The sequence below is a fragment of the Myotis daubentonii genome, chromosome 9 (genome assembly GCF_963259705.1).
Source record: "Myotis daubentonii chromosome 9, mMyoDau2.1, whole genome shotgun sequence".
Taxonomy (NCBI): Eukaryota; Metazoa; Chordata; class Mammalia; order Chiroptera; family Vespertilionidae; genus Myotis; species Myotis daubentonii.
Window position 1 is genome coordinate 79,883,080 of NC_081848.1, and position 129,470 is coordinate 80,012,549.

Here is a 129,470-nt window from a genome sequence, read left to right on the forward strand (position 1 = left end):
TGTATGCGCGTGTAGGGGAACAGGTATCCTCGTACTGAAATTTTCACATCCGTTAAAAAGTTCGATGAAATAAAATGTGATTTAGAAGGTGCTTCTGCCCAGAGAAGTGAAGCAGGCAACCCTTGGCCTCTAACATGAAAGCCTTCTGACTCATTCTCTCACGCACACGCGTGCATGCGCGCATACACACACACACACACACACACACACACCCACACCCAAGGCAGGAAAGGTTTTGTTTTTTTTTGTTGTTTTTAAAGCCTTTTATTATTAAAAAAAAAAAAAAAAAAAAAAAAAAAAAAACCAAATCAAAATTTTCCCATTGGAAGCTATTTCTTTTTTTGTTTTTTAAAATTTTTATTACACAAATATCTCCCATTCCCGCGTATCAGAAGAAAGATGTCCTTGCTTTCTCTAAAACCAATAGTAGAGAACGTTTAGAAAACAAAAGTCCAACTAGCTTCCCTCTTTCCCTGGCCCAAAATAACCCAATGTGTCAACTGAGATATAGCATGACTTGTCCCCTTAATGCTTACATTTAATTTAAATTTTCAGCACAACATTGGAGACAGACTAAATCAGCAACAAAAAATATATATTTACAATATTTCTCTGAAAAAACAAAAAACACAACCAAACCCTTTAAACATAGTGACTTTAGGAGTTTTATTTATGGAGCAGTTATTTTTTTAATCACCAAGTGATTTTATATTATATATATATTTATATATATATAAATTTTCTTCCTTTCCTTTGTGGTTTTCGCCCCGGTGCTTGGAAAGACGGAGGCAGGGTGTGGCCCTGTGGTCTGAGGGCAGGCTCTCCTGGCGAGGCAGGTGTCTAAGAGCAGATCGCAGGGATGCGATGGAACTCCCGGGTCCCTCTGTCCCCAACAGAAACACTTCTTTCCTCCACGCGGACCATCCCTCACCTCTGAAAACCATTTCCCCCCTCACAGTCCCAGAGAAAAGGAAACCCCAGCAAGGGCATAGGTCCATCTGCTGCCACTCCTGGGTTCCTTTTTCTGCTTTCCAATTACGTGCACGGTAAAAATGCTTATTTTTCCAAACCCAAAACAAACAAAAATACAAACCAAAACCCAAAACAAACCATCAGCTTGGAAATTTCTGTGGATGAAATGTCCCGAAGTCAGAGGCACTCTCCCGGCACAATCCCTGCTCTGAAGGGGTCTCTCCACCTCCCCTTTTATAAAAAGAACAAAACAGTCTTTTCAGTATTTTCCACAGGAGCAACCAAAAAAGGCAGGAAGCTTCCAATTATAGATCATTAACAATATTAATAAGGTTTTTGCTCAATACCCAGGGTTCTTTACAGAGAAGTTCCCCTAACTGAGGCACTCTGGAATAAGTCACTGGCGTTTCCTCAAAGTTTTAGCCCCAGGTCACTGGGCCTGGAGACCAATGGAAGGGGTAGAGGGTCATGGGAGCAGACTGCTGTTTTTAAGGTGCAGCCAAGAGAATCAGCAGATTGGAAGAAACACACCATGCTATCCCCTCCTACCAGGACCCAGTTTTCTCTTAGGCCAGTCAATGCCAGGGTCAAAGCTGGGCTAGGCGGCAAAGAGGGGGCCCCTCTGCCTCTATTGCTTTGGAAGTGGCAAGGGTGCAGTTGGCGTCTCTCCTCAAGGTGCCTGGGCTCCTTGCCCTCCCCCATAGAGTTTCAGAAGAGCCTGAGACTGGGATGCAGAAAGGGGCCAGGAAGGGGTGGGGCTGGAGGACGAGGAGGCGGGCAAGGTTGTGCTATCACTGTCCTTCTGGAGGGAGAGCAGAGTGCAAATCCGCATCTATTACTTATACGCTCTTGCCACAGGCTGCTGCTATTGAGCATCTCCTCACACATTTCAATATTGACCCAAAAGAAATTCCGACCTTTCTTTCTTTTTTTTTTTTTTAAAGTGCAAAAAGCTCTCTGCTGCCCTAGAGAGAGGATCTTTGGACAGGCCGTTCAATGCAAAGAAAAAGGGGGCAGCTGATGGGGCTTGACACAGGGAGGTAAAGTGGGAGACACCATGCTCCCCTCCTTCCCTCCCCACACACACGCGTAATACACTCAGCCACACACACAGAGGCACATGCACACCCCCTTCCAGGGCCGCAGGCAGAGGGCAGGTGACTGGCTTCTAAGCAGGCGCTCCCCCTCCTCCCAATGGTGCCAGATCAGTGAGCCACTGGGACTAAACACGGGTCTGGGCTCTGGGGAATACACTACACTAGAGGCCTAGTGCCTGCTGGAAGGCAGGTGGGAACCTGGCCCAGATCTCTGTTCCCCCTAGCAGGGGCAAACAGGCTGCTCCCTTTGAGGACCTGCATCCTAGGAAAGCCCTATTCAGGCAGGAATAAAGATATGGAAAAGGGCAGTGGGAGGCTAAAGGAGTGAGAACAAGGAGATGGTGCCTATCTCAGAATCTGCTTAGAAAGCAAAAAAATGGGGGTGTCCCTGGGATACAGTTCCAGCTCCTCTGAAGAGCCTCAACCCCAATAAGTGCAACAAGGACCTCAGGACCTCATAGAGACTGGCAGGAAAGTCTAGGGTGGGGTAGCCTCATTATGTGAACTGACATGGTGCATCGGACAGGATCAAGCTAACTGGAGGAGAGGGGAGACAGACACAGATGAGGTCTTAGACACCTCAACAGCACCAGTGTGATCTGTATGGGTCTGGCATTCCTGGGGCTGCTGGCCCCTCCTGTATAAGCCGGGAGAGTGTGACAGAGGAGAGACACTGGGCACCAAAAGGAGAACCTGGCCATGGAGACAGGGCTGCTTTCCTCCCTGGGAGTTTGCTCAGAACCAGGCACTGCTCAGAACCATGGATGGGGAGGAGGGCCCCAGGGCCTAGTGCAGATGATAGTTGCACAGACGACCCAACTGAGAGCTTGGCCTCCTGGCAGGCAGGTGGCAAGCGTGCAGGTGAGCTGGCACCTCAACAGCACACAGCCTATGCTTTTCCCTTAGATCAATTTGCTACTCCCTTTTCCTTAGGAGGGAGAAGAGCAGGCAGGTAAGCCTGGTGTCCACCGCACTCTCTGCCCCGCCTATAGGGGAAGGGCTCAAAGGACAGGAGAGCAGAGAGGGAGTGTGACGCTGGCCTCAGAGCCTGTGCAGGGTCAGGGAGAGAAGCTCTCCTGGCTGGGGAGTCAGGGAAGATTGGTTTCCTGTTCAGTCTGGGCCAAGTGTGTCTTAGCTGATCTTCTGTATCAGCTTCTCGTCAGACAGGCAGTAGAGACTGTTGATGGACAAGTCTGAGATGAAGTGCTCGCAGGCTTTTCGAGTGATCTGCTTGCATCCTCGAAGGTCGATCAAGGTGACATTGGCGATGCGCCGTAGGTAGATCAGGGTCTGGTCTGTCAACTTATTGCAACCTGTGGGGAAAGGGACTATAAGGACAAATCTATGTACACATGGCCACAGGAGCTTGCCTCTGTAGCTCAATTCCCCAGCTCTTCCCTTCAAAATGCTAAACCAAAGCCCTCTTTGTCCCGTAACTATCTGGCTCAGGGATTAGAAGTGCCATCATCACTGTGGCCTCTGAAAGCCCCCTGCTATCTCACTCCCTGCATTTTAAGGTTGACCAAACTGCAGCTGGGTGGTGGCTATGCTCTTAGGCACCTGACAATTACTCTAGGTGTTGGCCACCCATCAGTTAAAGGGATAGGAATCCATTTCCGTCCAGTTGTGAGGAAACAAGTTAACACAAGTTTAGTCAACAGACCCAAGTTCTTTCAGTCAAGCTCCAGGAAGGGCTGGGACTTCCAGGAGGTATGGGGCAGTTTGCCATGAAACACTGCAGCAGCATACCTGCCATATTGAGCTCTGTGAGGGAGTAACGAGTGGAAGACCCGACAGCAGTGAGTAGATTCGAGGACTGATCTGTCAGGTGGCTGCAGTGACTGAGGTCGAGTCGAGACAGGAGGGGCATGTGGCGAATGATGAGGCGAAGCGTGGCATCTGTGATGTCAAGGCCTGCCAGCCGGAAGTCAGTCATGTTCCGGAGCTTGCTGCGATTGTCCTGACCTACGCAAGCAAGAAAAGAGCCTAGATCAGTGGTCGGCAATCTCATTAGTCAACAGAGCCAAATATCAACAGTACAATGATTGAAATTTCTTTTGAGAGCCAAATTTTTTAAACTTAAACTATATAGGTAGGTACATTGTTATTAACTTAATTAGGGTACTCCTAAGGCTTAGGAAGAGCCACACTCAAGGGGCCAAAGAGCCGCATGTGGCTCGCGAGCCGCAGTTTGCCGACCACAGGCCTAGACTAAAATTCTTAACTCTATTCTAGCTCCAAACCTGCAGGCAACTTCACAGGCCAGGTCCCCTTGCAGGGAATAAGCAGAACTGCCCACACCCAGCCCTGCCTTCAGAAAGCAGTGTGTGGGGGCCATTTTCTAGGAAACCAGACACGTTTTCTTTCTTCCCAGCTGCTGGAATATGCCTTACACATCAAGAGAGTATGTGCAGAATACCCCTACCTTTCCCACACTCCTATACTTTCCTAGATCATCTCATACAAATAGTTCTTAATGATCCACCTCAACCCGGAAGCCTTCCCAGACTTCCTTAGGCTTTATACTTTCTGGATCCCAAATGCCACTGACCAACAAAATGGCTTACTCCTTTGTTTGCAGGTAGTTGTCTGGTTCTAAATCATTAACCTGTACTTGTATACACTCTATCATGCTGTTCTCAATCTGCACAGTGTCATTTCTGAGACTGCCTTTGCTTTTGAAGATGAAGTATACTGAAAGATAAAGCTACATACAAAGTATGTTGAAAGACGAGCCCAGAGAAGTCAGGCACAGAGCATACCTGGTTTATCAGCAGGTGGAGTCAGCAAGTCCCGAATTTGAGGGTCCTTGATTCCTACTGCCCACCGAAGATCAAGGGTCCTGAGAAGGGGGCAGCTGGAGGTGCTGAGGGCAGAGACTGCAGACCAGGAACAGCCGGCTAGGAGAAGGTCTTTCAGTCCTGCAACGGAAGAAAATACATACGCAATAATATATACTCTATCAGCACATCCGAAGCCTTTACTAGCAGCTGATCTGACTAAGGTAAATGGATTCCCAGTCTAATGGGAGAGAGAAAGACTATGTCCTTATTTTATCCTAGTAATCCAGCTCAAAGATTCCTATGAGCACTCTCCTTTATTAGCTTTGGTGGGAAAACCAATTCCTTAGTTCCTACCAGAGCAATGCAAACGTGACTTTCTGTCTTTCTAAAACCCCAAAATGCTGAAAGGAATAGGTCTTTACAAGGAGCTGATCAAAGCAACATCTTGAAATTCAAGTTCCCTCTTCAGTAGCCATGCTGAGGAGAGCCTTAGCACTGGCAGCAGTATCTGATCCCATTCTTCTCGCTGTCCAGTGCAGTGATTGGTCTGCCAGTTCAGAGTGGTGCCTGGGGACTAGCAGTTAAGGTGACCCTGAGTAAATCTCTTGCTAAGCAGAAAGGCAACTATGGTATGGGACTGCTGCCCTAAAACACTGCTGCCAACAAAGCAGCTTTCCCTGCCCACTACTGGGGCCCTGGAAGAACAGTGGCAGGGCTGCTCACCTGGCAGCCTATTGACGAGCCATGTCAGTTGTTTTTTAGAGATGTTGGTCCAACTGAGGTCAAGGCTAACTGGCTGCCTCTTGATGATACCACTGAGAGCTTGGGGTACAATAGCCTTACACCTACTCAAGTCAATTTTTGTCCAAAGTCTCTTGTCGCAGCACCTGTGACAGAAGGAAAGAGAAAAAGCTGTTAATAACTCAATATCCCTTGTTAGAGTAACTTCCATCACAGGCTGCTGGAGGCTTCTGGGAAAAGCAGGGCATCTGGAGGGTCTCTCTCCCTGGGTTCTACAAGCTTACAAGATCATGCCTGTTGTATTTTCCCTGTGAAAATAGGGCTTGTCCTCTATGGCAACCATACAGAGATTAAATGATGGATAACCTGACCAGTTCACCTTGATTTACTCTGGATGGGCTGAGAACACAGTACACAATAAGCCCTCATTTGCACTAAAATGGTACGGCTTCTACCAAAGTACATATAAGGCAGTGGTTCTCAACCTTCTGGCCCTTTAAATACAGTTTCTCATGTTGTGACCCAACCATAAAATTATTTTCGTTGCTAATTCATAACTGTCATGTTGCTACTGTTATGAATCGTATGGCCTTAGGCGACCCCTGTGAAAGGGTTGTTCGACCGCCAAAGGGGTCGCGACCCACAGGTTGAGAACCGCTGATGGAATATTAAAAAATTTCTTGACTTCTTACTGCCTGAAGCTAGGACTGACTATATTCTTTCCCTTGTCAGTCACTCCCAGCTGCCTGGAGATGCAGGTATATCCACAGTTCATCCTACCTTAAGCTCTAGAAAGAGTCCACTATTGTATCAAGCCAAAAGAGGCTCTTTATGACTAGGCCTGGAGAGTTCTTTCCCACCCTGGGTTTCTGCCTCAGTGCTCTCTCTACATATTCTAGCCAGTCCAGACCAGAACTGAGAGGACAGCCTTTCCATTGCAATCTGCTAGTCCACAGGCCACAAATACTGCTGCCACATGCAGGCTTCTATTTAATATTTTACAGTGCCTGTTCCCTCAGCCCAGCTCAGAGTCTAGCTGACAGCAGAAGGGGAGACAGCACATAATGGGAATCTTATGTGATTTGGCCTAAAAACAAGGGACAGAGCCAGGCAGGCCCACTAGCCCTACAAAGAGAAATATTGGAATTTGTGTAGCTCACATATTCAGATTTGGGAAATAAGCTTGTGTTTGTGAAGAATGGGGTCTTTATTTCAAGACTGAAAAAAACTTCACCAATGGCATATGGAACTTTTCTGGCAGAAACAAGCAGCTTACCTAAAGCGGTGGACCTCAGACTTGAATGTGTACCAGAACTCCTGGAGGACTTAAGAACAGACTGACCGGCCCTATCCCCGGAGGTTCTGTTAGGCGGTCTGAGATGGGCCCTGAGAACTTGCATTCTAACGAGGTCCCAGGTGATGCCACTGGTTTGGGCATCATCTTTGAGAACTACCCAGCTATGAAGAGTATGTCCTAGGGTTCAGAAGCTTGAGGAAAATCAGTGTTCTATGAAAATCTTTGATCATCATCGCTAGGGACCTGCCCCCCCCCCCCCAAGTTTCTTAATGTTTAACTTGAGAAGAAACTGTTAGCCTCATTAAGGACAACTAAGTCTCAGGAAACTTTAAAACTGGACCCTGCTTGCTGGAAAAAGCAATTCTGGTCCAGATTTTGGGAATAAGAATTAAAACTAGAAAACTGTGAGCACCTTCAAATTTTTTGAAAACCATGCCCACCTCTCCCATTAGAGAAGTAACTGAGCAGACAATTATTGGGTGTCATCTGTCTCCAGGAACAGGAGAGTGACTGGCACATCAGAGGCTCTCAACAAATAAGTGACTAGTTTCACTGACTTGCGGGGAAACTTACAACTGAAGTTTTTGCACAAACTACAGATCTATCCCCCAAACCAGTTTCCTACACCAAGTAAAGAGAGATGGAAAAGTATGGATAAGGGAGAGGAGGCAAAGGGCCAAATTTCCTTCATGGACACAAGTGCCCACATCTTGAACAAGACCCCAGTCTGGGGAACAGACAAGATTGATTTAATCTTTTAGGTCCCAACAAGCCTCCAGATGCCAAATCACATGCTTGTCTCATTTGAAAAATCTGCCACCTAATCCCATACCCCTAGTCCTGATCCCTGTATCCCTGCTCACCATTTATACCACGTCTTGCACACTCGCATACATTCACAAAGTTCTCTGCGGCTGAGGTAGCGGAAGACAGACATCCAGACCTCCCGCTGCATCCAGCTTTCGTCTCCATCCTGAGCCCAACTGCCCCGGCCATTCAGCCTGGCTGCACCCCCCTCCTCTGCACTGTCATCTTCCTCCTCCTCCTCCTCCTCCTCCTCTTCCTCTCCCCCCAGCCCCTCCTCATCCCCACGCTGGGGGGTTCGGGCTGGGCAGTGCTGCACTAGCACGCGGGGGGAATGGCGGAGGTTGGCAGAGGAGGCCGTGATGGCCTGCAGCTTGGGCACAATGGATGTCCCGTGGAGCTCTTTGGTGGGCCTCTGCAGCGTGACAGTGAGGTACGATCCCCGGATCTTGGCTTTCTCAACTTCAGACAGCTCCTTTTTGCCGCTGGGATTGTTCTCCTTTTCCCGTACCATGGTGCGCTCTGTGGCCTGTAGCCGCAGCAACTGCCGCCGTTTGAAGCGCTCATCGCGGCTGGCACTGTGGTGGTCGCTGGGGCCAGCCCCAGGGGATGACCGAGTCACCATACCCCGGGGGGAAACCGGGTCATGGATGAGCTGTAGCATGGAAGTGGGCGAGTGAGGCGGGGGTGTGAGGGGCTCGTCACAGCTCCGCAGGGGCCGCAGGACTTTGGCTTGCACAGCTTCTTCATCACTCTCTTCCATCTTCCGCTTCTATAAAACAGGCCCAAAAAAGCCACATCAGTGCCTCCCTGTTGTTGTCAGGGGACTAGAGAGAAGACAGATCACTGCTTTTCTATGGAGAAAAGTATCAAGAGATGCTTCTGGTGGAAGAAAGAGATGCTAGTGGTGAAAGAAAAGAGGCCTCCATTCACCATTTGGACTAGGATGCAAAACCTGAGAGCAGTCAACACAACAGACCTTTAGCTCCACCGGTGTCTGAGCTCGCCTCTACCAGTCTGCTGCTTCCACTCAGCACCCCACCCTATCCCTAGAGACCAAGGGCAGATACGAGACAAAGCAGAGAATGAGAACCTCTGTGAGAAACCACACTGTTCCCAGAGGAATCTGCTCTGGATGGAAATGAGGAATTCAGGTTGGGTGAAGACAACCTTCCATAAAGGAACACAACCTCATCCCATGCCACCTGTGCTCTCCAGCCTCTTGTCCCTTTCTGGAGGCCACCTTGGCTATGTTGCGATAAAGCCTAATTAACATGTTTCACTAGGTTGATTTTCGTGAAGGAGAAGCAATAATCCTCCTCCTTTTTATCCTCACGTTTTTAGTGCACTATGGTTGGAAGAGAATAACCACCTTTTGGGTGTTGGCTTTTACCATACATCAGAAGGTGAAACTAAAATACAGCACCTGGCAACCCATCTGCTACAGCAGGGAAGTAAACACCCACCACAACCAGTAAAGACAAATGTAAAATCTGCTAGGATAAAAACTTGTTTTTAGTCCTGTCCTGGTAGCTCAGTTGTTAAAGCATTGTACTGATGGGCCAAGGTTGCGGATTCGATCCCCAGTCAGGGCACATGCAAGAATCAATCAGTGAATGCATAAATAAGTTGATCAACAAATCAATGTTTTTCTCTCTCCCTCATCAATAAATTAAATTAAAAAACAAACAAGCCCGGCCGGAGTGACTCAGTGGTTGAGTGTTGACCTATGAACCAGGAGGTCATTATTCAATTCCCGGTCAGGGCACATGCCCGGAGTGGCCTTAATCCCCAGTGTGGGGCCTACAGGAGGCAGCCTAGTAGTGGTTCTCTCTCATCATTGATGTTTCTATCACTCACTCTCCCTTCCTCCCTGAAATCAATAAAAATATGTATTAAAAACAAAAACAAACAAAAAAACCCCCTAAAAAACAAAAACAAACCTATTCCTAGTATAAGAACTTGAAATACGGAGAATTCTAGCACTAGGCAACTCTAAAAATCTTTGTCCTCAAAGATATTTAGACTGAAAACTCAACTAACTCACTGCCTAGGGGGAAAGAAATAGAAAGACAAGGACACTTGTCTCCACTCCTACACAGTGCACCCAGAGACTGGGGCCCGGATCACGGACACTCGGCCAGCTACTCTTCTGCATGTGCCCTTAGCAGGTCTTGTCTTGCCGGCCCCAGTAACTAGAGTCCTTTTGGCCCTTTGACATTACTGGCGACCACTGGGCCAGCAACCACAGCTGCTCAGGGCCAAGGTCATGGGGCTGGTCTCCTCTGGGGAGGGGCTGCCTCTGTAGGACACATTTGGGCCGATGGGCAGGCTTTCTGTGACACAAAGGTGAAGATGACAAAAATGTGAACCTGCTTAACTGGAAACTCCAGCACACCACTGTATTTCCCAGCTGCCTCAGATCTCTGCTAAAGTTTCACTCCACAGCAACCCTGCTCAAACAGCCCAGCTGTGGTTCCTCTTTTTCTAGGACCCCAGATTGTATAAGAACCTCAGCCATTTGCAGACCCCAAGTGGAACAATATTCAATAACACAAAACCAAACATTAAAAACTCAAACAAAAGGCCCAGCCAGCGTGGCTCAGTGGTTGAGCATTGACCTATGAACCAGGAGGTCATGGTTTGACTGTTGCGGACTCAATCCCCAATGTGGGGCGTGCAGGAGGCAGCCAATCAGTGAGTCTCTCTCATTGATGTTTCTGTCTCGCTCTCCCTCTCCCTTCCTCTCTGAAATCAATAAAAATATATTTAAAAATAAAAATAAAAACTCAAACAAAAGAAAAAATAATTAACCAAAGGGAAAAATATCAAAAAAATAAAAATAAATATCCCTGGATCAGAAAAACCATGTGAATAAAGTTGCAAAGGCAAACACCTCCTAAGCTTAATGCTTCCTTTCTTCTCACAATGCAAATCTGGATAAAGTTCCCTTACCTGGGCTTTCTCTGAGCTGTCCTCCTGGTAGCACTTGGGACACTCCCAGCAATTTGGCAATTCCTCGTTAAGCAACCCCTCTCCATCCATCTATAGGTAGACAGGGATGTTAAAAATCTGTCTCATTATAAAAAAAAAAAAAAAAAAAAGAAGCAAAAAAATAAAAAAAAAGCAAAAAAAATAAAAAAAAGCAAAAAAATAAAAAATAAAAAAGCCTGTCTCTTAAGCCTCCTTTATTAAACACTAACCATCACATGGTTAGGAAGGACCTTTAAGAGTTACCCATTTCTAAATACATTGGCTCATAAGAGAAAGAACGAGAGCCATTTAGTCTCATATTAGCCACAGGGAAATGCTATCCTCACTCTTGGTTACTTGATCAGAGTTAGGCTCCATGAGGAAATTCCTAAGAGTCTGGGGTCTCTTCTCTTGACACATATACTCCAGAAGGTCTCATGCCACTTTGAAAAAGGAACTGAACACACAGGAATGGTGCCAGACCCAATCTTAACAGTGGGGCATAGTTAAGACTGCTTGGGTTCAGAGACCAGGGGCCTAGTCTCTGTGGCTCAATGTAAAGTCGGGATAAATAACAATACTCATCTTATAGGGTTGTGATGAAGATTAAATGAATTAAGTATTACATGAAGTGTTTAGATAAATGCCTGGCATGTAATAAATGCTCCATAATTACCATTATCATTATTGTGGAGATAATATCCTATTTTATTGATTCTAAGATGCTATTTTTCTTGAATCTTTCTGAAATTGGGCTGCTTCTCATAATTAACAGTGTTTTATAATCACTGTCATCCAGGTGCAGTCATGATATAATTAACACCTCTGGGAAGACCAAAAAGTACCAGCACCAATGCTTTTTAGATTTAAAGAAATATAAAGAAATGAGGCAGACCCAACTTCACACAGTTCTTAGAGATTAAACAAGGGAATGCATGGAAACCAGCAGCTCTCCATCTCAGCTGCACATCAGAATGATGTACGAGATATTGAATGCCTCAGTCCAGGTCCAGGCTAGAAGAGTTGACTCAATCTCTGGGATCTGAACTTCCTTATTACTTTTTAAAGCTCCTCAGGTGTGCACTAAGCCTGATACAGACTGAGCACTCATTAAATGTTATTAGCTAATGTTACAACTCTCACTGACTTTTAGGAACTAATATCCAGCGATAGAATCAAGTATGCAACGAAGATGCTTACAGCCATGAAACATTCCAAATCAGACCTGGCAGTTCCATGATGGCCTGGAGACTCCAAACACAGTCTCCAGAGGCCAGAATGTAAGCTCCATGAGGGCAGAAATCTGGACTTTTTTGTGTACTGGTCCTCAAGGCCTAGCACAGTGTCTGACACACAGTAGAGATATTTGGATCAGGGGTAGATGTTACATCACTACATGACCCACAGCTGATGGCCCATAATACGGATGCTGGCAGTTTCTTGTGACATATATTCCAGTTTCCTCTGTTCCACTGTTTCTTTAGATACTCTATCAGCTGAGACTTCAGTAGCCCCTTAGGCCTCTACTCACCTGGAGGCAGCCAGGATGAACAATCTCATTGCAGATACAGCATTCCATGAGTTTCTTCTCAAAGTCCTGTGTCTCCTCATTTTGATCCACTTCCCCACAGAGGGAGCATGTGACTGAGTGAGGCAGCCTGGGCTACAAGAGGACAAAGATAGAAACCAAGGAAAGAGCAGGCTTAGATCCTTATCATTTCAGCTTCCCTTTAACTGAGAAGGGCAATTTGGTTCCTGTGACTTTATAGTAAACACGTAGGGAACATGGAGACCAGGTAGAGAAGTGGCTGAGGAAGCAGATAGGGGAGGAATCAAGCAGCTAGAGACCAACAGAGATCAGTTTATTTTCAGTGAGCCTGTCCCTGGTCTTGGGGTCCTTTCTTTCCAATCCACTTAAAGAGGGAGGGGACAGATAGCAGTGATTTGCTCTTCAAATGCTGGTCTCTCATTTGAAAACTGGATATGGCTCAAAGATTATACTAGCTAAGTTTTAGTACTGGATGTTCCTTCACAACCCAAGGAGAAAAGGGACAGAGTGAAGAAAGCTAAAAGAGAGAGTAACTTTTTCTTTCCAACTCTCAATAACTCTATATTATGCATATTTCAGTCCCTTTGGCACCACCACCCCTCCCCCAAATTCTTTACCCAGTGGGTCACTCACTGCCAAGCACTGCCGGAGGACACAGGACTGCTTCATACGACCAGGTCCTCCAAACTTCTTCATGTCCCTGCAGTAGTGGCAAACACCACACTCTCCTTGCACACAGGCTTTGCACTTTCGACATCGTACTCGTCTCCGCCTGGCTCCAGACACTATGGGGGAGGCAGCAGCTGGCCTCACAGGTGTTAACCGTGGAGCTGGTTTCATAGTGTGAGGCTTTGTGATGGGGATGGTAGGAACCCGCACCTTTGGCCGGGTGGGGAATTTAAGCTGGGAAGAGAAAGCAGTGAGGTCAAATATATCAGGTAGCTTTAAGGACTAAAGAAGGTAGAAGATTACATGGCTTGGCAAACTATGGCCCAGGGAGAAATCTGCCTGCTGCCTGTTTCTTTTTTTTTGTAAATAAGTTTTACTAGAACACAACGACGCGCAGTTGCTTATGTATTGTCTATGGCTGCTTTTATGTGCACTGGCAGAACTGAGAAGTTGCGACAGAGACTGTATAGCCTGCAAAACCTAAAATATTAATCTTTATTATCTACATATTACCTTTACCAAAAAAGGATGTCAATTCCACCCTAGCTGGTTTGGCTCAGTGGACAGAGAGTCGGCTTGCGGACTGAAGGGTCTCAGGTTCAATTCTGGTCAAGGGCACATGCCTGGGTTGTGGGCTCAATCCCCACTGGGGGGCGTGCAGGAGGCAGCCAATCAATGATTCTCTCTCATCATTGAGGTTTCTATCTCTCTCTCCCTCTTTCCTCCTCTCTTAAAATCAATAAAAAAATACATATTTTTTAAAAAAGGTTGCCTATTCCTTCAGAGACATCTCTCTCACGCTGTTGAGCTTTCTAGGTACCAGTCACTTCAGGGACCCTCCAACATTTCCTTATCCTGAATATTACTACTCAGAATATACTCCTAAAGAAGACAGTAAACTACTTGAGGGTGAGGCAGGTCTTGTTCATTTCTGTATTACTCTGAATCCAAGTATCACACCTGTACATAGCAGACACTCCAATAAATCAGAAATGACTAAATTATTTTGGGGCAACCCGATGTGGCCAAGTAGAGGCCAAATGGGACTCCTGCACCCAGGTAGGAGAGACAGTTCTTTAAAGACATCTTTTAGCTACATATCTTTATATTCTACCTAAACACTCCTAAAACGTGATGGCCCTGCCATTTCAGCTTTGGGAACACCAAAGAAGGGTCAAACTCATGATCAGGATCAGAATGCGATCACTTCTTCTTCTTTTTTTAATCACTTTTTTTTATGTAATAACTTTGACAAAGGACGATGTGGGGAAAAATTATTCAGGGCCTAACTGAAGATTCATCAAAATTCACAACTGACAATTTATTAGCTAATGGGTAATTCCTATCTTCTCTTTTCAATTTGATAGTGAAAAGTCCAAATTAAGAGGAAACTTGAGAATGTGGTCTCAATTCAACATAGAAACACCCTGGCCTTTTAAATATATATGTAATTACTATTATTATTTTTTTAAAATATATTTTATTGATTTTTTTTACAGAGAGGAAGGGAGAGAGATAGAGAGTTAGAAACATTGATGAGAGAGAAACATCGATCAGCTGCCTCCTGCACACCCCCTACTGGAGATGTGCCCGCAACCAAGGTACATGCCCTTGACCGGAATCGAACCTGGGACCTTTCAGTCCGCAGGCCGACACTCTATCCACTGAGCCAAACCGGTTACGGCTAAATATATATGTAATTATTTTAACCAGTTTTAAATCATTCTGTGAAAATAATTGTGTCACTGGGCCAGAGGATAGGAACTGATCCATTCTGGTGAACAAATGTATACCTTGGCATCCGAACTTGGAGACAGGTCTCCTAGTTTGATAGTTTTGTTAAGAGCATCATCTCCAAAGACAGCCAATTACCCTGACCTAAGAGTCAGAACAAACTGAGGAATGATTTTCCCTTTATATTAACATGCCAAATGCTTCTAGTTGTCCTTTTTTCTTCCAGAATAATAATGGTCAGACAGCAAATACTTTAGAACCTGAAGGTCAAGAATAGTTTCTTACCTTATCCCTTTTTGGCCACTGTACTATAGGGACTCCAGTGAGGGCTAACTTGGGATCACTGTTGGCAAGCTCCTCCAGCAAAACCTAAGGGTAGGATAGAAGAAAAGAGGGCACAGTGAACAAAGAGTAGATCACTCCTTAGCCTCATTCCCCACCAGCACCAAGGGAAGGCCAGGGAATCAGCTGTTTCTATTTTCACTTCACATAGACTAGCTGCAGAACAAGTAAATCAAAATGAAAGAGAAAACTTAAACTAGTACAATACTGTCAAAACTTTTATCTTTGTTCCCAACCTGGTTCTTGTGTACTGCACTATACTGTTGACACTTTCACTGAAGCAGCTAGCTAGCTACCCTGGTGACAAGTGTTTCTTGTCACATAGTTCTACATGTGACAGTAAAACTTTACTTCACCCTTTTACTTTTCCATACCAGTTAATGAATACTGCCAGAGAGTAAATACTGACTTCAATTTGCAGATGTCAGCAAAATGGCAACAACAACAAAGGCTAATACTGAATTAATAATATGAAGAGCAGAGTCTTAATATCTAGCTCAACCCAGGGCTCTGTTTTTCTAAGGCTGATTACAGAAATCTCAATCTTAAATCTCTCTCTCTTACACACACACACACACACACACACACACACACACACACACACGGTCAATTATTTGCCTTTATTCCTATAAATAGGGCAGGAAGAATCTTAGGGACAATAGTTCTCTCATGGCTTTAACCAATCTAGTTCGAATGACTTAAGGAATAATACCACAGTAAGAAACTGCCACTTAAGTGAATCACACTGGTTGAGTGTTATTTTGAAACCTTTAAAGTTTTATAGACAGAAATTTTTGAATTCCAAACCTAGCAGGATGAAATTCCTCTGACACCAGCAAAAGAACACAAATCCAGAAGACAAGTGACATGATTTCCTTAGGTGAATATAGGATATTAACTGTTTAGAGAAAACTAAACTTTGATCCTGGACAGGTCAGTATGCTTGGGCCACCTTTAATAATCACTCTCATAACCTTGTGGGCTCTCTGCCTAGAGACCAAAACTTTCTGAAGCACGAGGCGTTTCCTTACCAAGCATTTTCTTTCTGAACCTAAGGATCATGTTCCAAATCCCAGAGTTGGGACTCAGGAAGACCCTTTAACTCATACCCATGAAGCTTCCCTATGAAGATCTCCCTTTGCCAAGCCTCCAGATGCCTTTCCCCCTCCCCCAAACTGATTTCATTTCCAGCCGTTTTATTTACTCTGAGTTGCTATGGCACCCTATTCTGGAGCCTCCTGTTAGTACCACACTGCGTGGGGGTAAAGAGGCAGGGTGCGGTGCCTCATGGGACAAGACTCTGGTATGGGCTGTAATCTCCCTGGGGTGAAAATTTCAGGTCCATTCAAAATGTGTGCTAGAGAATGCACAGCTCCCCTCCCCCACTTCGCACTGCTGAGGAGTAGGACTCTGCCCATTTCCTCTCCCCGAGAGCTCAGAGCTGTCCACAAATAGGGACTTTCCACTTTCAGCAAAACAGACGGCACAGAGAGATCCGCGACTGTTTGACTGTTTAAGAGTAGAAAAGAAGCCTAACTGTTCACCAAAAACAGTCTAGTGCTACCAGCAAGATTTTTGTGGGGGACAGGGTAGGTGGAGAAACTGTGTGGGGTGGGGAGGAAGTGGGAGGAGGGGGGCTGTTAACACATACAGACTCAGTTACTGGGGTCTGTGTGGGTGTGGAGGGAAATGCAGATTGCCTTCCAAGCCTTATTTTGCTGGGGCCATACAACCAAGCACACCCTGTTTTCATGGAAAAAGACAGACTCCAGCTGAGGCCCTTCATGAAACCATATAAAGAAGCCACCAACCTTCACCAGAGGGGGTTTGGGACAGGGAGCGGGGGCGGAATGCAGAAAGGCTAACGCCTATCTAGAATCCTGGTTTTAAGGAGAACATTCAAACACAAGCCTACACCCCACACAGCACAGGAAGGGGAAGAGAACAGCGACGTCTGGGCAGAGAAGGGGAATGGATTCCCAAAAGCCAAGCGACCCAATTCAGAAGCACATCCCACAAGGCGAGGGAACAAGTGCAATGACGGCTCCACCAACACGAAGTAACCTAAGCATTGTCTTGGACTCGCCCAGCAGACAGTCCTTCAGCCTTTTCGCCGAAGTCCCCACAGTTAAACACACCCTGAACCAGGAAGGGTTTGCCGCCCGCCCGCCCGCCCGCCCGCCTGACCTTGTGTTTCTCGTCCCTCTGGAGTGCTGAGGCTTTTGGTTGAAGTTTCCCCAGCGTCTTTGTTTTGTTTCCTGTATTGGAAGTTGTGCTGAAGGAGTTAGGTTTTCTGCCTCTTGGAAAATCCGATTTAATTGAAAATTCTGAAATCTCCCAGAGTTCATAAGGCAGGACAGTCCAGGCTCCCCAGAGGGAGCAGTGTGCAGCGCTCAGAGCTCCTTCCAGAGACCTTCAGCTCAGCCGCGGCTTCCTCTGCCTGCGAACAATGCTGCTGCGTCACCCACATGCAGCTCCCAGAAATGCTTTGCAACGGAAGATGGCAGGGGGGGTGGGGTGGGGGGAGCTGGGCTCGCCAGCAGAGGGCCCAGGCAGACTGCTGCAGAGTCAGGAGGGAGGTGCTCTTCAAGCCTCTCTTCCTGGCCATTGGAGGAGAGCCTGCCCGAGGAGCTGGGCCGAGCACCGCCCTCCTGCTCCCTCCCACCGCCACTGCAATAGGAGAACCAGGGGTGGCCCGAGGGCGCTGCTGGCCGACTTTGGCAGGCGCCAGCCAGAGGGAGGGAAAGCTTTAACCCATTCGGCATGTGGTCCCGCATTAGTCCTTGTATCAGTCCACACCCTTCCCTTCAGGGTCACCTCTTATTGTTAGTTAGCCAGCACTCTCCAGATAGCACACACAGGACTCTTCCTGCTCTCTCTCAAGCACAGTGAGTGGCCTGAAGTTCCGCCTCGGGAAGAGCCAGGCGGAAGCGGAGCCGCTCTGCAGGCACCTTCTCTCCCCTTGTATGACTTGCTTCAACTGCCCTCACTGCTGCTCTCCCAGCCCAGAATACAGGTTTCCAGAAAAACGTTCAGGAATGATACATTCCAATGAATATAGAGATATTCAAAACAATGTGTCTGTTTAACATCAACTGTCTACCACAGATGCCTGCCTCCGGTTGCAACTGGGAGCCACCATGTAAGAGCCATGCCTAGGCAGCTCTTCTGACCAAGTCAAGTTAGCTGAGGTGTGACCTGAGGTCACCGAGCCAGCAAATGTGTATTTGCCAGTCTCCTAGGACCTTAACTTATTGTGCTTATTCTGCCCCTCAGATTATTCCACCTTCAGGACACCAGGACTCAGCACATTGCCTAGTCTAGTGGTTTGTCCTGACTGCCTCTTCTTGATTCCCTAGATAAAGCAGCCCCACGATGCTACTTCTAACAGCCATTGAAGTGATGCGTGTCACCCACTTTCCTTGCACCAATCAGACAGGGGGAAGCTCTGAACAAGCAGTCTCTCGGGCTATAGAGGATCATATTCTGGGTTGAGATTTATGTAATTTTTAATTTTTAAATGTAATCTTTAGACTCTCAGAAATGTAACCTGAGTTTTCTGAAAATCACAGAAGCTGCTTTGAAATAAACATTCCAGGCTACTAAGACCCTAGCTCTCACCACTGGGAATTCTTATTTATTCTCAGCATGGTTGTTTCAGTGAGTTTCTAGTGCAGTCAGTAGTATAATATTTTCAAGGGCTGCATACTTTAATTTGTATAGTAGTCTGCCAAAGAAAGGAGGGACTTTTGTGCTCTTAGGTGAAGCTCTTCCTGGAAATATTTATATGGTCATTCTATCCTAAATCTCTTCTTTGCACTTATTCTTAAGACTCAAAGACTCAATCAGCCTATACTATTATATGTGAAAAACTTTCCTTATGTGACATCCCTCTAACCAACTGAGCAATCCGGCCAGAGCAGAAAGTGTTTATTTTGATCTTAGTGCTATCTAACTTCAGAGGGTTGATAAAATACAAATACTTAAGGGAAACATGTTACTCTGAAACAAAATACAAGTTCAAGTTGTAGCAAATATAAATTCTGGAAGCCACAGGAAAGAACAAAAACAGATAGGGCACTAGGAAACACTCCAAATAAGTCTCCAAATCACAAATTAATAGGCCGATCCCCTTCCCCCCATTAATTCAGAATAAAAGATAGGCAACAAAGATCAGAATTAGCTTTGCCGGTATTGTTCAGTGGCTACAGCGTCGGCCCATGCACTGGAGGGTCTTGGGTTCTATTTCCAGTCAAGGGCACATACCTAGGCATGTGTGATGTACACCCCAGGTTGGAGTACATACAGGAGGCAACCAATTGATGTTTCTCTTTCTCTCTCTCTCAAAAAAAAATTTAAATTGATCTGTTCATCCAAAAAAAGTTTTTTAAAGATCAGATTAAGAAAATGACATTACATAATACAGAAATATAATGGAAATATTTTAAAGAATAAATCTATTTTAACCTACTCTATATACTTTTTTAAAATAAGATTTTAAAATAGATTTTTAGAGAGCAACATTGATGTGAGAATGAAACACTGATTGGATGCCTCCTGCATGTTCCCTACCGGGGATTGAACCTGGAACCCGGGGAATATGCCCTGACCAGGAATCGAACTGGCAACCTTTTGGTGCAAAGGACAACACCTGACCAACTAAGCCACACTTGGCCAGGGCTAACCTATATGCCTTGTAACTGAGTTAAATTATTTAAAACTTTCTGCTCAGTAAGAATGTGAATTATTATAAATGTATTGAAAGTAAGAATTGCAAATGAAATTTTATTTATGCAGGCTGTTTTTCCCCACTCCTAATCTGGTTTACTGGATTAAGATCTAATTACACTGGGTCCTCTACCAGTTATTCTCTTTATTAATATCAGACAAAGAAAATTTCTAATCAGTGCTTCTGTATTTATTTGTAACCATAACTCTGGCTTCAATCCCATCATACCCCTGGGATGGAGTCTAGGGTAAATTTTTAGAACATAATTACAAAATAAAATGTTAGAATTTTAGATCAGAGCAGCAGTAGCCTATTGAACCACAAAGTACAGTTTTCAAATTTATAAATTCAGAGCTTTTACCATCTATATAATGTTGTAGTAATCAATTTGTATCATCTAACAGGCAAGTTTATTAACTGGTGAATTAAGAAGACTGACACCTCCTTCCTCCAGGACAGAATCTACCACTGGACCCTCTCTGAGTGCTCTCAGTGCCCTCTATCATGCACAGCACCTGTGAACCTAGAATGCACTTACTTTCTTAGCCCACTTTAATGCCATTCCACCACTGGACTGTAAGCCTCTTGAGGGCTGAGTCCTTGACATGTTTGCATATTTATTCCAACACTAAGCATGATTCCTGGCACTGAGTATGCATCGTTCAAAGTAGCAAAATAAATGAATTTCAAAGATTTGTAATATCTAATTTTTTTCTGAAATAATACTATTTGTTAAGTACTTTACTAACATCATTAATTTTCATAACAGCCCCACTGAGGTAGATGTTATTTATAGAGGAAAAACAGGCTTTGCCCGCAAAGTCAAATGGTTGCCAAGCTTATCTACTAGTAAATGCTTTAAGAGCAAACAGGAAAATAGAAAAATATTCAACAACACTGAATTTTTCATTAAGTGAGTTAGGCATATGTGCACGTTAGTTTTTTAAATCCTCACCCGAGAATATTTTTTCCATTGATTTTCAGAGAGAGTGGGAGAGAGAGGGAAAGACAGAGAGAAATATCGATGTGAGAGAAACACATCGATTGGTTGTCTCCTGTAGGCGCCCCGGCCAGGGCCAGGACAGGGAGGAGCCTGCAACCAAGGTAGGTGCCCTTGATCACAATCGAACCAGTGACCCTTCGGTCTGCAGGCCGATGCTCTATCCACTGAGCCAAACCAACTAGGGCTATATTAATATATTAAAAGCTTCTTTTTGCAGATATTAAGATCTCTTTTATTAGCAAAACAAACACAAACAAAACAAGTCTGATTAAAACTCAGTCTTCCAGCTGACTCCCACCACCTTGCCGTGACCCTCTGTCAGAAGTTGATGTGGCTCTCGGCCACTGGGCTACCGTTGCATCAGGGATTGTATGAATGGATTACTGATGTAGATTATCAAGAATCTTGAGAAACCAAGATGGCGGCATAGGTTAATGCCGGAGATTGTTGCCTCGAACAACCACTTCAAAAAACCAACTAAAGACGGAACGGACATCATCCAGAACCACAGGAAGGCTGGCTGAGTGGAAATTCTATAACTAGGAGGAAAGAGAATCTCATACCCAGACTCAGAAGAGGCGCAGTGCTGAAGTGAAATACTCAGGTGCGGAGTGCTCGTGGAGCGGGCTGGCAGCGGAGGGCGCAGTTGTTGTTTTCAATCGGGAGGGAGTTTCAGACTCTGAGCTCCAGATCCGGGCGAGTCTCTAGGGACCCAGACTCAAACGGGAGAAGCGGGATGGTCTGGCTTCGGTGGGAACTCGAAGGCAGCTTTCTCTCCGAGGTTTGCAGCGGTTGCTGGGACTCTGTGAGGCAGAGCCCCTAGGGACGGAACTGAGAGCAGCCATAACTGCTTGCTCCTGCGCGCCCTGTAGATCCCCGGGGACCCGCCCTGCCCAAGCCCTGCGCAGAGCCATTTGCCGGATAGCCTCAGGCAAACGCTAGATTAGCACTGCCCTAGAGATCCAGCACAGAAGCTCTCCACTGCAGACACAGCGGACTCTCATAGCCAGTTAGCCTGGAGGTCAAATCAGGTATTGCCCACATCAATCAAGGCTTAACTACAACAAGACTGCACACAAAGACCGCTAGGGGGTGTACCAAGAAAGCATAAAAAATGCGGAGACAAAGAAACAGGACAAAACTGTCAATGGAGGATATTGAGTTCAGAACCACACTTTTAAGGTCTCTTAAGAACTGTCTAGAAGCCGCCGATAAATGTAGTGAGATCCTCAAGAAAACTAATGAGACCCTCAATGTTATGATAAAGAACCAACTAGAAATTAAGCATACACGGACTGAAATAACGAATACTATACAGACTCCCAACAGCAGACCAGAGGAGCACAAGAATCAAGGCAAAGATTTGAAATGCGAAGAAGCAAAAAACACCCAACCGGAAAAGCAAAATGAAAAAAGAATCCGAAAATACGAAGATAGTGTAAGGAGCCTCTGGGACAGCTTCAAGCGTACCAACATCAGAATTATAGGGGTGCCAGAAGATGAGAGAGAGCAAGATATTGAAAACCTATTTGAAGAAATAATGACAGAAAACTTCCCCCACCTGGTGAAAGAAATAGACTTACAGGTCCAGGAAGCCCAGAGAACCCCAAACAAAAGGAATCCAAAGAGGACCACACCAAGACACATCATAATTAAAATGCCAAGAGCAAAAGATAAAGAGAGAATCTTAAAAGCAGCAAGAGAAAGAAACTCAGTTACCTACAAGGGAATACCCATACGACTGTCAGCTGATTTCTCAACAGAAACTTTGCAGGCCAGAAGGGAATGGCAAGAAATATTCAAAGTGATGAATACCAAGAACCTACAACCAAGATTACTTTACCCAGCAAAGCTATCATTCAGAACTGAAGGTCTGATAAAGAGCTTCACAGATAAGGAAAAGCTAAAGGAGTTCATCACCACCAAACCAGTATTATATGAAATGCTGAAAGGTATCCTTTAAGAAGAGGAAGAAGAAGAAAAAGGTAAAGATACAAATTATGAACAACAAACATGCATCTATCAACAAGTGTATCTAAGAATCAAGTGAATAAATAATCTGGTGATCATAATAGAATCAGGGACATAGAAAGGGAATGGACTGACTATTCTTGGGGGGGAAAGGGGTGTGGGAGATGCGGGAAGAGACTGGACAAAAATCGTGCACCTATGGATGAGGACAGTGGGTGGGGAGTGAGGGCGGAGGGTGGGGCGGGAACTGGGAGGAGGGGAGTTATGGGGGGGGAAAAAAGAGGAACAAATGTAATAATCTGAACAATAAAGATTTAATTAATAAAAAAAAAAAGTTGATGTGCCCTCCTCTGCCCCCTCAACAATGCACGTACAAAGAGACTCTTTTTCCTACATTAATGGGACTATTCTATACACACTGCTCCAGGTCCTGCCTCTTTATTCAGCGTCTATCCAGGACACAACTTCTCAAGTTTAGAAATATGAAATATCTCACAGGAGGAGAGAACTCCATTCTATTTTTAGTCTACTTTTAGGATTCAAGGTGATCCACACACCTCTTAATCAGAACTTTACACATACTAATTACTTTCCCTTGAACCTTACCATTAAGTCAACACTTTTTAATGCCCCATTTTCATCGAATCCCCTTCTAACCCTATATTCTATGATTTGCTCTTCATCACTGTAGAACTTAACATTTTGGCATCTTCAAAGCCCTTATACCACATCACTAAAACTGACTTCTTCCAGAAAATATGTTTATGAACATCTCATCTCACCACTTTTTTTCTCCTCTCTTCTGCCAGTTCTTTGTGGCTCTCAACAAAACCAATCCTTTCCTCTGCAGGAAGGGTAAACGAAGCTTGCTTCTGTCCTCCACGGCAGTGTAGCCTTCTGTGCTACAAACACTAAGTTCTCTAGCACTACAGTCTCTAGTTGTATAGTTATTCGGCACTTAACCAACCCAATGCTTTTTTTCTTTCAGATTTTCAAATTATTCAAGCTCCAAACTCACTATTATCTGAAGCTCAGATTAAATATAGTCAAACGTAGGAATAATTAATTCATTTGATCTTTTTAAAAAAACATTTCATTGATATCAGAGAGAGAGATAAATATCAATGATGAGAGAATCATTAATTGGCTGCCTCCTGCACGACCCACACAGGGGCTCGAGCCCGTAACTTGGGCATATGCCCAGACCGGAAATTGAACCTGTGACCTCCTGGTTCATAGGTTGATGCTCAACCACTGTTGTCACGCTGACCGGGCAATTAATTTGATCTTAAGTTAAAGTACCTGCAGAGCTGGGATCTGAAGCTGTTGTCTTCTGATTATGATTATGGTATTGGGTAAACAAAAAAAGTTGTGGAAAGGCCTCTGCAGGGGAAATTCAAACATTGTCAGCCTATGGAGTCATCTTACTGTTGATTCATTCCTCATGCTCTAGTCTCTGTGCCCTTCTATCTTAGCCAGCAATGGCAGCCATGTTTCTCATGATTCCTGATAAACTAAGGATGCTCTCTCTAGACCAGCGGTTCTCAACCTGTGGGTCGCTATCCCTTTGGCGGTCGAACGACCCTTTCACAGGGGTCGCCTAAGACCATCCTGCATATCAGATATTTACATTACAATTTATAACAGTAGCAACATTACAGTTATGAAGTAGCAACGAAAATAATTTTATGGTTGGGTCACAACATGAGGAACTGTATTTAAAGGGCCAGAAGGTTGAGAACCACTGCTCTAGACACTTTTATAATGTTTACATTTATTTATTTATTTATTTATCTTTTTAAAAATATATTTTATTGATTTTTTACAGAGAGGAAGGGAGAAAGATAGAAAGTTAGAAACATCAATGAGAGAGAAACATCGATCAGCTGCCTCCTGCACATCTCCTATTGGGGATTTGCCTGCAACCAAGATACATGCCCTTGACTGGAATCGAACCTGGGACCTTTCAGTCCGCAGGCCGACGCTCTATCCACTGAGCCAAACCAGTTTCAGCAAACAGTATTTTTTTAAAAATATATTTTATTGATTTTTTACAGAGAGGAAGGGAGAGGGATAGAGAGTTAGAAACATTGATCAGCTGCCTCCTGCACACTCCCCACTGGGTATGTGCCCGCAACTAAGGTACATGCCCTTGACTGGAATAGAACCTGGGACCTTTCAGTCCCCAGGCCAACGCTCTATCCACTGAGCCAAACCGGCCAGGGCTATAATGTTTACATTTAAAGAGTCCTCTTTAAATGTATCTTCTAAACTCATTGCCCTTCTAGAAGCCTCCTTTTACATTGCTTAATATTTGAACCAAATCTTTCTTAATTTTCCCTTACCACTCTACTTCCTCTACTTTGGTAAGAGAGTTTGCCTATTTCGATCATGATACTTGATCTTGTATAAATGATTAGCAGATTATAATATGGCTTCCTACAACTGGATTCTGGACATCACTATAGACATCCCTTAGGATTGAAAAGATATTTCTCTTTTTCATGAATCAGAAATACCCAGACCAAAAGAATGTTAGTGAGATAAAAATTTAGAAATCTTTCTTCTTAGGGTTCTTAAAGGCAATTATACAAATTACTAAGTTCCCAAAGTCGTAATTTTATGTTTCCCACATGTATCCATGATGGAATGGTTACATATAAAAAAAATAAATTCTGGCCCTAGCTGGTTTGGCTCAGTGGATAGAGCGTTGGCCTGAGGACTAAAGGGTCCCGGGTTCGATTCCGGTCAAGGGCACATACCCAGGTTGCGGGCTCAATCCCTAGTTGGGGGTGTGCAGGAGGCAGCCAATCAATGAGTCTCTTTCATCATTGATGTTTTTACTCTCTCTTCCTCTCTGAAATCAATAAAAAAATATATTAAAAAAAAACCCCACAAACTCCTGTAGAAAAAAAAGAAAGACATTACACTCAAATTCTCAGGAAAATATACTTATATGTGTCCGATCACAATGGAAAAGAAAGAAACTAAGTGTCCTTTGATTACTTAAGGATGGGAAGTGAGTCTGAGGTCTAGCTTGTGAGTCTGGAAATTTATGGCTATGTTTGCTTTGTGCTATGCATTAATCATTATAAAACAGGACTGCACCTACCTCGAACTTTGTCATTTCCTCCCCTAAATACAAGGTAAAGTGACGCCACTTGCCTCTTCTAGAGCAAACCATATAAAACCAAACTATAAAACCAATTGTCCAGGGAGAGAACCAACTTCACCAGGTTAGACTCCTTTTAGCCTCTCTGATTTTTACCTTTTTACTGAGGCATAAACAATAAGATATAATGAAAATGTCAATCATATAAAGAAAAAAAGTTCAGGTCCTATTCCAGTCTTTGGAATTCTTTCCTGAGGTAGCTGCAAAAGGTTGGAAGCACTTCAGTTGGTTAGTGGTGACCAAAGAAAAACTTGAATCAGTAATCAGAGATGGAAAAAAAAACCCTAGTATGAGATATTTAGCCCATCTACCTTAAGGTGACAGAATTATTCCCTATAATCCTTCTGAGGCTTAAAATAATCTATGACAGGCTTTAAAAATAACACTTACTACAAATTGTGAGTTAGCTTTCTAATACACATACCCATGCCCTGCAACCAAGACACAGTTCCAGACACTGACTTAAATTGTTATTCCCAGCTTTTCATTTTTTGTTGTTCATTTTAATGGCTACATATGAGATAATACCAAAAAGAGCTCCCTCCAGCTCAGAAGGCTCAAATCTGGATCCCTTAAAAATAAACTCATTTTGCCCGGCTAGCATGGTTCAGTGGTTGAGCATCGACCTATGAACCACAGTTCAATTCCTGGTCAGGGCGCATGCACAGGTTGTGGGCTCAGTCCCCAGTAGAAAGCATGCAGGAGGCAGCAGATCAATGATTCTCTCTTATCATTGATGTTTCTCTCTCTCTCCCCTCCCTTCCTCTCTGAAATCAATAAAAATATCTAAAAAATAAGAACATATTTAAAAAAACACAAACTCATTTCTTTGAGACCAACACATGAGGCATGGGAAAGGCTTTCAAGATTAGTAATACCGAAGAGATCTTTCTCTCTTTTTTTCAAAAAATATATTTTTACTGATTCAGAGAGGAAGGGAGAAGGAGAGATAGAAACATCAATGATGAGAGAAACTCATTGATTGGCTGCCTTCTGCACGTGCGCCCCCCCCCCCCCCCCCCCCGGGGATCTAGCCTGCAACCAGGTATATGCCCTTGACTGGAATCGAACCTGGGACCCTCCAGTCTGCTGGCTGACGCTTTATCCACTGAACCAAACCAGCTATGGCTGGGAGATCTCTTGGAAAAAAAGATAAAGATATACAACATGAAGAAACTTGATATGATAGGTTGCATTATATTTAAAATGATATTTTTTTAAAAGTTGCCCTATATATTTATGTCTTCCCACTAAATTTGAAACTAAATATGCTAAACCTACTTAATATAATCCAACATAAAATAATTTCTTTCTTCTGTTTGGGGTAAGACTGTTAGACATTATTACTGGTCACTTTTGTTTTGAAATAGGCCTGTTTATCTGAGGGTAACTTAAGTTTAAAGTAGTATTTCAACAGGCACCTCTTTTTTTCTTAATATAAACACTTTCCCAGGCTCTTCTTTATTTTTATGATCAGCCTGCAATTTTTGTTTTTAAGACTAAATTTAAGTCCTGATGATCAAATATTAGTATTTTCTCAACAGGCACCTCTTTTTAGGAACTAAAACACTATGCAGTACAAAGTCATACAAAATTTCTTTCTCAGAATCCAGAAATTGACAGCTCTAGTCAGATCAGTAGCAGTCATACAACACAACCAACTTTTACCTTTACGTCAGCAATAAGAGCATCTTCATCTTCTATCCCTGTAGGGACACATTTCTTGTGTAGTGGCAGAGACTCCAACTTGTCTACAAGGCAGCGAAGGCCTTCGAGCTCAAAATGGGTCAGATGCACCTGCCTGTCCTTTCGGGGACTACACTGGGGATCCCACACTTGGCCATTGTGGGAGCCCCGGCTAGAGTCAGATGATGAATCTCCAGACAAGCTTTTCTTCAGACTTGGAAGACTTCGGCAGGTTTTGCCCAGTCCATCATAATCCAGGTTGACCCCATTGGCTACAGGGCTAGTGAGGACCGAACGCCTACTACTGAAGCGCCGGGGTTCTCGATCCACTGCTTCTTCATCTCCATTTCCAGATTCCAACCCATTTAACTCCAAATCTGTTGGTATGAAAAAAAAAATGCAGTAAGAACAAGCCACTTGGCCATGTGATCAATGAGAGAAATAGGCAGCATAGGAGGGGCCTTCAAGTTATAAATAATGAAGTTGTAACATGTTTAAAATGGTCTCTCCTTATTCCAACACCCATATGTCCACTATTAAAAATCACAGCTATAGGATTTTCAGAAGATTGAGAAGAGCTCGATTTTGTGTGCTAAAAATTAGTTACCTATGAAAATTATTGTAAACTAGGGGCCCGGTGCACGAAATTCGTGCACTGGGTGTGTGTGTGTGTGTGGGGGGGAGTGTCCCTCAGCCCAGCCTGCCCCCTCTCACATACTGGGAGCCCTCAGGCGTTGACCCCCATCACCCCCCAATCGCAGGATCGGCCCCTTGCCCAGGCCTGACGCCTCTGGCTGAGGCGTCCGGCCCGGGCAGCGGGGACCCGCAGCTGCAGCGGCCCCATGATCGTGGGCTCCGCTTTAGGCCCAGGCAAGGGACCCCTAGCTCCTGGGACTGCCAGCTTCGACTGTGCCTAGCTCCCATCGCTGGCTCCACCCCTACTTCCTGCTATCACTGGCCAGGGCGGAAAAGGCACCTGATTTTCCCATCATGGCTGGGGGGCAGGGCAAAGGCCGCCCCAGGGCCGCCTTTGCCCTGCCCCCCAGCTCTTAGCTCCCCCCTGGGTTTCCAATCACTGTCAGTGGCAGGGGGCTTCTTCCTGCTTTCCCTTTCGCCTCCCTGCATTGTGCCTACATATGCAAATTAACCGCCATCTTGTTGGCAGTTAACTGCCAATCTTAGTTGGCAGTTAATTTGCATATAGCCCTGATTAGCCAATGAAAAGGGTAGCTCCTACGCCAATTACCATTTTTCTCTTTTATTAGTGTTGATTAATTTCAAGTTCAAACTCAAATTTGGGGTTATGATTTAATTATCTTTTTAAAAAGTAGACAGTTGCCGAAACCGGTTTGGCTCGGTGGATAGAGCGTCGGCCTGCGGACTGAAGGGTCCCAGGTTCGATTCCGGTCAAGGGCATGTACCTGGGTTGCGGGCATATCCCCAGTGGGAGATGTGCAGGAGGCAGCTGGTCGATGTTTCTCTCTCATCGATGTTTCTAACTCTCTATCTCTCTCCCTTCCTCTCTGTAAAAAATCAATAAAATATATTTAAAAAAAATAAAATAAAATAAAATAAAAAGTAGACAGTGTGAAGCACATGCTAGTATACTTAAAAAGTAGTTTTGTAAACTAAGAACTGAGTTACTATAAGACCCACGAATCCATCATCTGGGTATCTGCCCCCCAAATTTGTAAACATTTACTCATAAAGACATTTGTAATCCCTATGCTCATTGCTGCATTATTCACCATAGCCAAGACATGGAAACAATCTAAGTGTCCTTAGATGGATGACTGGATAAAGATGTGGTACATACAATGAAATACTACTTAGCCATATATATGTGGGATATAAAGCTGAAAGCAATAAACAAACAAGCTCAGACATAGACAACAGTATGGTGGTGACTAGAGGAGAGGGGAAGGGGGGTGAGAGGAAGATGAAGAGTGTAAAGGGGGACAAATATATGGTGATGGAAGATGATATGACTTTGGGTAGTGGGCACTAATGTAATATACAAGTCATGTATCATAGAAATGTACAATTGAAACCTCTGACCCTATTAACCAATATTATCCCAATATATTTAATAAATTTTTTTTAAAAAGTAAGACAGCCGAAACCGGTTTGGCTCAGTGGATAGAGCGTCGGCCTGCGGACTGAAAGGTCCCAGGTTCGATTCCGGTCAAGGGCATGTACCTGGGTTGCGAGCACATCCCCAGTAGGAGATGTGCAGGAGGCAGCTGATCGATGTTTCTCTTTCATCGATGTTTCTAACTCTCTATCTCTCTCCCTTCCTCTCTGTAAAAAATCAATAAAATATATTAAAAAAAAAAAAAAAAGTAAGACACATACCAGAAAATTGATTCCTTTCTTGAGGAATGAAGTAATAACAAACTCAGACAGAGATCCAGAATATTTCATTTAGCCTAGTAATTCACATCTGGGTAGGAGATCAGCTGTTAACCAGCCTGCTGAATATTCTTGGCCACACCCTCAATCCTGTAGGGTGTCTTGAAAGTTTGTATAGGCAGAAAACTTACCCATGCTGAGGGACTCTTTCTGAAATTCCTTGGTTAGGTGGGAGCGGTTGGTTATGCAGTACACATAGCGCTCCAACACATACCAACACATCTCATAGTAGAATGGATAGCGAAACTTATTTGGAACCTACAGAAGCAAAATAATGAGAAAAGAAAGTTAATATCAACTTTAAAAGTGAGTTAGATAACTATATCACTGCAATAATTAATCTAGAAAAAACTCTCTAGTCAACCTGAAAACCCAGGCTGGCATTTTCTATCTGACAACCTAGAAAATGTTGATCTTGGGAAACAATCACTAAAGATAAATGGTACTTGGAAAGACCATTCAGAACAACCAAAAAACTGTCATTATTTATAACTTCTGAGAAGGAAAGCATCAAAAAGAAGTTCTGAGACAGAGAGTTACCATGTAAGACGCAATATACTTAATTGAGAAAATTGTTTTAGGGTTCTTAGAATACAAAGGCATGTCAAGCATCTGGCCTTTACTATAGTTCTACCCTGAATAAGAAGGCCATGGAATAAAGAATCTAATGGAAAAACAGAACATGAAATTAAGTTATATGTTTTTATTATGTCCTTACATCTATGAAAGTATAATTAGAGACTCATTCTCTAGCTATATCCAGTCCATGATACAAGACTATTTTCCCTGCTATCAACTCTCAGCTTGCCTGTCTTGCACTTTGTAGTTTGCCAAGATGTTATGTCCACAAATCAAGATTACTGTTCCACATGGCCTAATCAGTCACTATCTTTGTTTTCTTTCCATTTTTCCCAAAAGTGGCATGAAATTATTCCAGCTAAATAATAATAAAAAGAATAGTCCTTTAGATCTACCCAAGCCAAGGAAAAGGCAAATCAGTATGTATTATTCAGTGAAGAAGACCAGTGATGGGGGCTATCCTAAATATAGTTTGTTGTTTTCATTTAGAGAGGCCACCTTTCAGAAGAATAAGCAAAACAACATGTTAAAGACTGTTCTAAATAAGCAACTCCTGAGAGTAAGTTCCCATCTCCTTTTCAAAGCTGCATGTCAGGTAGTCTTCCTAAGTTGAGGTGAGCTGGATGGGAGTCCCTTTTCAAAACCCTTCACCAAGAAAGGGTATAGCTCAGTGGTAGAACATGTGACTGCAAAATCCTTCACCAGGTCACAGGGCACTTTCCTCATCCAAGGCAGGAGAGGCATGTACTTCTCATTAGTTTTCCAACTCAGAGAAGCCAGGCTCTGGGTCTGGGTCTCTTATGTGGCTACAACAAGAAGAGGTTTCTCCTCTCTTATTTAAAAGTCAAATTTACTTCTTGGTAGATAGGGGGATGGACCACAAAAATTAATATATGATCTCCCCAAATTAAAGCCATTTTGGACTCTTCAGAACTGAGTAATATTGATAAGAAAAAAAGAAAAAGAAAATACATAATAGGACCTTAAACTTTTTATTTTTTACTTGAACTCATCAGATTATGTTAGTAATAGTCAAGATATCACATACCCATCCTGCCCCATTACATTTTACCTATACTGCCAGACACCAGAGAGCATATCAATTTCTGAGACTGGGTTCAAATTTTTTGCAAAAATTTTTAGCTCCTCATTACAAAATTATTGATCCTTTAAGCACTATCAGGAGAATAATTACTAACACTTAAGTTTATATAGTATATTTCTACACTGGCATGGCAAAAGTAACCAAAGCAATGCCTTAAATTTATATTTCTTTCATAAAACATCTTTTTATATTCTTCTTTAAACTTGGTAAGTTATAGAGATCAATAATATATTAAACATATACCAGGTTGTTATTTAGCACATAAAAGGTTGATGTAGAAAGCAATTAAAAACAAAACAAAACAATACTTCATTTTATAGAAAGATAGAAGGGTTCCTTATTTGGAATAAAATAATTAAGCCATACTTAATAACTACTAGAGGCCCAGCACATGAAATTCATGCAAGGGGCTCGGCCCTCGCAACCCCTGCTGCCTTGGCCCTCGGGCCCTCGCAGCCCAGCTTCGTCCGGATGGTGATTCTGCTGTTTGGTCTAATCAGCATATTAGCTCTTTATTATATAGGATTATTACAACTTCAAACTTATTAAACTCCTTGCTATCTTTTGTAGTTTCATTATGCTTAACAAACAAGCAGAAGTTCACCTTTAGAAAATTCATTTAAAAAGCACCGTATTCTCTCTTAATTCTGCTAATAGGGCAATCCCTGTAACTCCAACAGTACCAATCTTGTGTATAAGATAATAAGTAGTTCCTAACCAAAATAAATGTTTCAAAATAGACACCAAAATAGTTAACTGACCATGTTCACAGTAAACAGGCCAATACCTATTCCTTCTAAAAGGTGTAAATTCTTTACTAACTGCTACTTTTTAATTTAAAAACTTTCAAGTCCACCAAAAAGTTTCAAGTGCAGTACCATGAAGACTTCTCTAACTTCTCCAAGATTCACCAATTGTTAACATTTCTCCATATTTGTTAATCTCTATTCATATATGCTATTATTTGCTGAACTACTTCAGAGGAAGTTATGAACATCACATGCCCTAAATATTTTGTACTCTAATTGCTGTTTAATGTCAAAATATTCTGTACTCTAATTGCTGTTTAATGTCAATACCATCTATACTTCAATCATATACAGATATAATTCAGCCCTGACCAACTAGGGTCTGCCCTATTTAACCCTAAGGCATGGGTCAGCCAGCAAGTAGCAGCTGATGGATTTGGTCAACTATCCTATATAATAAAAGGGTAATATGCAAATTGCCCCTAACAGCAGAACTGGGAATGACTGGTCACTATGACACACACTGACCACCAGGGGGCAGACGCTCAATGCAGGAGCTGCTCCCTGGTGGTCAGTGCGCTCCCACAGGGAGAGCTCTGCTCAGCCACAAGCCAGGCTGACGACTACCAGTACAGCGGTGGTGATGGGAGCCTCTCCCGCCTCCTCAGCAGCACTAAGGATGTCCGACTGCAGCTTAGGATGGCAAGTGGACATCCCCTGAGGGCTCCCGGGCTGCCAGGGGGACATCTGACTGCCAGCTTAGGCCCAATCCCCCGGGGAGCAGGCCTAAGCCAGCAGATGGTCATCCCCCGAGGGGTCCCAGACTGCGAGAGGGCACCGCCCTGGCTGAGGAACCCCTTTACCCCCAACTGCACAAATTTTTGTGCACTGAGCCTCTAGTCTGTTTTATAAGGCCTGTGAGCTAAGAGTGTTTTTCATATTTTTAAATGGTTGAAAAAATACCCTAAAAGAGCATTTGTGACAGGAAAAATATATGAAATTCAAATTTGTGTCCATAAATAAAATTTTATTTTATTTAAGCCATGCTCAATCTTTTAAATATTTCATTCTACAAGGCAGAGTTAGAAAATAGACAGATATTGTACAGCCCACAAAGCCTAAAATTTCTACTATCTGGTCCTTTACAGAAAAGGTTTGCTAAATCCTGCCTTAAAGTACCTACTGCATGTAATGAACTAACTTTTTTCCTATACGTCTAGAATGAAATCAGCTCTGTACCATCCTAGGGAAAACAGAAACAAGACACACAAATCATTTTCTACAATACTTAATTCTCTCATAGATTTCTCTCAGTTGAGAAAGGCAGTATACACATTTCTATAGTAAACTACAATAGTTTGAGTGTTAGTAAAGAAAGATACATGAACTTAAAAGTTGTGGATCTTGAGTTGATAAGTCCCATTACAACAAATTATTCTAAGAGCATAAAAATGAAAAACATGGCTCAAGACACTATCAAATGTCTACCTCTAGCCCAGCCGTGGGCAAACTACGGCCCACAGGCCGGATCCAGCCCGTTTGAAATGAATAAAACTGATAACTTTGGAGAACCAAGATGGCGGCATAGGTTAACGCCGGAGTTTGCTGCTTTGAACAACTACTTCAAAAGTGAAACTAAAACACGGAACGGACATCACCCAGAACCACAGGAACGCTGGCTGAGTGGAAGTCCTACAACTAGGAGGAAAGAGAAACGCATACGGACACTCAGAGGAGGCACAGTGCTGAAGTCAAATTCTGAGGTGCGGAGTGCGCGGAGCGGGCTGGCGGCGGAGGGCGCGATTGTTGTTTTCAATCGGGAGGGAGTCGCAGACTCTGAGCTCCAGATACAGGCGAGTCTTTAGGGACCCAGGCTCAAACGGGAGAAGCGGGACTGTCGGGCTTCGGTCAGAGCGAGTGCAGCTTTCTCTCCGAGCTTTGCAGCGGGTGCTGGAACTCAGAGAGGCAGAGCCCCTGGGGACAGGACTGAGAGCCGCCATAACTGCTCTCTCCGGCCCACCCTGTTGATCCTGTGCAACCCGCCCTACCCAAGCCCTGCACAGAGGCATTTGCCGGATAGCCTCAGGCAAAGGCTAGATTAGCACCTCCCTAGAGGACAGAAGTTCTCTCACTGCTGACACAGCTGATTTTCATAGCCACTTGGCCTGGAGGTCAAACCCTCCCTGGAATTAGCTACAACAATCAAGATTTATCTATAAGACTGCGAACAAAGACCACTAGGGGGTGCACCAAGGAAGCATAACAAAATGCGGAGACAAAGAAACAGGGCAAAATTGTCAATGGAAGAAATAGAGTTCAGAACCACACTTTTAAGGTCTCTCAAGAACTGTTTAGAAGCTGCCGATAAACTTAATGAGATCTACACGAAAACTAATAAGACCCTCGATCTTATATTGGGAAACCAACTAGAAATTAAGCACACACGGACTGAAATAACGAATATTATACAGACGCCCGACAGCAGACCAGAGGAGCGCAAGAATCAAGTCAATGATTTGAAATGCGAGGAAGCAAAAAACATCCAACCGGAAAAGCAAAATGAAAAAAGAATCCAAAAATGTGAGGATAGTGTAAGGAGCCTCTGGGACAGCTTCAAGCGTACCAACATCAGAATTATAGGGGTGCCAGAAGATGAGAGAGAGCAAGATATTGAAAACCTATTTGAAGAAATAATGACAGAAAACTTCCCCCACCTGGTGAAAGAAATGGACTTACAGGTCCAAGAAGCGCGGTGAACCCCAAACAAAAGGAATCCAAAGAGGACCACACCAAGACACATCATAATTAAAATGCCAAGAGCAAAAGATAAAGAGAGAATCTTAAAAACAGCAAGAGAAAGAAACTTAGTTACCTACAAGGGAATACCCATACGACTGTCAGCTGATTTCTCAACAGAAACTTTGCAGGCCAGAAGGGAATGGCAAGAAATATTCAAAGTGATGAATACCAAGAACCTACAACCAAGATTACTTTATCCAGCAAAGCTATCATTCAGAATTGAAGGTCTGATAAAGAGCTTCACAGATAAGGAAAAGCTAAAGGAGTTCATCACCACCAAACCAGGATTATATGAAATGCTGAAAGGTATCCTTTAAGAAGAGGAAGAGGAAGAAAAAGGTAAAGATACAAATTATGAACAACAAATATGCGTCTATCAACAAGTGAATCTAAGAATCAAGTGAATAAATAATCTGATGAACAGAATGAACTGTTGATTATAATAGAATCAGGGACATAGAAAGGGAATGGACTGACTATTCTTGGGGGGGAAAGGGGTGTGGGAGATGTGGGAAGAGACTGGATAAAAATCGTGGACCTATGGATGAGGACAGTGGGTGGGGAGTGAGGGCGGAGGGTGGGGCGGGAACTGGGAGGAGGGGAGTTATGGGGGGGGGAAAAAAAGGAACAAATGTAATAATCTGAACAATAAAGATTTAATTAAAACAAAACAAAACAAAAAAAAAAAACAAAAAAAAAAAGAAATGAATAAAACTATTGAAAAAAAAGACCATACCCTTTTATGTAATGATGTTTACTTTGAATTTATATTAGTTGACACAAACACTCCATCCATGCTTTTGTTCCGGCCCTCCGGTCCAGTTTAAGAACCCATTGTGGCCCTTGAGTCAAAAAGTTTGCCCACCGCTGCTCTAGCCCCATAAAAATCTGAGATATCAAGAACCTCTATGAATTGGAGTCCCCCAAAACAAGCATGTAGATCGTTAAAACTTTTCTTTCAGTGTTCTCAAAATGTGAACACTGCATTTTAATCCAAAGAAAAATTAAAGTTTTGAGATAAAACTATCAATGAATCTCTTATAACATTTATCTAACTGGAGTAATCCTGTTCACATCAACTGTTACACAGAATTACTTACCCGTGTCCGATCTTCAATGTTGTATATTTTTAACTGCATGGGGATATTGAAACTGTGCAAGAAATTGCCTCCAAACACTAACGTGTCTGTAGGAGTATACACAGCATGAATCCAGCCTAGAAGAAAGGGAGTGAAGGGTAGTTGCTGTAAGTACACATTATGAAATGGCTCTTTCAGAGAACTAGTACAAGATTCCTACACCACACATTTTTTTTTTCTGCCTCTTAGTGGTTGGTCAGATTCTTTAATCTCTTGCAGTTTCACTATCCTCTATAAAACACAAATTATACTTTACATGCTTGTTGGTAAGTATTAAATGAGAAAATGAATGTAAAGTGTTTTTTTAAAGCCTTGTCGAAACAAGGCCACCAAAAATTTTGGTTGCCTCCCCGCAAAAAAAATTGGGAGAGAGAGAGATGTAACAAACTTTTAATAAATGCTGCTTCTATTTATTGGAGTACCTACTATGATTAGGCTCAGTATAAGAGTTTACATGTATTTTCATTTACTCCTCACAACAAAATAAAACAGAGATTTAAATACTTGACAAAAGTGGTTTAGCAGATAAATGCATAGTCAGAATTCTAATACATGTCTGTGACCCTAAAAGCTGTGCTCTGAGTACTTATTTTGAAACTAATGACCTGATAAAAAATATTACTAATTCAGCACTTTTTCTAGCTTTCAGTCATCCTCTAGAGGAGCAGGTAGTTCTTAACCAGAGGTTTGTATATCACCTGCAGAACTGGTTTTATCTAGAGATTCTGAATTTCTAGGGCTAATGTGGGGCCCAAACATATAGATCTGAAAAGCATCCATTGGCAATTCTGATATATACATTTAGCGGAAAATCACTGCCTTAAAAGAAAAAAACCTCAGCATCCACTGCATAATGACAGGAAAGGACACTGCTGTTTTCTGCCTACCCTAGCATCATAATCATTCTTGGGAGTAATCCATCAATTCCTTTTGACTTTAAGAAAAAAAGTGGCTAGAGTAGATAATCCATTTTTCCTATCCTGCTTACCTGAGGGAATGACGAAGGTATAGCCCTGCTTGAGCTCAATGCGCTGGCAATCTGACACCCGGTCACCCAGAAAGATGTCTCCCTGTTTCCCTGACAGCAGCCAATTCTCGTACAGCTCCAGGTTGTGGGCTGTAGGGGGGATGAGCCAGAAGACCTGTGAGTTAAAAAACTTCAGTCTGTTAACCGCCATTGACATGACCCAGTCACCCCCCTCAACTGATAAATAGATACAAAGTTAAAACCAACATGTAGAAGAAAGGCAAGCAATTCTCCCAGCTAACAGAACTTGATCACTGGGAAATTCTAAGGGTCCCAAAAAGTACATATTGTTTCATCCTCCACTTGATGAAGAGTTTCCCTGAGATTTGAATGTAGAACAAAGAACCTATCTAAGACTCAGAAAGAACTGGGGCATTGGGCTTATTACCTAGGCAGTCCCTTATTCGCCCCTGGCTGTCTGGCCTCTATAGTTCTACTGTTAGGTACAAAATCTTTAAGAGACTGTCTGGGTTGCTTTGTTCCAAGGTAGCTACCAAGACCAAAAGAATAAAACTTAAGGTACCACTTACATGGATCCAAAGTAAATAAAATGATTTTGGATTTAGAGGTACAGTTGTTCTAGATTAGGACCTCACATTTTAAAAGGTTTAAAACTTTATCTGTTTTTATTCCAGTTTTACTTTTCTCTCACAAATGCATTAAATTCTAAGGGGGAAAAGCGTAACAATAAGAGTATAATACTATAAACCCCTAATATTAGTTCTAGATTTCCATTCTCACACCATTTCAGAAACACTCCAACAAGCTGAAATATAGTTCTTTATAAATGCGAATAATCTTTCAAAATCTATTTATAACTTCAGAAACGTCTTAAAGGTATCCTTTGGCCCCATTTTACACCAATGCCTTCATATAGGGAAAGGTACTTTAGATCTCAATTTGCTGATTTCATTGTGAATCTATCCAAAATTTGTGTGTCCTTTTACTATCTTATTATGCTCCCACATAGAGAAATTATCTTGTCCTCCTAAAACCACTTCCTTGCCTTCATTTGGAGAATTCTGCTTTGGGGATCTACAAACAGGACTGTTGAGGTTTGCTAAATACTATGCAAATATTGGCATGATCATAGTGGTCTAGATGAATACTAATTCCTATTGAATTCTAGCCAAGAAGGTCAACTAAATCTATAATTATCTCTAGATATGAGCAGGACAATCTCCTAATAGATTCACCTCCACGTATATTAAGCAAGCATGAACTAAAGCAAAGTCATATAACCAGTGTCAGATTCCAACCCCCATCACAACTATAACCGTACCTTTCCCCCTTGATGGATGTGATACCAGACAGAGGTACCACCAAAGTCGACATGGAAGTCAGTATAGCAGCCTCGAACACTCATTAGACAGTACCTGACCCCAAAAAAAGCAGCAGTGTTAGTGCACTGATGAGAAAAAGAGGACCTGCCCCACCACAATGCCATACTCTCCCCAGTACACTCCCTCTATCTTCCATCTAATCCACTCCCAGTCAGTGAGAGGAATGCAATTGCAAGTCATCTCATTCCCAGTATAAATTTTTTTCTTTAACCATGTGATCATGGGCTGTAATACTCTTACATACACTCTTCCCTTTGGGACTGTAAAGGCTACTCTAAAGAATTCATGCTTTTGATCATTTAGGATACGGGGCATGGCGCCTAAGGAACCAATCCTTGCTACTACTTTGGTCTCCCCTAGCACACTGAGGAAAATGCAGGGTAAGCCACTTACTTCTGCACTTTAGGGTACTGCATCTCCAAGATGGCATTTGTTGATTCAGTCTGACTTTCCTTCAAATGCCTTGGCCACATGTTGTCTACCCAGTCAATGAAATCCACCTTTAAAAAGGAAAACATTTAGGCTTCAAAGGTAGGGTCAGGATTAAAGAGAATTTTAAAATCAAGAAAAATAGAATTTTGCCCAGCTGGTATAGCTCAGTGGTTGAGTGGTGACCTATGAACCAAGAGGTTGAGGTTTGATTCTCAGTCAGGGCAAATGCTTAGGTTGTGGCTAGATCCCGAGTAGGGAGCATACAAGAGGCAGTTGACTGATGATTCTTCCTCATTGTTGGTGTTTCTATCTCTTTTTCCCTCTCCCTCTCTCTGAAATCAACCAAATCATTTTTTTTAAAGAAAAATGAATTTCTCAAAACACACACTGAAAGACTGACTATAATTATAAGTGAACTAAAACAATCTGTTGCTGAATCTTAGTACTGATGGGCAAACACTCTAGTAATTATTATTTAACGAGAATAAAGACTAATGGTTCTATCAACATGATCATAAAGACAGCACTAATCAAAGTGAAGTTATTAAATAACAGTAGTGTCCAGCCAAGCCTTCTCTTCTGTGTTGGTTCTGGTATAATCAACTCTATTTTTTTTTTTTTGATACAATAAGAGGCACTACCTGGAAGGTACCTATAAACTAACAGAAAGCTATAACACTACTAGAGCAACGAAGATATCAAAAGTTAAAAAAGAAAGAAAGACAAAGAAAAAAAATCCAGTAGGGATTTGAGCTTTGCATGAATCTAGATGGTTAGAAATCAGAAGTTCCAGGTCATGTTTTCTCAAAATCTTATGTAACTAGTGTGGCTCAATGGTTGAGCGTTGACCTATGAACTAGGAAGTCACAGTTTGATTCTAGGTCAGGGCACATATCTGAGTTGTGGACTCAATTCCCAGTAGGGGGTGTGCAGGAGGCAGCCGATCAATGATTCTCATCACTGATGTTTCTATCTCTTTCTCCCTCTCCCTTCCTCTCTGAAGTCAATAAAAATATTCTTAAAAAATACACACACACACACACACACACACACACACACACACACACACACACACTAGAGGCCCAGTGCATGAATTCATGCATGGGTGGGGTCCCTCGGGGTGGCCTGTGGAGATCGGGCCCCACCTGGCACCCCACCTTGGTCTGGTGCTGCCCCCTCATCTGCTCCAACATTCCACCTGCAGGCTGCTGCCCTGCTCCCTCAGTATCTGGAAGCTGGGCGGTAGCCCTGCCCCCTGCCACTGGTTGCTATCTGCAGGGCAATCAGAGGGTGATTGGGTCCCCACTGGCATCCACCTTGGCCTGGCACCACCTGCTCCACCATCCCACAGCAGTCCCCCTCTCCTCCAGGCCCATTGGGGCCAGCAGCAGCACCGCCAACGCCCACCATATTCCATGCAGCCCCATGGTGGTCAGTGCATTTCATAGCAAGCAGTCAAACTCCCAGTCTCCAGTCAAATGACCACCCAAGGACACAATTTGCATGTTAGGCTTTTATTATATAGGACTTTTATTATATAGGATATGTTTATTGATTTCAGAGAGGAAGGGAGAGGAAGAGCTAAACAGAAACATCAATGATGAGAGAATCACTGATCGGCTGCCTCCTGCACAGCCCCCACTAGGGATCGAGCCTGCAACCCGGGCATATGCCTTTGACCGGAATCGAACCCAGGACCCTTCAGTCCACAGGCTGACGCTCTATCCAGTAAGCCAAACCAGCAAGGGCAGAAATCAATAAAAAACATTTTTAAAAATCATATGCAAGCCCCTGGAACTCATCTGTAAAATGAGAATAATTACCTGAAAGAGATATTATGAAGAGTAGATATATCTACATGTTAAAGTTTTTTGAAATAATATTATCAGAATTTAGGAATCTGTTTGAAATAATATGTGCTGAAAGAAATGAGAAGTGAAAATATATGAACTTATTGAACACTTTACACTGAATTGTAACACATTCTGGACCTTCAAATGTCTATACCCAAGCACGGAACTCTAAGAAACAGTCTCAGTAGATAAAGTGTGAGCCAAACAACCATGAATCCAGCATAGCACTGACATTGTAAATATCTAACTTACGACTGTACAAAATATGTAGCTAGTAAGCTTTATAACAACATGTTTGATTAAAAAATACACATCTAGACAGATGCATACAGTCTGTGCATAATGAGATGAGACAGGTGTCCAGTGGACACCCAGATGTAAACTGTGGGAGAGTGTATGGAAATGACATGCAAGTTGAAACAAGCAAGATTAGGAGCAACTATGAAGGTTAACTTGTTGCTCCATTTCAAAGAAGTTCTGCTTAGGGAACCACCAGTTTTAATTAACCAAGCATTCACTAGGCCTAGAACACTGAATGAAACCCAGATTCCTTTCTTTCTCTCAATCAAAATCTACTTTCTGTTCACTTAATGCAGTAGTCAGCATCTCCCATCTTCTGGTAATATCCTTTAGAAAGTCTTTATCAAAATAATGAATAATTGTATTTGCTCAATACACTGTAAATTTTTTTTAAAAAATAATATATATTATTGATTTTTTACAGAGAGGAAGGGAGAGGGATAGAGAGTTAGAAACATGGATGAGAGAGAAACATCGATCAGCTGCCTCCTGCACAGCCCCTACTAGGGATGTGCCTGCAACCAAGGCACATGCCCCCGACCGGAATCGAACCTGGGACCCTTCAGTCCACAGGCCGACGCTCTATCCACTGAGCCAAACCAGCTAGGGCAGTAAGTTCTTATGTCCAATGGGGGAGAGGGAAATTAAGAAACACATGAGTATTCCTTTATCAGGTGTCCATTCAGAGAAAGCTGAACTACTCTGGCCAGAATTTCTCACCTGCAACAAGTCACTCATCTTGGCCTCCCTTTATTTGTTATTATCAGGTTGTCTGACTTCCAGGAGAACAATGTGGTAAGGTGTTCATGCTTTTAATCTTTAGGCTCTGGATAGGCTTTTTGTTAAATGGCTTCATCCATTTGAGAGCAAGTAGGGATAACCACCAGGTTCTACCTATTCTGCACCAATATAGGCCCAACTGGTAAGAAGTCTAATACCTAGGACCTAATGTATTCATTCATACACTGCAAAAACAGCTCATGGCCTTCCATAAACTAATTTCCTCATCACCAAACAAATCTGCACATTGTATCTGTTGCTAATTTTTATCTATCTCCCAGTTACTGCTGGAATGACAGTAGTAAACAATCTCTCTTGTCTCACCAAAGAATCCCACTTTATGCTAGCATCCACAATGGCACTTAAAAGTTGCCCACCTTACTCTCCCTGTGCACCTGCTTTTATACATTCTGTTCCTTCTGCCTGGAATTCTAGTCTTCCTTTGATTTTCTTAGAGAGAGTGGAAGGGAAAGAGGGAGGAACGGAGGGAGAGAGAAGGAGAGAGAGAAATAGTGATGTGAGAGACACACACACCGATTAGTTGCCTCCCACATGTACCCTGACCAGGGCTGGAAGTGAATCTTGACTGGGAATGTAACCTGCAACCTGTTTGTTCGTGGGCCTGATGATCTAACCACTGAGAAACACAGGCCAGGGCTAGTCTTCCCTCTCTTTGCATCATTATTTCCTTCACGTTAAGTTTAGGTATCACGTCCTTTAAAGAGCTTCCCCAGTTTGCCTCCAGTTTAGTCCTTCCTATTGGCTTTCACAACATTCTCATTCTGTATTTATTCTCTTTTGAAGCATTTCCATATTGAAGTTTATATAAATGCCTATCCTCTGGTCTTTCTCCCCATGAGACTCTGAGCATTTTGAGGATAAGGATGGCCTTATTGTCTACAGTACCTCTGGCACCTAGCACAGTGCTTTAGCATCTTAGCATGTGGTAGGCACTTGAACTAATAAGCTAAATTGGAAAATATGAAAGATCATAGTGAACAAGAGATTATATCGTTTATGTAAAAAACATGAATGAATACACTTGTCAAAACTCATTGAAAGGTACATTTAAAATGGGTACATTTTATTGTATGTCAATTGTACCTCAATAAAGTTGATTTTTTAAAAAAGCATTATTGAGATATATTAGAAAAGACCTAAATAAATGGAGGGGTATACTGTGGGCAGAAAACCCCCAAAACAGTAAATAAATAAATAGTAATCCAGCAGAGTATGTTACCGCTTATATAGCAAGGTCATAGAAAGCTTGCTTGATTTTAGGATGTGACCTTGGTAATAGCTCACTCAATCTTTCTGGCCAGGTCTTAGGTACCTTAAAGATACTTGTGCATTAACCCTTTGTCCTTAGAAAATTTTCTACTTCTGAGCCCTTTCACAGATTCTATTCCTCCATTTAATGGTACAGTATTTTCTAATTTTTTAAAATGATTTTTTAAAAAATATATTTTTGCCAAAACCGGTTTGGCTCAGTGGATAGAGCGTCGCCCTGCAGACTGAAGGGTTCCAGGTTCGATCCCGGTCAAGGGCATGTACCTGGGTTGCGGGCACGTCCCCAGTAGGAGATGTGCAGGAGGCAGCTGATTGATGTTTCTAACTATCTCTCTCCCTTCCTCTCTGTAAAAAATCAATAAAATATATTTTAAAAAAAACAACCAACCAAAAAACTAGGGGCATAATGAATCAATTAAGGATGTTACAAAGAAGGCTTCATGTGTAAGTTACACATTTCTAAATTTAAAAAGAAAAAGAAAAAGTATGATCCAGATCAAGCTTTAATTTTATAAGTACAACCATATTTCTTTTAAATTGAAATTCTAAAAATATTAAGGAACACATTTATAAAAATAGGTTATTGTAATTATTACATTCCTCACTTAATTGAACTCTTTATTTATTAAGTAGACCAGGTTTGGCTAATAACAAAATTAAATGTACCTATATTTCCTGTCTTCCTGTATTTCCATATGACCAAACAAACAAAAATTACTATTAAAAAAACTTTTGTCATTCTACGGGGGGAAATGTTTTCTTAATGAGAAATTCTGTATTTAATTATAGCATCTCAAGTTATAAGAAGCAATGACAAAAAATTATCTATTCAGATAATAGTGAAATACTGTGGATATTTTCCCACTGGTCTATACATATCTATGTATTAGTATAATAACAATGTAACTTAGTAGTAAGCTATACACACACACACACACACACACACACACACACGATGATGTTAAAAGCAATTACAATATCTTAGCTTTGAAAGTCAAAGGGATAAAACACGGAGATCTTGACTTTAAACAATTAGTATATTCCAAGTTCCAGGTGTAATATTTGACAAAAGTGAGTCCTGAGTCAGGAATTAAATGAATAAAATTTGTCTGTAAATGACTAGGTGTATTTCAAAAGTGAAAGCAATCCCCATCATAAAAATAAGTTTTCTCAATGTCCTATAGACAGTCACTACTTAGCCAAGAAATGGGTAAAATCAGCATCTATCTTCAGGAGAGCTTGGATCAAAGACTAACTTTCCCTAAGTATGGGGTGTCAATTTATTGCTACTAGTTATCCAGTAGAATCTACTCCAAAATAATTTCATAAAACAATCACCTAGCTCTAAACCAGTTTTCTCCCAAGCTTCTCAGCAAACATAAACCTATAGGACAGAAATTTATAAGGCAAACTTCCTATTGACAGTACTTACAAGAGTGAATTTTAAGATTATTCTTTATTATGTACAAAGGCCAATGTTCCTAAATTAAGTATATTGGTGATGTAAATCTGAATGGTCCCTCCCTATATAAAATTAAATTATTTTAGAAAATGATGGACCATCTAAAAATGCAAATTATCCTTATCAAATTGTCTTGTCCTCTTTATCTTCATCTTGGTATGTACAGAAAGTAATACATTCTCCTAGTAAATATACAACTCTTTTGGTGACAATGACAATGTGGAAAAAATGGTTAGACTAACCGTGGAGGGCCTCTGCACCATGTTCTCCAGCCTCGTGTGGCTAAACTCTAGGCTGATGACATTATAGAGTTTTTCTCGTTCCTCCTCTGGGGTCTCATAGTAGCGTGTCCACTGAGCCATCGTCATTTCAATACCTTTCTGTGTGTTCACATCCATGACATCCACCATGCGACGACTCCCTGCCATGAAAGATGCACTGATTATCTCTACTGAGCCATTGATATCCATAATACATTAAGACTATAAAATACAAGTGAAAGTAAACAAACTAACCCTTTCTTATTTAAGGTTTTCAATAACAAAGAGATAGTTGTGACTTGAGATAATCAACAGAAAATCAAATCACAGAAAATGGGGAAGACAATGGGTAATATTAAAAATAACAATCACTCCCTTATGTCATGTTTATTTATATGGTTAGGCACTGAATCTTATATTCAATATCTCATTCAATCCTAAATGCTAAGTAGTAATCTCCATGTCACAGATGAGAAAACGGGTGATAGGTAACTTGCAGGACAAAGCAGGACAAGAATGCAGGTAGCCCAATTTTAGAGTCAATGTACTTATCCACTGAGCTACGCTGCTTTGATGCAGGTTTGAAACAGAATCTAATCTCTCCCACAAATTGAGTAAAACACCGATTCTTTAGTGAGTACTAGATTAAATTTCAATCTGTCTACTCTTTTGTTTAAAAGGGTTATTTCCAAAACCTGTCAAGTATTTCTAATATAAATTTCCCTTTTCATACGTTCCACAAATATTTACTAAGATACCTACCATAAGGGACATAAATATCTATTTACATCAGACTCCCAACTAATCATAACAACCACAACAAAAGGCAGAATGCTAGAAGAGGTAGCATAAAATACTAGGGGAAGAAAACAATAGTTTTGGAGCCAAAGAGATCTAATGTACATCTCATCTCTAATTCTAGTTGGCCAAGTTATTTAACTGCTCTGAACCTTAATATCATCTTCTATAACTTGTGAATAATCCCTATGGGTGGCTGTGAAAATTTAGTCAGTAAAGTAAAAGGTTTAACACAATTAAACAGTAATTAAAAATAAAGGAAAATATATAACCTATACTGATCAGAGAAGAAAAAAAGAGGGTAGGAGAATCGTTGAGCTTGGCTCTAAAGAATAAACAGAATTTCAGCAAGAAAGATTCCACAGAGAGAATTCCAAATAGAGGCAACAGCATAAGAGAAGATATGGAAAGGCAGCACAGCTAAAAAGTTAAAAAAATTGTGGTTAAGGAAGGGAGAGAGAATAAAAAGCTACTGCTGGAATATTAAGAATACTGTTCAACTTGCATGAAACTAACAAATACCTACTACATACCTGGCCTTGGCAGATATAAAGTAGTATTAGGACCTCATCCCTTGCCTTCAAGGAGTTTACAGTCTGGTTAGAGATAAAAGATAATAGGCAAGAGGACAAGAATATGGCCACAATGAAGTAGACATGACAGAATACATAATCAAATATAACATAAGTAAGGCAACGGACCAAACTACCCTTCATGTTTTAGAAGGAAAAGCAAATGTTAAATCATATTTCAAATGACTTGAAATACTACTTCAGACCCACTAGAATGGCCATATAATAATAATAATAATAATAATAATAATAATAATAATAATAATGAAAAATAAGTGCTGGCCAGGATGCAGAGAAACTGGAACCCTTAGACTTTGGTGGTAGGAATATAAAATGATGCAACTGCTGTGAAAAAACAATTTGTGGTTCCTTAATTAAACACGGAATGGCTACATAACCTAGCAATTCCACTGTGAATATATATTCAAAAGACTCAAACTCAGGTGTTCTAACAAAAACTTCTACATGAATGTTCATAGGATCTCTGGTCCAATAGCCAACAGGTGAAAATAATGCCCATCAATAGATATGTGGATTAACAAAATGTGGTATACCCAGCACAATGGAGTATTATTTCACCATAAACAGTAATTAAGTACTGTTACATGCCACAAGATAGATAAACCTTGAAAACATGCTAAGTGAAAGAAGCCAGACATAAAAGGTTACATTTTGTGATTCCATTTATATTAAATGTCCAGAATAGGCAAATCCAGAGACAGGTAGCAGATTAGTGGTTGCCAGGGTCTGAGGGAAGGAGGGAATGAAGATTGACTATTTAATGCGTAAGGTGTTCCTGTTTGGGGTGATAAAAAAGTTCTGGAACTATTTATTAACGGTGGGTGCACATTGTGAATATACTTAATGCCACTGAGTTGTACACTTTAAAATTACCACAATAGTAAACGTTATCTGTATTTTACAATAAAAACATGTATCCTATATAATAAAAGGCTAATATGCAAATAGATTGAACGGCAGAACAACCGGTCGCTATGACATGTGCTGACCACTAGCGGACATGTGCAGAACATGGTGGGTACTGGCCACAGTGGGATGGTGGAGAAGGTAAGCAAGGGCGCCAGACCAAGGTGGGGCGCTGGTCGCTGTCATTGGGATGAGCCTCTGGTGGTTACTAAAAATTCTTTGCTTCCACATGCCGTAGTCCTGCCTGGCGCTAGCACCTCCTGCTGGCGCTGGTCCCGCTCGCACCACAGCCAGTGCTGGAGCTGCCGCTTGCACCTGCTGTTGGTGCCCGGCGTGGGTCCTGATCACTTGGTGCCATCAGCAGGTGCAAGCGGCGGCTACTGGCCCTGATTGCCCGAGGGCTTTTCCACCTCTCCCTGCCCCTGAGGGGCAATCAGGGCAGCAGCCACAGCTCACACCCCCTGCTGGCTGGCCTCAATCACTCCACACAATCAGTGGGTGCGAGCAGGGTTGGCGCCGTCAGCGCGTGGGAGCGGGGCTGCCGGCAGACGAGACTGGGGGACTGCGGCGGGAGGGGCCAGGCTGGGGCGCGGAGGATGGGCCAAGACCCGCCCCTATGCCTACCGCAGCCTTGCAGCCCACAGTTCCTTCCAGGGTGCACGAATTCGTGCACTGGACCCCTGGTCCTATATAATAAAACCCTAATATGCAAATTGACCAAATGGTGGGACAACCGGTTGCTATGATGCACACTGACCACCAGGGGGCAGATGCAGAAGGTGCCCCCTGGTGGTCAGTGCGCTCCCACAGGGGGAGCGCCACTCAGCCAGAAGCCGGACTCACAGTGGCAAGCACAGTGGTGGTAGCAGCAAGTGGGCCTAAGCCGGCAGTCAGACATCCCCCGAGGAGTCCCAGACTATGAGAGGGCACAGGCTGGGCTAGGGGACCCCAACCCCGACCGCTGCATGAATGTTGTGCACTGCTTTCATGCACCAGGCCTCTAGTATATATATAAAAAGCCAGCCCTAGCTGGTTTGGCTCAGAGGATAGAGCGTCAGTCTGCAGACTGAAGGATCCCAGGTTCGATTCTGGCTAAGGGCATATGCCCAGGTTTCGGGCTCAATTAGCAATGGAGGGTGTGTGGGAGGCAACTGGTCAATGATTCTCTCTCATCATTGATGTTTCTATCTCTCTCTCCTTCTCCCTTCCTCTCTGGCATCAATAAAAAGATATTTAAAAAATAAATAAAATGAAATAAAACACCAGCCACTGGAATGCCGGAACAGCCGGAACGACCAGTCACTATGACGCCCACTGCCCAGGCCAACCAGCCTGATCGGGGGTGGGGCCAGCCGACCAACCTCCTGCGGAACCCCCTCTGACCTGCCCAGCCCCCCCCCCCCCCTTCGATCAGGGGTAGGGCTGACCGGCCAACTTCCCGTGGCTCCTACCCCCCACCAGCCTGGCCCTGATCGGCCCCATGCACAAATTTGTGCACCGGGCCTCTGATTAAAAAGTGACTGTTTTCCTTCAAGAATGTAAATCAAAGCAAAAGTAGTTCCACTGTTAATGCCACCAGAGCACTTAGTACTCTGTGTACGTACCAGAGCACTTAGATAAAATAATGGCATAGTGCCCTAGCACTGTGGTTTAATGGATAGGACATAGGCCTGTGGACCAAAGGGTTCTGGGTTCGATTCCGGTCAAGGGCATCTACCTCAGTTGCAGGCTCCTCCCAGGCCCAGGCCCTGGTTGGGGCTTGAGCAGGAAGCAACCAATCGATGTGTTTCTCTCACATTGATATTTCTTTTTGCCTTTCCCTCTCTCTTCCACTCTCTCTAAAAATCAATGGGAAAATATCCTCAGATGAAGATTTAAAAAAATGACATAGTAATAGCTAACATTAATTGAGCACGTACTATGTTTTAAGCACTTTACACTTAAGTAACATTGTCCAAGGTTACACAGCTAGTAATTAGTAGAGTTGGGATTTAAACCTGGACAGTTCTGCCCGAGTCCATACTCTCAACCAATATATCCCATCACAAAATTTTTACACCATAGAATGATTTTCTTCTTTTTGGGACATGAACTGATACTAGAAATGTAACATTCCACTTAAGTATAAAAGAAGACTGGATTAAGCCATAGTACATATACTGGTAGTGATAATGGATTCTTGTAATCACTAATAGTCTGTTCATTGCATTTTGACAATCGTTAGTTATCCAAGAGAAAACCGCCCCCAACTATCCTCTTAAGTATATGATTGCGAGTGGAAAAGAGGGGACAGAAATCAGTTTTGGCAGTTTTTCCAATTTCATTTGTGAATTTTTAAAATATAAATGCAGGGATACAAAGCATTCACGCAAATCAAAATGTTTCAGTAAACAAGTTTCAGCAGTTCAACTTTATAACAATTATAAATAAACCTGTTCAAATTTTCTGAACAATGTCAGCATTTGGATTTTTTAAAGAAACAAGTAAATTTCTTACTGATGGAACTCAATGGTGTTTGTTGCACTTTTGTCACACAGTAGATTCCATCCATTCACTATACTTTCTGAGTTGTCTCACATGCAAGTACATTTTATTTTAAAATATATTTTATTGATTTTTTACAGAGAGGAAGGGAGAGGGATAGAGAGTTAGAAACATCGATGAGAGAGAAACATCAATCAGCTGCCTCCTGCACACCCCCCACTGGGGATGTGCCCACAACCAAGGTACATGCCCTTGACCAGAATCGAACCTGGGACCCTTGAGTCTGCAGGCCGATGCTCTATCCACTGAGCCAAACCGGGTAGGGCTGCAAGTACATATTTTTAATGTCTGTCTTCTAAGTCTGCTATTAAAATACATTAAATTATAAAACCCAAAACAAAAACAAAAACCCAACCACCTAGACTTCAAACAACCTGGACATAAAGTTAGGTATCAGTTGAAATTTCTGAAAGTCTATTCCAGTGGTCAGCAAACTCATTAGTCAACAGAGCCAAATATCAACAGTACTTCTTCAAAATAGACTCGCCCAGGCCGAAAACCGACTTCTGCGCATGGGCCACGAAGTTTCAATCGCACTGTACGTGCACGCCCGCACGTGGTATTTTGTGGAAGAGCCACACTCAAGGGGCCAAAGAGCCGCATGTGGCTCTCGAGCTGCAGTTTGCTGACCACAGGTCTATTAGATTAGATATAATCACTGCTTTATTTTAATCCTCACTCAAGGATATGATTTTATTGATTTTTTGAGAGAGAGAAAGGGAAAAGAGAAAGGAGGTGGGGGGGAGGGGAGAAACATCGATGTGAGAAAGAAACATCATATGCCTCCCATATGCCCTGACCAGGAATCGAATCCAGAATCTTTTTGGTGTATGGGATGACACTCCAACTAACTGAGCCACACGGCCAGGGCATCACAGCTTTATTTTAAATCACAGCAAAGATATCTGTGACTATTCACAGGTCTATCTGGAAAATAAAAGTTTCCAAAGATCATTATTAGCAATAAATATTTAAAAAATGGTAAAAAAATGATAAGAAATCCAAAAGGAGACTAGTGATTGAATGAGTCCTTTTATTTGTACAGTGGGGCCTTGACTTACGAGTTTAATTCTTTCTGAGACTGAGCTCGTTAAGGAGCTCGTTAACTCAAATTACTCTATCAACTCAATGCAAAAAATTCTCCGAGAGACAGCTGGTATCTCAAAAAACTCATTAGTCGGGACACTCGTAAGTCAAGGCCCCACTGTGTAGCTCATTACATTTGGATAAGTCTATGAGGAGATCCTGAAGTTTCTATTTTTAACACAGGTGATTCCGATACAGGTCATTTGTGGCCCACAAACCCGTAAGAATGCTTGACCCATAGAGAAAAGCTGTGGTGGTCCATTTACTTAAAAGGTCTAAGGCAGTGGTTCTCAACCTTGGCTGCACATTAGAATCACCTGGGAATCTTTTTAAAATCCTGATTTCTGGCCTCATCCTCCGGAAATTCTGTTTCTTTGTTACTAATGTTGTGGCCCCACCCCATAACAAAGAAACAGAATTTCCGGAGGATGAGGCCCAGAAATCAGGATTTTAAAAAGATTCCCAGGTGATTCTAATGTGCAGCCAAGGTTGAGAACCACTGCTCTAAGGAATTACTGCTCTGGAGGTCCATTAGGAAAAGAAGTCAAGTGATGGGCTGATAAGTACTAAAGGTCTTTCTGATGCCTCTTGAGAGAGCCCTACTTTGAAAAGAGTAATAACAGAAAAGCATTTTACTCAACAGGTTTACTGAGTACCTACATCAGGGGTCCTCAAACTTTTTAAACAGGGGCCAGTTCACTGTCCCTCAGACCGTTGGAGGGCCGGACTATAGTTAAAAAAAAAACTATGAACAAATTCCTATACACACTGCACATATCTTATTTTGAAGTAAAAAAACAAAACGGGAACAAATACAGTATTTGTATTTGCATGTGGCCCGCGGGCCGTAGTGTGAAGACCCCTGACCTACATACTCCAGAGAATATGCTAGGTACTAGGAAATACATAGTGACAGGCAGGTAAGTGGAATCTAATGTAGAATCACCGAGGGAGTAAAAAATACAGGGAATGAGAGAGCTTTCCTCTACTGGGGCTATCTTTGACTTTTACAGTGGACGGCAAACTCATTAGTCAACAGAGCCAAATATCAACAGTACTTCTTCAAAACAGACTCGCCCGAGCCGAAAACCGACTTCTGCGCATGGGCCACGAAGTTTCAATCGCACTGTACATGCGCGCCCGCACGTGGTATTTGTGGAAGAGCCACACTCAAGGGGCCAAAGAGTCACATGTGGCTCGCGAGCCGCAGTTTGCCGACCACTGACCTAACAGGATAAACAGAAATTTATCCAGATGTCTAAAAAGGGCCCTCAAGTGGCCAAGAGATAGTACTGCAATATTTAATTTCCAAAGCAAGAGATTTCAGTGCAGCTTCAGCATAGAGGAAATTTAGTGGTAGAAGGAAAACATCAAACAACTTTTGTTTCATGTCCTGTTGGAAACCTTTCTAAAAGATTTTAATCTACTTTACTGCCTTATCGTGTATAGGAGAGTGACCATCTCTGAATTCAGTACTGTCTCACTGAACAGCAATGGTCTGCAGAAAATGGACTTGAACCTTTACTGACCATAGGAGGTGTTCTTCTTTAACTAGATTGTTCTAATTTGCTTTCTTTTTACTAATTTTGAATACAATAAAACATAAATCAGATTAAAGACTTAAGTTAACCAGTCACTGATGAAGAAAAATTTTAATGTATCTACTCAGTTTACAAAGTTTCAAACCTTGGCCTAGTTAACAAATGTAGCATTGGTAAAAATTTCCTGGAAATTTCTCTGCTTTTAGGGGGGAAAAAAGAAAATCAAATATGAATGAAGCTTCATTCTTGGCTCATAGATATAAAATTTCACTTTCCAGGGGAGGTTGGCCTGGAAGGCACGATGTTCTGGAGAGAAAGTGGTGGGGAGTGGGAGAGAGATGCACAGAGATAAAAATGGCAGGTAGGAAAGAAGTATCGGGTTCAAATGTTTTACCTCAAATGAGTGCTAAACAAAGCAACTTAGTAACTCCCTCTGAGAAAATTCTCAGTTGCTGAATTATAGTTTCTAATCAAGAAACTACTTCAGAGGAAGAAGCAGGGGGAGAACCAAGATGGCGGCATAGGTTAACGCCGGAGTTTGCTGCCTTGAACAACTACTTCAAAAGTGAAACTAAAAGACAGAACGGACATCACCCAGAACCACAGGAACGCTGGCTGAGTGGAAGTCCTACAACTAGGAGGAAAGAGAAACGCATACGGACACTCAGAGGAGGCGCAGTGCTGAAGTCAAATTCTGAGGTGCGGAGTGCGCGGAGCGGGCTGGCGGCGGAGGGCGCGATTGTTGTTTTCAATCGGGAGGGAGTCGCAGACTCTGAGCTCCAGATACAGGCGAGTCTTTAGGGACCCAGGCTCAAACGGGAGAAGCGGGACTGTCGGGCTTCGGTCAGAGCGAGTGCAGCTTTCTCTCCGAGCTTTGCAGCGGGTGCTGGAACTCAGAGAGGCAGAGCCCCTGGGGACAGGACTGAGAGCCGCCATAACTGCTCTCTCCGGCCCGCCCTGTTGATCCCATGAGACCCACCCGCCCCGCCCAAGCCCTGCACAAAGGCATTTGCCGGATAGCCTCAGGCAAAGGCTAGATTAGCACCTCCCTAGAGGACAGAAGTTCTCTCACTGCAGACACAGCTAATTTTCACAGCCACTTGGCCTGGAGGTCAAACCCTCCCTGGTATTAGCTACAACAATCAAGGCTTAACTACAAGACTGCGCACAAAGACCACTAGGGGGTGCACCAAGAAAGCATAACAAAATGCAGAGACAAAGAAACAGGACAAAATTGTCAATGGAAGATATAGAGTTCAGAACCACACTTTTAAGGTCTCTCAAGAACTGTTTAGAAGCCGCCGATAAACTTAATGAGATCTACAAGAAAACTAATGAGACCCTCGATGTTATGTTGGGGAACCAACTAGAAATTAAGCATACACGGACTGAAATAACGAATATTATACAGACTCCCGACAGCAGACCAGAGGAGCGCAAGAATCAACTCAATGATTTGAAATGCGAGGAAGCAAAAAATACCCAACCGGAGGGGCGGAATGAAAAACGAATCCAAAAATGCGAGGATAGTGTAAGGAGCCTCTGGGACAGCTTCAAGCGTACCAACATCAGACTTATAGGGGTGCCAGAAGATGAGAGAGACCAAGATATTGAAAACCTATTTGAAGAAATAATGACAGAAAACTTCCCCCACCTGGTGAAAGAAATGGACTTACAGGTCCAAGAAGCGCGGAGAACCCCAAACAAAAGGAATCCAAAGAGGACCACACCAAGACACATCATAATTAAAATGCCAAGAGCAAAAGACAAAGAGAGAATCTTAAAAGCAGCAAGAGAAAGAAACTCAGTTACCTACAAGGGAATACCCATACGACTGTCAGCTGATTTCTCAACAGAAACTTTGCAGGCCAGAAGGGAGTGGCAAGAAATATTCAAAGTGATGAATACCAAGAACCTACAACCAAGATTACTTTATCCAGCAAAGCTATCATTCAGAATTGAAGGTCAGATAAAGAGCTTCACAGATAAGGAAAAGCTAAAGGAGTTCATCACCACCAAACCAGGATTATATGAAATGCTGAAAGGTATCCTTTAAGAAGAGGAAGAGGAAGAAAAAGGTAAAGATACAAATTATGAACAACAAATATGCATCTATCAACAAGTGAATCTAAGAATCAAGTGAATAAATAATCTGATGAACAGAATGAACTGGTATTTTTAATAGAATCAGGGACATAGAAAGGGAATGGACTGACTATTCTTGGGGGGGAAAGGGGTGTGGGAGATGTGGGAAGAGACTGGACAAAAATAGTGCACCTATGGATGAGGACAGTGGGTGGGGAGTGAGGGCGGAGGGTGGGGCGGGAACTGGGAGGAGGGGAGTTATGGGGGGGAAAAAAGAGGAACAAATGTACTAATCTGAACAATAAAGATTTAATTAAAAAAAAAAAAAAAAAAAGAAACTACTTCAATCCAATACATACTTCAATGCTCCTAAACCAGGGGTGGGCAAACTTTTTGACTCGAGGGCCACAATGGGTTCTTAAACTGGACCGGAGGGCCGGAACAAAAGCATGGATGGAGTGTTTGTGTCAACTAATATAAATTCAAAGTAAACATCATTACATAAAAGAGTACGGTCTTTTTTTTCAATACTTTTATTCTTCAAATGGGCCGTAGTTTGCCCACGGCTGTCCTAAACCTTCTCAAATCTCAGAGAATTAGGACTCAGTCCTAAGTGTAAAATCTCTGCCTCAAAGACACAAAGGCCACATGCTTAATACTTACCCACACACATTTTGACATCATTCACAGTGAAGTCTGGATCTGGCATCCTATGAAACAAACACCAATAAGCATAACTTAAGTGTGAAGCATAACTTCTTTAGTCAGTGTTTTTTCTTTTCTTTCTTTTTAACACTCTAACTTTAAGAAAAAAAAATACGTTTTTATTGATTTCAAAGAGGAAGAAAGAGGGGAAGAGATAGAAACATCAATGATGAGAGAGATTCATTGACTGGCTGCCTCCTGCACACCCGCTACTGGGGATGGAGCCTGCAACCCAGGCATGTGCCTTGACCAGGAATCATACCTTGATTTCCTGGTTCACAGATCAATGCTCAAGCAATGAGCCACGCCAGTTGAGCTATCTTTTTTTTGTTTTAAGATTTTTTTTTATGTGGAGTAGGGCTATGCATGCCCAAGGCCGATGTGATTTTATATTTTTAAATCAGTTTTTTGTTTTTGTTTTGTTTGTTTTTTTAAAAAAATATATTTTATTGATTTTTTACAGAGAGGAAGGGAGAGAGATAGAGAGTTAGAAACATCGATGGGAGAGAAACATCGATCAGCCGCCTCCTGCACATCTCCCACTGGGGATGTGCCCGCAACCCAGGTACGTGCCCTTGACCGGAATCGAACCTGGGACCCCTCAGTCCGCAGGCCGACGCTCTATCCACTGAGCCAAACCGGTTTCGGCTGTTTTTGTTTTTTTTAGAGAGGGAGAAACGGAGAGGGGGAGAGAGAGAAACACTGATATGAGAGTGAAACATCCATTGGCTGCCTCTTGCACACACCCTATCAGGGATCGAGCCCACAACCTGGGCACATGCCCTGACCGAAATTGAACCAACAACCTTTTGGTGCATAACAGGATGCCCAACCAACTTAGCCACACTGGCTAGAGCAGTGTGAAGTTTTTCTTAAAGTACTAAGAACTCTCCAGTCAAGACACATCAATTTTCTTATTTGAGCTGAAAATATATTTTAAATATAAATGACTTCTTGATTTTCTTATCTCAACTTTATTTTCTCATTTACCTTTAACAATCATTTGTAAAAAAAGAAATATACACCCTTTTAAAACTAAATGAGAAATACTATCAATACTGCACTGTCTATAGCTCTACATGTAATATGGCCATTTCTCAACCATATCCAATCAGGCCAACAACACTTACTTTATTCCAAGTCCATCAGAATTCTTGAAAATCAGAGGGTCTCTTAAGCCACCCCGCTGGATATATTCCACATTAAAATCTGTCACCAAAGGAAAATAATTGTTAGGATGGCAAAAGGTATAGCTGGAAAAAGATAACTGAGAAGCAGGATTCAGGGATTTGCTAAGTCTGTATTTCCAGGGGAAATTAAAAATTTAATCAATAGGGGGTAGCTCTATTAACGAGTCATCTCATAAATCCTAGGCAGAAATTATTGTCATCCTTCCTCTTTTTTAAAAAATAGACATTTTAATTGATTTCAGAGAGGAAAGGTAGTGGGAGAGAGAGAGAGAGAGAAACATCAATGTTGAGAAAGAATCATTGTTGGCTGCCTCCTGCATGCCCCACAATAGGGATCAAGCCCACAATCCAGGCATGTGCCCTGACCAGAAATCGAACTGTGACCTCCTGGTTCATAGGTTGACACTCAACCATTGAGCCACGCCAGCCGGACATCATCCTTCCTAATAGACAAAAAATGTAATTCTGTCCACTACATTCCTGTTGGTTTGCCAAGGAGCAAAGCTGCATGTTACACATGGAATCACACATCTCAGTTTTGGTGGGAAGAATATGCATAAAAGGGCTTTTATTGTACTACTAGAGGCCCGGTGCATGAAATTTGTGCATGGGTAGGGCCCCTAGGGCCAATCTATAGGGCAACTGGTGGGGTGATTGGGGAGCCCCCCGCTGGCACCCGCCTTGGCTGGCCTGGCGCCACTCACTCGCTGGCCCAGCCCCCCCGCTGCTGCCAGTCAGGGCCTGCAGGCTAGGGGAAGCTCCTATGTTGAGCGTCTTCCCCCTGGTGGTCAGTGTGTGCCATGGCGACCGGTCGTTCTGCCATTTAGTTGATTTGCATATTAAGCTTTTATTATAGTATAGGACTTATAATTAAACCCAAACCAAGGAAAGGGAGAAAAAGAAGGAAGAGACTTTTAGAGAAAAATTCTAACAACATTCCTGCCCTAATAAATGCTTGCTTCTTCTAATATAGCAAAGAAATGACTCACAGGGTGGGAGGATTTGGGGATGGTAGTGTGTAAGTGGTACTGTGTAAAAAAAAGAAAATAAAGATAAATAGCTACATAGCATCAACAGGTATATTCTGGCTGCATAGATGCTTATTACAGTTCCCAGAATTTAAACTTCCTACATCAAGAGACTACAGGTCTGAATCAAAATAATACTAACCTTTTCCCTCCATAAAAGTAACAAAATTTGCATTATATTTGTTGGTGTGAAGTTTCTCTTCCAAGTCAAAAGTTCTTTTCCCTTCAATTTCATCATCTGAAATGCCATCATCTTCATAACGTCGTCGCATGGTACCACGCTGGGGAGAGAGGGACATTAGGATGAAATCATGTACTTTTTCATGCCTATCTAAAAGTGGTCAGTTTTCCCTACACGTATGGACAAAGTGCTACTTTTAACTTCAGTTGCTATGTCAAGCATCAGTATTCCTTGCCTTAAGATCTTTCTCTTAACGAAAGGTGAGTGTTTTCTGAGAATGTAGGGAATAAAACAAAGTTTTAATGAGCCACTGGGTCCCCTATTTGTGATATGTTCCCTCTGCTAACTCTTTCAGCCTAGAGATATAAAATTACAATAAAAATTTGACCAAAAAGTGTACTAAACATTTTACTTGTCAATCATTGCTTATCAGAGGGGGAACAAATTGTCTTTATGAACATTTCAGGCCAGGATACAAGATATAATTTTTTTCACAGGGGAAAGCTGTATCTACAATACCTTCAATAATAGAGTACAACGTTTTAATTAATGAAGCAAAAACTCTAACATCAGATAAAGGAATAAAGTTAATCTAAACAACAGCATTCTAAACAGTAACCTCCAATATTTACTTTAAGGATGTCTTCCCAAAGAAGATATACAAATGCCAATGAGCACATGAAAATGCTCAATATCATTAGTCATTAGGAGAAGTGCAAATTAAAATCACAATGAGATACCACTTCACACCCTCTAGGATGACTATTATAAAAAAGATGGACAACAACAAGTGTTGGCAAGAATGTGGAGAAACCGAAACCCTCACACATTGATGCATTCAATCTAAAATGGTACAACCACTTTAGAAAACAGTTCGGCAGTTCTAGCAATTCTACTCTGAGAGGTGTGTGTGTGTGTGTGTGTGTGTGTGTGTGTGTGTGTGTGTGTGTACCGGTCATTCTGCCGTTTGGTTGATATGCATATTAGCCTTTTATTATATAGGATATAAAAAAATTTAAATGAAGTCCATACAAAAAATTGTACACAAATGTTCATGGCAACATTCATAATAGCCAAAAGGTAGCAAGCCAAATTTCAACAGATGATGAATGGGCTAACAAAATGTGATGTCCTATATAATAAAAGGCTAATATGCAAATTGTCCCCTTGGGAGTTTGACTGACCAGGAGTTGGATTGTTCGCTATGACGTGCGCTGACCACCAGGGGGCAGCGCGGAACGAAGGAAGGCCCCAGCAGGCAGCCAGCAACCAAGGGAAGGAAGGCTCTGATTGGCCCTGATCGCCAGCCAAACTTAGGGACCCTTTCCATGCATGAATTTTGTGCACCGGGCCTCTAGTATTTACATAATGGAATATTTGGCCATAGAAATAAATGAAGTATTGATAAGTGCTACAATACAACATAGAAGAGTCTTGAAAACACTGTATTAAATGAAAGAAGCCAAACATAAAAGACCACATATTGTATAATATTATTTACATGGAATGTCCAGAATAGGCAAATCCATAGAGATAGAAAGTAGATTAGTGGTTGCCAGGGGGTGGGAAGACAGAGAGAAAGGAAGTGACCAGTAAGATTTTTCTTCTTGATGATATATTATAGAATTGTAATTTTATTAGCCAATATTGAATAAAATAAATAGAAAAAAAGATTTCTTCTTGACAGTTGATTTAAATCAGAGGGAATAATGGTGGGCTTCCTTTCAATGCTCTGCAGTTTTACATTTGCTATTTTGCTATTGAGAAAGGCATCTTCCTTTGGTATAGCAGCCTATATAGTTAAGTATTACACACCAATATTTAATATTGTATGTGGTTTTCACAGAAAAACAACAACCTGTAATTACGTAATACACAACTGCTGAATTTGTTTTTTAAGTGAACCATTCTAAGAATTTCTAAAACCTTTTGCTTAACTTTAACTGTAAAAATATTACCTAATTACTGTCTTAATGGACAGTTTTATTTTCTTTATAATTATTTAAGTACTAGAGGCCCGGTGCACAAAATTCGTGTGTGGGGGGGGCAGCACACGGGGCACTCAACCTCACCTGCACCCTAATGCAATCCAGGACTCCTCGGGGGATGTCCGACTGCCGGATCCCTGTGGGATTGGGCCTAAACTGGCAATCGAACATCCCTCTTGCAATCCGGGACTGCTGGCTCCTAACCGCTCGCCTGCCTGATCGCCCCTAACCACTCTGCCTGCCTGCCTCATCACCCCTAACCACTGGCCTGCCTGCCTGATCACCCCTAACCACACCTCTGCCTTGGCCCCTGCCACAGCAGCTTCGTCCAGACGGACATATGGAATGATATCCAGAAGGTCATTTGGCTGTCCGGTGTAATTAGTATATTACGCTTTTATTATTATAGGTCATATGATAATCCATGTGGTTTCTATAATAATCATTCAGCATTTATTGGAACAATTACATTTCACTTGAAAGACAGTTTTCTAAGGGAAACTTAGATTAATTAGGTTTCCCCCCATTTTCTTTCTTTTTACAACTCTTTTTAAAAAAAGTTTTATTTAAATTGATTTGAGAGAGAGAGAAAGAGAGAGAAAAACACCGATGTGAAAGAGAAACATTGATCAGTTGCCTCCCATATGCTCTCCAATTGGGGATCAAACCCACAACAGGAATCGAAACAGTGACCTTTGATGTATGTGACAACATTCCAACCAACTGAGCCACACCAGCCAGGACTTTCATGCTTTGAATTGCTTTACCTTCCCTGAACTACCTGAAATTTTATGGTAAAACCACATTTTGGATCAGAATTTGCTAGATGGCTTTCTTATTTATAGGATATCACTCTATAAATTAAAAACAAAAAGAAGTGACCACTGCCCTAGCTGGTTTTCTTCAGTGGATAGAGCAGGGGTGGGCAAACTTTTTGACTCGAGGGCCACAACGGGTTCTTAAACTGGACCGGAGGGCCAGAACAAAAGCATGGATGGAGTGTTTGTGTGAACTAATATAAATTCAAAGTAAACATCATTACATAAAAGGGTACGATCTTTTTTTCTTTTTAGTTTTATTCATTTCAAACGGGCCGGATCAGGCCCGCGGGCCGTAGTTTGCCCATGGCTGGGATAGAGTGTCGGCCTGCAAACTGAAAGGTCCCAGGTTTGATTCTGGTCAAGGGCACATGCCTGGGTTACGGGGTCCATTCCTAGTAGGGGGCATGCAGGAGGCAGCCGATCAAATGATTCTCTCTCTTCATTGATGTTTCAATCTCTCTCTCCCTCTCCCTTCCTCTCTAAAATCAACAAAAAAAAAATACTTAAAAATAAAAGAAGTGACCATTAATGGTATGGATTTCTTTCAAGAGTTATGAAAATGTTCTGAAATTAGGTAGTGGTAATATTTACACAACTCTGTAAATATACTAAAAACCAGTAAATTATACATTTTAAATGGGTGAATTTTATGGTATGTGAATTGTATCTCATAAGCTGTTATTTTTCTTGCTTATGCTGCAAACTTATCTTTTAGTATATTTTACTTTAGCCAATGATGACATTTGCTATTCTTGAATACATACACAAGGGACAACTGGTGTGGGAGTGGCAGGTGCCATACAGGATAAAGTAGTCATACCCTATAATGTGCTAAAAACAACTAAAATTGGAACTTAAAGTTAGATATTGATAATCTAAAATTGATTACATAGCATCTGATTTTGCATAAATATCTAAAAAAATGAGATATTGGAGGAAGATCTCTTGAATGAACAGAAATGAATCATAAGAAATAAAAATTAAAGAAAATAAAATACACTGTTAAACACCTAAGAAGAGCAAGATTCAACTTAGAAACTTAGACAGAAACACTGAGGAATATCTGCTATCTTTTCCATAAGCCACAGCTCAAAAGCCTCCCCCCCAACCCCCCCCAAAAAAGGAGATTAATTTTAATAGAACTTTCACTTACTCCAATAATGCCATCTCTGCTCAAAGTATTTTTAGGTACATTTATTTGGGCATAGAGGAGTGTATTTTCACGGACAATTTCTTACATGGGTTTTTTTTTTTTTGGAAAGAACAACACTCAGTTTTCTTCTTCACCTTATTCCATATGTGCCTTTGAAGGGAACTCCAAAAGACGATTTCCAAGCATGTCATACAATAAAGGCAATACTATCAGAATAAATGTAGTTTCCCAAAATAATCAGTTTTAAAATGCATTCATTTGCACTACAAGTTTTTTTTTTTTATTTTTCTTCTTCAGTGACAACATATTCACCCTAATTACCACAACATTTCTAATATGGTAGCCAGAAGTCCCCCTATTCTTCCTCCCTTTTTACATTATTTTCTTGATTTTTAAAAAATGTATATATATTTTTATTGCTTTCAGAGAGGAGAGGGATAGAAACATCAATGATGAGAGAATCATTGATCAGCTGCCACCTTCTGCATGCCCCCTACTGGGGATCGAGCCCGCAATGGGGCATGTGTCCTGACCTGGAATCGAACTGTGACCTCCTTGTTCATAGGTCAACACTCAACCACTGAGCCACTCCGGTCTGATGGTTTTACCTTATATCAAGAGGAGTCCTCCCATTTGTACTCTCAGTTTGTAGAGTGTGACAATATAGGGAAGGCTCTTTTTCCAGCCAAGCTATGCCCATTTCTTAACGATGACAGAAAAATTAATTTAAATTCTTATTTTCTTTTTGATTGTTGCAACTGGGAAGTCAACACTGATGTGAAAATTATTTGTGTCAGTTTTAACGCTGTCAAGGATAAGGGTCCCCTCACCCCTCTGTCTTAATGTAAACCTTGGGAAAAGTAAGTATCTATAGCAAATCTCTAGGTGCTTTAAAAACATATTCAATCCTCACAATAACCTGTAGTCAGTAGGTAATAACACAATCTACTAAAGGTGAAACCCTAAAAGCAGAGACCTACTTTAACCCTAAAGCAGAGGCTCCTCCCCGAGGCAGGAAGTTTCTGATGTTCGCTAAGGGACACTACATTTCTAGCTATGCCATTATTTAACATTCTATCATTCCTGATTTCAAATTCTAACTTTTATTTGACAACTTATTTTATTAGTCATTCAGCTATTCTGGTTGAAATAAAAATATTGCTATTTCTAACCAGAGACAATTTTACATCACAAAGTGTTTGGAAATACATCATTTATTGTCTATGCTGTTCAAATGTTTTTTCATTCTCTACATTTGTAATCAAATTATTTCAAACTTTCTGTAGAGATTAAATTGCCAATATATTTTTACCAAGATTAATCAACTCAGATTTTCTCTAAGATTCTGATCTATCTTATTTCACTACCTAAGAAAAGTTTTTTACAGAGCCTCTTTGCTGGAAATGGTATAAGAAGCCAAATAACTAGATTTTCATGTCCCATGTCATGGGTGAAAAAGTTTGGGGGCATCTTTTTTATAAATATATGTGGATTAAATTCAGTGAATTCCCACTGACATAAAATTAAGTTTAAAAATAGGAGAAACCAAGATGGTGGCATAGGTAAACACTGGAAATTGCTGCCTTGCACAACCACTTCAAAAATACAACTAAAGGACAAAATGGACATCATCCAGAACCACAGGAAGGCTGGCTGAGTGGAAACTCTACAACTAGAAAGAAAGAGAAAAGCACACTGAGACTCAGAGGAGGTGCGGAAGTAAAGTGCAGCGGTACGGAGGCACACGTGGAAAGGGCTGGCAACTGAGGACACGGTTGTCTTTTTCAATCGGGAGGGAGTCTCAAGCTCCCGACTGCTTTGAACTCTAGTTCTAGGCGAGTCTCTGGTAACCCAGACTCATACGGGGAGAAACTGGATTGTCTGGCATGGTCGGAACTTGAGGGCGGCTTTCTCTCAGAGGTGCCTGCAGCATTACCGGGACACTGACACATGGGGCCTCATAGGGCAGGACTGAGGATCTGCCATAGCGGTTGCTCCGCCCTGTTGATTCCCTGAGACCCCGCCCCACCCAAGCTGTGCACAGAGGCTTTTGCATATGAAAGGCCTGGCCCTTTGCAATCTGAAAATTACCTAACAAACTGCAGCTGGGTCAGAGAGACCCAGAACTTCCAAAAGAAGGCCCAAGGCCCCACCACAGCTTGCACTGCTTCACAGCTGGGCCTCATCTGGGCACCTCCAAATCCCAAACAAAGAAGAGGAATCTGCAGATCTCTCTGTAGCTCCTGCTGGGTCAGGAAGAGGCTAAATTAGCACCTCCTTAGGGATCTAAGAGCCAGTGTACCCAGTGGTCAGAGTGGGACCATCCAGATTACAACTCCTCAGATCCATAAGGGACACACTCAGGGGGCAGCCTCAGTGAGCACCAAAGCCCCACTGAAGCAAGTCTTGCCCCAGCAGGGTGTCTCCAGCACAGAAGTTCTCCCACTGTAGACACAGCTGATTCTCACAGCCAATTGGTCTGGAGGTCAATTCCTCCCAGTGATACCTATGACAATCAAGGCTTAACTACAACAAGACTGTGCACAAAGCCCACAAAGGGGTGCACCAAGAGTGTCCACCTCAGGTAATTGGGGAGGCTGAGCCACTGGGCCCTATAGGACACCTAGCACAGAAAGCCACTCTATCAACACAGGGAAGCATAAAAAATGCGGAGACAAAGAAACAGATCACAAATGACAGAAATGGAGGAAAGTAAACTACTGGATATAGAGTTCAAAACCAAACTTACAAGGTTTTTCAAGAATTTTCTAGAAGCCCTGACTGGTTTGGCTCAGTGGATTGAGCATTGGTCTGCGGACTGAAGGGTGCCAAGTTCGATTCCGGTCAAGGGCATGTACCTTGGTTGCAGGCACATCCCCAGTAGGGGGTGTGCAGGAGGCAGCTGATCGATGTTTCTCTCTCACAATGTTTCTAGCTCTCTATCTTTCTCCCTTCCTCTCTGTAAAAAATCAATAAAATATATATTTTTTTTAAAAAAGAATTTTCCAGAAACCGCTGATAAATTTAGTGAGACCCTCAAGAAATCTAGTGAGACCCTCGAGGATATGAACAAGGACCAACTAGAAATTAAGCATACACTGACTGAAATAAAGAATATTATACAGAGTTCCAACAGCAGACTAGAGGATCGCAAGAATCAAGTCAAAGATTTGAAATACGAAGAAGCAAAAATCACCCAACCGGAAGGACAAAAAGAAAAAAGAATCCAAAAATATGAAGATAGTGTAAGGAGCCTCTGGGGCAACTTCAAGCATACCAACATCCAAATTATGGGGGTGTCAGAAGAAGAGAGAGATCAAGATACTGAAAACCTATTTGAAGAAATAATGACAGAAAACTTCCCCTACCTGGTGAAAGAAATAGACTTACAAGTCCAGAAAGCGCAGAGAACCCCAAACAAAAGGAATCCAAAGTGGACCACACCAAGACACATCATAATTAAAATGCCAAGAGCAAAAGACAAAGAGAGAATCTTAAAAGCAGCAAGAGAAAAAAAGTCATTTACCTACAAGGGAGTACCCATATGACTGTCAGCTGATTTCTCAACAGAAACTTTGCAGGCCAGAAGGGAGTGGCAAGAAATATTCAAAGTGATGAATAGCAAGAACCTACAACCTAGATTACTTTACCCAGCAAAGCTATCAGTCAGAATTGAAGGTCAGATAAAGAGCTTCACAGATAAGAAAAAGCTAAAGGAGTTCACCACCACCAAACCAGTATTATATGAAATGCTGAAAGGTATCCTTTAAGAAGAGGAAGAAGAAGAAAAAGGTAAAGATACAAATTATGAACAACAAATACACATCTATCAACAAGTGAATCTAAAAATCAAGTGAAAAAAAAATAAATAAAAATCAAGTGAATAAATAATCTGATGAACAGAATAAACTGGTGAATATAATAGAATCAGGGGCATAGAAAGGGAGTGGACTAACTATTCCGGGGGGGGGGGGGGGGGAATGCGGGAAGAGACTGGACAAGGATCGTACACCTATGGATGAGGACAGTGGGGGGGGGGGGGTAAGGGCAGAGGGTGGGATGGGAACCGGGTGGAGGGGAGCTATAGGGGGGAAAAAGAGGAACAACTGTAATAATCTGAAAAATAAAGATTTAATTTAAAAAAATAAAATAAAATAAAAAAATATTTTCCCCGTCCTGGCCAGTGTAGCTCAGTTGGTTGAACGTCATCCCATGCACCATTATCCGAGAGTTTTACATTCTTTTTTCATATTAAATCTTCAAGATTCAGTGTGTATTTTGTACTCACATCTCAATTTAGTCTCATTTGTGGCTTGTGGCTTACTATACTGGACAGGACAATCTAAATCTTAGAAGAAGCAACAAAAGTAAACCTTAGAAAATGATTGACTTATTGCCATGCTGAACAAGGTGTAACATCCCAAACCTATTGGAAGTCTTAAAGTAGATAGTGAGGGGGGAAAGTAAATAAAAATTTTTAAAAAGAGATTTAAACTGAATTGTAGTGCCAAGCCATGTGCCACTGGCCCCTACCTCAGCTCTTTTGCTTAGTTCTAAGCAAAGTATAATAGACAATTTCAGCTGGATTGCACTTTAGGATATGGATTATTTGTTTCTGATAAAGTAAAAAAAACAAAAACAAAAAAACACCTATGGTTTGAGTTTTACCTGCCAAAAAAACCATAATTTTCTTAAAGGGCAGCAATAGTGACAATTACTTGCACCAATTATAAGTGATCTAGTAAAAACTCTAAGTTAATCAACTGACAGGTGTGTACTAGATTAGTTTACCACTAGAAGATAAACTAGAAGTCTTGCTACAAGAATCTTTGTCACCCGGCCAGTGTGGTGCAGTGGTTGAGCATCGACCTATGAATCAGGAGGTCAGGGCACATGCCCAGGTTGCGTGCTGGATCCCCAGAGCGGAGCATGCAGGAGGCAGTCGATCAATGATTCTCTTTCATCATTGATGTATCTATCTCTCTCTCCCTCTCCCTTCCTCTCTGAAATCAATTAAAAAAGAAAAGAATCTTTAATGTCTGGGACTACACAGTCTCTGGGGAAGCCCTTGATCCTTGAATTTTCCTTTCCTTCTTTCTTTAATAAGGTTTAGCAAGGTTCACTGACTCCTGAAATCCAGTGAAAGGCATATCTTTTAACCTAACCTTTCCCAGGATGGTACAGAAGATGTGGTTAAGCCTGAATGAAATACAATCAAGGCTTATTTATACTCTCATATATCAAATCTTCCACAACAACATTGTTTTGAACTTGATCACATACTCTGGACTTACACTGTAGACATTCTCATAAATCTGAATTCTGTTTCAACTTCCACCTTGCATAGCTTTTCTGCTATTTATATCTGAGTTCAGGAAATCTTTACTGTTAGTACTACAAATTAACTTTAGTCCTCCAGCCAGGTTCTGAGGGAGTCTCAAACATATTAACATGATCCCAAATGAGATCAGAAAGCTATGCAACTATAAATACTTTTATAAAACACTTTAAACCTCTAGTTAAGGAATAACTACATAAAACACACTAAAATGAGGAGGAGGGGACCATGCCAATATAGTTAATAACCAATATTAAATTGAAACATTTTCTGCAGCAAAAAATGAGAATAAATGTTTATTTTCATCCACAGTTTCGATATTGCTCATTTGTATTTGGTAGCTTCATTTCATACTACACGTGGTTTCAAGTTTCTTTTCCAAACTCTATTCCTAGTTCTACCTTTCCTTACAAATGATGACCTCATGACTTAACTATATAAAAAATGTCAAAACCTTTAAAAGCGATATCCTACTCAGTATGGCTCAATAGATAGAGCGTCAGCCCACAGACTGAAGGGTCCCAGATTCAATTCTGGTCAAGGGCACGTACCTGAGTTGCAGGTTTGTTCCCCCTAATTGGGGCATGTACCGGAGGCAACCAATCAATGTGTCTCTCCCACATTGATGTTTCTCTCTCTCTCTTCCCCCTCCTCCCTTCCACTCTCTCTAAAAAATATAAATAAATAAAAATAAAAATCAATGGAAAAAATATCCTTGGTGAGAATTAAAAGAAAAAATAGGTGGATGAGTAGTGAAGAGTTGTTGGGGAAATCTCAAAGTACCATCCCATAAATTACTTTCTAATTACTAAGAAAAAATATATTATAGGAAAGATCTAACAGTCACACACTTAATAAAGTGATCAAGCCTAGAATCACCAAGAATGAGACAACCTAACACTATCTTCTGGTATGATGCAATAAATATGAATAGCAGTCTTTTTGCCAAAATGTTAAACCTGAATTTAATCCCTTAAGATTATCTAAAATGCTCCTTTTTCATTTTTTAATTTCAATTTAGCCACTATCAAAGGGCCTCTGAGAGGACTCCTAACAACCATCACAAAAAATGTAGTAAAATGAGTATGGGTTTGGAGCTAAACAGACCTAAGTCTGAATCCTGGATCAGCTACTTACTATGCTTATATAAACTGTAAGCCTCAGTTTCCTCATCTATAAAATGAGGTTGTATGAAGTACCACCAATTTCAGAGATTGTTATAAGGATCAAATGATATATCTACTGTATGTAAAGTATAATACTGCCTGGCACCCTAGCTGGTGTGGCTCAGTTGGTTGAGTGCTATCCTGTGCACCAAAAGGTTGCCAGTTTGATTCCCAGTCAGGGCACATGCCCAGGTTATGAGTTCAGTCCCCGGTCAGGTGGGGAGGCAAAAAGATGGATGTTCCTCTCTCACAATGGTTTTTTTTTTTTTTAAATATGTTTTTATTGATTTCAGAGAGAGGAAGGGAGAAGAAGAGAGAGATAAAAATACCAATGATGAGAGAGAATCATTAATCGGCTGCCTCCTACATGTCCCCTATTGGGAATCGAGCCCGTAACTCAGGCATGTGCCCCAACCAGGAATCAAACCGTGACCTCTAGGTTCATAGGACGATGCTCAACCACTGAGTCACACCAGCCAGGCTCTTATTGATGTTTCTTTCTCTCTGTCCCTTCCTCTCTCTAAAATCAATAAAACTACAAATAAAACAAAATCATTAAAAACATATTTAAAAAGTAAAATAAAATACTGCCTGGCATATTAGAGCTGGTCATGTTGCTTGCCCTATCATACTACATAACTGTTCTCTATAATGTGTCATGGCTAACAAAGGTCCTTTATATACATATACTGGGGCCCGATGCACAAAATTCATGCAAGAGCAGGCCTTCGCAGCCGCGATCCCTCTCAGCCACTGTGGCTGCCTCAATCCCGTGGCTGCAGCCCAGCTTCATCCGGAAGGTTGTCCGGTCTAATTAGCATGTTACGCTTTTATTATTATACAGTATGTCTTCATCTGATCCTACATATAAACCAGAGCTACAGGTCAGTAAACTACAATGACATTAATCTTCCTACAAGGAATTAATCTTCTAACATTATAAAATCAAAGCATTGCTCTTCCCTCTTGCGGCCATCGTAGGAGCGCCAGCGGTCAAAATGAAGTTCAACCCCTTTGTGACATCTGACTGGAGCAAGAACCATAAAAGGCATTTCAATGCACCTTCCCACATTCGAAGGAAGATCATGTCGTCTCCTCTTTCCAAAGAGCTGAGACAGAAGTACAATGTTCGGTCCATGCCCACCCGAAAGGATGACGAGGTTCAGGTTGTTCGAGGACATTACAAAGGGCAGCAAACTGGCAAAGTAGTCCAGGTTTACGGGAAGAAATACGTCATCTACACTGAACGAGTGCAACGGGAGGAAGCTAATGGGACAAGTGTTCACGTGGGCGCTCACCCCAGCAAGGGGTTATCACTACAGTAAAGCTGGACAAAGACCGCAGAAAGATCCTTGAACGTAAAGCCAAATCTCGCCAAGTAGGACAGGAAAAGGAAAATACAAGAAGAAACAATTGAGAAGATGCAGGAATAAAGTAATATTATATACAACTTTCATTAAAAACTTAAAATGAAAAAAAAAATGAAAGCATTTGTGCTCATTCTTACACTCTTTATACTGGTAGTACTTGCTTTGCATGGTCCCAATATACATTTCAGTTACCACAGTTTAGTTAAATAACATCAATCTCCTAACAATATAGTTCAAATTTCATTTACCATTGTATATGAACTGTGAGTGGTTGAATAAAGTACAAACTTTACTGTTAGTTTCTCAGTCCACAAAACATTCTATAAATAAGAGGTGTGCATCATGATCAGTGACCAATCATACCACTTCTTTCAAAGTCTGTTGGTGATGCGTTCACTTACAAACAATAAGACGTAGAATATTGCCTCCTAGTCCCACAGTGATAAACTACATGATATTTTATATTAAAAAAAAGGGTAATCAAAAGAGGGAAATGGCCTACAAAGATAAAAATGAAACAAAGAAATAAAAAGTGAGCCCTAGCTGGCGTGGCTTGGTGGAGAGCATCAGCCTGAGGACTGAAGGGTCTCAGGTTTGATTCCAGTCAAGGGCATATGCCTGGGTTGCAGGCTTGATGCCCAGTGCGGGGCATGCAGGAGGCAGCTGATTAGTGATTCTCTCTCATCATTGATGTTTCTCTCTCTCCCTCCCTCCCTCTCTGAAATCATAAAAATATATTTAACAAACAAACAAAAAACCCGCCTGTTTAGTGAAAATGCTGAAAATGAAATGTGAATAGAAAATGAATGGAGTTATATGTATCAGAGGAACTAAGTGCAGACAAGCTTATCAACATAAATGAGAAAGTGATTATGATGAAAAGGATAAAGACATCCCAGTGGAAGCGACACCAGCCCAAAAAATCAAAAAACACAAAAACAACAACACTTAAAGGAACTCAAGTCCTTTGTATTACTTCTGTATTTAATTACAGTTTCAATATGAGTCTTGTTAATATCAAATTAATTCCATAGTTCAACGAGCCAATAAACTACTTTTAGAATTTAATAGCATATAACAAAACATTATGCCCAAAGAAACATCTCCTTTTCAGAAATGGAAGAGATTATTTCACACCTAAGCCAGTGCAGTTTAAATTCCTGTGCCAATGAACCTATCAAATGCCTGTGAAGTGAACAGATTTTGATTCAAATGGACATGTGTCAGCTTGCCATTCTATTCCCATTCAAGCTTTAGTAGAAGCCAATGAATTTGATTAATATGGGTAGGCATACATAAGTCATTCAATGATTATTACAGAACGAGATTGTGAAATGTGAGCCAACATTTTTCTGTTTTCAGATGTGTCTTAAAACTATGTCTCTCATCAAATTAAGGAGATATAGTTAGTTGGTCAGAAAACTCTGAATCTATGAAAAATGAGAGTTGTTCGAACACAGAAAAGGCTGAGACCTAGAGATGTGATGCCTTCCCAGGTCTAAAACCACCACCACTACTTGACACTTGACCATGATGCTAGAAATTCCTATTCTACTTTTACACAGTGGGGCTCCTTGGCTTATGGCTGGTAACTCAGAGTCCCTCCAAGTTCCAACTTGACACAGGATGGCACAAGTACCAGCAGGGGCTTTCCCAAATGTGTGATTACAACAGCCACATGGATGCAATAAAGGGAAAAATTCAAGAAATGTATTTAGAATTATAAACACCTTTAACAAGGCTTCTCTACAGAATTTTTAAATTATAGAATCTGGAAGAATTAAAGAATAAATATAAAGAAATAAGGGACAGACACAAATGGATGTCTGCAGATGTTTGTACCCACAACACAATGTTTGGAACAGTTCCTAGTTCTATATAATAAAAGGCTAATATGCAAATTGTTCCCTCTCCTGGGAGTTCGACCAGGGGGTGGGGATGGCCAGCCAAGCAACCGCAGCCCCTCCCCCAGTCTGGCCCCACCCCTGATCGAACCCCCACCCCAACCGTCTGCAGCCCTTCCCCCCTGCTGGCCTGGCCCCATCAGCCTGATTGGGGTGGGCCAGACCCCACCCATGCATGAATTCATGCACCGGGGCCTCTAGTATTTTCATAAAGATACAGAAGATAACATGGAGTAAAAATTACAAACAGAGAGGTATAAACTGAGAAAGAGCTTAAAAAGCTAGGTGGGTAAGTACAGTGGAACCTCATTTCTCGAACCTCTCCCATCTCAAACAATAAGCTTCTCAACCTGTCAACCCCTTCATGCTGACACCTGTATGGTGAGACATTCATTTTGCAGGTGACAAAGGAGAGAATGCGCGAATATGAGTCAGTTTACCACTGTCAAAATCTCAGGATATTGTGCTATGAATATTTTTGTGTGTTTTTGTTGCTGCTTATAATTACTGTAAAATTTTCATTTTTACTATACATTTCCTTTCCCTTTTGTTAAAGTTTCATTTACATTTCATGCTCTTTTTGTTTCTAAGGGGTTCATTTAGAGATTAAACAGTACAATAGACATGTATTGTACATAAAAAGGTTAAAACAAGGACTCATTTGGGGGTCTGGAACAGATTAACTCAATTTACATTATTTCTTTTTCTTTTTTTTTATTCCTCACCCAAGGATATTTTCCTATTGATTTTTTTGAGAGTGGAAGAGAGAGAAACACATTGATTGGTTGCCTTCTGCATGCCCCTGAGCAGGGCCTAGGCAGGGGAGGAGCCTGCAACCGAGGCATTATGCCCTTGACCAGAATCGGACCTGGGACCCTTCAGTTCACAGGCCAACAATCTATCTACTTATCAAGATAATGTAGCCAGGGCTACATTATTTCTAACTAGAGGCCCAGTGCACAAAATTTGTGCACAGGCAGGGTCCCTAGGTCTGGCCGGCAATCAGGGCTGATCTGTGGGGCAACCAGCAGGGTGATCAGGGCCCCCCACTCACACCCACTTTGGCCAGTCTGGCGCCGCCCGCTCGCTGGCCCTGCCCCCCTTCCTCTGCAGGGCGACTGACGGGGCAATTCGGGGAGTCCCCGCTGGCACCCACCTTTGCCGGCCTGGCACTGCCCATTTGCTGGCCCCACCCCCCGCCTCCCTCTGCGGGGTGACTAGTAGGGCGACTGGGGGGTTGGGGGGGTGGGGAGGGCCCCCAGCTTGCACCCACCTTGGCTGGCCTGGGGGCAGCTCCTGCATTGAGTGTCTGCCCCCTGGTGGTCAGTGTGAGTCACAGAGACTGGTCATTCTGCCATTCAGTCAATTTGCATATTAGGCTTTTATTATACAGGATAGGATTGGAAAAAAATGACTCTTTTTTTGAACAGCCTTCAGAATGAATCAAATTTGAGAAATGAAGTTCCACTGTATTATATTATTAGCTTTGACTTGGGCAAGTCATTAATAGTTCAGAAAAAATGTCCACAAATTCAACTGGTAAGAAACACACATAAAGAAAAATTTTTAAAATAACCTTAAGCTAAGAAGTGTAAAGTAGTTAACTCTAATTTTTTTTAGCACACAGAAAAACAGACAAACTACTAAATTAATATCAATAGTTCTCAAAATTGACCATCTATCAGAATTACCTGCCCGGCTATTGTGGCTCAGTGGTTGAGCATAGACCTATGAACTAGGAGGTCATGGTTCAATTCCCGGTCAGGGCACATGCCTGGGTTGCAGGCTCGATCCCCAGTGTGAGCCATGCAGGAAGCAGCCGGTCAATGATTCTCATTTATGTTTCTCTCTCTCTCTCTCTCTCTCTCTCTCTCTCTCTCTCTCTCCTTTCCTCTCTGAAATCAATAAAAATGTATTTAAAAAAATAGTGCCCTAGTTGGTTTGGCCCAGTGGATAGAGCATCTGCCTGCGACTGAAGGGTCCAGGATTCAATTCTGGTCAAGGGCACACACCTAGCTAGGTTTGCAGGGTCCCGGCCCTGTTCTGTGCCATGTGGGAGGCAACCAATCGATGTGTCTCTCTCACATCAGTGTTTCTCTCTCCACTTCATTCTCCCTAAAAATCAATGGAAAAAATAGAAGAAAAAAAAAATCACCTAATGGGGTTGTTGAGACACAGATTGCTGGGTCCCACTCCCAGAGTTTCTGATTCAGTAAGTTTGGAGAAAAACCCAAGAATCTTCATTTCTCCCAAGTCCCAAGTTCTCAGATATGGTCAGGGACACCCTTTGAAAACAATTGTTTTAAACTATTATGCTAAGAAAGAACTTGCAGGTGAATAAAACAAAGCTTAGATAACTAACAGACTTCCTGATTATCAACCTAAGGTTCTTTCCATTTTTAGGGTTCAGTCATTATGTTATATATTTTTATGTATTTTTAAAAAGTGCAAACATACTTTTGTTAAATTCAATAAATATTTTTGGAGCACTTGAAGAAGACATGGTCCCTTACTTTAAAGAAGAGACTCACAGTCAGATAACTACAACACAAAGTGACTGGTTCCACAAAAGAAGTGCATAAAAAGTTCCTTGGGAATATAACTGAAGAGAATTCAAGAGAACAACATCTGGGTCCTTGGAGGATAATTATTAGGAGCTTACCAAGAATACAGAATGGGGTGGAATGTAGAGCTGTTAGATATACACATTCACAGAAAAAAAATCCGTCAAGCACCTACTGTGGACCAGGCATTATACTAAGCACAAGATAAAATGGTGAGAAAAGGCATTGTAGCAGGCTTTAATGATGCTTACACTCTAAAAGAGAAACAATCAAATAATTATCCAAGTAAATATAAAGTCACAATTTTGATAAGTGCTATGCATAAGAGGTATTCTATACTATGAGAATTTAATCAAAGACTTCTCTGAGAAAAAGATCTGAACTATGGTATGAAGATAGTACCTTGGCATACTACACACCATGTTCAGACCTTTGCACATAAAAAAAAGTGGCTTTACATACTATTAATGTTAAGTAGATACCTTTGTCTCTTTTATTTTAAAGGTTTTAAAATTAATTTTGAGAGAGAGAGAGAAGGAGAAAGAGAAACACTGACACACCATCAGCTGCCTCCTGCATGCCCCCGACAGAGGATTGGGCCCAAAACCAGGACATGTGCCCTGGAGAATCGAACCAGCAACTCCTCAGTGCCTGGGATGGTGCCTGGCACCGCCCAACCAACTGAGCCACAGCAACCAGGGATATTTTTGTCTCTTTCACGTTCAAAGAAGAAATTTTGGTAGGCTAATTATCAATTCTACAAGACAAAAGAACTGACAGGTGACTTCAGGTAATACCTACCACTGACTGAATATTCATGCCCACTATCCAAGGAAACCCTTTCCCAGCATCAAGGAACAGGGAACCAAGCTAATTACAAAAGAAGCTGGTGAGCACCGTGTAGTAAGAGCAAGGGTAACTGGGTCTCAAGGAACATGAGCAGCTGGTTTCCCCTTTCTCTTATGACCAGAACAAGTGGGGCTACCAGTTACGGCAAATTCTTGTTTCTTGGTTCCCCCTCTTTGACTGTGTTCTGACCACCGCCATCCTGATAAGTGTCAGCACTTCACCACAGAATGGAGTAATTTTATTACAGCTGCTTTGCCTTTTAAAAATTATTATTAATTTTGAAAGACAGACACTTGTTTAAGGCAGTGACCTAGAGTAAGGCAGTTTTTAAAAAATATGTCTTTATTCATTTTTTTTGCCGAGAGAGAGGAAGGGTGAGGGAGAGAAAGAAATAACGTATGCACCCCTACCTGACCAAATGGTGCACGGGACAACACTCAACCAACTGAGCCACACCAGGCAGGGCACATTCTGCTTTGTCTTTATGATAAATTTAAACAGCTAGTAATGTTAATCTCAATGATATACATGGGTACTGTGCTTTGTGTATGCCAGGGAAGTCATAATTTTTCCTCAAGGAGCTTATAATCTGACATAATTAAACTTTTATCTTGTATCCATTTAGATACCAGAAGGGTAGGGAGAAAAAAACTATGAGGATTCAGGAAAGAGGTTTCCTTCAGTATGTGAGATTAGTAAAACAATATTGCAAATGGGCTTTAGAGGATGAAAAACAAGGTAGGGACAGGGAGATAGGATATCACAAGCAAGCAAGTAGCTTGGTTTGACTGGAACATATATAGGAGTAGATAAGCCCTAGGCTGAGTGGCTCAGGTGGTTGGACCTTTGTCCCGTATGCTGAAAAGGTACAGGTTTGATTCCTGATCAGGGCACATACCTAGGTTGCAGGTTCAATCCCCCATTGGGGTGCATACAAAGGCAACCAATTGATGTTTTTCTCATATCGCTGTTTCTTCCTTTCTTTCTCTCTCTCTCTTTCCCTTCCTCCCCCCATCTCCCTCTCCCTCTTCTCTCTCTAAAAAATAGTAATAAACAAAATAAAAGTAAATAAGAAAGAGTAGATAATAAACCCAGGCTGTGTGGCTCAGTTGGTTGGAGCATTGTCCCGTACACCAAAAGGCTGCAGGTTCGATTCCCAGTCAGGGCACATATCTAGCTTGACGGTTTGATCCCCAGTTGGGGCGTGTGCAGGAGGCAACCAATGTATGTTTCTTGTTTCTCTCACACATGAATCTCTCTCTCCCCTCCCCTCCTCTCCCCTCCCCTCCCCTCCTCTCCTCTTCTCTCTCTCTCTCTCTGCCCCATCCTCTCTCTGAAAAATCAATAGATGTATCCTCAGGTATGGATTAAAAAAAAAAAAAAAAAGAGGAGATAAACTGTAATAGTAAACTGAAGCCTGAAGCCCAGGCTAAAGAGTTTATGCCTACAACGGCAAAACCTTAAAAGTTAACCAAGCACTTATAAGCAATTTCCAAAAGGTAAGCTTTATTTTCACTACTCCACACATGAAAAGTTACAGTTCATCAAGGTTAAGTAACTTGCCCAAGATTACACAGAATATGAGCTAAAATTCAAAACCACATCTTATGAACCAAAGTCCAGTGTCCATCCCACACCACCAGTGACTAAGAGGAGGGAATGTCACAGAGGATGGGAACAACCTAATCAGAACCTTGGAAGCACAAAATAAGAAATAATGGAAAAGACACCCAGAATAAAAATCTAAGAAGGAGGCTACTACAACAGTGCAGACTTGAGTCAGAACTAGGAGTGGTAGTGGGAACTTAAAGTGTTGAATATCAAAATCCAGCGGGCCTTAGCAATTGGTTAAATATCCTATACGTATAATAAAAGCATAGTATGCAAATTGTCCCCTCCACCGAGAGCTTGTTCAGGAGTTTGACCAGGAGGCAGGGCCAGCTGGGGGAAGGGAGAGAGGCCCAGCCGGCCAGTGGTGGTGGTGGTGGCTGCAGGAGGTCCCTGCTGGTGGTGGCGGCAGGTCTGGCCAGCAGCAGCAGCAGGTAGCTGGGAGAAGGGAGGGAGTACCTGGCCGGCAGCCGCTAGGAACCCTACCAGTGCACGAAATTCATGCACTGGGCCTCTAGTGGAAGATAACAGAGAAAGAACTAGTAGTTGATAATGCCATTAACCCTTTGCGGTCCAATTTTATTTTTGGAATTCAAACAGTCTGGTCCAAATTAATTGATGGGATTGAATGTTGAACCGGTTTGTGGTGTCGACCTCAGCCTCGACATTGGACCTGCTCCTAGCGCAATGATGGTGAACCTTTTGAGCTCGGCGTGTCAGCATTTTGAAAAACTCTAAGTTAACTCTGGTGCCGTGTCACATATAGAAATTTTTTGATATTTGCAACCATAGTAAAACAAAGACTTATATTTTTGATATTTATTTTATATATTTAAATGCCATTTAACAAAGAAAAATCAACCAAAAAAATGAGTTCACGCATGTCATAGGTTCGCCATCAATGTCCTAGCGCCTGGTCTGTCAAGTCAGCCTCCATGTTGGACTGAAAAGGGTTAACAAAAAAATGTAATGGTCAGCCCTAGCTGGTTTGGCTCATTGGATAGAGCATTGGCCTGTGGGCTATAGGGACCCTGAGTTTGATTCCAGTCAAGGGCACATGCCTGGGTTGTGGGCTCGATCCCCAGTGGGGAGTGTGGCAACCAATCAATGATTCTCTCTCATCATTGATGTTTCTATATCTCTCTCCCTCTTCCTTCCTCTCTGAAATCAATAAAAATATATTAAAAAAATAAAGTAAAGTAAATGTAATTGTCACTCCTATCTTAAAACCAAACAAACAAAAATCCAAGAGAACCTTCTCTAGATCCTGCACTTGAACTACGATTTGCACCCCTTCTCTCTTCACAACCAAACTTCACTCAACTTCTCTTCACTCACTCTCTGTGTAGCCTCACATTTATTTTGAAGACTGTCTTCTGTCTCCAGATGCCACTAAAACTCCTATTTAAAGTCACCAATACCCTCTATATTGCCATATCCATGGCCATCTCGGTTTTTAATATACTCAGTCTCTGAGTAGCATCGACCTCAGCTGACCACTACCACCTCTTTGAAGCACTATCAGTATAAAGTGATGTTTAAGAATATAAACTGGCCGAAACCGGTTTGGCTCCGGTGGATAGAGCGTCGGCCTACGGACTGAAAGGTCCCAGGTTCGATTCCGGTCAAGGGCATGTACCTTGGTTGCAGGCATATCCCCAGTAGGAGATGTGCAGGAGGCAGCTGATCGATGTTTCTCTCTCATCGATGTTTCTAACTCTCTATCTCTCTCCCTTCCTCTCTGTAAAAAATCAATAAAATATATTAAAAAAAAAAAAGAATACAAACTGGAGCCAGACGAACCTAAGTTCAAAAACCCACTTTTCCAGTTACTACCTGGTGGTACTGGACAAATACACTAATGCTTAGAACAGTGCCTGATAAACAGTTAGTACCACAGTCACTTGGCTTCAAAGACACAACTACCTTGATTTTTCTCATACCTCGGGCCCATCCTTCTCACTCCCTTAGTATGCCACTCCATGTCTACCAACTTCAATTACCATAATATGCCAATGAGGCTCCGCCTTATGCCAATAAGTCCTTCCTTAGGTCAAGAACCATAGTTACCTACTCAACAATTCTATAGGCACCGCACATTCAAACTGGCCAAACTTACTCAAAACTGAACTTACGCTATTTCCCTCAATCTCCAAACCTGCTCTTCCTTCAGGGTGCACTATTTCAATAAAAGGACTGTACTACAGTCACCCACATGAGAAAAATTTGGGAGTCATCCTTACATGTACCCCCTTAACTTCACCCTCCACACATCCAACGAACCAAAATCCTATGATTCTATTTTCTAAATATTTCTCAAAACCTCTCTAATTCTACTGTCAGCACTCTCAACTATACCACCATCGTATCGACCTGAATCTCTACAGTAGCCTCCTAATTGGTCTTATCAAATCCAGTCTTGCTCTCTCTCGATCCTTTCTCTATACTCTAGTCAGTTATTAGTCCAAGCATTTTTTTTTTTTTAATCCTCATCCAAGGTTATTTTTTCCATTGATTTTTAGAGTGGAAAGGAGAGGGAGAGACAGAAACACCGATGTGAGAGAGGAACATTGATTGGTTGCCTCCAGCATGCCTCCGACCAAGGCTGAAAGCCTGCAACCGAGGTATGTGCCCTTGACCGGAATTGAACCTGGGACCCTTCAGTCTGCAGGCTGTTGCTCTATCCACTGAGTCAAACCAGCTAGGGCTAGTCCAAGCATATTACTCCTCTGCTGAATGTCTGTCTTTCCTGCTGCCTTCAGGATAAAACCCCACTTGGACTGACCCGTTGTCAAGACTGACTCTCTCCTCCACTCTCTTCTCTCGTTATACCGGACTTCTTGTTTTTGTTTGGTTGGTAAGTTCTTCAAATGTGTCAGATTCCTTCCAACCTCAGGGTTTTTGCATATGCTAGTCACTTCTCTTTTAAAGTTGGTTACCTCTTATTCACCCTACAGGTCTCAGCTTTAAAGGCTTTCTCAGGAAAAGTGTTCTCTGACACCTTCTCCCACTCCTGAAGTTTAGATCAGGTTTATATATTCTTATTGCATTCTGTACTTACCTTTGCAGCCTTCTGTTTAACTATAATTAACATTACTATTATAAGTATTTATTTAATGTCTGACTTACCCACCAGATTATAAGCTTCATGATAGAGAGACCATGCCTGTCTTATCTCTATATCTATAGCAAGCTTTGCATGGTGTCGGACACATGGTTAAGTGCTTGCAACATTTTCTCATTCCTACCATTAGGCTTTGCATTAGCTGGTCCCTCACCTAGACCCAGATCTGGTCCCCTAAGTTCTTGAACTTCACAAAATTGGCTCCTCATCACTCAAGTCATAGTTACAAAATGCCATCTTCAAAAGAAGCCTCTACTGATCACCTAATCTCAAGAAATTATTCCCATGATACAACAATTTTATTACCCTTTTAATTTCTTCGAAATATTCAACACATCTGAAACCACAGCATAGTATTTAGAAGTCTAACAAGGCAAGAACCAAGCAAAGTGCCTGCCATAGTGTAAGCATTCAACAAACATTTAAGTGACTGAATCTCCTGAATGAGAAAAGATGACATGGGGAACACCCCAAATCCATCAGCAAAACATTTACAAACTGTGCTTCAATAAATTTGAAAATATGGCAGTATTAGCCTGGTAGGCTTGAAAGCCAGACTGCCTACTTTGAATCCTGGCTCTTTCCCTTCTTAACTGGGTAACCTCAGATAAGTTACTTAACTGCTCTATGCCTCAGTTTCCAAACCAGTAAAATGGGAATTAGAACAAAGTGCCAATACCAAGCACATAGTGTATTATTATCCATTAGATTGGGCTTTTCCTCCCAATGTTTCAAATACACAGGGTGACTTTTCCTTTATCTTATCCACCCCAAAAGGGCCACCATTATTTTTGTACACTGCACAACTCCAAGGACATCTTTCACATAGATTAAGACATGTGAAGAGTACCTTCTTGACCTGTGGTTCTCAACCTTCCTAATGCCGCGACTCTTTAATACAGTTCCTCATGTTGTGGTGACCCCCAACCATAAAGTTATTTTCATTGCTACTTCATAACTGCAATTTTGCTACTGTCATGAATTGTAATGAAAATATCTGATATGCAGGATGTATTTTCATTGTTACAAACTGAACATAATTAAAGCATAGTGATTAATCACAAAAACAATATGTAATTATATATGTGTTTTCCAATGGTCTTAGGCGATCCCTATGAAAGGGTCATTCGACCCCTAAAGGGGTCGCGACCCACAGGTTGAGAACCGCTGTTCCAGACTTGTGCTGCATGGTTGCACCGTCCCGAGTTCCAGGAATCCTTTGTGATAATCAAAAGATTAAGATGATCAAAGAATACAAGAAACAGGGAAGCACTTTGGAAACTTAAAAGTACTATAAAATGATCCCTATATTTACAAATGTAAATTCTCTTGAGGTCAATGTCAGAAAGAAGGTTGGCCAGATTACTGCTCTGTGATCCAGGGCTATAAAGAGATGGAATAATAGTCAGGCTACCTTGAATTCACACTGAGGGTTACAACCAGCCCATGAGGTTGTTTCTCAGGAATGGTCATGGGTATTCAGCTGCAGGGCAATTCATAATATTTCAATATTTGCTTACATCTAACACTGCAGCTTTTATCTCATTTTTCTATCCTTCAAAGAGAGTATCAAAAGGAAATTCCTTGTTGTAACATAATTATTGATCTCAAGACAGTGAATAGTTATTTCGGGTATCCAAATAAATTGATCTTAGGATAAGCTGAGTAATAAATCTGCAACTGGGTTGAGGATTTGTCATGACCATGAAGTGAGCTTTGTGAAGTCAACAATAAAAATGCTTCATGCTTACTTTGGGCGAAGCCTGAGAAACAAAATCTGAGAGTGCTTTCAAGAAGTTTTGTGATAGACTTTAAATTCAAAGATGAACAGCAGCTAATCAGAATAATATACATAGATCTACTGATTTTCAATTTTACACTATTGACATTTTGAGTCAGATGATTCATTGTTGTGGAGGTCTGATCTGTGCATGAGAATGTCTTAGCAGCATCCCTAGACTCTATTCACTAAAATAGCAGTAGTACTCCCCTAATCCGACAATAAAAAATGTCTCTAGCCCTGGCCAGTATAACACAGTGGTTAGAGTGTCATCCTGTAAACCAAAGGGTCTCAGATTCGATTCCTAGTCAAGAGCACATACTTGGGCTGCAGCTTCAATCCCTGGCTCTGGTCGGGGCGTGTGCCAGAGGCAACCAATCCATGTGTCTCTCTCACATCAATATCTCTCTCTCTCTAACCCTCCCTCCCTTCCACTCTCTAAAAATCAATGGACAAAATATCCCCCTAGCCTGGCCGATGTGGCTCAGTGGCTGAGCATCAACCTATGGACCAGGAGGTCACAATTCAATTCCTGGTCAAGGCATGTGCCCAGGTTGCGGGCTTGGTCCCCAGTGGGGAGCATGCAGGAGGCAACCAATCAATGATTTTCTCTCATCATTGATGTTTCTGTCTCTTTCTTCCTCTCCATTCCTCTCTGAAATCAATAAAAAAATATATTTTTTAAAAATATCCTCCTAGGGCAGTGATGGCGAACCTTTTGAGCTCGGTGTGTCAGCATTTTGAAAAACCCTAACTTGCCCTAACTGGTTTGGCTCAGTGGATAGAGCGTCAGTCTGCGGACTCAAGGGTCCCAGGTTCGATTCCGGTCAAGGGCATGTACCTTGGTTGCAAAAACATCCCCAGCGGGGAGTGTGCAAGAGGCAGCTGATCGATGTTTCTCTCTCATCGATGTTTCTAACTCTCTATCCCTCTCCCTTCCTCTCTGTAAAAAAAAATCAATAAAATATATTAAAAAAAATAAAAATCATCATTGTCCCCTTTAAAAAAAAAAACAACACAAAAAAACCCCTAACTTACCTCTGATGCCGTGTGACATAAATTTTTGATATTTGCGACCATAGTAAAACAAAGACTTATATTTTTTATATTTGTTTTATATATTTAAATGACATTTAACAAAGAAAAATCAACCAAAAAAATGAGTTCGCGTGTCACCTCTAACACGCGTGTCATAGGTTCGCCATCACTGTCCTAGGGTAAGGATTAACAACAAAAAGGCTCCAGATACTGCCAAACTCTCTTGACTGGACAAAAATCACACCCAGATGAGGACCCCTGCTTTAAACAAATCTGTTCCAACTGCCTAAAACATCCACCCAAGTTCTCTCCTCCCACTTTCAAAAATCCCTCCCTCTGATCTTCCTGGGAATCCAGATTTAACCTCAGAGTCCACCTCAATTCTTCAATTGCCTTTGCCTCCAAAATCCTCAAAAGTCAGTTATTATAACTCCCTCAATGACATGTCAGTACTCTTGTTAAAACCACAACTGGTGATAGACTTAATACTAGTACTCAGGGTTCATGATCCCTAATCAAGCAATCTTTTCCATCATAGCACATTGCTATACAGCAGTCATCAAGTTTTAAGTCCTTCACTGCCAACATGTCTTGCTTCCTTCCACCCCTTACTTTCCATTTCTACTACTTATACCCCAAAGCAGTGGTTCTCAAACTTTTGCATGCATCAGAATCACCTAGCTTGTTAAAACACATTTTGTTGGTCCCTAACCTCAGAGATTCTGATTTAGTAAGTATGGGGAGGATCCAAAAATGCGTGTAACTAATATGTTCCCAGATACCCAGATAATGCTTACGCTGCTGGTGAGAGGACCACACTTCAAGAACCACTGCCCTAGAGTTCAGGTGCCTTTCACCTTAAGAGGTAACTTATTTCAGTATTCTTCCAGAACTAAAACTGAAAAACTATTACTTCTAAAATTTTGACCAAATTACTACTCGGTTAAAAATAAGCCACAACTTATGGCTATTTTCCACATGTGGCTTTTCGTAATTGTTTAAAATGTGTGCCCAACAGTATGAACAGTGCCTCCCTCCCAAAACAAATCTACTTTTATCCTGCTAATCTCATGGATATCTTCAGAATAGACCTTATAGACTTCCCACTCCATAATACAGCTTCTGCTGTCTTTACCTCCTACAAGGCCACCCTCTTCCCTCCTCCTCTCTACCTACCTGAAGGAGCCTTCACCACTGTATTTGCCAAAACCACGTTTGGTCACTATCTGCTGCCTTTTATCTTTATGGTTTTAAGTTTTTACCAAGTACTCACAGATAGAGAAAACCCCCAAGAACCTAAAATTTAAAACAGAAAACAATGATATGAGTGACATGCATAAATAAAAGGCCTGACATATACACAAACTACACAAATACTGGTGTTTTAATAGATTAAGTGCAATCAATTAAAAGTTCACAAAAAGAATGTGCCGATCTTTTTAAAAATATGACTAAACACCGGCTGTCAAAAATTTATAGCTACCTCATTTAGGATGTTAAGCAGGCATTTGTTAGGGAAGAAAATTTTGAAGTAGAGAAAGTACTAAGTTTAACCACTTCCTACAACAGAAGTGGGTATCATTTGTTTTCTGTATGAAATGCACCACAAGAGAGTTGGTATGATGTGAAAGAAGAAACATGGGGTTCTACTCTGACCAACTATGATCTTAGGCAAGTTGATCAAGGCCTTCCCCAGCCTTCCATTTCCATAATTAAAAGAAATTAAGGTTTAAAACTATACAGTCTACCTTACAAGACTGCGTTGAGGGTACAATAAGGTAATGTATATGAAAGAATATAACCTATTAGTTAGCACATAAGTATTTATTGAGTTTTAATTTATTTTTAATGTGAAAGCCAATGCAAAAATAGTACTATCCCAAAAATAAGATAAACAGAGCAAATTAATGAAACCTGAGTATATCCATTTCCCAAGGAAAAAAGTTTTTTAAAGGATATAAAATAAAGAATACAAGTCCTTCAGAGTGGTATACAGTAAATGTATCAATTCCCTGACTTAATGACCTTGAGAATAAAATCACTTGCAACTTCACAACTTAAAGGTTGTCTAAAAGTCAGCAAAAACTTGCCCTACTTGGTTTGGTTCAGTGGATAGAGCATCGGCCTGTGGACTAAAGAGTCCCAGGTTCGATTCCAGTCAAAGGCACATACCCGGGTTGCGGGCTCAATCCCCAGTAGAGGGCAGCCAATCAATGATTCTCTTTCATCATTGATGTCTCTTTCTCTCCCCCCCCCCCCCCCCCCCGCCCCCTGCCCTTCCTCTCTGAGATCAATAAAAATATATATTTTTTAAAAAGTCAGCAAAAACTTTGACATACAGGGTTTAGGACAGGATTAGAGGTAGGAAAACTTAAATTCACCCTGAGCTTTTAAAGTTTAACTAGATATTTTCTTATTTTTTTTCTAATGGCCCAACCATTACAAATGTGTTCATCTGGCATGTATGTGTATTAAGCATACGTTTTTAATCTGTTATAGCTCCAGTAGTTCTCAACCTTCCTAATGCCGCGACCCTTTAATACAGTTCCACATGTTGTGGTGACCCCCAACCATAAAATTATTTCTGTTGCTACTTCATAACTGTAATTTTGCTACTGTTATGAATCGTAATGTAAATATCTGATATGCTATATGTGTTTTCCAATGGTCGCGACCTACAGGTTGAGAACCGCTGAGACTTTGGTCCTTATGTACACTGCAAGATCTAATACCCAGATATTTTGCTTATCCCTGTGCATCAAAACTCTCCTCAATTCTAGTGGCCTATTCCTAGCACTCAAGAAAACTGGTAATACAATAAACTATTTATGAAGGCTTCCAACAACATAAACAAATACTTATTGAGCACTTTCTATGTTTAGACTGAGTATCTTCTTTTTTCAGGCTACTCATTGAACACTTTGTATGTGTCAGACACTGTTCAAAGCATCCAATATACACCATTTTTGTTTATGGTCCCAACTCTCAAGGAACTTACACTAATGGAGAGAGATGCACAAATAAATTTACATATGGTAGCTAATGACTGGTGCTCAGCAAAATAAAACAAGAGAAAATAATAGAGCTTAATAGTCCTTACTCTGGGTCTCCAAAAAATAATTAGATCCCTTGCCCTAGCTGGGTTTCTCACTGGTTAGAGTGTAGGCCCGCAGACTGAAGGACCTCGGGTTTGAGTCCAGTCAAGGGCATATGTACGTACGGGTTGCGGGCTCGATCACCTGTATGGGGCGTGCAGGGGGCAGCCGATCAATGATTCTCTCTCATCATCAATGTTTCTATCCCTCTCTCCCTCTCCCTTCTTCTCTGAAATCAATAAAAATATAATTTAAGAAAAGAGAAAGTGATGTTAGTTGTGGGTATCCTTTATCAAGTTGAGGAAGTTTCTTTTTATTCCTACTTTGTTTTTATGGAAAGGGTTTGAATTTTATCAGATTCTTTTTTTTCTGTGTCTATTGATATGATCATGTAACTTTAAAAAAAATTCTATTGATATGTTACATCAATTAATTTTTAACATTTTTAAAATATATTTTATTGATTTTTTACAGAGAGGAAGGGAGAGGGATAGAGAGTTAGAAACATCAATCAGCTGCCTCCTGCACACCCCCTACTGGGTATGTGCCCGCAACCAAGGTACATGCCCTTGACCGGAATCGAACCTGGGACCCTTGAGTCCACAGGCCGACGCTCTATCCATTGAGCCAAACCAGTTAGGGCACATCAATTTATTTTTAGATGTTGAATTAACCTTATATTCCTCTGATAAATTCCATTGGTCATGGTGTATGATTCTATTCATATGTTACTACATTTGGTTGGTTAGTATTTTATACTCATACTAGAGGCCCAGTGCACGAAATTCATGCACAGGTAGGGTCTCTAGCAGCTGCTGCTGGGGCCTCCCTTCCCCAGCTGCTGGCTGCCAGGGCTGGGGTCTCCCTTCCCCGGCTGCTGGCTGCCAGCCAGGGCCTTCCTTCGTTCTGCTCCATCCCTGGTGGCCAGAGCACGTCAGAGCAAGCAATTGAACTCCCAGTCAGTTGAACTCCAGAGGGGACACTTTGCATATCAGGCTTATACACACACACACAAACACACACACTGCAGGCCCGATGCACAAAATTTGTGCAACGGGCTCGGCCCTCGCAGCCACGGCAGCTTGCTTCAGCCCTCACAGCCCTGGCTTCATCTGGAAGGTCATCTGGAAGGTTGTCCAGCTGTCCCGTCTAATTAGCATATTATATTTTTTTATTATAGATAGATTAATAAGGGATATTGGTCTAGTTTTCTTGTGATGTCTTTGGTTTTAGTATCTGGGCAATGCCTCATAGGATAAGTTAGGCAGTGTTACCTCCTTGTCTACTTTTTGCAGGGTTTATGAATAATTGGTATTAATTATTTTTTACTTATTATTTTTAAATATATTTTTATTGATTTCAGAGAGGAAGAGAGAGGGAGAGAAACATCAATGATGAGAGGGAAGCACTGATTGGCTGCCTCCTGTACCCCTCCCCCCACCACTGGGGATTGAGCCCAAAACCTGGGCATGTGCTCTGACCAAAAATCAAACCATGACCTCCCCGGTTCATTGGTTGACACTCAACCACTGAGCTACACTGGCTGGGCATTAAGCATTTACTTAAAATGCACATTATTTTGCCCCTGATTTTCTATGCAATAAGGATTACTCAAAATTGGTGTGATTTCAAAAACCTAAAAGATCATCAATTATAATTGCTAAGGACTTAACTAACATTTTAGATTAAGGAACTCTAAGATATTATGCTGAACATTCCCCATAAATGAACTTAAATGTAAATGGAGAGTCACAAACATCCAAAACTACTCCAATACTTGAGCTCCTGAAATCAAATGAAGAAAAAAAGGTTCCATCTTTAGTACCAATGTTTCTTAATAAGGTCCTACATCTAAATTTATTAAAATACAAAAATTAATCATCTTTACCTCTGGACAACCAAATAGCCACCCATCATTAAAACTGAAGCTTCTGTTCCTCTCCTCAGGTATACCAATTTGACTTGGAGATCTATCTGGCTTTATTCTAGGAATCCATACATTGAAACTACTACTGTTTTTCATTTAAAAAAAAAATCTAGCCCTGGTTAACATGGCTCAGTGGTTGGAGCATCAGCCTTTGGACCCTTGGGTTCAATTCCCAGTCAAGGACATGTACCTGGGTTACAGGTTCACTCCTTCCCTCCCCAAATTGATGTTTCTCTCTCCTCCCTCCCACTCCCTCTTAAAAAAAAAAAAAAAATCAATGGAAAAAATATCCTAGGGTGAGGGTTAACAAAACAAAAGTCTATGTCTTGCTTTGGAAAAGCCAAACAGGATCTACTTTGTTCATCAGTTTATTTTGTTCATTAATCAGGAAACTTAGATGCATATATGCAGTCAATGGACACAGATAATAGTGTGGTGAAGGCCTGGGAGGTGTGGGTGCTGGGTGGAGGGGGTCAATGGGGAAAAAAGACAAACTAACAATGGGGACATCTGTAATACTATCAACAATAAATATAAATTTAAAAGATAAAAATAAAATATAAAATAAAATTAAAAAGCCAAACATTATTTACCCTCTCATATCATTTCCTACACTACAAAAATAAGTTTTCTGGTTCCAGAAAGTAGAGTCAATACCCAAATCTACACATACACATCATCTTCAAAGGTACAATTCTCTTCCACATGTAATAAGTAAATAATAGTTTGGTAAAAGATAAGCCAACCTTAAAAAACTAGCTATTTCTGATTTTTTTTAAAATCACTTGTCATAAAGATGATATAAACCTATCAAATCTTACCAAATTCATCCTGTGTGCTTGAAATAGCTATGTCAGTAAAAGGATTTATTCAATCATGAATATAGTATTCTTTTTTTTTATTTTTTATTTTATTTTATTTTTTGCTTACAGTAGAATATAGCATTCTTATTAGTACGCATACAACTTTTTTTTTAAAGATAGGTAAAGGATCGCCTGGCCAACATGGCTCAGTTGGTTGGAGCATCTGCCAGTGCACTGAAAGGTCACAGGTTTTATTCCCAGTTAGGGGTACTAGGTTATATGACGGGGTGGGGGGTGTCATACGGAGGCAACCAAACAATGTGTCTCTCTCACATAATGTTTCTCTCTCTCTCAAATAAAATAATAATAATAATAATGTCTGGCATGGCTCAGTGGTTGAGCATCGACCTATGAACTGGAAGGTCACAGTTCAATTCCCGATTAGGGCACATACCACAGTCGTGGGCTCAATCCCCAGTGTGGTGTGTGCAGAAGGCAGCTGATCAATGATTCTCTCTCATCACTGATGTTTCTATCTCTCTCTCCCTCTCCTTTCCTCTCTAAAATCAATAAAAATACATTTTTTTTAAAAAAGATAGGCAAAGGGTTTTGAATACAAAAAAGTCATTCTTGTTTCTAAATGAGTTTAGAACATTTAGGCTCTGTCCCCAAAAATAACATGAAGTAACAGTCAACAATAGTATAGTCAATGTACTACCTGATTCAATTAAATTTGACAAATATATACTGTATGAGGTCAACACAAACTTTAATCACCAAGCCAAATTGATAAACCTGTCATTTTGTCTTTCACACTTTATGTTCCATGGCCAATTACTGCAAAACAACCTAAGTTCTACACTATGACCTACTTTAAAGAGACAAGGTGTTAAAAATATACATATATATATATATATATATAAACTATTATAAAGATTAGCCTTTATGCCTTTATGTTAGTCTTAAAATTGTTCAAATAATACCTGCCTTAATCAGTAGAGAATTCTGTAATATGTGCAGTCACCGAAGAGATATTATTAAAAGTATGGTAGGCAAACTGCCACATAAATAATCCACCAATATGCTCTCTTATCAAAAGTTACGCTATGGAAGGGATTTACACTTCAGATATAATTTTGTCATGTAATCTTAGAAAGGAAAACATGTCACCCTAAACTTCAAAATTATCACCCAAAATTCTAAGAAAGATCCCCCAAATATGTGGTGTACCTTCTTACATAAAATGACTACAATTGCACATGAACCAAGAGAGAAAAGAAAAAAAAAGATTAGATAAGGAAAGGTGCAACAGGTAGCAATCACTATAATTAACAAACAAACAAACAAACAAACAAAATCTTACCAGGACAAAAATTATAGATTCTTGTATCTCCCTACAACTACCTTGTTTAAAAAATGTGAAAACTTTTGTTTGATGAAAGGCTCTTCCTTTGAAAGACTGGATCCCAATATCCCTTAGATATGTATGTAACAAGTCAACAATTCTACAAGTTTGATATGATAAGCATAATCTTTTTTTCCCAAAGAAAGTTTAATTCAAGAAAAGTCAAAACAAAATAATTCCTAAATGTACAAAATTCCACTACTGATACACTTTACTCTGAAAAGTTAAAGATAAAGAAATATAATCTCAACACATGGATTAGAAGAGGCAAATCTCTGAAATAAGGCTTGCCAGAACACATACCTGCTGGATATACTTGCCAATACACTCCACATCTTTTTACCAATCATATCAAGGGGGAAAAAATGTAGTCTTTTCTCAAAAAGAGTGGAGATTATCAACAAATGGATTAAAGAATTACTCTTTTCCCCCTCCAAACTAAGTCTAAAAACACAGAGCCAAATAAAACCACCATAAATTCCTTTAGTGTCTTCTAGGTCTTTCAATTCACCAAATTTCACATAATAAATACAATTTTGTGGCTTTCCTCATACCCTACTCTACAAAGACAAATTCAAATTTCTGAAATAAATATACGGTGAGAATATTAATAAAGCTCTCTGACTAGGGAAGCAAAATCAAATTCTTCAAGTCCAATAGGGAAACCTTGAGAAGAAAGCAGGGCCTAAAGGAGCGTATGCATATTCATATGCACATACAAACTAACTACCTCCAAAACATTACTACGTAAAAATTTCCTTCAACAAGATGTCATGTATCATACATTCCTCCCAAAATACAGAACTTCATCAGCATCCAGTATTTTACCTTTTCTCAATTCCCCCCTTCCTTCCAAACCTATCCAAGTATTAATTTGTTTAAAAAAAGATAAAGACTCAATAGTTTTACTCCCCAGCTCAAGGCCACAAAACCTGGCACACCAAAATCTTTAAAAAACCATATCAAACTATCCTTCCTCAAACAGGTTTGCCTCTGAAATTTACATTCTAACTTAATTTGAATTATTACAATATCAGTATTGCAAAATTAGGAATCCTTGAAAGTTGTAATCCAAAAAGTCCTCGGATTTACAATGGTTTCTATAGAAGTTAAAGGCTACATATAACCACATTTCCAAACAAGATGAATATGAAGGTTCTAACTACTTGGCCTAAAACCCAAATGAGGTAGTCATAATATACCTTCTCTCCTCCTCTAGTGTACAGAAAAGCCACCTGAAAAGTTGTAATCACAGTATGTTCACAAATGGAAACATTATAGTTATTCTACGTCAAAACTGGGGGAAAAAAACATAACAAGAAAATACTAACCAATCTCTGGCTGTAACGAATCCTTTCTTCTTCGGGTTCCATCTCTCACTCTTCTGTTGAAATTACTGTAAAGAAACCACTCCAGGGCTGCCTTCCTCTTCCTCCTTAGGAACCAGATTGATTGCAACACTGAAGAATAATGATATGAGCAGAGATGAGAACTCAAACTCAACCTTTCCTTCCACGGGAAAAAAAAGTGTTTAAAATATGTGTAAGTTAAAGGCTCTCGGAGAAATCTGGTTCCTCTTCATCTGTTTGGGACCTCTCTGCTCTTGGGCAAGTGGTTCCATGTCAAGACCAACATTAATCAAATTACAACAGTCCAAGGCCTAAGCAATAGGAGATGCTGGTTTCAGTTCCTTGTGGTCGGGCCACACCACTTGTTTCTCCCCACAGGATACAATTAGCAAGGATCCCCTTCATGGCAGCATTAGCAAAAAAAATTTTTATAAACGGGGGGGGGGGGGGGGGGGGGGGCCGCGCGCGCACTGACCAGGTGAAGCAGGTACTGAAGTAATCCAGATCCTAACCAAATTAGTTCTCTCTCACTGGTAATTAGAAACTAGAGGGAAGAAGGGCAGACTAACCATACAAAAAGAGGACAAGAAATTAGGATTTGAAGAAAGACTTCAAAACACTTTCCCATACCCCTCTAGAAAGCAACAATCTTCGTCTTCCTTCCTAAGGATCTTTTCATTCCCAAACCCAACCCAAGATGTGTACAACTCTGAAATTCAAGAGTTGCACATCAGGAACAAAAATTCCATCAGATACTTCTGGGTAAAAAATAAATAAAAACGGTTCTACCTATAGATATAATACATCTTTCCCAAAAATTAAGTAAAGACAGGTTTGCGCAACGGACCCATCATACCAAGAATGGTTTTTCTGTTTTTCTAAACACTCTTATAGATGATGGCTTCCATAGGGAATGCAGATTTGTTTTCCTAACTACATTACCGCCACGTTAATAGCATCCTTTCAAAACTGCTGCGAGACCAGAGGACCCGGTGACACAGTTGGTGCGCACAGTCCGCGGCAGAGCTCTCCGGGGGAAGCCCTCGCCCCCGCCGGGGCGGAACCGCGTTTGCACCCCCTGGGCGAGGGTCGCCGGGGCTGGAGAGCAGCCGGGGCCGGAGAGCAGAAAACGGCAGATCGCGCCGGGCTCCCCCGGGAAAGGCGTTTCAATGGTTCGCCCATCGGAAAAAGAAATAGAAACTTTACATTAAGTCTTTAGATAACACAGAGAACCAAACTTCCAAAGGGGGGGGGGGGGAGGGTAGAGAGGGAAATCTCACCGGGGGTTTTGCTCTTGAGTTCTTGACCAAAAGTAAAAGATTCCAAAAACTGAGAGGGAAAAAATTAAATCCCAATCGTCGTCTTCGTTTTTTTTCCCCCGTGGATCAACCCAGTATCCAGAGAGGGTCAGAGCGACCCGGAAAAGAGAGGAAACAGTTGCTGAATCAAACCTCCTCTTCTGGCTTTGGAGACCGGGAGTCGGAGGCGTCAGGAGAGGGGAGCGCGACCCCTCGGCGCCGAGCCCGGGGCGCCCCCGCCTCCCCCGGGCCAGCGGTCAGCAGCCGGAGCCCGAGACCCGGGCCGGCCCCGGCCGCGGGAAGCACCCTCCTCGCCGTGCCCGCGGCCAGCAGCCGCCTGACCGTCTCCGGAGCCCGAGATCGGCGGCCGATCAGCTGAGACCGGCCGGCCCGAGGCTCCCCGCGCCGCCCCGGCCCCCCGGAACGCGGGCCCCGGCCCCGGGGGGCAGAGAGGGCGGGAGCGGCAAGGCGCGCCGGGCTGGGGGCCCGGGCTCCCCTCGCGTCTCCCCCTCAGCCCGGGCTCCGCGCTGCGGGACGAGCCCCCGGTTACTCCCCAGTCGCAGAGAAGGGATTCCGGGGGATGGGCCCCCTGGCGTTGCTCCTCCTCCCGGTGCGCCCCTTGCCCAGAATAGACAGAGCGGCGACAGGCCCAGCCGCCGGGAAGGTGCTCTGCAAGCCGCAGCCGCCGCTGCTGCCGCCGCTGATGCCGGGGAGGGGTGTTGTTTCCCTCACACAGGAGGAGCCGCTGAAGCAGCCGCCGCCATTTTGAACCCGTCAGACTCTCACATACACACAGCTCCTCCGCGGCGCACTGCGCAGGCGCCGCCTCCCCACCCCTCCTCCGGCTCGCCTCTCCACCCCCCACTCCCCTTCAAGCCTCCCTACGCTCTTACCGCTCTCCCGGGCGCACGTGAACGCGCACGCGTCACTCTCCTCTACGCGGACACTCCGCCGGCGCGCGCACGCGCGGATGCGTCGGCCTCTAAACGCCCGCGCCCGGCGACGCCGACGCGGCTCCCTGCCCCCCGCCCCTTCGCGTCGGCTGCTGGTCCTCTCGCAGGCCCGCTGCCCCCACTCCCCGCGGGCTTCCTTCCAGAGCTCGGGCCGGCCCGCTGCTCGCGCCTGCGCGCAGGCCACGGTGCCTCCTCCGCGCGCTCTCCCCCCCACGCCTGGTTCTAACACACAGACACACACGTACACTTCGCCTCTGTGACCCCGCCCCTCGCGGCCAGCTGCGCCCGCGGCCCTCCCCCACCTCTCCCGGGAGGGTGGTGACCCCCGACCCCCCACAAAGCACAACCACCCCCCAGCAGTGGGAGCAGCGCCTGGTTCCCCTGCAACCGCCCCAGGCAGCCGGTCACAGTCACACCACCTGCGGTCCGGGCGGCCTGGGCCGGGGCGGCCGTTGCCCGCCTCAAAGCGGGGTCTCCCGGGGTCAGGACGCTGGGCCCGGCCAAGCCGACCTGGGCGCCCCGCTCGGGCCTGCCCAGGGAGAGGGAGCGCGGGGAAGGGACACCTCCCCGTCTGCTGCCCTCCCCTTGCGCCCGCCAGTCGGCCGAAGCCAACCTGTCCGCCATCCCCGGGCAGGCCCGGCGCCCCCGCCGCGGGACCCGTCCGCCCTCGGCTCGGGGGGCGCTTCTCGGTGCAGCGGCCTGGCCCCGCCTCACCCGCTCCTCGCCGCTCCGAAGGGGCAGGAACCGGGAGTAGCATGTCTGTCCTGGTGTCGGCGACCCGGGGGCAGCGGGGGGGACTCCAGGCGCTTGACAAGGGCGTCCACAGGTACCAGGCGCCCCCGTGGTCTCCGCGACGGCCCGGGGGCGGCGGGAGCCGGCGCGCCCACGGCAGGCCCGAGGCGCCGGGTAGGTGGCCCTGGAAGCCCCCGCTCCTCGGCCACGCTCGGGTTTCCGCAGCGCCGGTGCCCCCGGCGGCCCGGGTGGGACGTGACCCCGCCCCCGGCGAGTCGGGGCGCCCTCCACGGAGGGGTGCGCGGGCCGCCCCCGGCCCCAGGTTGGCATCTCTGCCCCGGGGCCGAGGCGGGCGCGGGAGGCCCAGCCGGGAAGATGTCTCCTCTCGGTGCGCGCAGCTTCGCGCGAGGGTCAGCGACGGGGCAGCGGCCGCCCGAGGCGCGCCGGCCCTGCCCACGAACGGGCTCCCGCGGCTCGACAGCGGCCCGACGGGCTGGCGGGCAGGGGACGTCGACGGAGCCCGGCCGGAGGGAGCTGAGCGACGCCGTGCGAGCAGCCCGGCCGCGACCGGGGCATCCCCCGCCGGTCTCGTGCTTGGGGCCCGTTGAGACGATGCATCCCCTCCAGGACCTCGGCTGGGGCGTTGCGCATCCGCGGCCGCACCACTGGCCAGACGGCACGCTCGCCGGGAGGCGGCACCCCGGTCCCCTCCTCCTGCCTTGGTTCCCACTCAGTCCCCGCCGATGCCTGGGATGCGGGGATGGGGGGGAGAGGCAGGGCGTGGAGTGTGAATCCTACCACCGGCAAACACAGCCCCCCCCTCTTTAAGGGAGGCTTTGGAGAAAGACAGTTGAAATGATGGTACCTTCTCTTCCCAGCAAGGTTTGCATTCTGGCATAAGGGCACGGTGTAAGCCCAAGGTAGTATTTATTACCACTCTGGGCTTTCCTGCATGCAAACTCTGGGAGTTTTACGGACATTCTGTGCTTGGTTTCACAACATCCTTCCGGGACAAGCTCAAGTGCCAGGTAGCGTTTTAAAGACAGACACTCGGAGCTTGCACGGTCACTCTCACAGAGGGGAGGGCAGCCCTCTGCAACGGCAGCGTCTCGCAAGCGAAGATTTGTTCGTAGGGTATCGCCCTCTTGCATTCCAGTCGTTGGGAAATAGTCTTTACTCTGATGCCAGTTTTGTTCAGACGTCTTAGGTTTTCGGAGCACTGATAGCAAGGTCTTTACCAAAACTTTATCAGGTCTACAGCCTTCTTAGTAAGTCTTTCAAACGACAGTAGATGTGATCCCGTAGGCATCTGGGTCTCTGTAGGTATAGAAAAATGCAGCAGCTTGTTTATTTTGTTAAGTGGGAAAGATTTTTGTCATTTGTCAGATTAAGTAAGCCTTGGGCCTCATTGCTATTTGCAGAATAAGTGCCTTTATTTTCTTTCCACTCATCCCTGTAGCCCACGGATACTTGGGGGCAAACAGAGAGAAGGAGGCCTCTTGCTGCAGGTCAACTTGGTCTTGCCCTTTATCTTAAGGTCCAGAGCCCCTTAACTAATTAGTCCTTATCTGAGTTGCTCACCTTCAGCAAACAAGTGCCTTCTACAGGTTTAACTCAGGTGAGTGTGCTGGGAGGAAACCTAAGAAGAATCCAAGAACAATAATAGTTAATACTTATTTTGGGACAGGACCGCAAATAAAGGTTTGTCCGATTGCAGCCAGGTCTTTTCCAGTTGAAAACCATTTGTTGACTAGTCTGCAGTGGGAGAAATGATGTTTAAAGAGACATACACAGCCCTAGCAGGTTTGGCTCAGTGGATAGAGCATCGACCTGTGGACTGAAAAGTCCCAGGTTCGATTCCGGTCAAGGGCATATGCCTAGGTTGCGGGCTCAATCCCCAGTAGGTGGTGTGCGGGTGGCAGCTGATCAATGATTCTCTCTCAGCATTGAGGTTTCTATCTCTCCCTCTCCCTTCCTCTCTGAAATCAATAAAAATGTATTTAAAAAAAATAAAAAAATAGACAGACATGCACAATGGTTTCTCCACAAGCCAGCTTTGTTAATATTCCAAGGCAGATGTGCAGGGTGAGATAAAAGATAAGCAGATGGCCGAAACCGGTTTGGCTCGGTGGATAGAGCATCGGCCTGCGGACTGAAAGGTCCCAGGTTCGATTCCGGTCAAGGGCATGTACCTGGGTTGCGGGCACAGCCCCAGTGGGAGATGTGCAGGAGGCGGCTGATCGATGTTTCTCTCTCATCGATGTTTCTAACTCTCTATCTCTCTCCCTTCCTCTCTGTAAAAAATCAATAAAATATATTAAAAAAAAAAAAAGATAAGCAGATGGCTAGTGATTCCCCCACAATCACAATGGCTGTGGTTGGCAAGAGTATATCATATGGTTTACTGTTTTGTCCTTAAAAAAAAAAAAAAAAAGGCCATTTTCAAGGAGAATAGAGCTTGGGGAAGTCCCCAAGAAGGCCGCTAGAATTATGAATTACATGGCTTCAATTGTAATGGCAGGGAGAAGGGGAGAGTGATAGATGAGAAGAAGGAAAGAAGAATTCCTTCTAGAATCATTGAGTAGAGCATCCCTGGCTGGAACAAGCTGGTGCCGTAATAAGGTATTAACAGATCTCTGCCTTCTTGAGCAAAGCTAAGACCCAGCAAATGCTGAGAGTCAAAATCCAGACCACAAACTTCTTTTGTGAGACTTCAGTGAGTGAAAAGAGAACGCTGTAGTCTCGGCAACTAAATTATTTTCAATTTTTCTGCACTCCTTAAATGTTAAGGAGGAAGTGGGGATGTCCCAAAAAGTGGAGGTCTGAACCAAAATAAAGAAGTTGGTCTAGCCCTAGCCGGTTTGGCTCAGTGGCTAGACTAGAGCATCTGCCTGTCAATTCCGGTCAAGGGCACATACCTCAGTTGCAGGATCCTCCTTGGCCTGGGTCCTGGTTGGGGCACGTGCAGGAGGCAACCAATCGACATGTTTCGCTCACATTGCTATTTCTGTCTTTCCCTCTCTCTAAAAATCACTGGAAAAATATCCTTGGGTGAGGATTTTAAAAAAAAGTTGGTTTTTAAGATCCCCGGAGATAGCGTAACCAGTAAGTCGTTAAAAAGCTCTGGAATCAGCCCTGGCAATGGTTAGAGCATTGGCCCTTGGACCAAAGGGTCGCAGGTTTGATTCCTGGTCAAGGGCATATGCTGTACCTCAGTTGCAGGTTCCCCAGCCCCAGCAGGGGCGTATGCAGGAGGCAGACAATTGTGTCTCTTTCATCAGTCACCGATGTTTCTCTCCCTCTCCTCACTCCCTCCTCTCTATAAATCAATGGAAAAAATATCCTAAAAAAAACAAAACTCTGGGATCAGAGACTGAATGTTTACTATCTAATCAGTCTTAATGAACTCCTCAGAGCCTTGGTTTCTCATCTATAAAGTTGTTAAAATACCTCTCAAAGTGAAATATTGTCTTAAAGCTCAGTGTTTGGCACATTTACTGTTTCTGATCTCTAGCTTTAAAGAAAGTTTTTAGTAAAGATGCTTCAATACAGTGGGGCCTTGACTTAGGAGTGTCCCAACTAACGAGTTTTTTGAGATACGAGCCGTTTCTCGGCCGATTTTTTGCTTTGAGTTGCGAGCTAAAATTCGGGTTACGAGCCAGCTTCAGATACCCCACCGCTAGTTGGTGCAGCGAACGTCACAGTGAACGCCACAACAGCAGCCCAGCATCACGTGTCTCACTCGTTCACTTTAATGATTTGACATACGAGTAATTTGAGTTACGAGCTCGGTCACGGAACGAATTAAACTCGTAAGTCAAGGCCCCACTGTATGCCCTAGTTGGTTTGGCTCATTGGTTACAGCACCGGTCAGCTGACCAAAGGGTCTAAGACACATACCTTGGTTGCAGATTTGCTCCCCACACCCCTCCCCCCTTCCTGGTGATACATGATGTCTCTCCTCTCTCCCCTCCTCCTCCCTCCCTTTCGCTCTCTAAAAATCAATGGAAAAATTATCCTCCAATGAAGATTAAAAAGAAAAAACAATCCTTCAATATTTAAGCAAATTTACAGAGTGTAAGTCATGACTCTTGGCTTTTCTTTCCTTTCCTAGTTCCTAAGTCTCGCTTTCCTCCCTCACTCTGATCTCGATTTTTCTCTCTCCCCTGACTCTTTCTGTCTTTCTCTCATCACCACCCACCTCCTGAGGTCCTGTTATTTCCATCCTTCTCTCAATCACCGTGCTGCTCCTCACCTGCTGTGTTCATTCCTCTTTCCTAGCCAGCTGTTGTCATCTGCTCTTTCATCATCAGAGTAGACCTTGCATGCCCACTTCCCTCTGGTGCACTTAACATGTGCGCTCTGGTTTTGTTACTTAACCATTTCCTGAACATCTCCCTTCACCTCCCTCCACTAGACTGTAAGTTCCTTGAGGTCCACATTTGTATCCCTTAAAAGGCCTTCCAAAATCAATACCACATACTTACTGTGTCAACCTGAAGGTGGCTAAAAGCTAGGTGTTGGGTGGTTATAAATTTTAAGGGATAGAAATTTTTCTTTTGAGCCTGGAAGTAAAACCTCAGTTGTGCAGGGTGGCACTGGGGACGGAAGCCACAAACGCCCTGCAGATTGTCATGTCATTGAACATGGATGGCACACGAGATACTTGTAAGTTTCATGGGCCTTGGGACTACAATACCACCACCCTCCCTGGCCCAGTGGCTTCTTGCTGCCACCCGGTCCCCCCAGGCATAGGGCCTGTCTTTGTGAAGACCTGCCTCTCCTGAGTCATGAGGTTGACTTTGGCTACTGGGGCAGCGGCAGCAGCATCCGGGATCCACCTGCTCTTTCGGCCACGTTAGCTTCTCCTTGGGGCCAGGCTACCCTCGCTTCCACTTTTAAAAGGGAGGGACTTCCTGCCCTTCTTGACAGTGGGGCCTCGCTACACCTGTGCTTGGTAGGGAGCGTTACTTGCCACCTTGGGGTTTCAAAGTCGGTTTGCAACCTTGTGTTTGTGTGCTGGCTCTGCTGGTGATAGTTCTGTGGTGCCCAGCCACATCCCCAAGGGACCAGTTGCCTAAACACTTCAGCCTGTTCCTAGATCCTCTCCGAGGGTTTCATCTTTGCCCATCTTCTTCATGGGCATTCACTGCCTTATGGCAGCTTCAGCTAAGGCTGGCATTCCTTTGGCTGCTTTGTGTGGGGGCCTTACCAGCTGTGTGTAAAGAGCCCAGTCTCTTAACTCCATTCTCTCTTTAATAAAAACACAGATCATGACTCCTGCCGGATTTCCTTCTCGGGTTATGGAGGGGTCAATTGGACTAATGGACATAAATGTCCTATGGAAGCTGGGAGACAGCGTATTTTGAAAGTATTTCTGGTTCTCCTATTTTTTTCCCTACATGAAGGATTTGTTGCAGTTCCTGAGTATTGTGGGCCCAACACTAAATTGAGTGCTTAGATGGAGAAAGTAGATTTGAAAAATTAGAAAGCTTGCTTTTACCCTTGAAGACTTCAGGTCATGGAGGAGATACTGCTGGAAGCCGGTCCATCCTTGCTGCTTGACACAGTCGCTGCAGGGAAGAAACATCTGCACAGCATATGTTTCAAGCGTATATGGCGTACTGGCATACTGTTCTGAATATGTTTGCTCACCTTCTTGGCGCTATGTGTTTTAAACAAGGTCACCTCTCCGAGAAAGGTTGTTTCCCCAGGTAGGGATTTTCCCCTGAAGTTAGAGAGTGAATAAAAACCCTTAACTAAATTCCAGGCGGGTAGTTAATCACTTTAACTAGGAACAATCATCCTTAAGCTACATAATCTTTACTCCCTGGAATGGAGATAAGAAACGCCCTAACCTTTGGAATAGAAATTGACAGGATTAAAATCAACTGGTATAAATACAGATGTAACAAGACAATAAAAGACAGAACCTGGCTGGAGATCCTGGCTAGAGAACCTGGCTAGGCTGCTGATCAATTGAACGCTGTCTCCGTGTCATTCCTTCTTCGCCGACTCGGTCCACAGCTTTGGGAACCCCTGGACCTTCTGGGGTTGGACCCCAACAAGATACCATGAAGCTATGACATTCTTAAAGAACCACCTTCGCTTTAACCGGTTTGGCTCAGCAGATAAAGCCTCGGCCTGGGGACCAAAGGGTCCCGGGTTTGATTCTGGTCAAGGGCACATGCCTGGGTTGTGGGGTCGATCCCCAGTGGGGGCATGCAAGAGACAGCCAATCCATGATTCTCTCTCATCATGGATGTTTCTATCTCTCCCTCTCCCTTCCTATCTGAAATCAATAAAAATATATTAAAAAAAAAAAAAAGAGAGAACCACCGTCATTGTAGTGAATGTAGGCAATAAGGACTGGGTATAGAATTCCACTTGGATGTAGGCCCCATAGGGCAGAATGTTTTGTTCAGTTGTTCATGTTCATTACTGCATCCCCTGTGCCCAGAACAGTGCCAGGCATAGTTGGCACTCATTCTTCGTATTTATTAAATCAATGAATAAAAACTAATGCAGTGAGTGATGCATTTGAGGGACAGAGGAGTGTGAAGGCTTGGCAGGCAGAGCTTAAACCCTTGCAGAGAAGTTTGATTTTGATAAAGAGAGGCACATCTGTCCTGGAGCAGAAGGTAATGTAATAGCTATTATTCCAGGTAAACGGTTCCTGCAGCTGTCACTTCAGCTGGAATAGAGGTGTTAGAACCGAAAGCCCCTACTGCTGCAAACCAGCCAGGAGGTAAGTATGCACATCTCAGGCCAAGTTCTTCACTGTCTTTTTATGTCCGCCTCTCCTGTGATCTAGCCTCTCTGCTCCACTTATCTCCACAGCCTCCATTCACTGGGCCATGCCTTTAGAGCCCATATTAGAGCACCGCTTTTGATGTGATATTACAAACTTAATATCTCCAGTCAATTGTTTTTCACAATGCCCCTTTAATTATACTGTTTATTATATTCAAAGTGTGTAATTTTAAAATGACAACCTTCTTTTCCCCCAAGATGTTTGCTACATACTTAAACTCTGAAATGTATTCAGTCTTCTTTTATTTCTGGCTAAATCTATTTTTGCACTCTCTGGGGGAACCACAAGAAAATATTGACTGTGTTTAAGGTGAGATTTCCATGTTATATTTTTGCAATTATACTTGATTTGCCACAACTTGGAGTTGATGTTTCTTTTTGTTTTATTTTTAAGGATTCACATTTTGATTGGTCATAATTACTAGATCTGCTTATACTTTGATCTAATTATTTTCTTACTAGAGACCCCATGCACAAATTTGTGCACCAGTGGGGTCCCTCGGCCTGGTCTGCGGGATTGGGCTGAAACCGGCTCTTCGACATCCCCCAGGGGTCCTGGATTGTGAGAGGGTGCAGGCCAGGCTGAGGGACCCCACGGGTGCACAGTTGGGGCCGGGGAGGGATGCGGGAGGTTGGCCAGCCCGTCTCACTCAGTCCCAATCAACTGGACCCTCCTGGTCAGAGTGTCTGACCCTGGTGGTCAGTGCACATCATAGCGAACAGTTGAGCGGCCTTACCATGTCATTAGCATATTATGCTTTGATTGGTTGAATGGAAGACCGGACACTTAGCATATTTTATTATGTAGGATTGGTGAGCCACATATCCTTATTAACTTTCTATTCCTGTATAATTGTATTGGTAAGGAATGTGGGAGACACTCTTTTTTTATTTTTTTGGAAGACACTATATACCTTAGTCCTTTATTATTTTAACTGATTACAAGATTTACCCATCTATTTTTTAAATGTTTTTATTGATTTTAGAGAAAAAGGAAGAGAAAGGGGGAGAGAGAGAAACATTGATCAGCTGCCTCTTGCACATTCCCTACTGGGGATCAAGCCTGAAACCAGGACATGTGCCCTGACCAGGAATTGAACCAGTGACCTTTTGAGACAATGCTCAACCAACAGAGCCACATGGACCAGGACTACCCATCTATGTTTTTTGTGGTTTTTTTAAAAATATATTTTATTGATTTTTTACAGAGAGGAAGGGATAGAGATAGAGAGTTAGAAACATCGATGAGAGAGAAACATCGATCAGCTGCCTCCTGCACATCTCCTACTGGGGATATGCCCGCAACCCAGGTACATGCCCTTGACCGGAATCGAACCTGGGACCTTTCAGTCCGCAGGCCGACGCTCTATCCACTGAGCCAAACCGGTTTCGGCCCCATCTATGTTTTTAATGCATCTGTTTATATTGGTGAAAGCTTGTGGTTTCCGTAAATGTTAGTATTTAAACATTTTCTATTTCATGTTGGTATTTAGTATTCATTTACTATTTCCTATATTTTATGCATTTTATAGTTAAAAATGCATAAAAGTAGGCAATTGATTTCTCACTTCTGGCTTGCTGGAAGATAAATATAGAATCTACAGGGGCTTCCTTTTTCTGAATCCACACTCTTCCTCTTGAAGGGACCATATTTCTTTCTACATGCATTTAAGTTGCTCTTTATTACACAGGCAAGTAATTTAGATGAAATTAATAGTAGAACAGTGTCCCTAATTTCCAATGCTTTCTCTTAATTTTTTAATGTACTTATGATTAAAACTGCCTCACATCTAAGTGGATCTCTTTATGACCATTACCCTCATCAACCACAAAATACATACTAATTTCTAAGCATCTGCTGGCTCCTCAGGATTTAAAAATTATAGGATTTGGACCCTGCCCTCAGGAGCTTACAGTTTAAATTGCAAAACAAAAAACAAAAACAAAACAAAACCACAAACAAACACTACTTCAAAAATGCCCAGCACGGCAGAGCCGGAGAAGGAGAAATGAAGGCTGTTTCTGCACTGCATAGCTTTCAGAGCTGCAGCAACACCACTCTCAAACCCAGTGTGTTTATTTGGTAATGCACTAATTTCTTCCCTAAAGAGTCTGTTAGGTCCTCATTGATGAAGGAAATATTAGCACTGAATCACAGAACCTTAGAGCTGGCATGGAGCTTGGAGGTCATTTAATCCAACCAAATCATTTTGCTTTAATAGCTATTATTCCAGGTAAACTGTTCCTTTTTTTCCTTTCTTTTTTTCTGAGAGAGAGGAAGGGAGAGAGAGAAACATTGATTTGCTGTTCCACTCATCTATGCATTCATTGGTTGACGCTTGCATGTGCCCGATTGGGGATCAAACCCGAAACCTTGGCGCATCGGGACAATGGTCCAACCAACTGAGCTATCCAGCCATGGCTCCAATCAGATCATTTAAAAAACTGGCAGTCTGAGGCCTGAAGATGTTAAACAGCTTGGCCAAGGTCATGCAGCTAGTTTAGTAAGGAAATTGGAACCATAAACCATGTCTTCTGATAGCGCTCTTTCTGCTACGCCTTAAATTGATGGCATTTTTAACCAGGCCTAATGTTTGTTCATGTGTTCCTTCCCCAGAAAGAGCACCTGCCTGTGCAGGGCACTATGCTTGGCACTGGGGTTGCAACATGAGTGTGCATGAGAGCACATTTTGGGGGTCTCGGGTGACCATGTAAATGAGCCTCTAAGCCAAGACCCTTTGAAAGAGTGGAAGAGTCTCAGAACTATATGTACATCAGGCATAAGCCAGGACAGTGCCCTGATGGACATCAGGTCTGTGCAGGGTATATACCTGGTCTATTCAGGATACTTACGGTGAGGGCACAAATGTGGGAGGAGCCAATTCTGCTGTGAGGGAGGGGTGTCCAGTCCCGAAGGCTTTGTGGAGGAGGCAATGCTTGAAAGTTACAGGGGGGCCCTAACCGGTTTGGCTCAGTGGATAGAGCATCGGCCTGTGGACTCAAGGGTCCCGGGTTCGATTCCAGTCAAGGGCATGTATCTTGGTTGCGGGTACATCCCCAGTGGGGAGCGTGCAGGAGGCAGCTGATTGATGTTTCTCTCTCATCGATGTTTCTAACTCTCTATCCCTCTCCCTTCCTCTCTGTAAAAAATCAATAATATATATAAAGAAAGTTCCTGGGGTTTTGATATTCATCAAGAGGACAATGTGGGAAGGGCATTTCCCACCCCTGGCATCTAGACACACAGCAGGGCAGCCAAGAAGAGCTGAGGCGGCAGAGGGGGAGGACCTCCCCACCCTATTCAGCACATGGGCGGGGCTTTGTCCTTTGTAGAGAGGATGGGTATTTGGTCACCCAGGCAGCAAGTATTGTCTACTAGGCAGTAGGCACTGTTGCAGGCACTGGGAATACCATGGACACTGCAGGCAGATCCCTGCTCAGACATGGTGCAGTGGCCCAGTGGCGACCCCGGAGATACACTGTGCCCCACACAATGAACGTATCACCTTGCTCAAGCCACACCGGTCTCAGGATTTCAAATGCGATCTGCGCCTCTCCTGGTAGGTCATTGTCCTAGGATATAAGTGAGTTAGCATTCACAGTGCAAGAACACCCTCAGGACCATAGCAAGTGCTTGTCAAAAAAAATTGCGGCCCGGCCAGTGTGGCTCAATAGTTGAGCGTCAACCTCTGAACCAGGAGGTCAAGGTTCGATTCCCAATCAGGACACATGCCTGAGCTGCGGGCTCGATCCCCAGTGTGGGGCATGCAGGAGACAGCCGATCAATGATTCTCTCTCATCATTGATGTTTCTATCTCTCTCTCCCTCTCCCTTCCTCTCTGAAATAAATAAAAATATATTGGGGGGGAAAAAAAGACCATGGGAGAAACAAGATATCCCTGGAAAGTGTAGAAAGGAGGCCAGAATCCAGGGACAGGGCTGCAGGGAGGAGGACTCTGCCCAGCTCATTATGTTAGCGCTTGCAGAATGAATGGATGTAGGAAGTGTTCAGCAGAGGAAGAGGAATCTATGAAAATAGCTGAGCAGGAGAGAGTAGAGACATAAGAGAGAAGAAGGTGCAGCTAGCGTGGAGAGTGTGAGCGGGAGGGAGGGGCCCAGGCGTCAGATGAAGCTGCAAGACCACCCTTGGATGGGGAACCATTATGACATCACTGTCAACCTTTGCCAACAGAGTCAATGCAGTTGGCAAAGTGGGGGAGTTGGAATGCAATGAGCCGAGAATGAATGGGAAGTAAGCAAAGATGGTGAGTGTATACCCTTGTTTCAAGTAAGAAAAGAAGGTGTACACCCTGTGAAGAGGAGAGCAGAGGGAAGACAAAAAGGGGGGTGGTCACTGGAGAGGAACAAGCTTGTGTGTCCTGCAAAAAAGTGTCAGTAGAGAAAGGTGGAGCCCTAGCCAGTTTAGCTCAGTGGATAGAGTGTCGAACTGCAGACTGAAGGGTCCCGGGGTCAATTCCGGTCAAGGGCACATGCCCAGGTTGCGGGCTCGATCCCCAGTGTGGGCCATGCAGGAGACAGTCAATCAATGATTCTCTCTCACCATTGACGTTTCTATTTCTCTCTACCTTTCCCTTCCTCTTTGAAATCAATATAAATATTTCTTTTTTTAAAAAAGGAAGAAAAAAAATGGAGCCTGGAAATCAGGGATAAGAGATAGAGCAGGAGGTTCTCAGAGCGGAACAGCCAGGGAGGCAGACTGACCCATGAGATTAGCTCCTCTGAACGTGAAGAGAGGCGTGGGAGCAGTGCCCAGGCAGGGTGCTGGGGCAGGAGGTTGAGGGAATTTACACTTGCAACCCCTGGAATAGCCACGGGGATGGAGAAGGCAGTGTAGCTGGAGTCAGTTTTGAGTTCAACCCCGTTGTGACAGTAGGCATGTCTTACTGCTCTTCACTTCCTTGGAGGGAGAGGTGTGTGGGTTTGGGAAGCTGAGCGAGTGATGGTCCACTTCCTGTGACCGCTAGTCATGCCAGAGGCCAGTGAGGACCCCGGCAGGTGCCTACACAGGAAGGAGAGCTTAGACTCCAAAGCAGGTTGCGATGGCCCCTGCAGGCAGATAAACAGCTGTTTCTATCTCTCTGCGTCTCAGCCTCTGCCTCTCTCTCCCACCCATTGCCCTTAGGCTTTCTGCAAAGCCTAGCCCTCAGCCGCCCTCAGCCCTCAGCCCTCAGCTCTTCTCTCCCTTGAAGTCCTCATTTATTCTAACTTCAAATATTGTCAAATATAGCCCAACCTACCTTGGCCCTGACCTTTCCGAACCCCTGGCCAGCAACTTCATCCTTGGCGTTTCCCCCAAACTCTCCATGAGGAACCAGGTCTCCTACAGGACCCTGCCCTCCAGACAGGCTTAGGCTCTGCTCCCTCCTCCGGCCGCCCGCTGCCGGGTGAATTCCCGCTGCGCTGTAAACCGCCGCCCAGCTGGGCGTTTCCTGCATGCCCTCTTGTGTTTTAAGTCTCTGTTCCCCTCCAGGGGAGGCAGCCCGCTGAAGACTGGGACTCAAACCCGAGACCCTTTCAGGCATGGGGCTACGCTCCAACCGCCTGAGCCACGCCGGCTAGGGCAGTCCACGCACATTAATGAACATTGTCTGCCCTGACAGAGGACCCAGAAGCGGGGCTGTCGCTAGGTCTCTGGGACCTGCCCTTGGCTGGTTTGCCATCTTGGTGCCATTCAGGAAGCCCCTCGAGGTACAGGAGGCTCGGCTGCGAGGACGCTGGTCTCAGAGGCACTCAGTTGAAAGATTTCGGGGCCCTATCCTAGCGTAGATCACAGGGTGTCCAGCCACCTCCGGAGATTCCTCCTGGTAACGACTGTGATACATTTTTAAACAGCCTCTGTATTTTAGACCTTTTAGGTTTACAGGAAAAGTGTGAAGATAATACAGAGAGTTCTGCTATGCTCCTGCCCTTATATCTTAACCTGGAACAACTGTTGCCGGTAATGAACCAATATTGACACATTAGTATTAACCAAAGGCCATCCTTTATGCAGATTTCCTTAGTTTTCACCTAATGTCCTTTTCTGTCCAGGAGCCCACCCAGGTCAGGGCACACTGCCCCTGAGGGTCCTGTCTCCTCAGGCTCCTCTGGGCTGGGACGGTTTCCCAGACTTGCCTTGTTTTTGATGAGTTTGACAGTTTTGAAGAGGACGATCAGGTAGCTTGTAGAATGTCCCTCAGTTGGGGTTTGATGTTTCTCTCATGATTCTACCGGTGTTAGGGATTTTGGGAGAAAGATCACAGAGGTGCTTTGATTAAATTTAATATAAAATAAGATTATTTATAAAATGGTTCATTTTCTCTCCTTTTCTTTTTTTTTTTTTTTAAAATATATTTTATTGATTTTTTACAGAGAGGAAGGGAGAGAGACAGAGAGTCAGAAACATCGATGAGAGAGAAACATCGATCAGCCGCCTCCTGCACAACCCCCCCTGGGGATGTGCCCGCAACCCAGGCACATGCCCTTGACCGGAATCGAACCTGGGACCCCTCAGTCCGCAGGCCGACGCTCTATCCACTGAGCCAAACCGGCTTTGGCTCTCTCTTTTCTAGTGGAGAGATGGACCTAGAGTTGAGGGGCAGGGCACTCGGTGGGATGGGAGGATCGGGAAGGCTGTGGCTGCAGGGTAGGGTAGGCAGGGGCCAGTGCAGGGTAGTGGTTAAGATCATGGAGTCCCTGGGTTCAACTAGCGGGAAGTCTTGCACTTTCCCCGTCTATGTCAAGAACACCCACCTTGTTAGGGGTGTTGGGAGCATTTCATGAGCAGGAAGAGAGTAACCCTGCTGGAGGGGGTGCTGGAGGTGAGCCTAAAAGTCCTGCAAGACTGGAGTGGTGGGAGATGAAAGCAACACCCGCCCCCGCAGGTTCCACAGCGGAACTGCCCTCTGGGCTGGCTGTCAGACCGCAGGGACATCGCTGATGACAGAGCAGCCTCCGTGGAACACCCACTAGCCAGCCGCCCACTTGCTGGGCACTCACCAGGCCAGGCTCCTGGAAGTGACTCTGGAGGGAGGAACTATGATCTCAGCCCCTTTCCAGAACCCAGAGTCATGGGAAAAGGCAGAAACCTTAAAACCTTTCTTCTCTAGTTGACTGATTCCTGGGCTCCCGTTAACAATTCTGAATAAAAGCCGCACTAGCACGTTGATGGGTTGGTTTCAATTAGGGGACAGTCACTCCATTCAGGATGGAAGAGCAGGAAGACCTGAGCCTGCACCCTGCTAGCACCAGGTAACCTTGGGTGGGTCTCCGAACCTAAGTTCCCTTTTCTGCACGTGGGTGTCTGTGTGTGCGTGTGTGCGTGGGGGGGTGATGCAGGGCTCTTGAGTAGTTAAAAGTACAGCTGGCCCTAGCCGGTTTGGCTCAGTGGATAGAGCTTCGGCCCCACCAACTGAAGGGTCCCGGGTTAGAGTCCGATCAGGGCATGTATCTCAGTTGCAGGAGGCAACTAATCGATGTATCACATGGATGTTTCTCTCTCTGTCTCTCCCCATCCCTTCCACTCTCTAAAAATCAATGGAAAAATATCCTCGGGTGAGGATTTTTTAAAAAATAGCCCTGGCCGGTTTGGCTCAGTGAATAGGACTATTCAGCCTATGGACTGAAGGGTCCCGGGTTCGATTCCAGTCAAGGGCACATGCCCGGGTCCCAGTAGGGGGCAAGCAGGAGGCAGCTGATCGATGACTCTCATCATTGATGTTTCTCTCTCTCTCTCCCTCTCCCTTCTCTCTGAAATCAATAAAAGTATATTTTAAAAGAACAACAAATGAAAAAATAAAATTACTTTTTAAAATAAAGTACTGCTGATCAGCAGGACTCCTATTTAAATAGCATTTGTTGTTTTTGAATAATCTTAAAAGCAGAAAAACCAGAAACAATGCAAATAAATGCAGAACAGCCAATAGGTTTTAAACTTTTTAGAATATTCTCTCGATGAAATAATATGCAGCCACAGAAAATGATATTCACCTAAATGCACCATGGTATCCTGCACTGGATCTTAGAACAGAGAAAGGATATTAGAGAAAAAAAACTGGGGAAACCAAATAAAATCTGGAGTTTAATAAATGGTATTTATGTGAACTTCTTAGTTTTGGTAAATGAATGTTAACATGAGGAGAAGCTAGGAGAAGGGTTTATGGGGACTCTATGGACTATTTTTATAATTCTTGTTTAAATCTAAAATTATTCCAAAATAAAAATTTAGTGATATTCACAACTTGTTTGTAATATAGGAATGTTTAGGCTAAAATGTTAAATGAAAAAAAGCAGAATTCAAAAATGTGTGACAGTGTGATTATAACTATGCAAAATTTTTTTCATAGAAAAATAGAGGAAAAGAAAATATGCAAATTATCAAGTCATTTAATTTGGTTGACCATGAAACTGAGAGTAATTTAAATCCTTTTTTTTTTTGTTTTGTTAATCCTCACCTGAGGATGTAGTATTATTTTTCATTGATTTTTTTTTTTTTTTTTTTTAGAGAGAGGGAGGGAGAAAGGAGAAAGGAGAGAGAGAGAGAGAGAGAGAGAGATCATTGCCTCCTACACTCAGCCCCCCTCAGGCTGGGATCTAACCTGCAACCCAGGCATGTGCCTTTGATCAGGAATCAAACCCTGGAATCCTTGGGACAACGCTCCAACCACTGAGCCACACCAGCTCAGAGTGGTTGAAATCCTATTTTTTAAATATTTTCTCATTTTTCCTTAATATGGGATCTCAACCACCCGAGGGTGTGAATATCAGAAGAGGCTGATTAATTTGAGTGGGAAAGGGCCTTATGGGAAGGCTGGTGGATCACTCTCCGAGGAAGTGAGAGGGCTGGGGAGCAGGCAAGCCATCACAGCCCCCATTACACCTACTGGATGCTGCCTGGCGGCTTGCCATCCCCACCCCTCTCTGGATGCTGCCTAGACCCAGCCTAGGCTCAAATCCTGTACCTGTCACTTGCTAGCTTACGACATCGGACCAGTTTCTTAGCCTCTCTGTCCCTCAGTTTCTTCATCATCTGTAAAATGGGGCTGCTGGTAAAGGTACCTACGTTATAGGATGGTTATGAGCATTGAATGACTTAATATTAGAACCATCTGGCATGCCGTAACCTCTACAGACTTGTTAAAAAAAGTACTGCCGGTGTCGTCACAATGAATTTAAACGTCCCTCTTTGTCTCTTGACCCAGATTCAAAGTCCTAGGGGGCGGTGTGGTGTGAGAGAGCAGGAGGAATGGGTGTTGGTGATGCCCTCCCTGCTGGGGTCAGGAGAGAGTGAGAGTATGGTGGTGGTCTGGCTTCCCAAAGGGAAGGATGCTGCCTCCCAGCAGGGCTGCACAGCGGATGGAGAAACCAGGAGACAAGGATTTTGGAGTGAGTGCTCAACGAAGAATTGTGAATGAACGGCACAGGCTACCAATACAAGAGCACAACAAACAGCGGAACTTATTTGGGAGGAGGTCCCAGGAAGCAGGAGGAGGGAGTTGGGCAGGTGAGACATGAAGGAGGAGCTCTCAATGGTCACAGAGGTGGCTGCTAGGGTGATGGGCACTCACTTCAGCCCTGTACCCTGCGCGGAGATGGTCCTGGCCTGGGGGTGGGGCAGAGGTGAAAGGGAAGTTGCAGAGATGGACCTGCGATAGGCAGTTAGACAGACGTGAGCAGAGCAAGGACGATGGGCCAGATACAGAAGGTCAGCAGGGTGGAAAGCCCTGGGAGCCTAGCCACAGGCACTGGTAGGGGGAGACCTCACCCCCAGGGCTTTTCCTCCCCTAGCGTATCGCTGGTTATATGCTAACGCAGACCCCCTGACCTTTCCTCCCTAGAGATAACATCTGTGCCTCAGTTGTATTTCAGCTCCAGGCCCACAAACAAAACCAGCCGGCTGACCTCCGCACCAGCTGCATTTGATAATGACGCCCCTGCCCTGGTGCCAGCCAATCAATCAGTGGCGAGCACAACCCTGAATGGACGCACCTGGAAAGCTACTGAATATTCTATGCCGATCTTCCCCTGGGACCTTCCCTAATGTCCTGGGGAGCACGCCCGTGCCTTTCCCTTTCCCTGCTCCCCCCCCCCCCCCTCCTCAGGTGAGGATTACCTCGGCTTCCTCACTCCCCAGTCCAAGGGCCCTCCTTTACCTCTAGAACTTGTTTCCGAAGCCCATTTCTTCCAGGAATTACTTTTTCTGCCTCTGTGATTTACCCAGTAAATGTTCTCCCACAGTTTGGGTTTGAATTCTTTTCTAGCCAGAACCCCGTTACCGAGGTTGCGGAACCCAGGTCTGGTCTGACCCCATTGGTCAGACACCCGGTACCGTTCCCACCGCCTACCACAGGCCTAGGGCACATGGCATGTGTAAAATACTTTTTACCTGGCCATTCCTCCTCCTCCTTCTTCTTCTTCGGTGGTGGGGGTGTGTGGCGGGGGAGTTGGGGTGAGAAACTGAAAGGAGGAGAGCCCAGGGTGGCATTGTTGGGCCAGAGGGAAGCTCTGAGTGGTGTCACCCCTTGGTCACATGACTTTACGTTGTCACATGACTCAGCTCCTTCAGCTGTTGGGAATGGGGTGGGGGGGGGAGTTTGAAACTTTCTCAGCAGCTTCCCGCCCCCCCATCACAGCACCTGGGGCTTCGTGTGAGCTGGTCCTCCAAATCCTCCTCCTCTTCCCCTTCCTCCTCCTCCTGCCAGCTCCCCAAGATAGTTCTGGCCCCAGGTGCCGGCTCACAACACTTTACATTTTGGGAGCACACCCTGGGTCCCTTATTTCCCCAAACGATGTTACAGATTCTGGGGTGGAGATCTCAGGGACCCCTCAGTCCCCACCGGCCTCCCTAGGTGCAGCAGAGAGGAAAAAGCAAGCCTGGGTAACGACATGGCCCCCGGGAAGTGCTTGGCCTAGATGGTTCTTTGATCTCATTCCAGCCCATCATAATCGTAGGAGGTGTTAATTGTACGGCCAGCATTCAAACCCTAAATTCTGACCCAGAACCATAACAAACTGAGCACAGCATTCCAGGCTGGCCAGAATGGTCAAGTCACTCGGCCACGCTGAGCCTGCTTTCTCTTCACTAGGATTTTAGGGTGGGCACCGCTCAGCGGGTGACAGCTGGTGGGAGTGGTGTGTCACCGAAAGTGCCCCAGGCAGGAGCGATGGAACAGACCTGCTCACCTGGCCTGCCTGCCAGCCTCGGAAAGACGCCTCTCCTTGGGCCCTGCTGCCCTCTGCTGGTGGAGGTGCAGCCGCCTGCCAGTGCCCATGGGAGGTCAGGAGCCCGGAGTTGTGACTCATCCTGTGTCCAAGCTCCCCACTCACTGCTGTTGGCTCTGCCCTTAGCTTTCTGCATTTGTTTCCTTAGCTGTAAAGTGGGGATTTAAGGACAGAATGAGGTAGGACGTGCAGAATGTCACCTCCAGGCCCTGGCCAGACAGGACTCGGACGCCCTTCTGTTGGGCAGACAGGAGAGTCCTAGAACAACCCTGTTTCAGATGCATGGGTGCGGTGGTGAACTTTTGAGTGGCTGTCTTTCCTTCAGTGGGAAACACCTCCCTGGTCCTCCTACCCCCACCTCCCATCCTGTTTATCTCAGTATCCGGAGAAGGCGGCTGAGTGCTATTGGACGCTGCCCTCCCCAGCTGCTTGTGTCCACACTGGAGCTCCCGTGGAGGATGGAGGCGTGGAAAGCAAGGACGGCGGCCTTGTCACTTTCCCCAGCCCCCGCCCTGTGCTCAGCATGGACCAGGCTTGGTGTCTCCTCTGCAAACATGAACCCTGAGGAATTCCAGCCCCACCCCCCTGGCTCCCCTCACAGGGTCCAGCTGGCCTTACAAAGAGCCTCATACTCCAAGCTCACTCCCCTCTGAGGCTCCCGTCCTTGCCACCAGGAGGGTCTGAGCTCCCACCCCTTCTCCCAGGGTGTGCCGACCCAGATTGGGAAAAGGAGACCAGTATCCACCCAACAGGTCCGTGCTTGCTCCTGCTTTGCAGAAACTGCGACAACCTTGCCGAGGAAATAATGACCCTCATGTCACAGTAAATAACTCCAGTTCACAGTTAACGCTGAGTGAATAAGCACTAGTTTCGTGAACTCATTTAATCCAACCTCCAAGAGGTAGGTCCTACAATTACCCTCATTTTCCAAATAAGTGTCCTAGGGACTCCTCCAAGGTCACAGAGCTGGTAAATTGCAGAGCCAGGATTTGAACTCAGGAAGATCTCATACTTTCCAAAATCCGACCTTAATCAGAAGCATTTAACGTGGAGGTCAAGCCCTGGAAGGTAGGGTGGGTGGTCAGACAGTCAGTTTTGGATCTCTCTCTGCTCCTCAGCCTGTCACAGGCTTTGTCGACTCCCTGATTCCTATGCCATTGGCTTTGGGATGACTTCCTGGGACCAGGAGTCCTCATCCTCCACAGGAGCAGGAGGTCAGAGAGAGCAAAGAAGGTGACCCGATATGGGGAGATCTGCCAGCCACCACCCCCTCCCCACACCCAGATGTGGGGCCCAGGGTGCTGCCCAGGCAGAGGGGAGAGGGAAGCTTCATGACTCACAGTGTGCCCCACCCTGTCCACCCGACGATGCCAGGGAGTGGCCTGTCCTGGAGGAGTGGCCTTGGGGTCCCTGCCCTTTGAGGCCAGGCGGAGGCAGTAAGTTGAAACGCAGACTGTGGTTTGTGGCTCTCAGCCCTGCTGGCCTCTGGGCTGGCCTTTCCTGGCTCCCACGTGTCAGGCTGTGCCTGCCCTGCCAGGTGGGGTTGTGAGGAATTGAGAGAGAGGTTTGGCAGCTGAGGAGGATAACAACCAGCCCTAACAGCAGCCCTGGCTTTCAGTGGGTATATCCAAGGGCTCACTGTGCCCTTCTGCGACACCTCTGATGGCTGCATGTGGCCTGCAGCTGGAGACCAGCCACCGGACACCCCCGCCTCTCTGCATGTCTCTCATGCAGGGCAGTGGCCAGCATTCTTCCCTCCCTCCCAGCGTCCCCACCCTTCTGGCAGTCCATCCTTGCCACCCAGAGTCACCTGGCCTCGGCTTGTGGTGGCTTGTTTCTGGTTTCTGGACGACTGCAGCTGCCCAACTGGTCTCCCGCTCCCACCTCCACCCTCCCAGACACCTGGTCCCGCCGCCACACCTGTCATCTTCAGGAATCTAGGCTGGCCTCTCCCACAGCACAGGAAGAAAGCCCGGCGCCTTAGCTGAGGGGCTGACACCAGCAGTGGGCACCTTGGTGTGGGCGCAGTGAGTGGGGGTGAGGAAGCCGGCAGACCCAAGGGCTTGCTGGAGAAGGTGGCGTCTGAGCTGGACCCTGAAGGACTCGGGGGTGAACAGGCAGTGACTGGGAGGATGTGCCGAGGTGGGGGGAAGCCAAAGGCTTGGAGGCTGGTAGGGGTGTTAGTGCTCCCCGGTGTGGCTGGGGTGTCAGAGGTCCTGGGCATCCATCCGATGGGGAAGGTGGGCTGTGGTCAGATGCAGGAGAGCCCAAGCTCCCGGCTGCAGAAGTTGGACTTCCTTCTCGGGGCAGGGCTGTGACTGTGCTCCTGTGGCCAGGCACTGCTTGAGGCACAGGACATTCCAACTAAACCAGCTCTGGGGAAGCTGGCCACCCGCTGGGAGACAGACAGGACCATGACTCATGGTGCCGGCGCTCTCCAAGAAAGTGAAGGAAGAAGCTAAGGGCGGGTTCAAGGGCGGGGCCTGGCTCCAGGCAGTTCCACCCCAGCGCCTACACGGGGTGGGCGCTGATCCACCCTGTCACATGGGTGTAAAGGCATTTTGAAACAAGAGGCTTGCCACAACTGACAGGCGATGTCATTTTAGTCCTCACAGTTGCCACTGGGAAGGGCAGGAGTAAGGGGCCAGGTGTGAGTCTGGCCCAGGTGGGGGTGGGAGTGGTCCTGGGACCAGCAGGTCCTGCCTGAAGGAGCGGAAAGTGCAGGAGTAAGGGGCCAGGTGTGAGTCTGGCCCAGGTGGGGGTGGGAGTGGTCCTGGGACCAGCAGGTCCTGCCTGAAGGAGAGGAAAGTGCAGCCCCGGGAACAGCCGCGAGGTGGCCCAGCTGCGTGGCCACTCCTGGATGTGCGGTCCAGGGCTGGGCGCGTGGGGGCTCCAGGACTAGCCCTCCACAGGGCAGGGGGGCCCAGGGAACCCCCTTCCTCAGGTCTCAGGGGGATTTCACTTCAGTTCAGGGATCTCAGCCCCGGCATGAGGGGGCTGGCCTCCGTGCTGACCATGGGTCTGAAGGGCGGTTCGGTCACAGCCTGGGAACTGGGCCCAGCCTAGCCCGCTGGGAAGAGGTCGGCGCCCAGTTCCGTCCGGCGCTGCTGGGCGAGCTGGGCAGGGAGGGCCCACGCTGTCAGGTCAGCACGCAGAAGCTCCGGGCGATCCGCCGCCAGTAGTTGCGACTGCGGCTGCTGAGAGCCACCTTGACGGCCTTTTGGAAGACGGCGTGGACGTTTTCTCGGAGCCGCGCCGAGCACTCCAGGTAGGCCACTGCTCTCACGGACCTCGCCATCTCCTGGCCCTGATTGGGAGAGTGACACCGTGAGGTGGGGCTGCTGGGGCACCTCCCAGTCCTCCCAGCCCTCCTGGCTCTCCTCTGAGTCTCCAGGGCAAAAGCGGAAGGTGAGTGTTTCTAGGCTCCCCACGGCGCCTCCCCCTGGCTGGACAAGTGCTCTCCTGGCTTCCTCAGTCCTTTCCCGCCTCAGTCCTGGGCTAGGTCTCTGCGTCTCAAAGAACCGACTAACTTCCCCGGTGTGGAGCAGAGAGGGGCCTGCAGACTGAAGAGCTGGGGTCTTTTCTGGGCCTCAGGTCCCCCACCTGTGATGTGGCGGGGGCGGGGGGGGGGGTAGAACTATCTGATGTGCACATCACTGTTCTCCCTTCCACAGCCGGAACCTTCCAGAGTATTCTAGGTACCACTTCCAAGCACCAGCAGTTTCTGATCCCTCCCTCACCCCACACCCCCGGGGAGCTGGACACCTGGCGCTGCCTGCCCAGAGGCCGTGCTGGTCAACGTGCCCGGGGGCTCCCTCTCCCGCTCCCCTGCCCCTGGGCTGGGTTTCCTACCCTGTGGTAGGTCACGGGCTCCAACTTATTTTTCCAGAGCTTCTTCACCAGGGACCTGTCCTTGCGCAGATCCGTCTTGCAGCCCACGAGGATGACGGGCACCCCCTTGCAGAAGTGATTCACCTCTGGGTACCACTGCGGGGGAGGGGGTGGGGGGGGTGTTAGCCGCTGGGAGTACTTCCGTCTCCACAGCGGGGAGAATGGGCTGTCCTCCTGCTCCCCAGGCAGCTCGATCATCGGTCATCAGCACAGCCGACGTCCAGGGAGACCTACTCTGTGCCAGGCCCTAAGACTTCACACCTGTGGACTCATTAACCCCCCAGGTCCCTATGAAGCAACGCCTATCGTCCATCCCATTATACACACGTGGTAGCTGAGGCCCAGAGAGGGTATATAACTCGGCCGGGGTCACACAACTGGAAGTGGCAGGATTTGGGCCAGTGCCCTGCTCCCATTCCCTCTAGAACCCTGCCTAGCTACAAGGTAAGGGCTCCCATGGCCCCCTCCTCAACTGGGTAAAATATGTAAGCAAATAGGTGATCCGGTGAAGATAAAGCAGCTTCTAACCTGATTGCGGCAGCTGTTGGCTTGTAGGAGGGCGCCTCTCACCCTGAGTCAGCTGCTCTTTGGAATGTGAGGCTCCGGGTTACTCAGGCTGGACTACAGCCCCGGAGCCTGGAATCCACAGCCCAGGAGGGCATGCCTGGTCTGTGTGTCCGTGCAGGAAAAAGTGGCAGCACATGGCTAGCTCCTGGAGCCACATGGGCCCCATGTGGGGTCCTGGGCAGGCTCCCCACATCCCAGCCCTCCACAAAACTGTCCCCAGAAAGGGTCTCCTCCGTGACTCCACGCTGCTAAATCCAAAGTGAGTCCTCAGCCCTCCCCCTCCCTGAACCCTAACACTGGGATCATCGCACCCTCTTCCAAGACCGGGTCTGCACTGCGCCCCAGAACCCGACTCTCCTGGTTCTTCTCGGGTCTTACCAGCACCCCCTTCTCAAAGCTGTGGGTGTACTTTTCCTCTAGCTGCTCCTGCCCTCCAGGTGACCACCCTGAGTCCATGGCTCTGTCCAGCCCAGCCCAGCCCTCTCCTGGGAACTGCAGACGCAGACTTCCACCTGCCTACCTGCCACTTCCACTGGGATGTCCTCCAGGCCCCCGCCTCCCATCTCCCCACTCCCAGCTTGCTCCTTCTCATCTTGGGAAATGGCAAGTCTCCCTTCCAGTTACTCTGGTCCAAGTATCTTTCTCCCACCCATGTCAAAACCACTTGCAAGTCCTGATGGTTCTGCCTTTCAAAGAGGTTCAATATCCACCCACCTCTCACTACCCCCTCGGCCAGCACCATCCCAGCCACCACCATCGCATCTGGTCCCCAGTGCCTAGAACAGTGCCTGGCACATAGATGCGCTCAGTCATTAAATAGATATGTGTCCAGAACAGTGCCTGGCACGTGTTAAGTTCTAATGCTGCCACCATCGTTATCATTACGAATGCTGTCACCGGCTGTGCTCCGAAGAAACCTGGAGCGCGCCATTCACAACGAGGCCCTGACACCTGTGCGCAGCTTCTAGAAGCCCTGACATAACTGGGGGGCATCCTGGGAGACTGCTGAGAGGCAATAGCCACACAGGTGGGGGGCTGAGAGCTGCTGGAAGCTGACTGTTCATGTGGCCTTGGTCAGGCCCAGGCAGGGGAGATTCAGGGGCCCTGGGCTACCCAGCATTCTCAGGCAGGGTCAGTGTTCTGAGTCTGCAGTAGAGAGCAGGTGAGGAGCACTGGACTGGGAGTCAGAGGCCAGACCCTCCCACCAAATCCCTGTGGGACCCCTGGCAAGTTGCTGCCCACCTTTGGCCCGGGTTTCCCCGTATACATGCCAAAGGCACTGGCCTTGATGTCATCCAGGGCCTGCTGAGCTCTGAGAGTCTGCTGGGTCCAGAGGGGGTGGTAGCGGGGGGGAAAAAGAGTGGGGGTGGAGCAGTGTGGCCTGGCTTTGGGGGCTCTGCCTCCCACCCCCCAAGTACCTACCCGGTTAAGGATGTTCTCAAAGCTGTGTGGGTTGGTGACATCGAAGCAGAGGAGCAGGACACTGGCGTCAGGGTAGAAGAGGGGCCGCAGGCGGTCATAATCGACTTGTCCTGTGGAACAGGTGTGGCCACTCCCTCCAGATTTCCTGCCCACTGTCAACACCTCCCCAACATCAAACCCAACATCAAACCCTGGATCCCATTAAAGTGTGTGCGTGCGTGCGTGCGTGCGTGCGTGCGTGCGTCTAGTTCTGTTTCTCAGGGTCCAACACCAATTTGGCACTTAGGTTGCCATTCCACATGAATGTGCCCCTTGGGGCAGTGTTCCTCCCCTGGCCTGCCTGCAGGATGTGCCAGCCTGGCCGGGGTGAGACCGTTTGGAAGGTTGGGGCAAGGTAGAGGCCCAGCCTGGAGGGACTGCTTTGCCCAGGACTTGGGGCATGGGGTGAGGAGAAAGGCAGGCGGTTCCCCAGCAAAGATATCTTTGCCAACCCAAGGTAAAGGGGCTGCTGGGACTGAGGTTGGCTTTGAGCTCTGATGTAAAGATGACTCTGACCCCTTGTGTGGGCAAGGTCAGGAGGCTGGAGGGCAGAGGTCAAGGTCAGGCAGATCTTACAGAAGCTAAGCCACGGTGGAATGCTGAGGCCAGGAACAGTCCACCCCTTGAGAGCAAAGAGCTCTGGACTCTCCCTTGTCTCCAGGACATGGCCGGTCGCCCTGGGGTGGGGGAGGCAGTGGACACAGGCACAGAAGCACGGGGGGTTCAGTTCCTGGGGGCCCTAATCCTGGCCCACACCAGTCCCTTGGAGATTGCTGGACCTCCCCGGTTCAGAAGGAAGGGAGTGGGGCTTGGCTCCCAGCATCTGGGCCTCTCCTTCCACCCTGTCCCTCCCTGGGCCCTGCACACCCACCTGCTGTGTCCCAGATTTGGAGCTCCACAGGGTTGCCCTTCATTTGCAGATTAACGGTGAGCCGCTCAAACACCGTGGGTGTGTAGCTCTGAGGAAGAAGGGGGCACGGGAAGGTTGTGAGGACAACTTCTGAAGGGGAGCAGCCCCAGTGCCAACCCAGAGCCCAGGAATGCCTGCAGCACTGCCCTCACTGGGAGTCGGCAGAGGGTGGTAGTTTCTAGAAGTAGTCTGGTGGGGTTGAGGCCTAGAGCCACCACTTCCAAGCAGTGTGCCCGGCAAGACACCGGCCCCAGGCCTGCCCGCCTCGGAGGTAAGGTGGGAACACGAGCAGCGCCCAGCACAGGGTGTTGCTGCAAGGCTTCAGGGAGATCCTCCGCACAGAGCCCTTAGCACAGGGCCCGGCATGAAATAAACACGCCACACACGCCGGCCAAGCACAGGGCCCGGCACGAAATAAACACGCCACACACGCCAGCCAAGCACAGGGCCCGGCACGAAATAAACACGGCACACACGCCGGCCACTGTTATTTTTATCTTTGTCCCCCTGGGCGGGGGACGGGACCATTTCTGAGCCTTCCTGCATGCTGTCCCCTCCTCCCGGAACGACATTAACCCACATTTGTTCGTCCGCTCATTCATTCATACATTCGGTCATCATACCTTCTCCGGGTCCAGTTCTGGACACTGGGAACAAGGAATCAGCAAGACTCGTGCCTGTCTGCAGAGCATGCGGTCCTTTGTCTTTCAACCTCTCACAATCCAACCAAGGCCCCTGCCCAATGCCATCTTCCCCGGACCCCCTCCCACGTGCCCTGGTTTCTGCCCTTCTGGGCTCAAGAGAAGGTCATGCAGGACGATTCCCATTTGCCCGGGCCTGGGGCTTACTCCCTCTCCCTAAAGGTAGGGTGAGTGGAAATAAGACAGGTTTTGGCCCTTGCCAGTTTGGCTCAGTGGATAGAGCGTCGGCCTGCAGACCGAAGGGTTCTGGGTTCGATTCCAGTCAAAGGCACATGCCTGGGTTGCAGGCTTGATCCCCAGTAGGGGGTATGCAGGAAGCAGCCAATCAATGATTCTCTCTCATCATTGATATTTCTATCTCTTCAATGATTCTCTCTCATCATTGATGTTTCTATTTTTCTCTCCCTCTTCCCTTTCTGAAATCAATAAAAATATATTAAAAAATAAATAAATAGGGCAGGTTTTGTACACAAACGCAGGAATCAAGGTTTTCAGAACTCTGCCACACAAGCCCTCTGCCCGGAGGGGCCTGCTGGCCACTGTAGCTGGGGGTCCCCAGGCCTTGCTCACTCGCTGAGGGCTGTTCAGGGAAGACAGCCAGGGAGACCCTTCCCCCCCCCCCCCCCCCCCCCCCCCCCCCGCTTCCCATGCTGGGTGGGGCCTGCCTGGGACTGGCCCTGGCCTCTGGGAGGGGCAGCCCCCTCTCGGTGTGTCTGGGTAGGTGCAGTTCTCCAGGGCACTTGGGAAGCTGCAGGGGGAGGGTGGGAGAAAGGCAAGTTCCGAGCCGCAGATGGGGACATCGAGGATGGCCCTGGGGTAGGGGCTCAAGCCACCCTGGACTCTAGTCACCTCCTACCCCCTCTGCTAGCAGAAATGCCTCCAACGCACCTCCCCATGCCTCTCTGCCTGTCCAGGGCCCCTCTCCCTTGGGCCCTTGGCCTGGCGGGGGACAGTGTGATATGGTGGCTAGGAGCACTGCTTAGGACTGGCTCTGGCCCTCGCCAGCCGTGTGACCTAAGGCCAGTGTCCTCACTGGTTAAAAGAGAGGAGTGTCACCTCACAGTGTGACGGGGAAGACTTTGCTGGCAGGTGCGGTCCAACATACGTGTCCGTCACCTAGAAAGCTGGTTGCCAGGGACAGTGTCCACACCAGCCACTGTCAATCCCTCCAGCTTGAGCCGCTGTCCCCACCAGCCTGTAACTGGAGGGCATGATGCCTGGTGAGACACGAGCTTTTTTTTTTTTTTAAATATTTTTATTGATTTCAGAGAGGAAGGGAGAGGGAGAGAGAGAAACATCAATGAGAGAGAATCCTTGATCGGCTGCCTCTTGCATGCCCCCCACTGGGGATCGAGCCCACAACCCAGGCATGTGCCCTTGACCAGAATCAAACCTGGGACCCTTCAGTCCACAGACCGACGCTCTATCCACAGAGCCAAACCAGCCAGGCGAAACCTGAGCTTGGCCACCCACTCACCAGTAGAGGGGTCCTGTGCAGGCAGACACATGTCAGCACTTTGCAAATGCCTGTGGAGATAACATGTGGATGTCCGTGTACCCGCACCATCTCTGATCCCTGCGGCCTTGGGAAGTCAGTACTATCCCCATTTTCCTGATGAGACACTGAGGCCCAGAGAGGGGAAGTGGCTTGCCCAAAGTAACATAATGGACAGCTGGCTAAAGATGGAGGCAGGTTTGTTCTCAGTCACCTGCCTCCCCTGAGATCACCAACCCTCGCCCCTGGTGTCAGGAGTGAGCGGGGAAAGTCCCATTCTATGACGTGGGGCTGGGTTGCTCCTCTCTGACTAGTAATTGTCACAACCCTTCCCCTAACCTGGAATGTTATCCTGGAGACTGTCTACATCTCCCCTTGTGTTCTTTGAACCCCCAGGCAGGGTCACTCTGTCCAGAATGTCAATAGCACTTAATCTTATCTGTTGAGCTGTCCTCAGCCAGGAAGGCAGGGCCCAGCCTGGGCTAGACCAGGACAGAGATGACTCAGGCGTGGGTCTGCCCGCATGGGGCTCCCAGGTAGGGAGATGGATCACTACAGAATGGGGACATAGCTCAAGAGAGGAGTCAGGCCTGGCCAGCGTGACTCAGTGATTGAATGTCGACCTATGAACCAGAAGGTCACGGTTCAATTCCCGGTTGGGGCACATGCCTGGATTGTGGGTTCAATCCCCAGAGGAGACATGCAGGAGGTAGCTAATCAATGATTCTCTCTCATCACTGATGTTTTTACTCTCTCTCTCTCTCTCTCTCTCTCTCTCCCCTTCCCTTCCTTTCTCAAATCAATACAAATATATTTGAGAGAGAGAGAGAGAGAGAGAAGAGTCAGGGGCTTCCCTGGACGGCATACCCATGGCTGTCCCTGTGTGGAGGAAGACTCAGCTGGCTCTGTTGTGGGCTCTCCTGTGGAAATGGTTGCTGCCATAAAAGTCAGCCAGGAAACCCCTACCTCTGCTCCCCCTTCCCCTGAACCCCAGGTTGAGGCACAGCCAAAGGTTGTTGAAGCCCCTCCAAATCTCAGCCTGCTCTCTGCTCTTTGCTGCAGGCAAGAGGCCTGGGAGATGGGGCCCCAAGTCTCCTAGCTCCAGGCTCTCTGGGCTTGGAGGACTGCCAGGAGGAGGCATCCAGGGTCAGGAGCAGGAGAAGGCTGGGTCCGGCAGGCAGAGCACTGGGGGCTGCAGAGAGTGTCCTGGTCAGGGGTGGGAGACTTCGGTCGTAGGCCAGCACTGCCACTGCTGGGCTCTGTGATCCAAGGGAAGACTCTGTCTCCCTGGCCTCAGTTTCCCCACCTGTAAAATGAAGGCCTTTCCAACGCTTAGATCTTGTGTTTCTTTTATTATTTTTGTTAATCCTCACCTGAGGATATTTTCCTATTGATTTTTAGAGAGAGTGGAAGGAAGGGGGAGAGACAGAGAGAGAAACATCAATGCGAGAAAGACAGAGAGATTGGCTGCCTCCTGCCTGCGCCCCAACCAGAACTGGGGATCGAGCCTGACCAGAATCGAACCCACGACCCTTCAGTCTGCAGGCTGACACTCTATCCACTGAGCCAAACCGGCTAGGGCCCTTGTGTTCCTTTTAAATGGAGAGGCCTCTCTTGTGTCTGGAGGCAGAAGGGTTCCTGTGAATTCAGGGCCCCTAAATAGGGAGGAGCCTAGACAAGGCTCCAGTTCATCCCCCAGTTGACAAACATGCGTCCTTCCCCTTGACCCGCTCGTGTGTCCTTCAATACACACAGTTCATCAACGGTGAGATGCTCAGTTCCATATTGTAACCTCTCTGAAACTGGGGTGGGTCTCACCATCAAGGACACTGGTGGTGAGGCCCCACCCCTCCCAGCCCCTCTCCTGGGACCCACAGGCCTGGCCCCTCTGGGGTGCTCTCCCCCCTGTGCTATAATTGCTGGGTTCTCCTGGGCAGCATCTGGGAGCCTGGAGGCACATTCCTCACAACTTAAAAAAAAGTGACTGGCCAAAGGAAGTGACATCAGCTCTGTAACCCACAAGCGTCAGCTCGATGCTGCCACAATGGAAAGAAAGGTCTGACACGGTTACTAGGCTTGGTCTCTTCTGCTCCCGCCCCCCATCCATTTCCCAGCGCCTGCGCAACCCAGGGGTTTGCAGGTCACTGAGGGAGGCAGGAGGGAGAAGGGACGCCAAAGCAATCCATGGCCCCCAGGAGAGGCGGCACCGTGGGTGGGTCCGGCCCTTGTCCGGGTGCGGGGCAAGTCCGCCTGGGCAGTCAGTGAGCATGCTGGTCAACACGCCTGAGCACCAAGGCCACGCCAGGTACCCAGTGGGGTCATCTCTCAGCCTTCCTTTAACTCCACCTCTCCACCGCCCTGGCTCCTTCCACCCCATGAGGTTGTATGAGGAAACTGAGGCTCAGAGAGGCAAGTTACTGAGGGCCAGAAGAGTGCCAAGGTGCCAACCAGCTGTCTGACTTGACTCTGGTGTGCTCTTACCCTCCAGGGCAGAGCCTGGCGGAGGGGGGCAGGACGGGGGGGGGGGAGGGAGGGGTGTCCACCGCAGGGGCAAAACTGGGGGAGAAAATAGGATGTTTCCCAAGAAAGACATTGGCCATATTTAGTGAGTCCTTCCTGTTGCAGACTGGGCGCTGAGCAGGTGATCTGTATTACTCACTCTTCACAGTGACCCTGGGAGGTGGGCACCGTCATTATGCCTATCATGCCGCTAAGTACACAGGCAGAGGGAGGGTAAGGGACTTGCCCAAGGGCACTCAACTGGAAATGGCAGAGTCACCACTCGAACCCAGGCAGCCTGGCTCCAGAGGTCAGCTCCCCTTAGCCAGGCGGTGCTACCCCCCAGGGTGCCCTGTGACACCCTCCCAGGCAGATGCCATTCTCCCAGACGGTATCATCGAGGCCCGCCCTCCCAAAGGCAGCGTGAGAACCGCGTTCAACCCCACGCTGTGCTGGGAGACCCCGCGAGGCCAGCGTGGGCACACAACCGCGGCAGCTCCCGCACAGACGGGACACACGGCAGCCCGTGCGTGGCCGTGGCCAGGGCCCCGGCACTCACCTCGGGGAAGTCCCCCTCGGCGAAGACCATCAGCAGCGACGTCTTCCCGCAGCCGCCGTCGCCCACTAGGACCACCTTGACCGGCCGCGCGCCCTGCGGCGCCTCCTCGCCCGCGGCCCGGGCCGCCTTCATCGCGGGGCGGCCGAGGGGCCGGGCGCGGAGCCGGAGCGCCGTCCGCCCAGGCTGCGCGCAGGCCGGGCGCGGGGCTGGCCGGCGGGGCTGGAATGTGGAAGGGGCGGGGCGGCAGGAGGAAGTGCATGCGGGGCAGGGGGCGGGCAGGGGCGGGCGGCGGCCGGCGGGCGTCCAGGTGAGAGGCCCGAGCCGGGATCCAGACGCTGCGCGGGGCGGGGAGGCGGGGCGTCGGGGCGCGAGTGGGGGAGGGGGGGCCTTCCCCTCCCATCCCATTCAGCCACTCATGAAAGCTTTCTTGAGCACCTACTGTGTGCGCCTGCTGGGACCACCGGAGCGGGGGACCCAGACTCAGTCTGTACCCTCAGGGGGGAATTCTGGTCTGATAGGGGTGGGGAGAGACAAGTAGCTGGACAGTGACAGTGTGTGCAGGGGTGTGGACAGGGAAAGAAGAGGGAGGCGGGGGTCAGCCATGTTTGCCTACCAGCTTGGTGGGGACAGGGACTGGGTTCCAGGTGCCCAGTACAGGTGGAGCGCGAGCAGGAGCCGGGATTTTTGAGGAGGGGATGAATGAATGAATGAATGAATGTGCATTTCCCTAAGGGCGCTGGAGACATTGTATATCACACTCCTCCCTGCAGGTGTTTCAGGCCAGGTAGGAATGCGGTGCGTTGGGCATGCCCTTCTGGGTCAGTCCCTGGCTCTGCCAGGCCTTGTCTGCCCTCCCCCAGCCAGCACCAGGAAGTGTCGCTGCAGGCGGGTGGCCACCTGTCGCTTCTGGCTGGGGCATTATCTGGGGGAAGCGATGGAATCTTCCACCCATAAAGAGTTTAGGTCAGGATCTGGGCATGTTTGGTGCCACGTGTGCGTGCCCTCATGATTTAACCAACATTGATGGTCTCCCTGTGCCCAAGGGCCGGGGGACCCTTAACCGTTTAAGACACAGTCCCTACCCTGAGAAGCCCATGCCTAGAATGGGAGACAGGCAGGGCCTCAGAGTAACAAGAGCTACAACAGAGGTGGGGACAGGCAGTGGACGGCTGTAGGGAAGAGGGTCCCCTCACCCGGGTTGGGGGACCAGGAAACCCTTCTAAGAGGGATCAGCATTGAGGAAAAAGTAGGAGTCAATTTAAAAAAGAAAAAAAAGTAAGAGTCAGATGGAGGAGGGGAAAGATTTTCCAAACCGAGGGGACAGAACATGCAAGGAATGGAGGTGAGGGGGGGGTGCTTTGGGGTTCACAGTCCTTCCTTGTGGCTGAGGGCGAGGTGGCTTGGGGAGCTGGTGCTGGGGTGGGACTGGACAGTGGAGCACTTCGGGTGTCATGTAGAACCTGACCTCCCACCCCTGTTAGTAACCAGAACTGAAATCTAAAGAATGAGCACAAGAGCCTCCCCAGATGCTGAACTGAGTGTTTTCATTGAAGCTCAAGGAATCGGGGCAGAAGTCTCTGGGTTTTGCACCCGCCCGCCCCCCCCCCCCCCGGCCCCCACTCAGGTCATGATGTCACCTGCATGGAGTTCAAAGCCCATGATCAGGATAAAGCACGCTCTGCCCTGGCCAGTGTGGCTCAGTTGGTTGGAGCATCGTCCTGTGCACGGAAAGGTGGCGGGTCCGGTCAGGGCACATACCTAGGTTTAGGGCTGGATCCTGGCCCTGGTTGGGGCTCTAGCGGGGAGGCAACCAATCCATGTTTCTCTCTTTCTCTTTCTCCTACCCCGCCCCTCTAAAAATCAATGACGATGTTCTCCATGCCGAAAAAAGCCCCCTCAGCCTTCTTTGAACCTCACTGTGACCCAAAGAGGCAGCCGGGCAGGTGTCACTGCCCCACCCTGCCCAGAGGCAGAGCCCAGACCCCTGACCCTGACTCATCTTCCAAGCTCACCCAGGGCCTGGTCAGCAGACTGAATAGAGCCTCACCTGGATAGAGGAGCATCCTAGGACTGCCCCACCCTTCAAGTGCCCCTCCCTCCCCGAAACTGCCACAGGGCTGGGCAGTGACTTGGCACTGGGCTTGGTGTATAGCCACTAAGCAGGGCTCTCAGCCCCAGGAGTGGTGGGGAGGGGCCTCATCCCCCAAACACGGCCTCCCCACTGCTGCTGTCATCAGGCTTTGGGTGGCAAGGCTGGAAGGCAGGTGAGGCCAGGCTGGGGTGGAGGGAGCCGAGAATCAGGCAGAGGCATTTGGCCTTGGTTGCTATAGGGATAATCACGCTGACACTCTCGATGTGTGTCATGCATTCCAGTTTCACTGAACATTTCCTAATGATAGCAGCACCCATTAATGGATCCCTAACCCTGTGCAGGTACTGCCCCTGGCAGGTGGGGATTGTTAGCCCCATTTCACAGATGGGGTACCTGAGGCCCAGAGAGGTTAAGTTCTTGTCTAAGATCCACAGCTAGTAAGAGGCAGAATCCTAGGTCTGGCCGCAAAGCCGCACTCTCTCCTGACATCACACCTCACATGCATGAGTTCATTCGGCCCTCAGATCTACTGATGTTAAACCCCAGCTTCACCCCCACTCTATGCTCAAGCTTCTGCAAGAGGGAGATCAGGGCCAGGAAAACCTGTCCTGATTGGCAAGGAATTTCCCCAAATCTCAGACATTGCTGGGCCCTGGACAGCACTGTTTTCCTGGAGTTTATTTTGGGGTGAGGAGGTGGCCCAGGTCAGCCGGCCCACCAGGGCACTGTTATACTGTTTACTATTATACTGTTTTGTGTGGCTGCCTTTACTGCCAGCCTGTGGGTGACTCAGCCTCTTGAAGTCCCACGAGTCCCAAGCCCAGAGTCCTTTGGGGACCCTGAACAGTGGGCCACAGCCCCAAAGACCCCAGAAGCACAGAGATGACCAGACCAGCCCTCCTTTGGCTCAGGATGTCATGTCCAATTGACTGCTTGGCTGGACAAATGGGAAGAGAAGGAAAATGTTGGAGCAGGGGAGAGAGGAAGGAAAGAAGGAAGAAAGGAAGGAAGGCAGGCTGGCTGACTCAATAAGGAAAGTAAAGAAATGAATAAAGGTACAAATGGTTGCATACATGAGTGAATACAGCGTATGACCTGAATTCAGGGTCAGCAGACAGGTGATTACCCTCCTGCTTCCATCTGCTCCATTTTCTGACACCCCCACCCCCATCCTCCCTGAGGCCTGGAGTCCCGCTTCTGTTCCAGCTGAGTCTCTGCTGCCCCCGTGTGGTGGCTCTGCACCGTCCTCACCTGCTCTGCTTGGGGTTCCTGGCTTGGGGTGTGGGGTGTTTATGGATGAATGAAGGGGAGGGAAAGTGGGTGCCAGGGCCGTGGAACTTCAGAGTCCAGCCCTGCCCTTCAAATGACTTGGCTGGGCACACAGGCCCTTGGCTCCTCACACCTCCCCATGTACCTTCCCTCCCTTTCATCCCAAACACCAAATCCCAAGAGGAGGAACTCCACCCAAAGCCTCGACCTCACGTTTACTGAGCACCTACTGTGGGCCAGACACTTGGCCTGTGTCATTGTATTCCGTCCAATGAAGTATGTATAATTCTTATACTCTGACAATCGAGGAAACTGAGGCCCAAAGATCCCACAGCTGGTAAGTGGAGGAGCTGGGGTTCTAACGCAGGCAATGGGGCTCTAGAGCCTCCAGACACAGAATCCCCAGAAGTCAGAGTATGGGGGGGCCGTTAGAGACTTTTTATCCAATGTGCTCATTCTTGGGCAGGGGCTCAAAAGGAAGGGACTTATCACACAGCAAGTAAGCAGCAGACACAGGTATGTGCAGGCAGAACCCCAAAGGGCCTCTTCTCTCTAGTTGTCTTCTGTCGGGCTCCCCAAGACCAGCTCAGCCTCAGTGGCCATTTGACTGGAGCCCAGGGCCGGGGACGCAGCCCTCTGCCCCTGCCTCCTCTCCTGCCTCACCATTATGGACCCTTCCGGGTGAAGGAGAAGGTTGATGATGGGGTAGGAGAGGGTGGGGAGCGAGGGAGCCCCGTGACCCAGTCTTGGTGTTTATTTAGCCTTTTGGATCGTCCCTTCCGGTGTCTGCAGTCCCAGACGACCGCAGGCAGGAGAGAGCAAGGAAAGTCGGAGCTGCAGGCACTGCGGGCGATAAACTGGCTGGTCCTGCTCCTCCCACATGCGGGCCTGCCTGGCCAGAGCTGCCGGTCAGGTCTGCAACCTCCACACCTGTCCCCTTGGGTGGGGCTCAGTCTACCGCTGAAGGCTCCCTGACCGAGGGGGCCTGCGACCTTCCAGGCAGGCCCATAAGCCCGGGGTTGGAGGAAGGGGGAAGGGGCAGAAAGGGATGGGAGCAGCTGGGTCTGGGCCCTGTTGAATGAACTTAAAGGCAGCCTGGACCTCCCCTCACGAAGCCAGAGCAGCCTGCTGATGTCCCTTGTTTCCAAAGCTGCTTGGAGTGTTCCCCTTCCTGCCTCCCTCCTTCTGACTTGCTTCTGCCCAGGACTTGTCTGTGGCTCCCCACTTCCAGCAGGACAAGGACCTTCGGTCTCCACCCGGACACGAAGTCTCCTCAGCTCAGCCACCCCTGGCCTCTGTCCCTAGACACATGCCACCCGTGTGCAGGCAGTTCCCCTGCCTGGAGGCTCCTCTCCCTCCTCCACGTGTCCAGTCTGCCTGCCCTGCAGAGCCAGAGCTCATGTTTCCATGGCCTCTGAGCTTTCCCTGGCCTCAGCCTTCACAGGCTCCTGCAACAGCCTGGCTGGTTGGTTACCTGCCTCCCCTGTGGAGGCAGGAGGTTCCACAAAAGCTCTTCACAGTCAGGCCTTAGAGTGGGCGGGCCCCCGGGGGGTGCTGGGAATGTCCACCCAGATCCTCCTCCTCCCACGCTTTGATCTCTCAGGGGAGGTCCGGGGAGGGGGAAACCATAACAGCCTGGGATCCAGAGGGGCTCCGTTTCCCCTCAGCCCCACTCTTCAGGAGCTGGGGAGGGGGCAGTGCTGCCTAGTGGTTAAGAGCATGAGCTCTGGAGCCTGAGCTTGAATCTCAGCTCTAAGCCTTTTAGCCTGTGTGATCTTGGGCTAGTTACCTAACCTCTCTGAGCTTCAGTTTCCCTATCTACAAAAAGGAGATGACACAGTACCTACCTCTAAGTGTTAGAGGTGCAGGCTGCACACCAGCATTCACTGACTCCTACAGCCCTTCTGCCCCCAGACCTTTCCTCTGGGTCTCTTCGCGCCCATCCTCCCATACCGGCTTTAGCAAGGTTGACATATCAGCCAAGTTTTTGTCCGCCCCTGCTCCTGCCCTTTTCCGTAT

The 129,470-nt window shown here is 45.3% G+C and overlaps 2 protein-coding genes, 1 long non-coding RNA gene and 1 pseudogene across 7 annotated transcripts; 1 reads left to right on the forward strand and 3 right to left on the reverse strand.

The window, feature by feature from the left end:
• Positions 1-292: 292 nt before the first annotated feature.
• Positions 293-94,697, reverse strand: KDM2A (lysine demethylase 2A). Of its 5 annotated transcripts, XM_059709933.1 has the most exons (22): positions 93,957-94,697; positions 90,974-91,102; positions 83,686-83,708; positions 57,671-57,809; positions 56,441-56,519; positions 55,269-55,315; positions 45,035-45,213; positions 39,069-39,175; positions 38,615-38,708; positions 37,294-37,447; positions 36,267-36,382; positions 30,066-30,192; positions 27,505-27,899; positions 14,905-14,988; positions 12,850-13,119; positions 12,199-12,330; positions 10,650-10,739; positions 7,754-8,466; positions 5,576-5,739; positions 4,832-4,990; positions 3,819-4,034; positions 293-3,382 (listed from the first exon to the last, which is right to left on the reverse strand). In XM_059709933.1, the coding sequence occupies exons 1-22, from the start codon at positions 93,997-93,999 to the stop codon at positions 3,201-3,203; spliced, it is 3,642 nt and encodes a 1,213-aa protein (XP_059565916.1). In that variant the 5' UTR covers positions 94,000-94,697; the 3' UTR covers positions 293-3,200. The 5 variants fall into 5 exon arrangements, with proteins under 5 accessions (XP_059565916.1, XP_059565917.1, XP_059565920.1 ...); XM_059709934.1 differs by lacking the exon at positions 10,650-10,739; XM_059709937.1 differs by lacking the exons at positions 83,686-83,708; positions 93,957-94,697 and adding an exon at positions 92,272-93,107.
• LOC132241344 (large ribosomal subunit protein uL24-like) lies at positions 69,138-69,608 on the forward strand (annotated as a pseudogene).
• Positions 94,698-95,263: 566 nt separating the features above from the next.
• On the reverse strand, positions 95,264-103,931 carry LOC132241347 (uncharacterized). The gene is made up of 3 exons (XR_009454487.1): positions 103,641-103,931; positions 95,556-95,613; positions 95,264-95,291 (listed from the first exon to the last, which is right to left on the reverse strand). It is a non-coding gene; the product is annotated as an uncharacterized LOC132241347 (long non-coding RNA).
• Positions 103,932-114,769: 10,838 nt separating this feature from the next.
• Positions 114,770-124,319, reverse strand: RHOD (ras homolog family member D). The gene is made up of 5 exons (XM_059709939.1): positions 124,091-124,319; positions 118,798-118,885; positions 117,888-117,997; positions 115,860-115,994; positions 114,770-115,314 (listed from the first exon to the last, which is right to left on the reverse strand). Exons 1-5 carry the CDS (start codon positions 124,220-124,222, stop codon positions 115,147-115,149), a joined length of 633 nt encoding a protein of 210 aa, XP_059565922.1. The 5' UTR covers positions 124,223-124,319; the 3' UTR covers positions 114,770-115,146.
• Positions 124,320-129,470: the final 5,151 nt, after the last annotated feature.

Excerpts from the sequence above, each read along its gene's own strand:
- KDM2A (XM_059709933.1), bottom strand. The coding sequence starts at position 93,999 with ATGCTACTCCCGGTTCCTGCCCCTTCGGAGCGGCGAGGAGCGG. Across the intron at positions 4,991-5,575 it reads GCTCGTCAATAGGCTGCCAG|GACTGAAAGACCTTCTCCTA; the intron begins GTGAGCAGCCCT and ends CTTCCGTTGCAG. Across the intron at positions 3,383-3,818 it reads CACAGAGCTCAATATGGCAG|GTTGCAATAAGTTGACAGAC; the intron begins GTATGCTGCTGC and ends CTTTCCCCACAG.
- RHOD (XM_059709939.1), bottom strand. The coding sequence starts at position 124,222 with ATGAAGGCGGCCCGGGCCGCGGGCGAGGAGGCGCCGCAGGGCGCGCGG. Across the intron at positions 117,998-118,797 it reads CCAAATCTGGGACACAGCAG|GACAAGTCGATTATGACCGC; the intron begins GTGGGTGTGCAG and ends CCTGTTCCACAG. Across the intron at positions 115,995-117,887 it reads TTGAGAACATCCTTAACCGG|TGGTACCCAGAGGTGAATCA; the intron begins GTAGGTACTTGG and ends CCTCCCCCGCAG.